Source organism: Melitaea cinxia, chromosome 13 (genome assembly GCF_905220565.1).
Source record: "Melitaea cinxia chromosome 13, ilMelCinx1.1, whole genome shotgun sequence".
NCBI lineage: Eukaryota > Metazoa > Arthropoda > Insecta > Lepidoptera > Nymphalidae > Melitaea > Melitaea cinxia.
In genome coordinates this window covers 15,227,202-15,360,018 of record NC_059406.1, presented here as the reverse complement: position 1 = coordinate 15,360,018, position 132,817 = coordinate 15,227,202, and the positions used below count along the sequence as shown (strand labels likewise).

The window sequence follows — 132,817 nt, the reverse complement described above, 5'->3', positions numbered from 1 at the left end:
TTCGTTTTATGCATCTGTGTTTAAATAAATGGAATAAAGTTCCGATAAGCCCGTACCGCTTTTCATGGAATTTCGTATACTTTTGTATTTTCACTCGCTGACCACGAATATGATAGTTAAAATTGGCGCAAATGTCATATTCAAGGTCAAACCTCGATTTGCCAAAAAAATAATCTAATAAATATTCATTTTGAAAAACTATACACCGGACATACCTAAACGACACATCATTCACATATTCCACACACAAATATAATCAAAAAATTCACAACAGGCATACTGAAACAAAAAAGTAAAAAAAAAACCGGACCTAACCTAGTATTGAAAAAAAAAATCAACAAAAAGTAAAAAAAAAAACATTAACTCCCTTTTTTTAAACGACGTGTCAAAAACATCATCTTAAGTTTTTTTTTTAATCATATTTTTATATTATTTTTAGTAAATAATTATTTGTTAATGTATCATATATGTATGTAATTATTTTTTATGTATATTATTGTGTAAATATGTCTATGTCTACGCTTATGTATGTGAATATAGTTTTTGGTGTAGTGTATATGCTGTATATATGAGTCTTATACATAGTATATTGTTTTAAATTGCACCGTGTGCCTGTTATATGTTAAAAATGTTTCTTTTATAGACGAGTTGTCTGTAAGAAATCACTATCATAGTGATAAGACCGCCCTTGCACTTTATTCAGTAGGTATGTTTTCCCTTTTTTTAAATGTTCTTGTAAGTGTGCAATAAAGTATAAATAAATAAAAATAAATAAATAAATAAACAACATAACCTAAATTAACCCAGTTTTGTTTTAATTGTGTCTCTATAAATAGATATGATGTCTTTGTGCATGATGTTAGTTTCGCCCATTAGTAGTTTTCAGTGACTCGTATAACCGGCAATCTTCGTCTACAGATTGGTCTCTCCAATAAAGACGACGTTTAATTCGTCTCGCCGTGCACCTGGACTTTCAACATCGACGGACCGGCTATGGCTATAAAGGAGTTCCTAAAGTTTGACCACTCAGGAAAACCGGTTAAGCCGAAAACTCCTTGAACTAGGGCCGATAAGGAGCAAGTGACTCCAACCAGACTGAGACCGGAATCGAGTCCGTTAGATCATACTGTAAACGGATTCGTTGAATTCCTGGCCATAGTAAAAGCTAGTCGAGAAGTTAACTTGGCCACATGCAAAAAGATCCTGCAGGCCTACCAGCGACTCAGCGAAAATCTACTCATGGTACTGCTCGATGAGGCGGAGGTAGCCATATATAATGACGACCCGTGCCAGATTATCAGAGGACATAGGTCAGGAAAACATATTGCAGCATATAGCTGCATGGTTAGTCGGAGATGCAGGTTCGACCCCCGCTGGAACGGATTATTTTGTTCATAAAACGTTTTAATACTTTATCGAACTTCTTTCGGAACAAAATTCTTTTTCCATCCATTACATCCAGATTCAGGGTGGGAATCGAACCCACAACCCTCGAAACAGAAAGCAAGGTCAATGCATATTGCACCATCGGGCTAGTTAAATTTTAAATAAACAACATTCAGGAAAATTATATATTTTAACATTGTATTTTTAGTATTTCGTAATTACAGTGCAGACATTATTTTATTAAAATTAAAACAGATAACTTCGGTATATGATAAACAGCCAACAAACATTATGGTTTGATGGTTTCCTCATTGTTACTCTTGGAAGTAATTTTTTGTTTGCTTATTTAATAGAGGCAAGTTGTCAGATAAATGTATAGGAGGGAGTGAAACCTTGTATTAAAATATAGCTTTCACTACAAATGTATGGGTATTTTTTTTAAACAACTAAATCGGATCACAATCATACGGGTCACCGATTCAAGCGATTACCGTAGCTATAGACATTGGGAATACGAGAAGCCGACCCTACTCCTAAATATTCCCAGGAGCTTTGGTCATATTACTTACCACACGAACACAACACTGCTTGAAAGCAGTATTATTTAGCTGTGATCTGAGGCTGCTCCAGATTTTGAGCAGGATATTTCTTGCTGTGTCCTACCACAGTTAAAAGGTAAAGTGCTGTATATTTACAGTCGTCGATATAAATATCTAAACATTTTGTGCGTTATAACTGTAATGTTTAACTTAAATAATATGTTCAATGATATAATATTATGTAATTGTCAGAAATATCGTAATTTATGAAATTAAAAAAGTATTTTTGAGCGTTTTTGCGTGCGTATATAACGCAACACTTTATTTGGGTTACGGCGACGCTCCAGGAAGTAACATTTCTGCTTACTAGTTTTGATTTAGTCTGACTGACCCGCTAGTACTGTTGGCAGTAACCACGATTTTTGAATCTGGTTCCGAACTTTAAAAATTATGTATATTAATGTGAAATAAAATAAATATGTATGTGTAGTCAGCGGAGGCACGTGGGTAATCAACAGTCGCTAAATCATTTAAAGACTTCTTGTGTTGAATTAGCAGATTTAATAGATACAGTAATATCAGAACATCGCCTCTGTATGTTGCACTAGGTTTCGAAATATAGGCGTATCATTCTAGCTTTTTCAGAGAATCGGCATAGCCATTCAACGGGGAAATGCTGCCAGCATTCTTGGCACAATTCCACGCGGTCATGATTTATACCAAAACTATCTGTAAATATTTAGTTCTTAAATTGTGAATTGTATATGTATAATGTTTAGTAAAATAACTTTAATTAAAGTTAGAAAAAGTAAAGTAAATGTTATTACGCAAACGAAAAATGAAAAATACTCCACGTGTCACTTAGTTACAAATATATTTATAGTTAGCTCCGGTAAACTAAATTCTGAAATAATTCCACACACTGCTGCGACATTTTCTGCTCATTATTCAAAATCTCACAAAGTCTACAGATATCTTCGTTCTTCGATGTTTTTTTTTTTTGTTTTGTTTCTCCATCTGAAGAAATCGTATACAAAGTCTTAAGAGTTTTCAATTATTTCACTCATCTGACTAGCTATCGCTTTCAGTATGAGCGCTCGATCCCATAATAAGTGGCTCGCCCACTCTATGGCTCGATCATCATAATAGTTACCTGGCGGTAGAAACTTGAAACAAAGCATTAAATCAAATCAATAGATGGCGTCTCTATAAGTTGTCTACACTTTGTTTTTAGTTGAAATTCGTTTCTCAATGGCGATCAATATTGCCAAGACGATAAAAAAATATCGTAATTTCTTTAAACAAAAATTGTGCAGAAATTAAATGATGTTCTTCTGTAACAATACTTACTTTTATACACTTGGTCAACGTGGATTATGAATAGTTGGCTTATTTCTTACATTTGATAAATCGATTGTTAGAGTACAAATATCATAACAGATGGCGCTGCTGTAATTAAATCAATTTGTCTATAATTGCATATTGTTAGTGCGCAAATATCACAATAGGTGGCGCTGATTGAAATTAAATCGCGCTTATACAATTTGTTTTTAACCGATTTAAAAAAGGGGGAGGCTACTCAATTCGACCATATAAATGTTTTTTTTTTTTCGTTAACCAGCAAACATAATTATTGATCACATATAGGCTAAGAATTGATTTGAATATATATCCTCCGATCCCATTCTAAGCTGAGGTGCGATCTCGCTAGGAGACATTTTTGCAGGAGCATTTTCCCCGACCCCTCCTAGAGGGTTCCTCTCTTCTTTCACGGCCGGTGTTTGTAGTATCCGGCCCCTCTCACCGGTGACGCTGTAAAGGCCGACAGCACTCAACGATTCGAAAAAATGGATATATAAATACAGTTTAGATAAAGCAAAATATTACGCAGGCCTATAGAAGTTATAGGTACTATAAGTACTTTATTCTATATAGATTAAATTAAATTTAAAACAACAAGGAACATTGTTAACTTTGAATAAAAATACGCCGTTAATTAGCTTTTCTTAGTCAAAAAGGGCTTGGCTAATTTAAATATTTACAGGGATGGTTTAGAAAGAAAAATAATTAGGAAAATCGTAGAGCTAAAAATATAAAGTAAGATGGTAACTTTATATACACTAGACGAACCGTACGCTTGTTTGCTGACCTAGTTGTAATCTTTCCTGGCAAACTAAACAAAACCGACTTGAAAAATTAATAAATAAAAATAATTGTAAAAAGTTACTAAAAAAATAATAGTTATAAATTACATGGACAAGTAATAGAACGTAGGGCGACGAAAACATAATAAAGTAAATACGCGTTATCAAAGGTCACTCAAATTATAATTGTGTTTGCTCGCAAACGAAAAAAAACACCGACTTCAATTACATAATACAACGTAAGTTGACGAAAAAATTAACACACGCACTAGTCGTCACCACGATTTTCAAGAGTTCCCCTCGATTTCTCTGGGATTCCATCATCAGATCCTGGTTTTCTTATTACGGCACCACTCTTGGTATACCTCTTTTCCAACAAAAAAAGAATTATCAAAATCGGTTCATAAACGACGAAGTTATCTACGAACATACATTAAATACCTATATATATGTTATATTACTCCATTCGGCTGTATATATATATATATATATATATATATATATATATATATATATATATATATATATATAGAGCCGAATGGAGTAACCTCCTTCTTTTTTGAAGTCGTTTAAAGATAGTCATCAAATCCCAGTAAAATTTAAATTGAAATACAAGACAAGTAGCAGCTTTCGAGTAAAACAAGAATCATTAAAATCGGTATACTCAGCGAAAAGTTATGCGGTAATAAATACAACGTAGGTCAACGAAAACACAACCAACAAAATACGCATTAGGTACGAAAAGTATCAGATCTCAATTAAATTTTCGAAAAAAAAAAAATCATTGAAATCAGTCAACCCAGTAAAAAGTTCTGAAGTAACATATATATAAAAATACAATCGAAATGAGAGCCTCCTCCTTTTTTATAAGTCATTTAAAAAAGGAGGAGGTGGTTTTTTGTGTTATCTCGTAACTTTTTACTGCGTTTAAAGTTTTAATGATTATTTTTTTAATCGAAAACTAGGGCTCGTCGTGTGAAGCCATTTAAATTTGATCGAGATTTTCTGAGTACTATACATGATCTGGTTGAGCCTGACTTTTTTTTCTACTCAGGTTTTTGAGTTATCATCACTACACATTATAAAACAAATTCGCTTCCCGCTTCTATCTGCTCCTAAGTATGCTTAGGAATTTAGAAATTTAATACGCAACGGATTTTGATGCTGTTTTTTAAATAGATAGAGTGATTCAAGAGGAAGGTGTATTTATATATAATATATGCATAATATGGTAGAGAAACACTGATAATTTTAGAGGTTTCTAATGTATCTTTTGTAGTTTATAGTATTTGCGCCCGTGCGAAGCCGGGGCAGGTCGCTAGTATCTAATGAAGCAATTTGTCTAACTTTTGACTACACAGGTACGTTGCATGACATCATGTCAATGTTAATTGAAGTCGTTTTTTTTCGTTTGCGAGCAAACACAATTATCACTATCTTATTTCAGTTGCAAGTTCGTTACTTTAGTAATATTAGTAGTAGTGTTGGAGTTAATTAAGGTCACAGATTATTGGTTTCAGAAAGAAAACTGTGTTTACTTGGTAATGAATGTTTCATTTGTGTTAATGTGTAGGCAAGGCAACAAAATGCGTAAAAGGTCTTAAGCCCGGTTTCCCATATTCAAAAAACGATTCGATTTGCTCGCGAAGCGTTAAATTTCGAACACATTTGAAATTGAATGGAATGGAACATTTTTTTTTTAATATAGGAACCTGACTTTAGCTAACACTCAAGCTTGATCCTTTTTAATCTCGCCTTTTCTTATTTCACACACTAATATATTTGAGCGTATATAAGAAAGATTAGACGCCGTGTCAGAGTGAAATAACGTACACGGAGTACCAAATGCACAAGATATTGTCACCTACGATTTTTCATTAACAGAGGTCAACCCTCGGTTCAGGTGATACACGGTCTTTGTTTTTTTTTTTTATTATATAGTTTTAACATCCATGGGCTCTTAAGTGCCCATTCCTTTTCTATTTACATTTTAATTTTCAAAGCGTTGAGGCGTATTATTTTCAACACTGCAGGCTTCAAATTGCGAACTAAAGCTTATTTTTAACCGACTTCGAAAAAAGGGGGAGCTTCTCAATTCGACTGTATTTTTTAACAGACTTCCAAAAAAGGAGGAGGTTCTCAATTCGACTGTATATATATATATATTTTTTTTAATGTATGTTACATCAGAACTTTTGACCGGGTAGACCGATTTCGACAAATTTTGTTTTAATCGAAAGGTTGTGTGTGCCAATTGGTCCCATTTAAATTTATTTGAGATCTAACAACTACTTTTCGAGTTATATCTAATAATGCGTTTTTACTTGATGCTTTTTTCGTCGACCTACGTTGTATTATACCGCATAACTTTCTACTGGATGTACCGATTTTGATAATTCTTTTTTTGTTGGAAAGGAGATATCCCTAGTTTAGTACCATGATAAGGAAACCAGGATCTGATGATGGGATCCCAGAGAAATCGAGGGAAACTCTTGAAAATCCGCAATAACTTTTTACTGGGTGTACCGATTTTGATAATTCTTTTTTTGTTGGAAAGGGGATATTCCTAATTTGGTACCATGATAAGGAAACCAGGATCTGATGATGGGGTCCCAGAGAAATCGCGGGAAACTCTCGAAAATCTGCAATAACTTTTTACTGGGTGTACCGATTTTGATAATTTTTAATTTAATCGAAAGCTGATGTTTATCATGTGGTCACATATAAATTTTATTGAGATCTGATAACTACTTTTTGAGTAATCTTCGATAACGCGTAGTTGCTTGACTATTTTTTCGTCAATCTACGTTGTATTACTTGTCGATGTAATTGAAGTCGGTTTTTTTTTCGTTTGCGAGCAAACAATTATCTCTAATTCGATGTGAGTCCAAAACTGACCGTGAGATATATATATATATATATATATATACATATATATTTACGACACAGTCTTTGTTAGATAATGTTAATCTTAAATATTTTATCTTATCTTGGTAAATTTAAGAAATTACAGGAAAATTAGAATAATAAAATTACGGAAAAATTAAAACAAACTATCGATAAATCAAAACGTATATATATATGTAGTATTTAAATATATTCTTAAATAAATATTAAAACCTGTTTGTTTAGTATAAGATTAGCAAGGTAATCGTGTGTATGAATGTAGACCTAGACTAATTAACTAAATTAACTGAAGGTAGGGTATAGCAGGAATTTCCTGCTCAAAATATGGAGCAGCCTGACTGGGGTAGTACCTCGACCTTACAGAAGATCACAGCAAAATAATACTGTTTTTAAGCAGTATTGTGTTCCTGTTGGTGAGTAAGGTGACCAGAGCTCCTGGGGGGATTGGGGATTGGGTCGGCAACGCGCTTGCGATGCTTCTGGTGTTGCAGGCGTCTATAAGCTACGGTAATCGCTTACCATCAGGTGAGCCGTACGCTTGTTTGCCGACCTAGTGACATAAAAAAAAGACATAAAATTCTTCGGTAAGGGTTGACAAAAAATCTGGCAAAAAATGTAGATATTTTGAAGTCTTAAATACATTCTGAAATAAATTATGCATATAATAATATTTTCAGGTCCACCCCTTTTGAAATTAAAAGTAAACCATATTTGTAAAAATAAATTCGCTTTACCTCCTACCTGTTTATAATTTAAGTTTAAATTCTAAACGTATGCCAAAACCACGAGATCTAAAACCTAAGTTACCAAACCCACTTATAAACACTCTATGAAGTAGTGAAGTGTGAAGTAACGAAGTAACTCTGAACTGTTCGGAATGCGAGCCGCGGCTTGAATTAGTTCGTAATAGTTTAAAAGCTTACTTACGCGGGGTCTGTGACGCTATAATAATAGAACATTTAATTAATACATCCAATCAAACCAATACAAATAAACTCCGACAAAATGGTTTTTTTCAAGCACTTGTACAAAATGTTTTTAAACACTCGTTATTTTTTAGCAAACTGAACAGTATTTTAATTCTTTATAGATAAGGCAGAAAGAGTTATTCTAATTTAGTACTCTCTGTTTCGAACAATTCAATACTGAAATGATATGAACTTAGGTACACTCGCAAAATATTTCCAGAATTTTCTATTCCGAGTAACTTTTAAGCTGTCCGAAAATCAGTATTTATATCAATATTTATTCAACTACCTTCGTTGTATTGCTTGTCGATGACAATCGAAGTTAGTTTTTTTGCGCAAAAAGTACTCGGTACATTTCAATCAAATTTAAATGGGAACAAATGACAGTCGACATGACAAAAGTCCCGCCTAATTGCCATGTTCATCCCCACCTGGTGATAGTTGAATATTCTGCAGTCCTAAGTGTAGACGAATATATTTACTTAGGATACACTATTTAGCTAGGTTGGTGAAATTTCGAGAAATATATCAGCCGTCGAATCGAAATCAGCTGGGTAGCTTTCGGGAAAATCCGAGATGTCTTCGCCCAGTTTCCCTCAGTGTCTGAAGATCAGTAAGAAGCTCAACGGATCGCAAAGCTGTAGTGGCAATGGGTGGGGCACATAGTTCAAACGATTGATGGACGTTGGGGTGGTAAGCGTAGCGTTGGAAGACCCCTCAAGAGGTAGATAAAAGACATTAAACAGATACCACTAGAAAGAATCAAAAACCACTGCGTTTGAACTAACAGTTAAAATGCTCACCTTGACATCACATACGGATAATTGAGAGACGATAAAATTTGAAAAAGGTAGAGGAGTCCTAATAGCAGAAAGATAGTCAAGTGTGTTAGCCTTTGTTGTATCGTCTAAAGCAACAGTAGATGAAAAGTAATTATTGAGATTATTAAAAATTGATAATTTTTATTTCATTTTTATTGTTTAATTAATTTCGAATTTGAAACGATGTTTGTAACCTTTAAAAGCGTCATGGAAACAATTAAAACTTTTATTTAATTTGATAGCTTACTAGAACTTGTTGGCAAAGTGATTGAAATTGTGAATTACTGATTTTAGTAAAACTGAAAGTTTATGACAAAAAAAGTATCGTAAAATAAATACAGACCTAAAAAAATTGATACACATTCGGTAGGGCAGATTTGTACCAAAACAAGTTCCAAACCTTTATAAAGCGCACCAAACAACGCCATGAAAACAATTAAGCCGTTTGTCAAAATGGATGCCTTTGATCAAACATTCGGTTTCCACTTGTGTGACATGTTTACTTAACAGAACAAATATTCCGCGTGTTTGACAAACTTTTAATTTGTGCTACTTGACAGCGACGTTCAAAATACCGAAACAGACCGTCATGTTTGTCAAATTCGTTTGTTCTTGGTTGCGATCGTTTATACGATATTAACATACATAAAAAATAGCCACAAGGAAACACACCCAGATTAATAAAGACTGTCAGCTCTGATACGCAACTGAAGCTTACTCCTGGCGTGATATTCAAAAATTAGAAAATTCTATTACGTGAATCTAATTATAATTAATTAAAATGTTAATATTTTAAAATCAAAATAATTCAATAATCATAATTGCCATTTGTATCGGTCCAGGTAATGCTGGTTTAATGTTATAAAGCTGAAGAGTTTGTTGGTTTGTTTGTTTAAAAGAGTTAATTTTAGGATGAAACTTTATGATGACTGGATGAAATTGAAAATTTATTTTTGTGTTAGATTCCCCGAGTCAATTTCCCGAGAAAGGCTATAGACCGTATAACAAAGTGGGTGAAAACCGCGGATCAAAGCTAGTAAACAGATAAAGAGTCCTTCTCATCATCACTGTTCGGTGCTATTTCAAGTAAAATTAAGCGCCTTATCGCCTATAAGGAATTAAGGTAATCTTTAGGAGTAATCATCACTTCAGCCTGTCGTAGTCCACTACTGAACATCGGCCTCCCCAAGTTATCGCCAAAAATGTCGTGAACTCATGTGTTTTGCCCATAGTTGCGCTGGGCAGGCGGCGGGTTGGTGACCGCAGGGCTGGCTTTGTCGCACTGAAGACGCTGCTGCCCGTCGTCTGTGTATTTCAAAGCCAGCAGTTGGATGGTTACCCGCCATCGGTCAGCTTTATAAGTTTCACGGTGGTAAAAAAAATTTGCTTGAATGCAAAAGTCCGCGCCGAACAAGAAAAAAAAACGACCATTGGCATTAATTTAAGTCCTTCCTGCACCAGAAATGTTATTTAGATGAATACCGTTAAAACATTTATATATCAGCTTTAGTATTTTTAAGAATATAAAATTCCGTATATTCAAAAATATCTCAATTAACAATATGATCAACAGTATATGAACAGCATTTAATAATATTCACACATTGGAAACCTAATTTGGATTCAATCGCTCGCCGCAGTGATTAATTTAAAGTATTGGTAACACGGGCGCGTATCATGGTGGAAAGTTTTAATAGCGAATAATTTGCGAATAAAATTGTAATTATTTTATTTATGTATGGATGACTGCGTCGGAAGTAAATTTATTCTGGTGTGTTCGATGAAAACAAGTCGAACTTGTCACAACATTGGTTCGCTGCATTCAAAACAAATTTAAATTAGGAGGATTTAAATAACGTTAGGATCACGGCTGATTTGTAATTTCAATAATTAAAACGACGGAATATTATTAAACAAGTATGACTTATTGTGAGCTGCAGCTCTTAGAGATAGACACTGTTAGAGCAAGACTTGTTACAACTTGTACAACTGATTCAGGAGCCCTAATATTATACCTATTGTTAGAACACACATTGTCCAGACGATCATTAAATTAGAATCGAGTTGAGGCAAATCTTGAACGTACTGAATAAGACCTATTCGTTTTATTTTACATATAGATTTAAATATAATTAAAAATATATCTTAAAAACTTATAATATATTAGACTTTTAGACATTTTAAAATGTTCACGATTGCTCTTTGTTACTTTATGCTCGTGTGATGTGGGTACGTTGACTTTACTTGGTATTTATTGTGAAAAAAATTGAATTTAAGATTTTTTTTAATCAAAAACGTATTTTGTATTTGAATTTACAACTTCTTATATGATTTGCTAGCTTTTACGCCTGATTGAACGAGTCTTAATTCAACCCTTGCTAAGGGATAAATAATCAATTATGCTTTTGAAGCGAAAGATTAAATATTTTGAAAAAATAAAATGAAATCGTTATTAAATTTAATTTTATTTTTATTCTAGTGTGCATTATATAGCCTACATGTATTTTATTGCATTCGTCATAATAACATCAAACTCTTTGTTTACGCCCTAACCGGTCTTTACTGTACAACGTCCTTGTACTCAAAGCACATTTCGTTTTTGCGGGATCGCTCTTATAGCGATAAAACTGTTATATACATTTTTTTATAAGGTCGGCAAACAAGCGTACAACTCACCTGATGATAAGCGATTACGCCTGCAACACCAGAAGCATCGCAAGCGCGTTGTCGACCCTACCCGCAATCCCCCCACGAGCTCTGATCACCTTACTCACCACAGGTACACGACACTGCTGGTAGCAGTATTATTTAGTTCTGATCTTCTGTAAAGACTGATCCAGATTTTGAGCACGATATTTCTTGGTAAATAATCTTAACTGAGGTAGGGCGCACATTTTTGTGTATTGAAAATATTGTTCTATTTTATATACCTACTACATATTTAAATGTTATTAAAAATAGTACTGTTCATTCTTATAGAATTAACATTCTTTACTACCACTATAATATCCTATATTTAAAGTTAGGTAAAGGTTTTATTGTACAAGATCAACGACCTCTTAGTTCGTTTTTCGAATATCTAGCATTTTATTGCTTATCCGCGAGCACTTATTTATTATATTGGCACTTCTAGTCCTCAGACTGCCTATGAAGGTTATTTTAAAGTTTGAAGGTCATTTCAAGAATTTGTAATTATTTCGAAACTAAATTATAAACAATGATCTTATTATATCAGACTTAAAGTTACTTATTAAATTGTAATATTTTCGTGATACGAGTTAAACATTGCTTGATGTATTAAATGTAACAATTATTCAACTTGCAACTATCTTTGTGCGGAGTATTATAAAAACATAGTAAAAAGTTATGAAAATATAGTAAAATGCACCCCACGTTTTTTACTCTTAATTGAATTATCCTCTTAATAACTTAAATTTTATTATAATTTTATTTTGAAGTCATTAATTATGATTGATTGTTCGATCTTCTACTACTGTAATATAAACTCTTTGTAATTAAAAATTATCTTCTACTTTTTGGTTTAATTAGCTATAAAAGCGTGGTTTTTTTAGTTTTTTTTTAATATAATTTATTCGTATGTTTCTTAAGGCCCACGAAAGGTTTTAATACTAAAAAAAATACTACGTATTAACTTTTGACAGAACGAACTCTGTCCGGGCAGCTAGTACAACATATAACTTTACAAAATCAAAAGCCCTTACTCAAATGTCATATTTACTCGTATTTCCAATTTATCACTGATCTTTCGTAACATGATTGAATTACATTTTGCATGTAAAAAAAAAAATAATAAGAAAAAGGCGTAAAACATGTTATTTGAAAGTTTGTTCCATCAAACATTTAAATTTTCTTTAAGCTTTTTCATTTAAAATTCATTGAAGACGCTTTGAAATTGTTTTGAGTTTTATTATTTAAGTCTTCATTATATACAACACAAGTTCAAAGGTTAAACTCAAAAATCTATACAAATAAATATAATTGGAATGTCTGTTTGTGATATTAAAATAACCGCTTTTTACTAAATGCATATAGATGTATGGATGTACACATAACAAAATAACATTTTTTTTAAATACTTGTCTCTCTGTCTGTCTGTTTGTTTCGGCTAATCTCTGAAACGGCTGGACCGATCTTGACAGGACCTTCGCTGGCAGACAGCTGATGTAATAAGGATAGTAACTTAGGCTACTTTTATATATAAAAAAAGTGTTAATTTCCACACGGACGAAGTCGCAGGCACAGCTAGTCAATCAATATACAATCGATTCTTAATGAGTAAGCTCTAATATACTCCAATAATGAAAGAATCATCACAATAGGTACTCACAGTAAAAAGCTACGTGGTAACACATAAAAATACAGTCGCATTCAGAACCTCCTCCATTTGTTTTGAAGTCGCTTGAGAAATAACCTCATATTAGATAACAACATGTTTTGAATACTCTCCTGTGTCCTCGATTTCCTTAACGACCGCTTTTGTTATATGTACAATGTGTACGATTCTTTTCAAAAACATTAAAAATAATTATTATTATTTTTTACCTCTCCTTAGAGAACGCGTGACTGAGAAAATATTACAAATTGTGCGAAATTATGCCTTTTTTTATTCATATCATTACCAATTACTTGAAGTACAAAATTTAATAAGACGATATCATATATGTTACTACGCTAAGGTCAACATCTTAATGTTTGCCTCCCTTTTTAGAAAAAGCCTCAAAATTATTCCACGTAAATTATACACTATTTTATAGACAATTGCTTGCTCTACCGGCACCCACAACTAAAAAATGTATTATTTCTTTTGTTTATCTAAATTAATGTATTATTAAAATTATATAATATACTAGCTGTGCCCGCGGCTTCGCCCGCGTTGAAATTAGTATGTCACAAAGTTTTCCCGGCAAACTGCCAGTGAAACTCTCATCAAAATCGGCTTAGCTGTTCCGTAAACCTTCCTCTTGCCAATGGTGGAGCCCTTTTTCCAATGGTGAAACCGCATGAAAATCCGTTCAGTAGATTTTGAGCGAATCGATCACATACACTTTTGGAGACGTTGTTTTATAATACACTAACTGTTGCCCGCGATTACGTCCGCGTGGTTATGCAGATATGCATTACTATTAAGATGTTTAACGCAAATTATTTTTTTACTTCAGTCACTTGAAATGCATATCAAACTTAGTAACTTTTTAAAAGGCACAATTTAGTATAATTTAATAGTTATTTTTATAAAACCTCAGTATACACCACATTTTTAGTTCTATTTTCAGGCTGTATATGTTTCATACAAACTATCAACCCCAATTAAACCCCCTTAGAGGTGGGATATAGTAAAATCCGTTCTTAGCGGACGTCTGCTAACTATAATCTACCTCCCTGCTAAATTTTATCTTTGTCCAACCTGGATAGATAGACCATCCAGCGGTTTTTGAGTTCTCGTGATGAGTGAGTTAGTGACCTTTCTCTTTTATATATATAGATTACGATGCATTATTTGGACACCTCCTCACCGTCTATAGAGCATACATTTTAAATTTCAAGTCTCTTACTTCAAAAACATAAGACTTTCATACAAACTTCCGACCCCCGCTTTATCCCCTTACGGGTCGATTTTCGTAAAATCAGTTCTTAGCGGATGTCTAAGCCCTATAAGGAACCTACCTGCCAAATTTCAAGTTTGTAGCTGTTATAGTTTCGGAGGTTTCGTGATGAGTACGTTAACCTACCATCCCCCGTTTTAACTCCAAAAAGAAATGGATTTCTAAAGACACATTATTTTGACATCTTCTCACTATCTATAGAGCGTATATTTTAAATTTCAAGTCTCTTTCTTCAAAAACATAGGACTTTCATACAAACTTCCAACCCCCGTTTTATCCCCTTAGGGGCTGAGTTTCGTAAAATTAGTTCTTAGAGGATGTTTACGCCCTATAAGAAATCTACCTGCCAAATTTCAAGTTTGTAGCTGTTATAGTTTCGGAGATTTCGTGATGAGTCAGTCAATCTATCATCCCCCGTTTTAACCTCAAAAGAGAGTTGATTTCTAAAGATTCATTATTTGGACACCTTCTCACCATCGATAGAGCATAAATTTTAAATTTGAAGTCTCTTACTTCAAAAACATAGGACTTTCATACAAACTTCCAACCCCCGTTTTACCCCCTTAAGGGTCGAATTTCGTAAAATTCGTTCTTAGCGAATGTCTACGCCCTATAAGGAGCCTTTCTGCCAAATTTCAAGTTTGTAACTGTTATAGTTTCGGAGATTTCGTGATCAGTGAGCCAACCTACTATCCCCCGTTTTAACCCCAAAAAGGGGTTGATTTCTAAAAATACACTATTTGAACACCTTTTCACCATATATAGAGCTTACATTTGAAATTTCAAGTCTCTTACTTCAAAAACATAGGAGTTTCATACAAACTTCCAACCCCCGTTTTACCCCCTTAGGGGTCGTTTTTCATAAAATCCGTTCTTAGCGGATGCCTACGTCTTATAATGAGCCTACCTGCCAAATTTCAAGTTTTTAGGTGTTATAGTTTTGGAGATTTCGTGATGAGTGACCTTTCGCGTTTATATATATTATAGATAGATGTACATTGAGACACAATTCAGCAGTGCTACCATCTGTCGGCTTTGATTTTGAAACAACGTCAACATGATTGACGGTCGATATAAACTTCCAATATTGTTTATAAAGAAGTTTTAAAATAAATTATATTTTTTTTAGAAAAGTGATAATTATCTAATACTATTAAACGAGCAATTCTCGTATATATATGTAATCTGAATCTCGGAAACGGCTCCAACGATTTTCATGAAATTTACTATGCAGGGGATTTCGGAGGCGACAACTCGATATAACTAGGATTTATTTTTAGAAGATGTCGTTTTATCCCTGTTTTTAGGCAATTAAAAAATGGCTTCAATATCGTTAGAATACAAAGGTAAATTTCGCATTTGTCAAAAAGTTGTAATAGCTCAGGTGGGAAATCGGCCGGTCGGGATCGACCAACAATACTACGGTTCAAATCTCCACGTCTCCAGATCGAATTTTTTTCTAATTGCACTCATAATTTTTTTTTTAAGTAACCAGTTCATATTTTTTATTATTATGTCGGTAAAATCGAAAAATAGTACTCATATTTTATCAATATGTAATTCGTATTTAAATATTATTTTTTTGGGGTGGTTGGGGTCTACCTCCCAGTGGTCCACCCTGGGCAACGGCATCACTAATTTACTTTTGGTATACCAGTACCAGTGCCTTTGGGGGATTAGAAGAGTGTCAGTTGCGCAGCTTGCGCAGTTTTCGGAGTCTTGGACTGCACTGTACCGGGCAGCTCATACTGGAGGGTAGCGGGATCCGAGGCACGGTCTTGCCGTTGACTGACCGCAGGCAGATGGGGGCCCTAGCGCGCCAGCCACGTGGCAAAGGCTGCCCCGCCACCTCGCGAAAAATCCTGGGATGGCTCCACCGTGCCAGTTGGCGACTGGGTGGGAGGACCCGGTGGCGATTTCCAGGGGGGCTCGGGCGTCCCCGCAGTCTCCAGATGAGCTCCTCTAATGGTCGGCTTAGCCTAGGGAATCCGCATAGTAAAAGCTGCGCCTCGACATCTTACTGCTTCCCCATCAGAACTCCTCAACATGAAAAAAGCTCAGAGAAGGAAAAAAGTTAAAAAACGGCTGCACTTCCTCCCACTGAAGGTGCACCTCACTAACATCCGAGGTTTGCATTCCAATATTGACCCGGTCTGCCACCACCTCGAGACCGTGAAGCCGCATCTGTTTTTCTTAACGGAGACGCAAATCAAATGTCCAGCAGATGCGACGTACCTCAACTACCCATGCTACTCATTAGAACATAAGTCCAAGGAACACGCTGGGGTCTGTGTGTACGTCCGCAATGACATTTGCTACAAGCGACTCCGGTGCTTTGAAGCGACCGGGTTCTCTACATTGTGGGTTTTAGTGGACACCGGCGTGGACAAGACTGTCTACGCCTGTGTTTATCGGTCGCACAGTGGAGATCAGGAGACAACCACGCTCTTCGACCACTTTACAGAGATGGCAGACAAAGCGCAGCAACGGTATCCGACGGCGGAACTTGTTTTTCTCGGGGACTTTAACGCCTACCACGAGCAGTGGTTGTTCCCGTACGAGAAAACATGCCACGCTGGGAGGGAGGCGCGCAAATTCGCGTTAGCACTTGATCTCACCCAGATAGTACAGGTTGCAACACGGGTACCAGATATTGCCAGCCATACAGCCAATTGCCTGGACCTTCTGCTGACTACAGATCCAGACAGACACTCGGTCTCAGTATCTGCCCCGCTAGGATCATCCGACCATTGTCTGGTGAAATCCATATCGACCGGCTCTCCTCCGGACAACTGTCCAAGGGGCACAAGAAGAGTGTGGCGATATGAGTCAGCGGATTGGGAAGAGATGCGGCATTTCTATGCATCTTTCCCTTGGCGGCAAGTCTGTTTTTCCTCGGGTGACCCCTCGTGCTCGGCTGAGGCAGTTGCGGGCGTGATTCGACAGGGAATGGAATACTTTATACCATTCTCCGACATATCGCTTGACCACAAATCCCGACCTTGGTACAATGCTGAGTGCGCCCATGCTGAAGCCCTTAAAGAGTCTGCTTACCTAGCTTGGGTACAAGTCCGCGATGCCAAAGCTGGAGCGCGGAGGGTTCGCACGAGGAAGAAAGCTTTTAATTCAGCCGCCTGCTCAAAGTCCTGCAAACAGATACTACAAAAGGCCCGATTCGACCATATCCGTCGTATAGGCGCTAAACTTGCCTCCTACCCCCGTGGTAGTAAACAATTCTGGTCTCTGTCGAAGGCAGTAGAGTCCAATTTCTGCCGCCCTACATTGCCTCCTCTGCAGAAGCCTGATGGTTCGCTAGCTCACTCGGCAGTGGAAAAGGCAAAACTTGTTTGCATCTCTCTTTGCGGGCAATTTGCGTCTTGACGCTAGCTCTACACAACCAACATCCTTGCCTCGATGTGACTCTTCTATGCAAGAGATCACGATCCACAATAAAGAGGTCTGTAGAGTTTTGCTGAATCTTGACGTGAATAAGACTAGTGGACCTGACGGTATACCTGCGCGCGTCCTAAAGGCCTGTGCACCTGAGCTGTCTCCTGTTCTCACGCGCCTGTACCGCCTCTCTCTTCAAACTAGAACGGTGCCAAAATCCTGGAAGCTGGCTAATGTGCAGCCAGTGCCCAAAAAGGGTAGCCGAGTGAATCCCTGCAACTACCGACCAATCGCCATCACCTCCATGCTTTGCAAAGTCAAGGAAAAGGTGGCTTAACAGCAAGTTGCTGAATTACCTAGAAGACAATGAACTCCTCAGTGACCACCAATACGGCTTTCGTCAGGGGCGGTCTACACACTGCTGGGGCGAAGCCATTGAGAAACATGGTGAGGCGCTCGCTGTGTCACTAGATATCTCGAAGGCCTTTGACAGGGTTTGGCACGCAAGTCTCCTTAGCAAACTTCCTGCTTACGGCATCCCTGCTGACTTTTGTAGCTGGATTTCAGACTTTTTGAGTGAACGGTCGATCAGAGTGGTCGTGAACGGCTGCTCCTCTGACCTGATGGACATAAAAGCCGGCGTCCCTCAAGGTTCTGTTCTCTCTGCAACTCTTTTCCTGCTCCATATTAACGACATGCTACGACCAGGCATTGTTGGATACGTAGATGACAGTACGATTGTTGAGAGATATTTGTCTAGCGCAAGAGACAGCAGGGACGTAATACGTTCTCAGAGAGAGGCCATGGTAGAACGAACAAATTCAATACTGGGGCAAGTATCCCAATGGGGTGATTGCAACCTGGTCACGTTCAACGCCGCCAAAACGCAGGCTTGTTTGTTCTCCGCCAAACGGAGTCCTTTCAACTTGACTCCTACTTTCCGTGGTACACCTGTCCGATACCCTCGACCTCCTTGGCATAGAGTTGAATTCTAACCTCAACTTTGGCAATTACATTGAGTCCAAAGAGCAAACTGCGGCCAGAAAGCTTGGCATCTTAAATAAGGTTAAGCGGTATTTCACGCCTGAACAGCTTCTTACGCTGTACAAAGCTCAAGTCCGATCGTGCATGGAATATTGCAGTCACTTGTGGGATGGCTCAGCTAAATATCAACTCGCCACACTGGACTCAGTGGAACGCAGAGCCAAGCGGCTAATCGGTAATGCCAGTTTGGTGAAATCTCTTCACACTCTGGCTCACCGAAGAAAGGTTGCCAGTCTAACGGTCTTTTACAGGTTGTACTTTGGGGAGTGTGCCCTGGAGCTGCACGAGCTCATACCCCCATCTCCTTTCTTCCATCGGACTTTCAGACGCACCGCAGGCTTTCATCCCTATCTGATTGATATACCTTTCATACGTACAAAGCGCTTCGAATCATCTTTTTTAATGCGCACAGCTAAGGAATGGAATTCCCTGCCGGCGTCTGTATTTCCGAGTTCATACAACCCGAACATGTTTAAAGCGCGAGTGAACAGGCTTCTTCTGGGCGAACTCGCTCCATCTTCGACCTAGTCTGTGCTCTAGAGCTAGACTGAGGTCAAGAGTAAGCCCATAACATAATAAAAAAAAATATGATTTCCAAAAAACACGATTTACTAAAAATACCGAGCTAAGCTCGTTCACCCAGGTACTTATACTTATTTAATACGAATTATTCGCATGAGTGTTGCGAGTATTTCATATGACATATAAAATAAGACATGTACGTAATAACGTCTCTTTAAGTAACGCGGTTTTTATGATCCAATATGTAGAAGCAAATAACATGAACCCTTAGGGGCTATTGACTAATTATTTTATAATTTCGTTTCGTTTTGTACGAAAACGTAATATGGATCGTATTAACATTTTTTTTGTGTTATCATTGTTATCAAATTTTGAAAAAATATCCATTTTCCGACTAAAAACATCGCCCTTGGCACTCATAAATAATATACCTATCTTTAATAAATTAAAAAAAAAAAACAGAGAATAATTAATACCTACAAACAAACTAACCAACTTAAAAAAAGCTAACAAGCCCGTTGGCGTTGTTTGCAGTGATTTTACTTTCTTTTCCAATCGTTTTAAGTCAACATCATTCATAATTTTAGCCTATTGCAGTCCACTGCTGGACATAGAAGTTCGCGCCAAAAATGGCGTGAATTCATGTGTGTTGCCCATAGTCACCACGCTGGACAGGCGGGTTGGTAACGGCAGGGCTGGCTTTGTCGCACCGTAGATGCTGCTGCCCGTCTTCCACCTGTGCATTTCAAAGCCAGCAGTTGGATGGTTATCCGGATTAAGGGTCTATACGGACTACGGATCTATACGGTCTATACGGATTTATCGCCTCACGTTAATATAAATAATTACTGCTAATGCTCTCTGATTCGAAAACAATTGCCTGTCAATAGCTAGCTTACTTGGCTTCCACAGCTAAATAATACTGTTTTCAGGTAGTATTCTGTTCCTGTTGGCAACTAAGGTGACCAGAGCTCATGGGGGGGGGGCTTGGGAATAGGGTTGGCAACTCGTTTGCAATGCTCATCATCAGGTGAGCCGTACGCTTTTTTGCCGACCCAGTTACATATAAAAAAAAACTTAACTTGTAAAACTTTGGCTTCGAGAAATAAGTATTAAGAAAAACAACCAAGAGCTACAAAAGCGTCTTTTGTAGAACAGAAAACTACTTTTAGTTAGTTATTAAAAATTTTCTTTAATCTAAGAAACGGGCGACGTTTCAACCTTCCAAGTTTAACGCGAATTCTTCCTTTGATAAATAAAATGGCCCAGCTTGTCTAGTTTGTAAGGCATGATGTTATTATTTTTTCATCATAAAATTTAATGAATGTTTTAAATGTTAAAATTTCTTTTAGAAAGTAGCAAACACTACAGCAATAAACTAGCAAACAGAAAATCAACAGTGCAATTTCATTGTTCACGTTTCATTAATTTTTGATCATTAACTCTTCTTTTAAGCGCGTTAGGGAAAAACGATGAAAGTGAATTTTTACGATACGCGCGCACACCGTCACAATAAACCGACAACCTGAAGTTAGCTAGTCAACGAAGAAGGAGTTAGCAACGTGAAGTTAGCCAGTCAACGAAGAAAAAGTTAGCAACGTGAAGTTAGCTAGCCTCATGAAAGAGAACGAGAAGAAGTTGGCAACATGTAGAAGCCAATGAAGTATAACTTCTTACTTCTTCGGAATAAAAAATTGAGAAAATTGCGTTTGCATTATGGTTATTTCAGCTACTCGTGTTTGGCGCAAAACAAGACAATGTCTATCGGGGCTCATACGTGTAACTTATTTTATATAATCTTACATCCCTTTTCCAACGTTACGGAAAATTTCATTTTAGTCGATGTTTATCATTTCAAACACTAAACAAGGGGATTTATGAGTATTTCACGTTGTTATTTGGGCGATTTAGTGACAGCTTAATATACCTACGTGACACTGATGGAATTATCCGTGCTATTTTAGTACAATCGAAAGCCATTAATCCGTTTGCAGATTGATCCTTCTAATTCTAGTCATATTCTCGGTTCAGATCCCTATAGCAACCTATAGGTTGCTATAGGGATCTGACAAAGATAAGCTTTGTAATATTAGGTACAGATTAAGACTGCGGTTACCTTACTTCTGGAAATGGTAACTATACTGAAATAATAGTGAACATGTAGTGAAATACTTGTCTGTACGTCATTCAATGACAAGCTTTAACTAAGGCTAAGCTAAGCTAGGGCATAGCAGGAAATTTCCTGCCCAAAACAAGGAGTAGCCCGACTGGGGTAGTACTTCGACTATTAAAGGAAATTAAATTAAAAATCGATGCTTAGCAAAAAAGTGGCATGAAGTTTAAGAGGCTAGACAGTTTTCTATAAATATTTAAATGTATGGATTCACATTCACTATTTTCGTGTATCAGACAGCTGTTTGTATAATTTTATTAAATTACAAGAGAAAGATTTCAAAGATTACGAAAAAAAAAAATTGCGAATATAAAATTATATGTACAGATCATATGATTGTATTCGTAATCAGTAATCTAATATGATAAAGCTGAGTTTGTTTGTTTGAACGCGCTAATCTCAGGAACTACTGGCCCGATTTGAAAAAATATTTCAGTGTTTGATAGCCCATTCATCGAGGAAGGCTAAAGGCTATATCATACTTTATCACCTCTTTTTCCTTAACTAATTAACGTGGGTGAAACCACGGGGTATATCTAGTCGTAGATATATTTATATCTGCAAAGTGCAAAGATAATTGCCAATTTGCGATACTACTAAAGCTGAATGTTGATCTGTTACGGTACAAATTATTATACATTTGAAAGATAACATTATTTTAACAGGCTTCAAAAAAAGGAGACCATAAAGATTCTGTTTTTCTTTACGTGTATCACTTCATAGCTTTTAACTTGGTGTACCGATTTTGATGATTATTTTTATTAAACGAAAGCTTTTGCCTGTCGTTTGGCCCCATTTCAATTTTCTCGAGATCTCACGTGTATTTTTTGAGTTATCTCTGATAATACGACTAGCTTTTACCACGGCTTCGCTCGCATTGAATTTTTTTCATAAAAAGTATCCTATATTACTTCTAATACCTACAAGAATATGTGTACAAAGATTCATGATGATTGGTTAAGTAGTTTTCGCAAGAAAGCGTAACAAACAAACTTACATTCACATTTGCGAGTATAAGATTAAGTGGGGATGTATCTTATATTTCAATATTAGAACTTTGAACTTTTAATATGACTTAAATTGAAATCTGAACACACACACACACAGCAATATATTTTAAAACAGATACAGAAACCATTATAATTTCATTGTAGGTTATTGTCGTTGTTGAGGCTTGGGCTTTTTTTAACCGACTTCAAAAAAAGGAGGAGGTTACTCATTTGACCGTATATATATATATATTTTTTTAATGTATGTTCGGGGATAACTCTGTCGTTTATGAACCGATTTTGATAATTCTTGTTTCGTTGGAAAGGAGATATCCCTAGTTTGGTACCATGATAAGGAAAGCAAGATCTGATGATGGGATCCCAGAGAAATCGAGGGAAACTCTCGAAAAGCCGCATAACTTTTTACTGCGTGTACCGATTTTGATGATTTTTAATTTAATCGAAAGCCGATGTTTATCAAGCGGTCACATTTCAATTTCATCGAGATCTGATTACAACCTTTGAAGTAATCTTTGATAATGCGTATTTGCTCGACAATTTTTTTGTCTACCTACGTTGATTGTTGATACGTTGATTACTTGTCGATATTATTGAAGGCGGTTTTTCTTCGTTTGCCTGCAAACACAATTATTATCTGTGTGTTGTATTTCCGGACCCTCAATTCTACCTCTGAGCTGTGGAGTTGAGGCGTTTATTTATTACATTGTATGACAGTCGTGTAAGATCTTTGCGTCAATAAATTCTTTACGTTATTTTCTTTGACGTCTTCTGATTAAAATGTATACAAAAGTAAGATATTATTTTTCAATGCAAGGTATAAAGTTCCCATAAATTTCTCATAATTTATAAAATTGAAACTTCTTTGAATTTTTACGAATAACTTCACAGAGCACGCGGAAAGATCACAGACGAGGTTCTTTAGGAATTTTCAACTTTATATTTTATCCCTTTGATTTATAATTATAATTAAAAATATATCTTATAGCATACACACACGGTCGTCTGTTCCTAAAGTAAGCGACTTATTTTTTTGATAAATATAGGTACATAAAAATAATAACGATATTGAATATCCCAGTTTTATGAAAATTTAATATATATTTTTAGAACAGCTTAAATTTACGTCTTACATTTTTATACTATAGGCATTATTTTGAACACAATAAATTTAACTAGAATTTGATTTATCGGTAAGTACATTTATACCTCGAATCGTCTAAGATGAATTTGGCGTATTACTTGCGTAATTTAGATTACTTTCATTAATAAGTATAATTATTACAATAATTAGACAAACAAATTAATAATATCTCGTTACTAAATAAAAATATTCCCCTGTAATCCAAGTGTATCTAAGTGTAGTGTCAAGGATGTTTCATTAGCTATGTGGCTACGGCAGTAAGGAATATAGCCACCCCCTCTCTTCCCGTGGGTATCGTAAGAGGAGATTAAGGGATAACACAGTTCCGCTACCTACTTTTCAAGAAAGGCATCAATAAGTTACCACTACGTTGGTAAAAATGCATTGATTCCATGGGTGCCTTAACTTACTTCATCAAAAACGGTAATTTCATAGGTAAAGACCTATTATTACAAACTCTTTAGCAAAAATAACAAATTTTCATAATTAAATTATGCTAGTGTTTTGTTTGTTAAAATGTAAATTATTTTAAAATATACTAAGAATCCTTGAAAATATTAATTTGGCAATTAAAATGCACGATATTACGAGAGATATAGAACGTTTTTATATTCATTTTATTTGCGAAAACATTTTTCTTATTTAAAGTATTTTCATGCAGAAAATATCTCGACCTTACAGAAGATATATACATAATACTGCTTTTAATCAGTGTTGTGTTCCTGTTGTGACTAAGGTGACCAAAGCTCCTGGGAGCGGGATTTGAGGGTAAGGTCGGCAACGCGCTTACGATGTCTCTAATGTAACAGACGTCGATAAGCTGCATCAATCGATTGTCATCAGGTGAGTCGTACGCTTGTTTGTCGACCTAGTTATATAAAAAAAAAACACTATATGGCCCTTAACGAAAGACGCCAATTTGATAACACATTGTATATAAGCAGTACCTAATGTGATAATATATACAATAACCCGAAACGGGTACATTAATAAGACACTATGTAGGCATTATGTAGGTACACTTGGATTCATTACTTCAGCCTATCGTAGTCTACTGCTGGACATAGGCCTCGACAAGTACGCACCTCGCGAAGACATTGGTCATTGATGACGGAGTCATGAAACAACTGGTAAAAGAACGACTCCTTTTCCTGCTGAAGGAAATGCACCACGAAGAGGTCCCCGATAGTTGGCACCCCCAGCTAAATAAATCTGATATAGTGTTAGTAGCCCGATCAACGCACCGAACTATTATTGCTAACATTACACTTCCACATTACGATAATCTCGTAAAGGCGGAAAAAGAAAAATTAAGTAACTATTTAGACCTTGTCCACGAGATTACGATCACATGGAATGTAGACTTAAGAATAATTATTCGCATTGTTATGTCAGTCAATGGCCTATTAGCGAAGAGTTTTGATCAATTGTTAGATTTGTGGTCGGATTCAAATGGCAGTCTCGGCCCGGATCCGGCCCGTCAGTGCCATCAATCCAACCCAAGACAGCTTAAGACTAGACAGCTTTTGATGACAATTAATCTGGCTCGCGATAGCCACAACTTAACACAGAAATGATAACACAGATCTTTAATCAAGCATATAAACTTAAGCAAAATATAATAACAATATAGTTAATATAGTTAAGGGAAGACAAATTGAAAGTATTTAGGCCCTTGGAAAAAACGGAAAAAGTCATTATGGCCCAAGGTCTTCAAAGTTTGGAGACCCCTGTTCTAGAATAACACACCACAAGGTACATATAAACGTTGAACTAAAGTGCATGAAATAAAACAACGTATTTACATATGAAAGTTAAGCACATCGTATTTCATAACATTACTATCCATTCAAAGGAATACAAAGTTTGTTTATATAATTTTATTGCCTTCCAGTTTTATTAAATCCTACAGTCATATCATATTTTATAATATAATTCACTTATAGAAAGCTTAAACAAACAAAAGATATTTTTTATTTAAAAACAAGTTCAAAATTCGTAGTACTTTCTAAAAATGTATAAAATGCATTAAATTAATTATAAGTGAATCTTACAAAAGAGTTATGAATGTATGCATGTATGTGCGTTTTGTAGAGACCAAATAAGATAACCGATTTCTTTTTTTAATTAAAACTTCTATACGCTTAACTTGGGGAGTATGCGGTGAATGCGTGTCGAGAGCGTTACGTAAAGTATGATCGGGTGAGGCGGACGGAAGTTGAGAGGGAGTTAAAGTTAGTGAAGATAGAAAGAGTTTTACGTTTCGTATACTTCTGTAGAGGAAACTAAAAAAGTTTTACTTCAGTCGTGTGGTCTAAAGCACACTCGTTTTTTTTTTTTATACAAGAAAATCGGCAATGAAGCGTACAGCTCACCTGATGGTAAGCGATCACTGTAGCTTATAGCCTACAATACCAGAAACATCGCAAGCACGCTGCCAACCCTACCACAATCCTCCACAGGAAAGCTTCTGCTTGAAATCATATGCTGTGATCTTTTTAAGGTTTGAGGTTTTTTGCTGTGCCCTATTAAAAATGTTAACTAAAAAGTAAAAAAACTGTGATAAAAAACCCCTGACTGCTTGAAGTAAATTAGAAAACCCCGAAATAAAAAAAAAAACTCAAAAAAACTTAAAAGGAAAAAAGAAGCCAGCTTTAGAATGTTCTTAAAAGTAATACTGAACAATTACACCAATAAAATTGTCTTGTATACCACCCAAATTCCTTGCTAAATATTTCATCAATTATATAATCATCATTTTAGCCTATTAAAGTCCGCTGCTGGACATAGGCCTCTACAAGTTCGCGCCAAAAATGGTGCGAAATCATGTGTGTTGCCCATAGTCACCACGCTGGGCAGGCAGGTTGGTGACCGCAGGGCTGGCTTTGTCGCACCTAAGGCGTTGCTGCCCGTCTTCGGCCTGCGTACTTCAAAGACAGCAGTTGGATGGTTATCCCGCCATCAGTCGGCTTTATAAGTTCCAAGGTGGTTGTGGAATTGTGTTATCCTTTAGTCACCTATCGCCTTATATAATGACTTTTAATTTTTTTTTTGTAATTGACTAAGTATTAAATGTAGAAAATATGTGTTTTATAACTGACTAAGTCTGATAAGAAATGTAAGTGGTGTATTTTATTGTATCTTTAGTTTACTTTAAATTTTAATAAAGCGTGTTACATAAAAAATAATAACATTGCACTCCACTCGGCAGAACACAGCGTGTAACTGTTTAAGCGTATTTGTGTACTTATATTCGTAATAAATTGAATTTGAATAGAAGATATAACAGTTGAGACCCATTCTCCAACCAATCAAATCTTCAAATGGATCTCTTTAAAATTTAAATGGGTAAATTTGTATAATTGATGTTGGGTGGGAGAAATTTGTATAATTTTGTCTTTAGACATCTTGCCACATCAAAATAATAATAATAATAAATATCTACACAATACATACACGGTCGTCTGTTCCTTATATAACCCTTTCCTTTAATTTCTGTATAGCTACATACATTTTTTTTTGAAAAACATACTTTTAAATAATACATATATAAATACATATTACACCCAGACTCATGGTGGGAATCGAACCTACAACCCTCGGAACAGAAAGCAGATAGACAGATACAAAAATTGTAAAAAAAAATATTTTCTTATATGTAGGGGAGCGAGGGACTTGTTGTAACATTTTTCATGAAAACTAATATATCTTGAAATCTATTGATTATATTGCTACTAAATGAAGGTGGATGGATGCTGTAACTCTTCCTCTACCCAATAAAGTAAAAATAATACCATAACTATTAGTCATTATTTTACAATCAATTATTTTCTAGAAGAAGTGCGGTGTTACAACTTACCTCGTGCTTGGGGCAAGTTGTAACATCTACCGGGACAAGTAGTAATGACAAAAAAAACGACACTAATACCTGTAATTATTTATTCTTTGTTTATTTTTAACAAAATTGACACCTTTTTAAAGAAGGTATTATGTAATTCTTATCAAAAATCAACTCAAATAGACTTTTAAGTAATCAATGCCTAAAAATTAAATAATTAACTGTTTTATGTACTTAAACACTACTTATAATCATCATTGCACTTTTATATCACAGTAAGTAATTAAATTATTTATATGTAAGGTATGCTTCGTAATTATCTCTTTTTAATATCTATCTAAAAAAGTATTGTACTTATATAAGAATCAACATTTGGTAGGTTTCATTATAATTAAATTCAGTCTTCATCTGAGCAACAATTAATACAAATAAAATAAATAGTGTGTCCTGTAACACATCCTACATGTGCCCACATCTTACAAATGATACACTCTAACCAATTTTCTTTATTTGAATCTGTGTAAGCTTCACCACATACCAGACAATATGTATCTATAAAGAGATACGTGACATAATCCAAAAGTCTGACTAGCTTTCCGAATAATTCATTTTTTTTTCTAAAACTTTAGCTGCCGCTAACTCGTACACTTCTTGGCTTTGTGTTGCCCGCTCTGAATTTCTTTTATACACCCTCATTCTAGATGAACATAACTTGGGGCATATTGTAACACGTTACATCAAGCCTGGAATTTTGTTACAACTAGCCCCGGGTTTTTGTTACAACTAACCCCATGGTATGATTTTTAACATTTATCAACATAACTATTTAAACAATTTAGCAACCTTAAAAACGGTTACACATTATCAAAGATAGATAAATTTGTATGTAAATAAGGTATAGAAAGTCTGAAATTAGTCGATATTAATAATGCAAACCAAAATTTTACGACAGTACAATTTTATATTACCTGGCAAAAATGATGCGCGTGCACAATTTCGCTCATTGCGCCGGCTGGCGGGACATTGGCTATAGCAACATGATGCAGCGCGGTTTATAGGTTAAATCGAGTCAAAGAAATGCGTTGATAAAGTTTAAGATCCTAGTGAAAAGAGCCTGTTACTACTTACCCCTGTTACAACAAGCCCCTCTCTCCCCTACCGCGTAAACCACCATCCATATAAATTTATTAAAAAGCGGTTATTTTAATATTACAAACAGACACTTCAATTTTATTTATTTGTATAGATTATGAGTTAATCTCTTCGAGTACACAAAGAAAAGAGAAAAAAGAAAGAGAAGATAAAACTTTTAATGAAAATCTATTTGTACTCGTATATTCACATTGACGTAGTAACAACTCGACATTGAGTATTGGAATTGCCAAGGTCAGTATAATTTATAGCAATTCTGCCAACTGGAAAATTAATTCGTAGCTCTTTCAGGAGGCCGTCATAAACGTCATCGTACTAGTATTAAAAAATACGAAAGATTGTGACGATGTATGTATGTATGTTGATTGACCTTCCCGTGGTTGTCGTAAGAGGTGACTAAGGGTGAACTTGTGGAGGTATATGTGCAGCACTGGACTGCGATAGGCTGAAGTGATGGTGGTGATTATTATTATATAGCCTCTCCGGTAAATTGATCATCTAACACGAAAATAATTTTTCAATTCGAACCAGTAGCACTTCCTGAGATTAGTTCAAACAAACGAACAATAATATTATTAGTATATATACGTTAAAAAATACAGTCTGATTATTTTTATCAAGCGTCTAGTAGTTTTCGATACCGCCGAGGCACAGGGCACTGGCCCCAGCAGTCGTTTGTCGATGCACTTATTCAGTAAAAACACGCTGACGAGACGGGGATCAGAGGTAAAATTATCGAGTGGAAAGCAGTTATTTCCAATAAACTAAATAAAACAACTTTAGAGTGTTTTTACGACTTGTTCGAGGAATCCACTTCAATCGCAAATACCTAGCACTTGTAATTAATTTCCACTAAGGTTACCTCAAGCCTTAAGCGTTACCAAAATTGTATAAACGAGTGTCGGAAACACAAATTCGTAATCTTTCCGCCGTAATGAAGAAACTCGTAGGTCGTCATCTATATATACATATATATTGTTATTTTTTTAATTAATTTATTGAAGAACAACTAACGAAATATACATTTTTTATAATATAAAAATGAGTCGCTGAATGTGTTGCTAAGCGCAAAACTCGAGAACGGTTGGACCGATTTCGCTAATTCTTTTTTTAAAATATTCCTTGAAGTACGAGGATGGTTCTTACGGAGAGAAAAATTCTAAAAAAAAAAATTAATTTCCTGAAAAAGATTTGTGATATTACTTAAAAGTCACTGTTAGGCGATACGAAGTTCGCCGGGTCAGCTAGTTAATAATATTTTCTTACACAAGAGCTTACAAAAGGACGTCAATGTTCTTTTAATGACAGCTTATAACAACATGTTTTTTTTTTTTTGATATCGCAGGGTAACCCATTTACGGGTGATATCCAGGATGCCCGGGTAGGCATTCCTAGACCGTATGTCGGCTTAGCACTTGGGGGTGCACTACCGACCAAAACCCCTGCGGGAGCCTTCAGCCGCTTTAATTGGAGGATCCCGGAACTGCAGGCAACAGGATCCCTCCAGCGACAGGCTGGCCTCGGCGAAAAGACCAGACTTCTCCTCCATGGGACTGTCCGGCTCACCTCTGAACAATCCCGACGACGCCCTGTCTAGCTGGACCGGGTTCCCATCCCGGCCCGACATGGGCACAGGGGCGTTACTGGAGACGCATTAAGTAGCGCCTCCTACGCACCCCCGTTCGTCGCCTGCGGACGGAGGCCTCGTCGGCGGCCCCCTCTCTCATCCACTCGTCGTTCTCCTTCTGGGACATTACTGTCTCGTAGAAGGAGACCATCGCCTTCCAGGACTCGTCGTCACCGAGCATCGCGGTGATAACGCTCGGCAGTGACAAGTCCCCTCCGAGGACTGTCGTCAGATCGCGACGTAGCGCCGCCCATCTCGGGCACACCTCGAGGGTGTGCTGGGCAGAGACCACCGCCGCGTAACATAATGCGCGAATAACAACATGTAATATCATGTCAAGTAACACAAAGAATTTTAATATAATGTAATTGCAAAGTACAACATTGACTTATCATCTTATATATAAAATTCTCGTGTCACAATGTTAGTTACAATACTTCTCCGAAACGGATGGACCGATTTTTATTAAATTTTGTGTTCATATCGGGTCGATCTGAGAATCTGCTAATATCTATTTTTCATACCCTTAAGCTATATGGGGAAATTAAGGGGGTTAATAACATATATAGCAAAATAACGTTTGCGGGATCAGATAGTTTAATCTATTTGTGACATACCCACATATATATAAACTTTTCATTATATGCTTATATCAAACGTCATTTTATCTTTAATATTTTTATAATTTTTTTTTTAATAAATGTCAAAAATTTATATTTTACTTCATTGCAATTTATATTTCCCTGCGTTCATATTACTTTTTTATTTTATTCTAAATTAAAAAATTACTGTAAATTTTATGGTAATTTTATTATTTCAATATAAAATATATATATTTTTTTACATCTCCACTACATTTTCTTGTTGGCATCGTAGCATACGTTTTCATAACAAACTAATAATAACATACAAACTTGATTATTTTTAGTTATTAACGATAATATTAAGATTAAGATAGAAGATAAGATATTAAATAAGAATTCCGCCAACCCAATTTGGAGCAGTGTGGTGGATTAAGCACTGATCCTTCGTCTACATGGGGAAAGACGCCTATACCCAACAGTGGGATATTACAGGCTGAAGCGTAAGCGTGTATTAAGATAAATATTATATTTACGATTGAAAAATAAAATAAATTGACACACTGACATCGATAGAAAACGTAGTATAATCTATACAAATAAATAAAATTGGAGTGCCTGTTTGTAATATTAAAATAACCGCTTTATGGCACATATACCAAAACAAGATTTTTTACAATTTTTCTTTGTCTGTTAGTCTGGCGGCTCGACCGATTTTGTCGGGACTTTCACTGGCCGATAGCTGATGTAATAAGGAGTAACTTAGGCTACTTTTATTTAAGAAATTTATTTATTTTATAACTCTGCGAACTGAACAATAACTTTTAGTACCTACGATTTTATTTTTGTGTTACTCACACATTAGGAATTCTAAACATTTTTGAATATCATATCAAAATTTGACCGCTCCAGCGGGGTTCGAACCCGCGTCTCCGACTGACCGTGTCGGTGCTCTAGCCAATAAAATTATGGAACGATGTACCCGCTAGATCGAAATTTTTGATATGATGATTTTTATATTCGGTTGAAGCGAAACTGACTGACTGACTGGGTCGGCTAGAGCGCCAACACGGTCAGTCGGAGACGCGGGTTCGAAACCCGCTGGAGCGGTCAATTTTTGATATGATATTCAAAAATGTTTAGAATTCCTAATGTGAGGGTAACACAAAAATAAAATCGTACATATGAAAAAGACTTAACTTAAAATTGTTCTCAATTCTGTTGTCAATTTCAATCAATTTTGTTGTTGTCTCAATATTGAGCACGATACACAAGTGCATGATATTTAAGTAATGAACTCGCCTAAGCCGACGTCGCTTGATAAGTACACGTCTTAATATATAGATGTGAATAGACCATCCAACAAATTTAATGAGATTTCTCACATCTACCATACAATTACTAATTTAACTACATATTAAACAAATATCTAGTCTACTTACGTTAAGAAAATAGTGAACCGGAAACGCGGGTTCGAATCCCGCTGGAGCGGTCAATTTTTGATATGATATTCAAAAATGTTTAGAATTCCTAATGTGAGGGTAACACAAAAATAAAATCGTACATATGAAAAAGACTTGACCTACCTAAGGTAAGGTAAGAACCTAAAGGTTAAATTCCATGCAGACGAAGTCGCGGGCACAGCTACTTTTATACAAATTTGCTAAATAAAAGCCTACCTATCTATTATGTTATGTATTTGTATGTATTTATGTGTGTATGTATGTATGTGTGTATGTATATGTATGTATAAATGTAAGGTATGTATACATATATATGTATGATATGTCTGTGTGTATGTATTTATACTTATAAGTTTGTAATACATTACAGTTATTCAACTATTTTCTCAATATTGATATTTCTTGGACTGTGTCCCACGCTATATGACACTCTCTCTCATGACCATTGGTTGACTGGAAGAGATCTCTTCTAGGGATAAGTCCACCTTTGCCATCAACTATATATGTAATTTTCTGTATATTCTGTTCTTAAGTGCAATAAAGTATATAAAAAGCAAATAGAAATCGTAATTATTCAGTACGTTCTCTCCGGTATTGGTACCACGTCTCTATCATAGCAACGCTGTACGCAAGAACAGTCATATCTATCAGGGATCAATTCCACATGCTGTTGGAGCAGCCCCTCAGCGCACTAAGGACGCGCATCGTTTGCGCATTTTTTTTAGCTTTAAAACTGTGCGTGTAGATATCTGCAAACATGCAGATATATTATACAATCGGGGCAGCCCCAATAATATCCTAGACGTAATATTGTATATAATTCGAAGGTATTTGTATTTTTTCTTAGTGTAGTTAGTCGATGTACGCTTAAAATAGCGAAACTTTAAGCTTCGCCCAATAACCTACAAACCTGCGGGATACCATGTTTGCTCTTATTGACAGAGCCCTTCACTTTCGATCAATATCAGCATCATCCCTGAGGCTAGTAGTGAAAAAAGTGTTCCAGATATGTGAATTGATTCACCGTGACTAGGAGAACACCAAGGATAAGGGCTTGAACTATATTAATGGGGCAAAATTATTAACAAATACGTAAATAAACGTGTTTGCTCGCTAATTAAAAAAAACTGATTTAATTTCACACTGACAAATAATTCAACGTAAGTAGTACTAAAATAGTCAATTAAATAAGCACTATTGTGGATACGTCAAAAGTACTCTTCAAATCTCAAGCACCATCTTTCGTTTTAGAAAAGAATCATTAATATCGATACACACAGTAAAAATATATGCAGTAACTAAAACATAAAAAAATACAGTCGAATTGAGAACCTCCTCCTTTTTTCAAAGTCGGATCAAAATAGAAACATCTTAACGTTGACAAATCCTTACAGACAATACACTTTTTAATATTATAAGTTGTATTTTAGATATTCTTATAAATAAAATTCTCGTATCACAATGTTAGTTACCATACTCCTCCGAAACGGCTGGACCGATTTTTACGAAATTATGTGTGCATATCGAGTAGGTCTCTTACGTCGGTCATGGCGTCTCTTAGGTCGTAAGAGACGCCATGGACAGAGACCGGTAGAGACAAATCATCCGCTCCAGATGCAACCCTGATGCTGACCACGATTCTCAGACATAAGGGACCGACAAGAGAGAGATCGAGTAGGTCTGAAAATCGGCGAACATCTATTTTTCATACCCGTAAGTTACAAGGGGTGGATTAAGGGGGTTAATAACATATATGACAAAACAACGTTTGCGGGGTTAGCTAGTAATAGTATATTATTGAGAAAACAAATTAAAAGTGTTTTATTGCGATTGTTTTTTACCTACAACGTTTTTTTTTTATCTTTATGAAACCTTTTTACCTATATAAACTGTAGCATTTTACAAAGGTTAGTGATTTTCTTTTACTGCATATTATTCTGAATTTGTATATATATACAAGCAAATTGTAACCAGTTGATGTCTGTACAGGAGACTGTTCTGTACACACGAATGTATAGTACCCTATACAATTTGTAATATGAGAACCTAAACTAGAGAAAGTAATGAAATAGTGGTAAACTCGTATATAAGTTGTTCAACAAACATTTCATATTAGAAACTTTGAGTTTGAAAGAGTTTGAAATGAATATTGAATACCGCAGTTACAATATGCCAGCGAGCTTGAGATTTCAACAACCGCTCTGGTGTAGTGGTAAAACACCGTCCATTTACAGGTTTGATTCCCGCTCGGGATGGATATTTGTATGTGTATAAATATTTCTCTTCGGTTTTGATGTCTGTCCTTGTTGGTCTCCCCCCCATACCATACAACCCATACAATGTGGTCGATTAAGCTCCAATCCTTCTCCTACATGTAGAAAATGGTCGAGCAGTTAAATTTTACAGACTGAATAGTATTTAAAAAAAAAAATGCTTTTTTTACATGTTAAACGAGGAAAAGGAAACTATTGCCAATTATATCGTATAAGGTAAACAATGATGGAAAGAACAATTATTTGTAATAGTAAACGAAACATACTTGCTTTGTATAAAAATATTTTATAAAAATCGTCGTTGAAGTGAACATTGAGAGTTCTATTTTAATAACGTTGCCTTGAAAATCGAAAGACATCGTTCTGCTCATTTAGAATTATCGTCAAATAATAACTTGCGAAATAAAGAAACTAAGAAACTGTTAAACGGTTTTTATATAAAACTAGCGACCCGCTTCGCACGGATCCAATGCAGATACAAAAAAAAAAATTAAAAAAAAAAAATGTGAGCGCAAAAAAAGTGTTTATTTACGACATCACATTAGAAACATCTAAAACTATCAGTGTTCCTCTACTATATTATGCATGTTTATACATATAACCTATCTCCTAGAATCACTCTATTAACTAAAGACAACCGCATCAAAATCCGTTGCTTAGTTTTAAAGATCTAAGCATGCAGACAGCGGGAAGCGACTTTGTTTTATACTATGTAATGATATACTACTATATAATTTATTAATTAATTTTCATATAAATAATAGACAATGGCGTGTCAATGTTTAAATAAAATGAATTAATTAACTTAATATTATTTTAGAATTAATGTGTTGAACTTAATAATAAAAGTAAAGTATACCTATATTTTTAAATTACTATGGATTAGTAGCAAGGGTCAGAATTATAGCAATTACTGTGTCTGAAAAATTGTACGTCGTAAATTACGTCGAAAAATGTTATCAAGGTAATTTATTTTGCATGTTTATCTAATGTGATGTGCTTATGTTGTTGACAGATGTTTTTACAAGTATATATATATATGTGTGTGTGTGTATATATATATATATATATATGTATATATATATGTATATATATATATATATATATATATATATATATATAAATATATATATATATACATATATATATATATATATATATATATATATATATATATATATATATATATATAGACGATATACCTAAGATTGCCGGTGGAGGCTGAATGAAGATTGCAGAAAAACGCCATGTTTGGCGTGTACTTGGGGAGGCGTATGTCCAGCAGTGGACTGTAATAGGCTGAAGTGATGATCGTATATTGAAGACAGCATTATTCTAATTATTGTCAGACATCATGTGGGCGAATAGTGGGTTAAGCAAGCAAAGAAACTACGTCGCAAATGGCATGATCTTCGTTTTAATGATGTTATCTTAACAGGATTACGCCACAGTGCTGCCAGCCTCAGGACGCCGCCCCAAACATCCTATTTCGCTCTGTATCAATAACTGTTTCTGACATAATTATATATGTGCATTTTTTATATAATTTTATGATGTTTACATGTGAGCTTCTTCTTTCATTAATGTTAAGATCCTCTCAAAATTTTTTTTTAATATTCTTCGAACAAACCAGGTTTTTTTGAATGGCAAAACACAGAAATATATCACGTGTACGACTCAATACATTCTTACTACAACAGATTTCAACAGACACGATAGCTGGGTATATTAGCATCACACGATATGGAGACGTCAACACGCAAACACGTAATTAAAACTAGGACAGATTTGACACATCAATGTCCCCCATTCTTGCCACTGGGATTCCAATTTATTCAAGTAACAAGTAACTAGTCTAAAATCTGAAATGTGTTTCCTTTATTTCGCAAAAGAGATTTACAATTCTTTTATTTGCTGAAGTTACACAGAAGGACATAACATTTACTTGAGTTTTTTTAAATAAAAATATTGGTAAAAGTCGCTGTTTAGTGGATTGACAAGCTTAAATAACGCTAAAATGTCGTTATTCAGTGGTTTTTCGTTAGCGACGTCGGCTTAGGCGAGTTCATTACTTAAATGTCATGCACTCGTGTATCGTGCTCAACATTGAGACAACAACAAAATTGATTGAAATTGACAACAGAATTGAGAACGATTTTAAGCTAAGACTTTTTCATTATAAAATGTATTGATTTATTCATTAGGAACGTAGTCTGTTGATAAACAACGACAGCTGTACTTTTTCTACTTCAGAATGCAATTTGAATCCTAGGGTTTTTTATTATACATCTAGTCGGCAAACAAACGTACGGCTCACATGACGGTTAGCGATTACCGTAGACGCTTGCAATATCAGAAGCATCGCAAGCGCGTTGTCAACCCTATCCCCAATCCCCCCCAGGACCTTACTCACCACAGGAACACAACACTGCTTGAAAGCAGTATTATGTAGCTGTGATTTTCTGTAAGGTCGAGGTACTACCCCTGTCGAGTTGCTCCAGATTTTGAGCAGGACATTTTCGGCTATTCACTACCTTCAGTTAAAAAAAGTAAAAAAAAAAACGTACCAACAATACTTACTACAAAACCAGAAACTTTAAACAATATTTAATGAAACTCTAAATATTTACAGTAACGCAAATGTGAAAGATTTAAAACACGGTTGGAATTGAATTCTTCCAACGACATTTATTTTCATTCAATGTGAAAAGGAACTGACGTGTTTCTTAACATTGTTTGATCAACGCCTTCGACCTAACGTCGCTTTTGTGAAAGACGATTGTTTGTTTGAACTAGACTAGTAGTTTAGTCAAGTAGAAGTTGTTTATCGAATAAAACCAGCCATTGCTCTGAAATACACCGAACTTAGAACGAGGAAAATAGTACCAAAGTGAATGATATGATAAGTTTTCGACGAAAACTATACCTTTGGACGTATCTAATTGGGTAATTAGGTGTGACGGGAACCGAAACCGGAACTCAACTGCAGAAATATAATAAAACGCAGAAACAGAAATATAACTATTATGTTGTTATATATATAATAATAATAATAATAATAATATTCTTTATTGCACACCATTAAAAGATACAAACAAAAGTAGTACAATTAAAGGAAGATGTACAAAGGCGGTCTTATCGCTAAAAGAGCGATTTCTTCCAGACAACCTTTGGGTATGTATATATATATATCTTCAAACTGATTCACTGTCTTGTAAATCACACCTAGTTTTGGTTTTTGAGCATCCATATTTTAGTAATATTATTTTGTAGAATGAGTAACTTTTTAGTCGCTTTTTACCCTCATTTATATTTTTATTGTTTATAAATGCTTCTCAGTGAGTGATTTATGATTTTGATGAGACAATAAAGTTCTTCAACCATAAATAAGATATCTATAGGTTATTGAAACGGGTACGTCAAGAACCAGGAATCGGCTCCGAGCGTATTATCTCCAGCTGCTTTCACTTTCAAGTATTTCATCGATTTATCAGTGCAAGGACAAGCCAAACAAAGGGACTCGTAGTAGTACTTTGAACATTTTCTTAGTTTTGCCATTCCCTTGTTCACCGTTTTCCATTTTCAAATAAATTTGGAAAAGAACCTGTCTCGCATTGACGTATTTTTAGAAATAGTGTACAAAATATTTACGAAATTTAAACGAATCAAACCTCAATTCAAATCGTATTAATTTACTAAATACAAATTGAAAATTAAATATTCTTAAAGTAATGAATAGAAAATAATTTTTCATTTTGTATAAGGGACCCAGATACCGTGCCTGTATACCTGTAGGTTTTGGTTCCCTTGCGAGTGTGGAAAATTTGCAGCATAAGCGGATGTATCTATTCATTTCGTTGGTTTAGAAGTTTAATTTTTTTCACAGCTCCAAGGAACAGTAAAATTAAATATTTGATGTAAATTTCAGCTTAATACCTTCACACGTTCCTGAGGAAAAGTTTCACAAACAGACGGACAACAAAGTGATTCTAAAAGAGTTCCGTTTCTTTTTCCTTTTGAGGTACGGTACCCTAAAAATGAGAACCTGTAGTTGTAGTTATATATTTTTTACGATTTTTAAATTGTAAATAATAAATTAGTAGCTCTTGAGATTAGCGCATTAAAACAAATAAACTTTTCAGCTTTATAGTTCTATTCTATATGTATATATATTCTAGTTCCCTTGTGCCACGAATCTCTAAATTTATAAACGGCTGTAGTGGTTTGGTTGACCTTCACGCTGATTCCATCTATTCCTATCGTAAAAATGTGTTAAAATATATGTACAGTATTTGACAATGTTTTTGTAGTTTTAATATATACTGGTACCATCAGCGGGCAACTTTTCTTTTTCTAGTTTTGAATATTTTTAGATAACTAAGTTTAACTATTAAGTTTGCTGATTGTGTAATTTTTATGTAATGTCTTTATTGTTATACATGTGGTGTTTACCTTTAATTAGTTATTACATTTAATTTTGTAATATTTGTAATTAATTTTAGGTTATATTAATGTAAATAACTGTAGGTAAACCTGTTAAATAAAAATAAAAAAAATATATAAAAATAATATTAGTATGTATTTCTGACAAGAGGGCTGGTGCATTTTTGCCCAGCGAATCGACATAGCGATTTAACGGGGAAATGCTGTCAGCATTCTTGATAACATTCCACACGGACATGATTTGTACATTAATTATCTGTAAATATTTAGTTCATAAGTTGTGAATTGTAAATATGTATGTTATTCAATAAAATAATTAACTTGTCGTTATGTTTCTTTTAAATATTAAGTCCATCCTATGTAAAATGATATTCACGAAGTTTCAAAATAATAAATTATTGATTCATTTACATTTTTTTTTTTTGAAAAACGTTATTTTCTAATTAAAATATTCAAGAAAATAGGGTTGATTTTTTTTAACTTATAGTCAACATGAAATAATGTTCATGCGTATAATTTAACGAGCTTATTAAGCCGTCGGTCCCGGATGTTATCATTATACACCTAAATGCGATCGTTACTCATAGTAGGGAATATATCCGCCAACCCGCAGCGGAGCAGCGTGGTGGATTAAACTCCGATCCTCCTAAATGGAAAAAAAGGCCCATGCCCAATAATAGGATGTGACACGTCAGTCAGTAAGTCAGTTCAGCCTATTGCAGTCCACTGCTGGACATAGGCCTCCCCAAGTTCGCGCCAGACATTCCGGTTTTTCGCAATCCTCATCCAGCCTACACCGGCATGTGACACGCTGATTCGTTTATTAAATTTAACATTTGAATGTGAAACTATCAAATACGTTAATATAATCTCTCTTAATAGTCTAGACTTACGTTTGTCAACAAAATGTGATGGATGTCAGCGGTAAGAAATTTAATTAGAATATCGAAACTATCAAAATAATCTTACCGAAGCTGTTGTTGTGAAAATGTAGCGGTTAAGTTGATTTCCAGACAGAAATACAATTAATATGCTCGTATTGCGTCGAAAAATGTACATCAATATTTTCAGAAGGCTTAAAGCAATTTGTATTGGCTATTGAATAGTGCTGACGTGACAGATGTATCACGAAACCTGTCAAATATATTACACAATAAGTAATTGGTTTTATCAGTTGTTTTGTTTTTTTTTTTAATTTTTTTTTTTAAGAACCGTTTATAAAGTATTACAAAACTAGAGAAAATACTACACTAATTAAAAACTACACAGCACAGCTAATTAAATATAAAAATCACTGTTTACCGTTCCTAAATAATAAAAAATAACATGTTCCAAATGTAATTCAACACATATAATAGGTCATAGATATAGTAAAAAAAAGTAGATAATGCGCGGCCTTTGTTGTTAGTGAAGCCACAAAACTCGGCTCCTTCAAGTAAATACACGCGCTCACGCACACATATGCATCAAACTACGCTCATTTTCGTTAGTATGTCACGAGGCTTCATACAGTAACTTTGCTTATAAAATGCCGTCTTGTGTGATTAAATGGTGCAAAAACAATACCAAAGTAAACAAAAAATCTGAAGGAATATCGTTTCACACGTAAGTACATATAAAACTTTAAATTTATTGTTATTCCAAAATAATATTGAGGTTATTCGGAACTTATAATTTCAATGTCACGAAATGACGTACCACGGGAGTGTTGCCAGTAGTTCTTTTTTTCAATACCCCAAAATGTGTGTAAGTAAATTGTACGCAATCAGAAAAATAATTAAGTAAAAAGTAGACATAGTTATTGTTTTTTTTTCTCGTGTTATTTTATGTTACATAAATTGAAAATAAAAAAATCAAAATATATTTATGAATTATTAACTCGTTTGTTTTATGTTTTAACTTTTTACAATTTTTGAGTAAACTAGGTACCCATATTTTACTATCAAATTTCATGGTTTTAGGTTTCCAAAGAATATTTTAATAAGAGGTGAATGGGTAGCGGCTGTAAGACTGAGAAAATGACCACGATTATGCTGGCCATGTACATAAAGTCAATTTAATACGATTAGTGATTGAAAAATATTTGAACATAAGACTACATCATATTAGTAAAATGCAAACAATGACGATGACTCTGAGTTCTAAGCGACAAAAATTTAAAAAACTTATACAACATAAAGGATTCTAGGTTTAAGAAAAATAGTTTAAAAAAAACCGACTGCAAACTGAAAAGAGATAAACAGAGGGGATAGGAAGTGTCCATTCATACGATTATCTTACGAATATTTTTTTTTTATTATTCTACCGATTTTTTGTTTTATTTTTAGTAAATTTATTTAAAACTATAAACAGGTTTTTATTTTCACATACCCATTTTACCTATATTAAATTAATTGTTTAATAAAAATTTTAGGGACTTTTTTTAAAAGGTGTCAACACTTCACTCACTCACACATCTTTAAAAAAGTGGCTTCAGTTTTCTGTTCTAGGTGCGTTATCTACCTTTTTTTACTTGATCTATGTAATAGGTAATATAAAGGTAGCCTACAGCAAATTCTTCCAAGCAATCTTTGTATGAAAACTTTTAAAAATAATTCAGTAGGTGTACAGAAAAAAAAAAACGTGTGCGTGTACTAGTATACACACGTAAGAAGTGAAACTTCTTCATAACCTTATTTTTCGAAACATGATCTACTATATGCAACTTTACAGAAATTGGTTATTAAAGTTAAATTAGATAGAATTTAACAAAAGGCTTTTATTATCATAGACATGAATACAAATAATACAATTATTTCATTTTACCTTATTACTACTACTAAGGCCGCCTTTTGTACTTAACTCCTGTTTTTATTTTTGTATTTTTGCTCACTTTTGGTGTACAATAAAGAGTTTTTATTATTTATTATTATTACTACTAAGATTATTACAGCATTTTGATATTTATCACGTCACTATAGAGTGTTAGAAATAAATAAGGGTGCAATAGAAAAACGGTCAAGTCTAGTGGTGGGAGTAAGTCCGCTTAAACGACATGCTATCCCTAATCCGCTGGAGAAAGTACTCTTCGAATCAACCGTGGTAGGGACAAGAAAAAGATGGCGCGTAACGGAATAATGTGACGCGTAACAGAAAAATGTGATGGTAAATTTTTTCCAACGTCGTATAAATAAGTTTCACTTCACAAATAAAAACAAATGATAAAATATTATACTAATTTATATATTTAAACGTTTTCATTATACCCAAAAATGTAAGTAATTAAAAATCAAAATACGTACAGAAGTCCCCGAGCCCGGAGCTCTATTTTCATTTCCTTACGTCCAATTGAACCCATATAAACGTTGAAATAAAATGAAATTCTCTTTAATGTTATATCTGTCACTTTTCCGGTATTATTTTTAAAATGTTTCGTTTTGTAAGTTAAATGTGATATTTTAATATTAAACGTGATTAATAATGCTCGACTGTGTGCTGTGTGGCTACGGCACTAAAGAATTTAGCCACCCCCTCTCTTCCCGTGGGTGTCGTAAGAGGCGACTAAGGGATAACAAGGTTCCACAACCATCTTGGAACTTAAGAAGCCGACCGATGGCGGGATAACCATCCAACTGCTGGCTTTGAAATACACAGGCCGAAGACGGGCAGCAGCGTCTTCGGTGCGACAAAGCCAGTACTGCGGTCACCAACCCGCCTGCCCAGCGTGGTGACTATGGGCAAAACACATGAGTTCACGCTATTTTTGGCGTAAACTTGTGGAGGCCTATGTCCAGCAGTGGACTGTATAGGCTGTAATGATTGATTGATTGATAATAATGCTCGACATTTACGTTGATTTTTTTTTATTAACGTAGCACGTTCTGTCAATCGACTTTAAAAAGAGATGGTTTTATCAATTCGACTGAATCTTTTTGAAGTTATACTTCATTTGACGCGTTAGGGAAAAATGATGAGATTATTTTTTTACGATACACGCGCAAACCGTCATAAAAAGCCGACACCTTGAAGTTAGCTAGTCAACGAAAAAGAAGTTGGTAATGTGAATTTGGCTAGCCAATGAAGTATAACTTCTTACGTGCGTCATAAGAATACACATACTTTTTTTAATGTATGTTATCCAATCGAAAGCTGGTGCTTGAGTCAAGTTTCAAATCACAATGATGCTAAAGAAACTTTTACTTCTAAAATTAAGATTGTACACATCATATATTACTCAATTATAATTGCAGGCAGACAGACTTCAATTACATCGACAAGTAATACAAATAGGTAGACGAAAACATAGTCAAACAAGTACGCCTTATTAGAAATAATACAAGTAGTCATCAAATCTCTATCAAATTTAAATGGGACCACATGACAAGTACTTTGAATAACAAGAAGAATCAATAAAATCGATACACACAATAAGACGCTATGAAATGACAAACATTTATACAAATAAATAAAATTGGAGTGTCTGTTTGTATTATTAAAATAACCGGTTTTCACTAAATGCATATGAAAGTATACACAGTACATATACCAAAATAACATTTCTTCCAATTTTTGTGTCCGTTTGTCTGTTTGTTCAGGTCAAAGATATTTATTCTCATAAGAATTAACAATTCACTTATATGAGAAATACATTAGAAAGAATACATTTTTAAATATCTACAAGTTTACAATAATTCTAGCCGAGCGTGTCGGTAATAAACAAAGTTCATTATACAATATCGTCACAAAAACCAAAAAGTGGGTAGAAACGCATTACATCAATGGTAAGACCGGTCACTATGCATTAAAAAAAAAGCAACAGAAGCAGCAAGCGACGAAACACAAACAATTACATAGATCTTCAAGTGTTAAACTAGATGCGGCCAGGCGAAATATATATTTACTCGTATGTGTGTGATTTTAAAATTATATAATTAAGGTTTTTATTTATTAATTACTTTGTTTTTTATTGAGATTTTGTAACCTATTTCCTAGTTATTTTAACGTTATTACTTTGATTTAAAGTGAGGGTCTTTTAAACATATACATAAGTAAATAATATTAAATTGACGTTTTTTTTTTTTATAATTTTTTTTTTTTTTTTGCAGACTAAGAATTTTATTTTGATATTTTGTAGGTATATTTATTTTTTTTTATGTATAAATTTGTAGTTTTTTTTTTTATTGTTCTGCAACCTATTTCTTAATTATTATTATTTATTTCATTTACGTTATTACTTCCACTCATTATTTTAGATGATAATTTTTGTTTGTAATTGTGATAATTGTTTTTATTATATTTTTTGATTTTGTAAATAATTTTTTAGCAATTTTTTAAACTTCAGGATGCTTTTAGCTTCTTTAATAACTGTGGGTATTTTATTATATATTTGTACACTTTCATATGTAATGTTCCTTTTCCCGTAATTTGTTCCCGGTGGGCGTAGAACTAGGTCATTAGAACTTCTCAACATTTTTGTTTGTATATTTTTCTTTTTAGTAAAAGTTAAAGTGCTACGTACATCTTTATTTATAATTTTTCTTATAAGTATGCAAGAATAGTATTTGTATGATTGTTCAATGTTAAGTATTTTCGTATCTTTATATATTTTAGTTGAAGGTGTTAGGAAATCGTAATGAAATAGTAATTTAACCAGTTTGTTTTGAGCGACTTGAAGAGTGTTAAGATTAGTTTTAGCTGCTGATCCCCAGATCTCTATCAAATAGTCTATGTGCGGCTTTGCCAAAGAGTTATAAATAAAGTGGCGTGCTTTTTGTGGTAGACAGTGAACAATTCCGCGTAGTGCTCCAGTAAGTGATGTTAACTTTGATTTTACTTTTTCCAATTGTAATTTCCAAGTCAGTTGATTATCCAAAATTAGCCCTAGATACTTTTCACTAGTAACTCTTTTTATTTCAAAATCATCAATTTTCAAAGGTGCGAAATTAGGTATTATTTTATTTTTTGCTGTAAAAATAACATAGTTTGTTTTCGATAGGTTTATTGTTAATAGGTTAGACTGAAACCACGTTTTTAATATATTAAGATCACCTTGCGCGTCTTGAATGATTGGTTCAATTTCGCCACCGAAATAAAACAGGCTTGTATCATCCGCATATAGTGATAGATCACCTTTGAGTCTCAATCTACTTAGGGAGTTAATATAAATTAGAAAGAGCAACGGGCCCAAAACTGACCCTTGTGGCACACCGCACGTTATTATTTTTGGGCTACTTTTATATTTTGAAATTTGGACTACCTGGTAGCGATTAGAGAGATATGATTTAAGCAGTTCAAAAGCTTTACCTTTTATGCCGATATCGCCTATCTTATTTAAGAGAATTTTGTGGGAAACTGTATCAAACGCTTTCTTTAAATCAATAAAAATACCAATGACGATTTTTTTTTCATCTATATTATTTTTTAATTTTGTAACTAGATCTACAGTTGCTGACAGTGTGTTAGATTTGGGCCTGAATCCATATTGTTTATGATAAAGAAAATCAATAGAGTTTAGATATGTTTCAAGACGATTATAAATTACCTTCTCAAAAATTTTGGACACTACGGGAAGTATTGATATAGGTCGGTAATTGCTGGGGTCAGTTTTATTTCCAGATTTATAAATTGGTGTAACTTTGGCGATTTTAAGATTAGCAGGAAATGTGCCTTGTTCTAGACAGTTATTTAAGCATCGAGTCAGCTCTGGGGCAATTAGGTTTTTTAAACATTTTATCGATTTAGTACTGATGTTATCAATGCCTGAAGTAGTATTAGAATCCAAGTTATTAATGATTTTAATTATTTCACCTACCGTGGCCGGTTTCATATTTGTTAGTATATTGTCACCCGCATCGACTTCAGTAATAGTGACAATCTTATCATCATGGTCCTGAAGAGCTATTTTCTGTGCTAGTTCCTCTCCGATGGTCGAAAAGAATAAGTTGAAATGTTCACATATCTCTTTAGTTTCAGTTATTAAAGTATTTCCTATGAGTAATTTTGGTGCTGCCAAAGATTGCTTAACTTTGTTATTAGATAGATCATTTATAAGTTTCCACATCTTGGATGGTTTATTTTTATAGTCTGTAAATTTCTTGTAAAAATACTCTTTTTTCATTTTTTTAATTTCATTAGCAACTAAATTTCTTTGTTTTATAAAATTATTTTCAGTGATTTTATCCTTAGGATTGTGTTTATGTTGATGCCAGAGTTTGTTTTTATAGTTAATTTCTTTGATTATCCCTTTATTAATCCATTCTTGCCTTGGTGGGTTTATAATTTTGACTTTTTTTATTTTACAATCCTCAATAGTTTTTATTAGTTTGTCTTCAAGTTTTTTATATTCATTGTTTTTGATGTTTTTTAAGCTTAATATTTTAATTGTTTCGTACAGTTTATTATAATCGAGTGCTTCATATTCAATTCTTCGCTTAGGTTTTATTTGTTGCTTCTTTATCTCAAAATACATTTGCTTGTGGTCCGACAATGATGATTCAATAATTGCCAAGTGAAAACTATTTTCTTTGAGGTCTGTAGATATATGATCAAGAAGAGTTTTGCTTTTTGAGGTTTCACGTGTGCAGTACTCAGGGCAAATTTTATTGATTACTGCATACCCATTTTCCAGTAGTGTATCTGTGTACGCTTCAACAGTGCTATCAGGGTTTAGTAGATCCAGGTTAAAGTCACCAAATAACACGGCCCTTCTTCTTTGATTCAGTTGTAATGCAAAAGTTTCTAAAAAGTTTTTAACGTTAGTTCTGCCAGGTTTATATATTGCACCAATATCGATTGAGAGTTTTTGTAAATGGATCCACAGGTAATGATTTCCATCCTTTTCCAGTTCCTCAACCTTATAATGTTTCAAACAATCATGAACGAAAATTGACACTCCACCACCAATAGCATCCTGTCTATACTGATAGTAGTGCGTGTAGCCGTTAAATTGCAATCTATTGGCTTCGGCATCAGATTTAATCCACGTTTCTGTCAAAACTATCACATGTATTATGCTTTTGAACGATTGAACGATACATTTTAATTCGTCAAATTTTCCGGGCGTCACAACACTGCGAATATTTGCGTATAGGAACTTCAAGGATTGTGTATTGATTATGAGATTGTCGTAATTGTTTGTCACTTGGTAAGTAATTTTGTCTTCGTCTTCGGTATTGTTTATGCTTAGGCTTTTATCAGGTAATGTCTTTACTATTGTATGCTTGCTTGTAATGCAATTAATTTGTATATTTTTGGAGTTTGAAGCTTGGTGTGCTGTGTCTTGGATTTTTTTAGAGTGGTTTCTTAGATCGTGGGGTTTTTTGGAGCAGAGGTAACAATTTTAGGTATGCCTTTTATGTGCTTGATTTGTATATTTTCTTCTCCATTTGTTATCCGACGGTTTAGTTCATCTTTTAATTTTCTAAAACGTGTTTGTTGAAATGGCGTTTGATCTGGGAAAATTTTTATTGTGCTTTCTTTAATTTTTTTTCTGTTTTGAAGAATCATCTTGGCGGTTTGTTCTAACGCAAAGTGAACCTTAATAGGACGATTATGATTGGCTTTGTATTTGCCAATTCTGGTAACTTTAGTAGGTTCGGGGCAATCCTTTGATAAAGACGTAATAACCTTAAAAACCTCTTCCTTATCTTGCCTACGCCGTTCCTTATAATCGTTAGACTGTGGTTCTGGGATCCCAGATAATATGATATTATTTTTTCGAAGAATTTGTTCCCTAATTTCTGTCACCATGTTCTCGTGCATTGTTTCATCTATTTTATGCGAATCAATGTGGGATGTTTCTAATTTTAGAACATTAGATTCTAAAGACGCAATTCTTGCCTCCATTTTTCCTGTGGCAGAAGTAATATTTTGAATATCAGCTTTCATCTTTTCGTGATCTGTGTTTATGGTTGACAGTTGCTGTTGCGTCTTCCCAATGCTGGATTTGATTTCGAACATTTCATTTTTGATAGAAGCTATATCATTTGTTATTTTTGTTGAACATTCTTTTTGTGTGCTTATAGATGTTGTTAAGAGGGCCATCATTTCATTGATTTGTTTTTGAATATCCCCAAGTTGATTATTCACATCATTGTCAGGACAATATTTTCGTTTGTTGCGTAGAGTAGTTTTAGGTAAATCCTTGGAAGTTCTTCCTTGCATATCCATAGTAGACAAGTTTGGTTGCGATCCACTACGCTCGATATTTTGGCCGTTTCCAGTAGGTGAGTGTACTATATCCATGTTGTTTTTGTATTCGATTATGTATAAAACGTTATGGACGTAATTGACACAGCACTAATCAATCGACTATAGTCACTAAAATAATTGTAATTCGGTCGAAATTAGATTGACCAAACTATTATCTCTTTAAATGTTTTAAAACACGTCCGCTTCGCACGCACGCTCACACTAAACTCCCTTTGTTCCGGCTAATAACCCGATAAAAGACCGATTTGGACGAGACTTTCACTGGTAGATATATTATATAGTAAGGAGTAACTGAGGCTACTTTTATTTTAGAAATGTATTTATTTTATAAGTCTGCGAACTGAACAATAACTTTATTGTTAAATTCCATGCGGACGAAGTCGCTGGCACAGCTAGTATAAAATACAATCGACCCTGAGGTCAGGTCATTCTCAGAATCTCCTCCTTTTTTTGAAGGTTAAAAAGTCGCGTACCCTTAATGTAATCTAAAAGACTCCTAAATAAAAAATCAAAAGCAATATCTCAGAATGGGAGCTATTGTGATCTTGGAAACATTTTAAGATAAATTAATGTTTGGAATATAAGGGATACATTCAATAATCGCTTTTTATTAAAAATCAAATTAGAAGCTCACTTCGTTAAATATTTAATATGATCTTATTACTTTTGAATAAAATCGCACAATGGGACAGTCCCTAACTTCTTATCGATATTTATAACAAAGGCCGGCCAAGTGCGAGTCGGAAGTCGAAAGAAGTCGCGCACGAAGAGTTCCGAACCATTGACTACAAATAGGTAAAATATTTAGACAAATTTTTTGTCTAAATTTTATTTTATTTTACTTTTATTATTTATTATTAAAAAAATAGGAGAAAAAGAACCCTAAAAAAAACGAGTGTACTTTCGACCACACGACTCAAGTAAAACTTTACTTTAGCTCCATCTCACACTTTTCGTAACGCTTTCGTCACGAATTCACCTCTACACCTCACACACTCACCTCTACGAATTAGCTCTACAAGAAAAGCGTACATAAAGAAGTTTTTCTTCAATAAATAATTGTCCAATATGTTAAGATTATCTTAATATATGTTTGTTTGAACGCTAGCGTGCTTATTCTCAGCATTTGAATTTAAAGTATTTGTGTGTTATACTGTTCATTTACTGAGGAAGTCTATATAACATCACGCAAGAACCAACAGGAAAAGAGCATTAATGAGAAATGTTACAATTATTCTCTTTTGAGAACATCCGTTGCGTGCGCTACGTAAACTGTTAAAGTTACGCTAAAATATCGTATGACAGAATTGGTAATAAATTTTCAAAAAAAAATGTTTACGATAGCATTTCTTTTAAGGTCAACATATTCGGTTATTTTAATCTTTTTGTTTGGTAATCAAGTTTGTTATAAATTAATTTATTATTTCTGAAGGTGGTTTTATCAATAAATATAATAAAAATGTAACGGATCGCCGTCTGTATATGAAAGATATAGAAAAAATATCATTGGGACCTTTATCAATGCAAATAGCACCCAAAACAATTAATGTTAGAATTTTTGTCTGTTTGTCTGTGTGTTTGTGCATACTGACCTCAGATACGGCTTATCTGGTTTAGAATTGGTTTTCACAAATATGTTGTGGTAAGCTTCACTTAACATTTAGTGTTTGTTTCATGTCAATCCGTTCATAAATTAAAAGTTATGCCAATTTAAAGAATCACTTTGGACATGTAAATACCTAAAACGCAGACGAAGTCGCATGCACGGCTAGTTAAAAAAAGTTTTGGAATGTAAAAAGCGGGTTTTGCAGAGACCGCTGAAAATTGCCAATTTTCAATTCGCATTTGTGAACGAACGATTGGTCTGGAAAAAAAACCATATAGTGATATTTATAGATATTTTGAAGTAATTTAATTTCTGTAAACCAACTATTTACTAAATTTGCTGTATTCATATTAGTATTTGTAAGACGAGGTTCTTTTTTTTTTAATATACACATTTATATTTATGCGAACTTACATTATTAAATTGCATGAAATAAAAAAAAATTAGACACTATAGTATTTTTCGCTTCAACCTGTAATATCTCACTACTAGACATGGGCCTCTTTCCCCATGTAGGAGAAGGATCAGAGCTTAATCCACCACGCTGCTCCAATGCGGGTTGTCGGATATATTACCTTACTATGAGTAACGATCGTTATCAGTTGTAAATGATAACAACCGGGACCGACGGCTTAACGTGCTCTCCGAGGCACGGTGGGAAGATCCACCTGTATGGCCAATACAAATGTTTGTCATGTGAATATGAACGTGAGATTGAACCCGCAACCGCCAGCGCAACAGGTACAATCCATGGCTGTAACCGTTGCGCGAACGCGGTGTCACGGTACTGTGTGCTATTATTATTATCTACTATATGTATATAAATAAAATGAATTGAAGAGTTTTTATGAGAGCAATATAAGCCAAGAGCCAAAACAACTTCTTTCATTCTACATGTATTTTGTGGTGCCGAATCCGAATCTGAGGTTTGCGGAACAAATTTCGTGACCTCAACATTGAAAAATATCGCAAAAAACTTTTTTTTTCCGTTTTATTCCCTAAAACTCGAAAACTATTAAATTTTAGTAAATAGTTTGTTTACAGAAATTAAAGTACTTAAAATTTTCTACAAATATCACTATTTACTTTTCTTCTAAGACCAACCGTTCGGTCTCAAATGCGAATTGAAAATTGGCAATTCAGCGATCTCTACAAAACCCATTTTTTACATTCCAAAGCAAACAATTAATTTTTTCTTAGAATGCTGTTATTTGATAAATTTCTCTTGGTTTACTGCACAAGTAATTAAAAATAAAAATAAAAATTCAATATCAAATACGTAGGACTCTTAAAACTTAAAATATCGTTACTTATGATCGTATATTAATTATATTACAAATTTTATAACACGCACATAACAGAGCGGTAATAGATATTTAATTATCACAAAATATACAACGGAACAAACTCAGAAGTTCTAGCATAAAATATTCATAATGATAATAATATAAACTCCATAAATCTTTATAAAACTTCTAAATTGTAAATAATTTATAACGCCACTTAAAAACATTTATAATACACATAAATATTTAACTTTACACAGAGGCAGTACTTGATAAGCGGTGGACGTGCTACGAAGCTAAATGCTACGAAGCTACGGGCTACGAACGTAGCGTCAGTTGGCGTTATCACTCGACGCGAGATGTCGTCTCGACTTCAGGCACTGTTACAAAGTTTACGCTTAAAGTAAATTACGACGTCTAGAAGCAGTACTTTTTATTTTGTGTTAATTTTGTTTATGCACGTGTGTGCGTGCGTGTGTCTGAGTTTCGAATATAAATACTATTAACTATTAAGTGTATTGAAATATTAATGTGTTAACGAAAACACAACATCAAGCTATACATATTTATTAAATAAGTATTAAAATGGAACTTATTTCGGCCTATGTGTATTCCGATGTGTATGTGTGAGAAAAAAATTGCAAGTATAAAATATTAATGAAAATAAACGAATATGCAAAAAATAAAAATTACACGAACATAAACGATACAACTAATACGTACATACATACATACATACATACATACAAACATACATACATACATACAAACATACATACATACATACATACATACATACATACATACATACATACATACATACATACATACATACATACATACATACATACATACATACATACATACATACATACATACATACATACATACATACATACATACATACATACATACATACATACATACATACATACATACATACATAAACAAAAATGTCAATGAACGTAACGATGGAACCGTCAATATCGCGTGAGACTTCAACATCAGCGATAGATCGTCAATTCTGGGACTACTTCGAAACATCAGAGGAGAGGAACAGGACATGGGAAGAAGTGACTGGTCGGGAACAAAAGGCTGTGCTTAGCGCGTATGGCGTTTTGATGGCGGTGGGGGCAATAGGCAATGTTGTGGTACTGGCTGCTTTGACGAGCGCTCGAAGAAGGAGGTCCAGAGTTGACCTCTTGATGACTCACCTCGCAGTGGCTGACGTATGCGTCACGTGTGGAGTGATACCTTTAGAGGTAAGGCTTTTTATTTTTCTCTAATGCACAGCTTTGTCTGTATTAAGCATAGTGCATATTAATCTGAACTAAGAATGAAATAAAACGAAAATAACTCAGTAAATAAATAGTAGAAAAGCATGAGTGGTTAGTCATACAGTACATGATATTGATATCTTAAACATGTATTTATTTCGAATATATCGACAATATACATGTTTACAATTCACAACTTAAGAACTATTTACAAATAGTTGAGGTATAAATCATGTCCGCGTGGAATTGTGCCGAGAAAGCTGGCAGCATTTCCCCGTTCAATCACTATGCCGATTCTCTGGAAAAAAAAAATATATGAAACTAGCTGTGTAAGTGTCGCGACTTCGTCCGCGTGGAATTTAACAAAAAAGTTATTTTTCAATTCGCAGAGTTATAAAATTAAATAAAATCCTTAAATAAAAGTAAATTAAGTTACTCCTTACTATATCAGCTATCTTACCAGTAAAAGACCCGTCAAAATTAGTCCAGCCGTTTCAGAGATTAGCCAAAACAAACAGATAGACAGACAGACAAAAATTGTAAAAAGTGTTATTTTGGTATAAGTACCGTGTATACCTACATCCATATTATGCATTTAGTAAAAAGCAGTTATTTTAATATTACAAACAGACACTCCATTTTTATTTATTTGTACTAGCTGACCTCGCAAACGTTGTTTTGCCATAACACAAAATTTCAAAAAAAAATCTCAATTTGATCGCAGCACCAACTGTCGGGACAAATGAAATTAAAACAGAATGATATTTAATATTTGATGCTGCGATGGTAGCGCAGTCTACCGGATCCAATGTAAAACATTCCAAAATTAACAACTACTTATAAATGAAAAATTAGTTCAATAAACATTTTCCAGTGGACCAAATTGTGAATTTAAACCATCCTCGAATGTCCTTGAACTCACACAAAAAATTTCATCAAAATCGGTACAGCCGTCTAGGAGGAGTTCAGTGACATACACACGCACACAAGAAATATATATATAAAGATAGATAAAATAATATTATATTCTTAATATCTTAAATATAATATTTGTAAATATACATAAATCTTAATGATTCGTAAACGTCGTCTGGCAACAGGTGTTTTTGTAAACACGTTGTAAATACATTCAGATTCGTTAATTCAATTAGCGCAATTCTTAACTTTGACAGTGAGTACGAGTACCCCATTGTAATTTAAATTAGAAGACTAATCGCGTCAGCCTAACTGACAGTCTAATATGAGTATTTCAGAAACTTGCTCCTAACAAAGAGAGTTTGAAAGTCGAGAGAAATTAATTTTTAAACAAGTGAATTCTCTTAACATTTTACATTGTTTAGCGAGATTTTTCGCGCCCTAAACTGAACTGACACGGCTCTTAACATGTAAATGGGAATGACGAGTAATATTTATTTATAGTTTTCACTAGCTTTGAAAATAAACAGGGCAATAAAAATAGACTACGAAACAATTGGTTAAAACGCACTTCTAATTCCATCGCTTCAGCCTGTGTGTGTGTGTGTGTGTGTGTCTATGCGGTCTACCTAATGGTAAGCGGTTACTTTTGCCTATGGACATCTGCGACACCAGAAGCATTATTTATAAGTATGTTTCTCGGAAAAAAAATATATGTAGCTATACCAGTCGGCTGTTACCTGTAACACAAGCATTAAGTTGGTTACTTTAGGAACAGACGACTGTGTGTGTATTGTGTAGATATTTATTATTTATAATTATTGTATTGCGTTGCCGACCCTATCTATACCCGGCCATCCACAGGAACTACTTGGGGGTAGTGTTATATAGCTGTGATCTTCTGTCGAGTCGAGTTACTTCCCTAGTCGAGTCGGCCTGCTGATTTTGAGCATTTGCTACTGTTCCCTACATCAACATCACCAAATTACCTTAAATGTTGATAGTAAATTTTTGATTGTTAAATAAAATCTATTATGTATATATATATATATATATATATATATATATATACGTAGTAATAGTATAATTTTTGGATTTCTTTTAGTCCGGAATAGGATAATATGTATTAAAAAATTGGAAAATTGACGAAAAAATAAAATAAAAGGAAATAAAACATTTAATGTTCATCACGTAGATACGGTAAACTCTTCCTTCAAATTAAAGAACGTATTTAAATAAAGGCATCGACAAGATATATTCGCAATATTCTGATAATGGCGTATTTTAGATTTTAAAAATGTAAAATGAAAAAGGATTGACATATAACATGTTGATTATCAAATATTTATACGTGCGTCCAGAAATTTATTTTGTGTAAACAGCTTTCTTCCATATACTAACAATGCATCTTTAACAGTGAAAAAGATATATCTATATAAATAAAAATGAATGTTGCTAAGCGCATAACTCGAGAACGGCTCAACCAATTCGGCTATTTTTCTGTATGTTTTTGTTTTTTAAGGCCCACGGAAAGTTTTAATACTAAAAAAAATAAAAAAAATAATAATTTTTACTATAAACTTTTGACAGAACGAAGTCTGTCCGGGCAGCTAATAAATACATATATGAAATTAACTATCGTCATATGTCGTATCACATGAGTTCACGCCATTTTTGGGGTGAACTTGTTGATTCCTATGTCCAGCAGTGGACTGTGGTTGGCTGAAATGATGATGATGATATGCCGTATGAGTATTTTGGTTATTTAATATGAATATATGAATCTACACTAACATTATAAAGCTGAAGAATTGAAAAATTCTTTTTGTATACGACAGTCCATCCGATTAAGGCTAGCTAATATACCGCTACACACAGCATAGCTAGTATACAGTAAAATGAAAAAAAGAACAATTTTTTTCCTTCCAACGAATTCCTTCAAAGTAATTAGAAGCGATTTACTCGAAGACGTCGAAAATACCAGAGGAATTTTCTCTAGTATTTCAACCTGTCTCTTATAGGGCCATAGTCGCTAGGTTTGACTGTAGCAAGAATTTCAAGAATTAAGGTCTTTCTAAAACTAAAGAAGCATGTGATTGGATAGAGGTTTTATACATTTTTCAATAGAATTTCTGTTCATTGTAAATAAAAAATGTATATTATATTTATTCCGTTTGTTTTGAAATAAAATAATTTATCACATTTAAAATAATAATAATAATATAATATAAATAGTACAGCAGGAAATAAAAATTAAAATAAATTCGAAAAATAATAAAAAGTATTAAAAGGAGCCTTATCGCATAAACTATGTAAGATGAACACCATTCTTAAAAATATGGTGTTCATTTTTCATGCTTTTTTTTCATGTATATATTGTTCTCTGATTTGATATTGTAAATATGCTAAATATTCTAGTTTTACAGTTTCACGTACAATTTTACCGGTTAAAGTGATCATCGATGAATAAGAAGAGCAGGAAATATCGTATGCAGAAAATTTTAAGCCGCCCGACTTGGGAAGTACAGCACCTAATAGAGAATCTCACCTAATTAATACTTGTCTAACTTCTCTCCTCCTTTCTTCCCGTGAGAGTCGTAAAAGGCGACCGAGGGATAAGTCTGGCTCCAAATCATCAGGGTCATGGAGAAGGAAACTTCATTTGAAATCCAGAATTGGGTCTCCGTCAAGCATTCGTGGCATAGCTCTAAAATGCGAAAGACTCCTGCAGCCCAACTGGCTCCACACGTATCGACTCGTCGTTTCTGTGGACCTAGCCAGCGAGGTCGAGGTGAGGTGCAGAGCTTAGGCCAACTCTGCGTTTTTCTGAAGAGTGTAGGCGATACAATGTCTGTCTGACACTGTCTAATTCATCTGCGATAGACGGACCAAGGCCAATGCAAGTGTTTTTGTATTTCTGTGATGTGTAAGGTAAGCAGAGCTCCTGGGGGGATTGGGTGTAGGGGTGGTAAGGCCGCTTGCGATACTTCTGCTGTTGCAGACTGCAGTGTCTGAGGATGGTCGAAGGTAGGGTCGGTAGCACGCTTGGAATGGGACTTGCCTTGCAGGTGTGGGCTCAGATGAACCGTACGCTTGTTTGACACCAAAGATTTATAAAGAAGGTTTGATAAAGTAATAATACAACGAAATACAGTGCACAAGATGTATAATTACACAATAGTAGTAAATTAAAGAAATATCATTGAAGATCATTATCATATGATCATATCATTATCATTTCAAATTTGATTTTCGTTCGTATTTAAGTAAATCATTCACAAAAGGCATTACAATTATTCAGACCGAGTCAATTTTAAGTGTTCGCCAACGAAATGGTAGCCCAAGGGAATAAAATCGGTAAAACTTTTCATTACTCTACGAAAATATTTTTGGTGACTTTCTTTTAATATACATGTAATTAAAAAAATAGTAATTCATATTTAATCTATCAAATTTTTTGGGGCAGTTAATGTGTTTATTAAATTAAAAAAAAAATTGTAATAAGAGAATGTGTTGTCATATTTTTGACTTCTTAAATTTACACTTTAGGTTGTTTTTATGTTTTGTATTTTATTTTAAATTATTCTCCTAGCATTGTTTGTTTTAACCTTACATTTACGAAATCCCAGGATATGCATTAAATTATTTATAATGTAACTATATACATATTTAATTATAATCGAACTGTTTTAGCTACTGAGCTCACCAAGATCTGCTACGAGTAGGTCTTTACATCGTGCTGACACTTCTCTTGTCTGGTGCTCATATGTAAACGTATATGTCGGCTCGAGATACTTTCTGGTGTCAAAAACACGTTTTTAACGAGTTTCTTCTGCTTTATTTCATAAATTGTATCAACGCGATATTACATTGTTCAATTCGTGTTTAAACCTATTTGTTACACCATATAACGCACATCACGAAAATAGTTGAAATATATGACGAAATGTTCATTGTTCATATATCGTTCGATTTTACGAAAAAGGAAAGATTCTTCCATGTTTAGTGCGGTCTTCGCATAGTGCTTCCTCCACACCGACTTCGTCCTAAGCCGAGGTGCGATCTCGCTAGGAGACACCCTTAGGACGAACGGTCATTCCGAGCCCTCCTGAAGGGCTCTCCTTTTTCTTTACGACTGCTGGGTGACGCTGTCAAGGCCGATAAGTCCAATAGCACTACACAATTAGAAAAATAATAATAATAAAAAAGCACTAGATTATTTCTTATTCGATTCGTTGTACTTTTAACATTACTATTAATTATTAACGTTAGAATTTGTGTTCATTGAAATATTGTTATCGAGTGTAACGTTAAAGTCATTGATAAAAGTATTGTAAAATTAAATTTATTGTATTGTATCAAAAATAATTTTATTATTAAAACGAGTTATCACAACGTGTAACACGAATATGATTATATTGAACATAGTGACATCATTGCTGTGTGGCTACGGCAGTAAAGAATATAGTCACCTCCTCCCTTCCCATGGGTGTCGTAAGAGGCGAATAAGGGAGAACACAGTTCCACTACACCTTGAAACTTAAAAAGCCGACCGATGGCGGGATAGCCATCCAACTGCTGGCTTTGAAATACACAGGCCGGAGCCGGCAGCAGTGTCTTCGGTGCGACAAAACCAGCACTGCGGTCACCAATACGTCTGCCCAGCGAGGTGACTATGGGCAAAACACATGAGTTCACTCCATTTTTGGCGCGAACTTGTGGAGGCCTATGTCCAGCAGTGGACAGCATTAGGTTGAAGTGATTATGTGATGAGTGATAGTGACGTCATATTGCTGATGTCATTTTATTAAGAAACCTACTTTAGGGAATCGTCTTCATTATATATTTTAGCTAAATATTTTTTTTTCGAAATTATCTTCAATCTACATTCCAAATCGGTGGTATTTTTTCAATAGCAACAATAAATTATTAAACACAAATCTATATACTAATAAATGGAGATCCTGTTTTTTTGTTCGTTTATACTGTGAAAATTACTGAACCGATCGAATTAATAAATAATATACCATAAGATGCAGCGTGTTTCGGAGGACGTTTTAGTATATGATATGTTTGTGATTATCGTGTAAACAAATAAAGACGGACAGAGGTCGCTAGTATGAGAAGAAGAAGAAGAAGAAGAAGAAATATACTTTATTGTGCATAAATTTTAAAGTACATAGGTATCATAAAGAAATAAAAACTTACAAAATAATAATATGCACAAAGGCGGTCTTATTGCTAGGTAAGCAATTTCTTCCAGACAACTTTGGGGTAGAGGAGATTTTAAAACAAAACAGAGTAGGGTCATCAAAAAGGCAAAAAAGTGAATGCTATCTAAGAATATAATAATAATATAAATAAATAATAAACATATAAATAAATTAATAAATAAATAAATACACAAATAAAAACATACCCATTACATTATGTTTTATCGTATGAGTATAATTTTTACAATGATAATTTCAAAGTACCTACATTAAAACCTTTCATATTTTTTATCACATTTGATTTATATAATAATCAAACAGTAAAAGTTTTAAGTTTTTTATGAACCGGCACAATTTATTGTTCGACTCTTACGAAGAGCAATGTAAACAAAACCTGAGAAAAGTTATTGAATAAGTAATTCACAGCACTTTCAGAATGTATTAAAACATTATTTTATGAATGAAAATATTTACTTTTACCACCTCACAAAGATTTATATTGTGTTGCTGACATGAAAATAATTACGGACGCCTGCGGCTTCACCCGCGTAGTTATTGATTATATTTACAAAGTCGTCTTAAAATATTACTTATTATAAATGTTGGGGCGAGTGTCTTGTGCCGCGGTGGTTAGGGAAAACTGGGCACCCGTACGTTGGTTAATAAATGAACTGTATTCTTAATGTATTGTGTATTACAATGAGAATATAAAGAAGTACTCTTTGGCAAACTAATTTTTAAGTCTCATATTTATACAAATCTAAAGCCGTCGCCGCCGCGTATGACGCCGCGTTGGCGCAATGGTCACAGCCATGGATTGTACCTGTTGCGCTAGCGGTTGCGGGTTCGATCCTCGCACATGACAAACATTTGTATTGGTCATACAGGTGTTTACCATGGTCTGGGTGTTTGTGCGGTCCTTGTGGGTCTCCCCACCGTGCCTCGGAGAGCACATTAAGCCGTCGGTCCCGGTTGTTATCATGTACACCTGATAGCGATCGTTACTCATAGTAGGGAATATATCCACCAATCCGCATTGGAGCGGCGTGGTGGATTAAGCTTTGATCCTTCTCCTATATGGGGAAAGGCCTATGCCCAGTAGTGGGATATTACATCCTGAAGCGAAATCTAAAGCTTTAGATTTCCGTTCCAGCGCCATCGACATAAACGTTGCCGTTTCACCAAAACGTTGCCGTTTAATCCGTAAAATTTTACTCTCATGCGCCTAAATAAGTTTCACTTCAAAAGGTACAAAAACTATGGATGGCTTGGCGTTGCGGGTAAAATAATAGTAGTATGGCCGGCTCGGCGTCGTGGATGATAATAATTAATAGAATTATCCAATATGCGGCCGCTGCGCTCGCAACGTCGCCATCACCCCGTTGCCTCCCGTCACCCGCACCCCGTACAAAAATAAGACACGTTTTCATACAAGATGGCAATCACTAATGGGGCTCATTTCCTATACATAAATATGAGTATGAATTTCAGCAGAGAGATTTAAGTTTTTATATATAGTTACCTACTTTAAAAACTTTAAATATTTAAAATCAATCAGATTCCTTTTTTTTTTATCTATAAAGGTAAATCTCACAAGCTTTTATAACAAACTAGTTTTTATCTTATGGATATGGATTAAGCTCTGATCCTTCTCCTACATGGGGAAAGAGGCCTATACCCAATAGTGGGATATTATAGGCTGAAGCGTAAGAATTATGAAGTGACCAGATAACATCGATACAAGTAAAATAGCTTTTACGAGTACTTTTAAAATTTTAACGGAGCTTATCGCCATTATTATTTTGAGATTCCCGATATTTTAGTCTCTTTGCAGAAACTCTGGTTAATGACATTAGACATTTGGTGTAGTGATGCGTGCACCGTTTGGGCGTTGACACGCCGGCTATTGTGGGTTCGTTCCCCGTTTGGGATTGCTATTTATATTTGTGTAAATATTTTATTTCCAGTTTGGATGCCTGTCCTTGTGGGTCTCCCCATTGTATTTGTGCCTCGGAGAGCACGTTAAGATGTCGAACCCAGTTTCCATCATACCTGATAGCGATCGTTACTCATAATAGGGAATATATCCAACAAACAAAAATTACGCTTCGATGCTTCTCATATATGGAAGAAGAGGCTTATGTCCAGCAGTGGGATATGTCAGGCTGAATCGTCGATCGACACCTCCAAAATGTAATAATCAATTACATACGTATATTCTAATAGAATTGTAAACTTAAAACTCCCATTGTGAGTAATCATCTGTTAACATTTTAGAGTTATATTTTTGCACACAATGTCAGGTCAGTTCGACTGATTGAATATCAAAACTCACTTAATTTCGAAAGAAAATTTCCTTTTAGAAAATTCTTTTCGTTACATTAGTATAGTAGTCCGTAGTTTTATTATGAAATTTATTCATAATGAAGTTAGGAAGCCTCGTAGACGAGCGAGGCGAGTTATAAAACACTTAAACTATTAAACGCCCGTATCGTTTTTGAGTGATCTGTGATCGTAAGCGAGTACAAGCGATTATTTTAATAAAACTTCATTACGCACGCTTGACTTGGGGAGTAAGCTACTGAATGCGTGACTAGAGCGTTACGAAAAGTGTGATCGGGCGAGGCGAAAGGAGTTTACTATATACACGGTGCAGGCCTATTGTGCAGAAGCTTTACTTAAGTCGTGTGGTCTAAAGCACACTCGTTTTTTTTAACCGACTTCAAAAAAAGGGGGAGGTTCTCAATTCGATTGTATTTTTTATGTATGTTACTTCAGAACTTTTGACTGGGTGGACCGATTTCGATAATTTTTTTTTTTATCGACAGGTGGTGTGTCGTTTGGTCTCACTTAAATTTGTTTTAGATCTAACAACTACTTTTCGAGTTATATCTAATAATGCATTTTTACTTGACGCTTTTTTCGTCGTCCTACGTTGTATTATACCGCATAACTTTTTACTAGGTGTACCGATTTTGATGATTTTTAAATTAATCGAAAGCTGATATTTATCATGTGTTCACATTTAAATTTCACCGAGAACTGATTACAACTTTTTGAGTAATCTTTGATAACGCGCATTTACTTGACTATTTTTTCGTCTACCTTAGTTTTACTACTTGTCGATGTAATAATTGTGTTTGCTCGCAAACGAAAAAAAAACCGACTTCAATTACATCGACGAGTAATACAACGTAGATGAAAAAATAGTCAAGTAACTACGCGTTATCAAAGATTACTCAAAAAGTAGTTATCAGATCTCAATATCTCAATATTTATATGTGACCACATGACAAACATCAGCTATCGATTAAATTAAAAATTATCAAAATCGGTACACCCAGTAAAAAGTTATTGCGGATTTTCAAGAGTTTCCCTCGATTTCTCTGGGACCCCATCATCAGATCCTAGTTTCCTTATCATGGTATTAAACTAAGGATATCTTCTTTCCAACAAAAAAAGAATTATCAAAATCGGTACACCCAATAAAATGTTATTGCGGATTTTCAAGAGTTTCCCTCGATTTCTCTAGGATCCCATCATCAAATCCTGGTTTCCTTATCATGGTACTAAACTTGGGATATCTCTTTTCCAACAAAAAAAGAACTATTAAAATCGGTACATCCAGTAGAAAGTTATGCGGTATAATACAACGAAGGTCGACGAAAAAAGGGTCAAGTAAAGACGCATTATTAGATATAACTCGAAAAGTAGTTGTTAGATCTCAAATAAATTTAAATGGGACTAATTGGCACACACCACCTTTCGATTAAAATAAAATTTGTCGAAATCGGTCCACACGGTCAAAAATTCTGATGTAACATACTTATTTATTTATTTATTTATGTTTATTAGGAAGACATACAGTTTGATATACATTAAAAATAAAATTTGAGTGATATACATTTACCAGTTAAGTCTTCACATAATAATAGCACAAATAATAGCAATTAGTACATTAATAAAAAAGGCATACTAATTTCAACTCTAAGGGTCTAAATTTAGATATATAATTTCATATACCAAATTAAAATGGCAATAAAATATGATTGAAAACAAAAAAAAATGACAACAAAAAAAGTGACAGAATTCTAACAATATCAGATATTAAGATTACAATTAAAATTAATTTAAATTAAAATATCATCGAGAAATGACATTCATCGTGATAGATTTAAATCTATTTAAGTTAACATTAAACATGTCAATGTCACCAAACACATTGTCATGAGAGTTGCATGCACGATAAAGAAAAATATTCCGAGCATACATAAAAAAAAAATAATACAGTCAAATTGAGAACCTCCTTCTTTTTTGGAAGTCGGTTAATTAAAGTCGATTTTTTTTTTCGTTTGCGAGCAAATACAATTATTTTATTTCGAGATTTGTACTCGCAAGAATATTTTGAAATTGACTTTTATTCTAAACAAACAGTTTGTTTTTTAAATTTAAGAGAATATTTCGTATTTTTTATTTTTTGTGTACCCACAAATTAGGGAATTTTAAATATTTTTAATATCATATCAAAAATCGACCGTTCGGAACAGATAAGAACGTTCGATTTTTGATATTATATTAAAAATGTTAAACAAAATATTTTTATTAAGTTAGATCACTCAAATCCGCTTTCAATCAGTGTATGTTTTACGTATATACCCGAACATACTTTAAAATAATATGTGATACATTATCGCATATTATTATGCGTCTGAAAATTTCCATAATAATGATCCATTCCATTAGGTGTGTTACGAGTATTCACGAATTCGACATGTTTGCAAATAATTCACAAATTCAACTCAATTTTATTTGCATTTCTGTACATTACAAATTGTATTTAATGAACAAAGAGAAATTTATCAGTGCAATTGTATTGTTTTACCGATTTTCATATATTTAAAATTCATTTCTGTTTCTCTTCCAAGCGTTAACCGATACTGACATTTTTCAGATGTGTGTCTTATCGGTAAAAATGGTGTTGCTTTATTTTTACACGCTTTTTGTTAGCTTCACCTGTATGTTTTTATGTTTGTAACTGACTCCATTGGAGTTTATTTTGACCTAGATCAAAGGTTCAGATTTCATTTAAGCTTAGTAGACTTATCGAGAACTGATGATAATGCACTTCATGTTTATTTGTGAAAGCTAGGCTAAGGGCCCGCAACACGCTTGCGATGCTTTCGGTATCGCAGGCGTCTATAAGCTACGATAACCGCTTAGCATCAGGTGGAAAGTACGCTTGTTTGTTGTATAAAAAATATAGAATGCCCACTACGATAATAAAATCAATGATTACAAGTCATGGTGATGATTGATCCATAAACGTTGCAGAATTTATGAATTATATTACGTTCCTAGTGTAAACCAAATCTCTGGTTTCCGTTATTGATGGAAATTTTGCATTGCAGGCGTCGTCAACTGTTAAAATAAGATCTCTCACAGATTAAAATTTAATTTTAATTTTGATTAAGACAAAAATTTAATCTATAAGAAAAACTATAACTTTCTTAAATATATATAACGACAACCATTGGAAAAATATCAAGGAAAAAATATTGAGAGTGATAAAATACTAAAGATTTAATTCCATTAAAATTGAATACCAATAATTTTGCTCACAAACAAAAAAAAAAAAAACCAGTTGTCGATTCAGTCTCGAGTCAATAACACGTGCACGCATTAGATCATTGTATTATATATTTCTTTAAGTAAACAAAGGCGCCCTTGAGCGCACTCGGCTAGTGTCGAAAATAGAACCTTATGGAGTATGAGTGAAGGTGCGATTCAAGATAATGAACTTGAAGATATTAATATAATTATGCAAGATATGGAGGAAGAAGACTACACACAGGGTGAAACCCACTTAATTAATAATGACAAGAACTTACACAATACGGATGAGGGTGATGGGAATATAGACGGCGATTGGACTTTATCGAGATCAGAAAAAAGAAGAAAAATTGAGAAATTTGATATTTGTATCACCAGTTCTGAGAAGTTGCCTAAACAATTTTCACTAGCAAAATTTTTTGATAAAGAAAAAATTATTGGTATAAACTATGTAAAGTATATTAATGCCTTTAAGGTATTGGTTCGATTTGTAAATTTAAGAGATGCAGAAAAATTAATAAATTGTCATAGTGTTAAAGAGAATGGCTGGAAAGTATACAAGACATGGGAGGTACAGTCATCGTATGGAGTTATACGGGATATAGAACCTGAGCTGTCAGATGAAGAGCTTATAGAATCCATAAAAAGCAGTAACGGTTGTAAAATACTCTCTGTAAAAAGATTATCAAGAAGAAATACGTCAGAATCTGGGTGGTTACCGAGCGAAACAGTACGTTTGTGTTTTTTGGGGAGTTCAAGACCGGAATATATCACCATACATAATTTAAGAGTAAGAGTTGAACCCTTTGTCTTCCCTGTTACTCAATGCTCGCGGTGCTGGCGGTTTGGTCATGTAGTAAAGTTCTGCCCATCAATTAAAGTTATCTGCCCTAAGTGTGGAAAAAATCATGCTAATTGTGAAACAACTACTTTCAAATGTGTGAACTGTCGGGAAAATCATATGTCTTTAGCCAAATTCTGTCCGGTATACGTAAAAGAAAAGAAGATTAGAGCCTTAATGTCGGAATTCAACTGTACATATCGTCGAGCATTAACTATGTACGTAGCTCCTTTTTCACCTAGTTCAAATCGTGTATCTTTGTCATATAACGGAAATAAAGAAACTAATCATAATATTTACATGAACATTTTAGAAAATAATAACAAAGCTAATAAAGATAACGAGACCAATAATAAAAGGAAGAAACGTAGTTCATCAGAGCAGATTTCATCGGACAGTGATTTTTCAATTTCATCAAAACCTGACGCATGTACCTTGGCGGAGAACGAAACGTCTACGCTCAACGGCGCACGACCCCGTACTGAGGTCTGGCCGTTACTGCGTCCGCGGCGTCACCGAGCTAAACCTAGTGGTGCGGAGTTATACATAAACACGCGAGATAGGTACAACACAGTTGAAGAGGAAATTAATAAACAATCGGACTCTGAGCCTCAGTCAACGTCGAATTCAAGGAGTGAGTCGTTTCAAGAATTAATTAACAAAATAAAAAATATTATATTTTCTAAAAGGTGTAGTTGTATCGAGAAAGTTAAAACAATTATTTGTATGTTTGTAGAATGGGGAGTGTCAACAATAATGCATAGATTTTCGGATATTTCTTTGTTTAATAAATTATTTGAATCATTTTTAAATCCCAATAATGTCTAGTTATAATAATGTTAAGGAAAATATTACAATTAATATTATGCAATGGAATGCGCAGAGCATCGAACCTAAACGGTTAGAGTTAGAACAATTGTTAATTCAATATAAAATTCATATATCTGTGATCAGTGAGACCTGGTTGAATTCAGATATTCCTTTTAAAATCAACAATTATAGGATTTTTAGGGCTGATCGAGTTGATGGCTATGGCGGGGTTTGTATTGTTATGCATAAATCTGTACAAGCTCAGTTATGTCACTTTAATCATCCAAATACAGATATTCAGATTTTATATGTCAAGATATTTAATTGTAAAAATATTCAGAATTTAATCGCTGTGTACTGTCCTCAGTGGGTGCGTACTTGCCGTCAGGACTGGGACTTATTATTTTCAAAATTTAATTCTAAAACTTTAATTTTAGGAGACTATAATGCGCATCACTTTACTTGGTCTCACACAACTAATGCCAGAGGCTCTCAAATCTATGATTCCATCAGTGAATATAATTTATTATCATTAAATGATGGCAGTCACACACGAGTAAAGCTGGTGGGTGGTACAGTTCAACAAAGCTCGCCAGATATTTCAGTGGTAACATCGGATATAGCATGTTTTTTTAACTGGAAGATAACCAATGAAACACTTGGAAGCGACCACTTAATAATTATTATTTCTACTGCTTCCCCTTATACTCCTAGTTTTATGCGGAAACGTAATTTTAAATTAGCCGACTGGAAATCATTCACAGCATATTTAGAACAATCCTTTTCTAATTTTAATACACATCGAGAACCTCAGTTAGTATACGATAGTTTTCTTGATAATATTAATAAGGCTGCAAATGAGTTTATCCCTTTTAAAAAAATTAATCTAAATCCTGTTTCTAAATTTACACCAAAACCATATTGGTCACTCAATCTGTCTCATTCTGTCGCCAAACGAAGATTAGCCCTATCAATTTTCAGAAAAAACCCAACTCCTTCTAATTTAGCTAAATTAAATGAATGCGTCCAAATTTCTCGAAAAATGATTAAAAAAGCATCAAGGGATAGTTGGCATAGATTTTGCGATTCCTTGGATCACGCCTCAGCCGCAAGTGAAATATGGAAGAAGATGAAATGGATGAAAGGAAACAGAGCGCAAACTTCTTATCTAGATAAAGAGAAAAGCGAATCTTTTTTAGTAAATTTATGCCCTGCATTTGTAGTTCCACCTAAACCTACTTTTACTTCTTCTAATGTTAAATTAGAATCTCCCATTCTACTTCACGAATTAGATGCTTGCATTAAATCTCGAGATTCGGCTCCAGGATGTGATGAGATATCTTTTTCAATGATTAAAAATTTACCGCCTATAGGAAAAAACATCTTACTTTCTTTATTCAACAACTGTTTATCGACAGGTTTCTGCCCATCTCAGTGGCAAGATATATGTGTTGTAACGATTCCCAAACCTGGTCGAGATATAACGCTCACTTCATCTTTACGCCCCATTAGTTTAATTTCTTGTATCTGTAAAATATTCCACTTAATCTTAAACAGGCGGCTAGATTGGTTTTTTGAAAAAAATGACTTATTTTCAGTAGATAATGTTGGTTTTAGAAAATCTAAATCAAGTGTAGATAGTTTAACTCGTTTAGTTTCGAGAGTTCAGTCTGGTTTCACAAAGGGCTTATCAACTCTGGCTTGCTTTGTGGATATCGATAACGCGTACAATAACGTAAATATTAACGTACTACTTACAATACTTGATAAAATTGGTTGTGGATCAAAATTATGCGGTTATCTTTGGAACTTTCTTACTTTTAGAAACTTAAAAATTAGACACGTAGAAGGATTAATAAGTCGACGCACAGGACAGGGCTTAGCTCAAGGAGATCCACTATCACCACTGTTATTTAATGTTGCTACATTCAATATTTGTAAATCAATTAAAAATGTTTTTGTTTCTCAGTACGCTGATGACTTTGCTTTGTATGTTTCGGGAAAAAATATAGAAGATGCCTGTAGTTCTCTTCAAAGTTCTTTAGACTACTTGATAAATTCATTACACAATTTAGGATTAAGTGTTTCTTCTTCTAAAAGTCAAATGTGTATATTTAAAAGGGGTGTCAATAGAAATCATGTTAGTTTGAGGATAGATAATAGTCCATTACAGGAAGTATCTAACGTAAAGTACTTAGGTATGTGGTTAGATCAGTCTTTGAAATGGACCAAACATATAAATGATTTATATCAAAAGGCGCATAAGATTTTGAATTTACTTAAAGTACTGTCCGGTTCAGGTTGGGGCGTTCACCCTAAACATTTAAGACGATTATATATTTCAATTTTAAGAAGCAGATTAGACTATGGTTGTTTTCTATACGGTAATGCCTGTAAATCAAAATTGTTTAGTTTAGATAAGATTCAAAATGAATCCTTACGTGTAATCGGTGGCTTTATTAAAAGTACTCCCATCCACGTGATGGAGAGTGAACTTTGTATACAGCCCCTACATATTCGAAGAGTTTTCCTTGCCGGTAAATTTTGGTTAAAATCTATTTCCCTATATAATAATAACACAATTAATGTTATCAATGATCTATATTCTCTTAGTTCACATAGTTATTGGAGACGTAAAAAAGCCCCAGTTATCGTAGATATACACTCGAAATTTAAAAATTTAGCTATGGATCAAAGGAAATGCTTGGGAATGTATTCTTTAGATTATTGGATTAGTAGGTATAACTTCAAAAGTCTGTTTAGATGTGAAATAGATAGCATATCTCAACCCAAAAGAACATACGAAATTTCGTCTCTGCAACGTAATTGTTCTGCATTTTTGGAAAGTAACTATTGTAATTATTATAAAGTTTTCACAGACGGGTCAAAAGATATAATGTCAAATAGTGGTGCCGCATTCTTTGATCCACAAATCAATAAAGGCTTTAAATTTAAAATTTGTCACAGTATGTCTGTTACTCATCTAGAGCTTATTGCTATTTCTAGGGCACTATCTTATATTAAATTAATAAATTGTACAAAATTTGTCATTTTAACTGATTCTAAAAGTGCTCTTCAACACGTGGCTCGGTGTTTCTCTTATTTAAGAGGTACATCGATAGCTTACGATATCATAAAATCCATTGAAGATTTAACCTCTCACTCAAAGGAGATAATTCTACAATGGATTCCCTCTCATATTGGATTATCTGGAAATGAGGAAGTAGACATACTGGCAAAACAAGCAGGTACTGATGGTGATAGTGTAAACGATATGCCTTTCTTCACTGACTGTTTACATCTAATTAAAATATACTGTTATGACATGTGGAAAGTTTATTTTGATGAGCGATCAGTGGAGAAGGGCATATGGTATAGGACTATGCAGATTGATCCGTGGAGAATACCATGGTTTGATGAATGTAAGCTCAGTAGGAAAACGTTAACCACAGCATTTAGACTCCGTTCCGGTCACATTCCACTTAATAAGTTTGCTTATTTGATGAAAAAGGTACCATCTCCGCTGTGTACCGAATGCGGCATCATTGAAGATGCAGTTCACATTATGGTGGAATGTGTCCGAAATGAGGATATTAGAAATGATATTCTGCAAATAACTCAAAATTTTAAAGAACTTGGAGGTTGTAATTCAATTTTGGCGTATCCTCTCTCAAAACCGGCTAAACTGTTGTACAAAATTGTAAATATTGGTATGCGACGACGACCTCATTAATTTAATGTATGCAAATTTGTGATGTTCCTATGGAGTGGCGTAGTCCTTATGGACTAAAACTCCTTAAATAAAGAAAAAAAAAAAAAAAAAAAAAAAAAAACAAAAAAAAACGACTTCAATTACATCGACACATAATAAAACGTAGGTAGACGAAAAAATAGTCAAGTAAACACGCGTTATCAAAGATTACTCAAAAAGTTGTAATCAGATATCAATGAAATATAAATGAGGCCACATGATAAACATCAGCTTTCGACTAAATTAAAAATCATCAAAATCTGTACACCCAGTAAAAAGTTATGCGGCTTTTCGAGAGTTTCCCTCGATTTCTCTAGGATCCTATCATCAGATACTGGTTTCCTTATCATGCTACCAAACTAGGGATATCTCCTTTCAAACGAAACAAAAATTATCAAAATCGGTTCATAAACGACGGAGTTATCCTCGAACATACATAAAATATATATATATACGGTCGAATTGAGTAACCTCCTCTTCTTTTTTTAATTCGACCAGTGGGCGACCACTAGAATTTTTAATCATTTCTTAACGTAAAATTTAATAAAGAAAACATCATACTTGACTCCGCTTTGCAACATCTAATCAATATTATTTTTTTATGAAATATATTTTCCAGTCTCTTCTAACAATTCGCATTTAATTAATGTCACTGCAACTTTTACTGCACGAATGGTTCCGAAATCCTTTGATTAATATGGACAAGATAATCGAAATAACTAACAACGTTGGACATTATGACGCTGAATGCATTTGCACATTATGTGAGTTTTATTATTCAATCAGTCAAACTGACCTGACATTGTGTGCAAAAATGTAGCTCTAAAATGTTAACAGTTGATTTACTAACGATTGGAGTTTTACATTTTGAAGGTGACGATCGACAATTCAGCCTGACACATCCCACTGCTGGACATAAGCCTCTTCTTCCATATAGGAGAAGCATCGGAGCGTAATTTTTGTCTGTTGGATATATTCCCTATTATGAGTAACGATCGCTATCAGGTCATGACCTGATAACAACTGGGTTCGACATCTTAACGTGCTTTCCGAAGCACACACACGGTGGGGAGACCCACAAGGACAGGCATCAAAAAATTTTAAGTTTAGGTTCGATCCCCGTTGGAACGGTGGATTTTTATATGATATTAAAAATGTTTAGAATTCCCTAATGTGTGGGTAACACAAAAATATATAAAACATCAAAAATTGTCTAAAATGAGAGATTCCGAATTAAGTTTACATTGCAAACACAATGTTGATCCAATATGATAAGTAATAATCTCTATTGTATTTAACTGAGAGCCATCCTGTCTATATCACAAAGGAAATGAAATTTAAACCAGATTTTTGAAGTACTTCACATTTCAAAGCGCTATTAATTATAATACAAAAGTACTTTGTAGGCTCTGGCTTACGTTGGTACAAAACGCTAATTCAGAGCAATATAATTTTGCTGTGGTCTTCTGTAAAGTTGAGGTTATTTATATTACTAGGTTTCCAAGTCGGGCTGCACCAAAGTTTGGACAGGATATTTCTTTCGGTGTCCCATCTTAGTGCGCTATATTCTAAGAATTCTTCACAAAATGATAACATTTAGAATATACTAAAGTTCCACCTCCTTTTTTTGTTGACCGAGAGGAAATCCCTAACGGATGCCTCCAGCCCGGGGGAGCTGGAGGGTATGTCCGATTCGCACGGACTAAAACCTCTAGTGTGTTCCTTCACTCGCCTGGGGTGGGATTAAGGGGACGCTAAGCACTTCCGTGATCCCACCGGTGTTGCCCAATCAGGGCCAGTCACTAAAAGCCACCTTCGAGAGGCTCTCCCTCGAACACTATGGTTGCCTCCCTCCTCGGGACTGTGAAATACGGAATCCCCCGGTATATCACCCGCTCGTCCCGCGTTACGGTGGCAGGTTTGCTAAGCCCTGCGTTGCCAACCGCGCCTTCCGCGACGACTTGGGAGCGAGCTTGGATCCTGTTCCCGCTCCCGCTCAGCCGAATCCTTCCGCAGTATTACGGCGTTGCAGAAAGTAGAAAAGTTCCACTTCCTGTAAGTAGTCGAATAAAACCAGTTAAATAATTTTCACATATCTCGTTTTGTTCAATGAAAAAGGGAAAATTCAAGGAATTTCGACCCGGCGCAAAGCATATTTCTCAGTAATGCTAATTAAATACAATGCGACAAATATCCTTTTGTAGAATTAATTACTTATTAAAGAAAACACGCCACTTTCTATTCCAAGAACAAGAATGGCTGGTAAGATGACTAGGGATTCAAATTAAAATATCATGGTTCAAGCTAAAATCCTGGAGCATGTTATGAAATTATATTATTATATAAAAATTAAGGGTGAAAAAGATTTTAGAACTAAATTCACATTAATAATATGTTTTTGTACTGTTCTAATTAGTTTTAATTAGCATCTGAAAAGAAAAAGTGTGGTCAATAAAATAATGTAAAAATTTAAATAAAGAAAACAATATACGAGTACATATGATACCTACTACAACGAGATGATACAATTCAGCCTGTAACATCCCAATGCTGGGCATAGGCCTCTTTCTCCACGTAGGAGAAGGATCAGAGCTTAATCCACCAGTATATTATATTCCCTAATGATTCCCTATGATTAACGATCACTATCAGATCAGAGATCATCTATCATCTATGATAGCAACCGGGATCGATAGCTTAACGTACTCAACGAGGCATGTTGGGGAGACCTACGAGGATAGACATCCGGACACAAATATTTGTACAAATACAATTAACAATCATCACGTGTCAGTCAGTCAGTTCAGCCAATTGTAGTCCACTGCTGGACATAGGCCTCTCCAAGTTCACACCAGAGATTCCGTGTTCACACAATCCTCATTCAGCCTACGTCGGCACTCTTACGTAGGTAGACAGTGTTTATTCTCATACAATATAATAACTAACTTCAATTTATATATAATCTATATCAGTTAAGACGCATTTTTAGGGATTATTGAAAAAAAATTTGTCAGGAATCGCTTAAATTTTAATGTATTGAAAAAATATTTGTGGACTATGGGATTAATGGGACCACATGACAAGTACCACCTTAGCTTGTATTATAGGTAACAGCCGACTGATGTATATATATATATATATATATATATATATACATATATTGTTATTATTATTTTTTTATAAATATTCAGCAGACTCCGGCGGGAACAGAAAGCACAGCCACACTGCCCTAATCGGCTAGTTGCTATTATACTAATCCTAATACCCCTCAGGTTTTCATTTCGGTTCGATTAACGAAAGCATCATTATTATCCCGATTTGCATATTTACCAGATCATGCATGCTAAGCCATTATGTTGCTTAATGGATATTCTCAAATACTAGGAGTAGATTATATTTGCATAGCTTTTGATGCAATTGCACATTGAATACTACGTATGAATGTAATAAACATTTATCAATAATTATTATTATAATTTTAGGTAATCGATACGTGTACATGAGGGATGTGTGGGAAGTACGAATTTAACAGTCTTTTTTTTATTCAACTAAGTTGGCAAACAAGCGTACGACTCAACTGATGGTAAGCAATTACTGTACTATTTAGCTGTGATCTTCTGTAAGATCTATGTACTTCCCCAGTCGGTCTGCTCCAGATTTTGAGAAGGATATTTCTTACTGTTTCTAATATTATCAAACTATATAGTTAAATATATATAATTTACTATATTTAATCTGATAGGTTTAAACAGTTTATTCTCAATAATTACTTACTTATTGTGTTTGCTAGCAATCGAAAAAAAACCACTCCATCGACAAGTAATACGAAGTAGGTAGTCGATAAAACAGTTAAATAAATTTGCATTATTAGGAATAACTCAAAAAGTAATCGTCAGATGTCGATCAAACTTTATTAGGATCACATGACAAGCAAAACGAATCGTTGAAATCCGTACCCAGTAAAAGTTATGAGGTAAGACACATAAAATAAAGTGTTCGTGTTAGCTCCGACTGAAGTTTTCTCCTTCAGATCGACTGTCTAAATAGACACAAAAATGCTTACTAGTCTCAGAAAAAGATTAATATCATATCAAATGGTAAATAAACGAGCCGAATAACGCCATCTATCGAAGCCCTATTGGTTCCGATAGATGGGGTTACGAGAAACCTAACAAGGTCATTCGTTCAGTATATGAAATTAATACTTATATGAAATCATGCCTTATATGAAAATCGATTCTTAAGGAGTTAACTCCGAAAATACAATTTAATTAAGAATCTCCTCCTTTTAGAGGTCGGTTGAAAATAAAACAAGCTAGACTTACGCAATCTGGTTTTAATATTGATTTGACTCCTGTATTTGTTTGGGTTCTTAGTAACAGTCACGTAAAGTTCGTGTCACATAAGCTCTAATCAAACAACTAGACTGTGACCTAAAGGTCAAACTCTCTGAGTAAGTTAATAACATAAGTAATTACACTACTATTAACTTACTATGGAGGATTTAATATATCAAATTGCTTATTTATTACACTTTTTTTTTTTCTTTAATTTACACTTTATGCATATTTGTTTCAGCTAAAAATTGACATGTTTTTTTTTTAAATTTAGATATCTTTTTTTTAAATTAGAATCGAATAGATTTTTTTAAAATTAGAATTGTGACGATGAAAATATGATGTACATAAATAATAATGGAAGGACGATATTCCATTGTTAATTTTTTTTACGTGTTAGTATTATATAAAACCGTTTATTGAGTTAGGCCATAGCGGAGCCCGCTTAAATCTCAAGCAACAACAACAACAGCTTCAACCTTACAGAAGATCGCAGCTGAATAATACTACTATCAAGTACTGTTTTGAGTAAGGTGACCAGAGCTCGTAGGAAGGGTCGTAAATAGATCGGCGTCGAAAGATAACGATAAAAAATAGTATATAATAAAACAACGATAAAAATAAATTACAGTTTAAAAAAACTAATAAAGCCACGCTTTTTTAGCTAATCGAACTAAAAAGTATAAAATAATTTTTAATTACAAAGAGTTTATATTACAGTAGTAGAAGATCGAACAATCAATCGTAATTAATTACTTCAAAATAAAAATATAATAAAATTTAAGTTATTAAAAGGATAATTCAATTCAGAGTAAAAAACGTGGGGTGCATTTTACTATGTATATTAGTTGCAAGTTGAATAATTGTTACATTTAATATATCAAACACGAAGAAATTGCTGAAAAACCGACCGAAGCCGGCCGGATTGAAAACGAGACCGGATTGCAATCCTTAACAACAGTATTTATATGAACTACTTTGTCCGATCTACCTCAGTGAAAGCTTTACAGTTTCAATCATCGGTTCTGACTGTCATCGGAGTTTTGCATTTACAACTAGAAGTATTATTACATTTTTAGTGACTATACGTGGAAAATGTCTTGACATCGGAATTGACAAGATTGTAACAAAGTTAGAAGGGTTCCGTTTATTAAAAGGTTCGGACCTTAGGGATCAAACGTAATGAATTTACTGTAGTGTTCGAAACGGTGCAAAAACTTAATATTACAAAATAAAAGCTCTTTAATATTTTTAAAGCTCTTTGATACTTTGGTAGGTCTCTAATAACTAAATATAAAATCTACTCTCTATTCTAAATAAAAGATCTTTAACACTTTTGGTAAGTCATTCGGCTACCAGAAGTTTTAAGTTTTATGTTTAAATATTATGTATAAAGTTTTGGCAATGAAAATAAAGTATATAACAAATATTTGTTTAGACCAAAAAGGCATTTGTCATAATCATTTTGACTCGCCCTTTGGTGCAGTTTGTGGTGACCCTGCTTTCTGCTCCGGGGGTTGTGGGTTCGATAACCGCCCCGAGTCTGGGAGTAATATATATATTTATATATGTATTATTATATTATGTATGTTTATTAAAAGAAAGAGATGTAGCTGTACCAGTCGGCTGTTACCTATAACTAATATAAATAAATATTTGTAAAATAATTAGCCAATTTTGCTATTACCTGTTATAATAATAATACATTCAAGTAATTAATGCCACTGGACATAAGCATGTTATAAAACAAATATACTTATAGCTTATTTGTTCAACTTATATCACATTTATTTTCCACTAATGATATTTGTTGAAATACAATAATTATTGTATTAAAACTAATTATGACTCTGGTATAGGCGTGTAACATTTATATTAACAAAAAACATACTTCAAATTACATCTACAACTATAATTATAGTACGCTACTGTAACGTATATTTTTATTCTTCGTTCATTCTCTTAACAATTATTTCGTTTCGTCGAATCATTGCTAGGCGTTTCGCTATTAGCGTGTTTCGTGTGACGTAACGTTTTTTAACGTGCGACACTACATCCAAACATCCCATTGCTATAGCTTTTGAGTCGGCATGTCACAAATTAAAATTCGTAAAACAACTATTCGAAAATGCTAATAATATTCTGGTAGCGAGACAAATTTCTTTTAAATCTCGGAAAATTAAGTCAGCGTTAGCGCCGTTTAGAAGTAACGAAGAGACTTTTTAACTTTTTATAAATCCTACAACTTTTCTGTCGAAAAATGATTGATCGGTCTTAAACGTTTAATTGACTTCAAAGTAAGTCTGTTGATATGGGTATAATGTGTTGACATTGAAAAGTATGAGTTGATGGAGACATCTTTGACAAAATCCTTAGAATTTTTACTTGTTTGTAGACGAAATATTTTTTAATAATAAATAATACACTCGTTAAATATAATTAAAAAAGTTTATTTAAACTTTACAGCCACCATGGTCACAGGAGGACAAAAAGCTTACTTCATTATATGACTTTCAGAGAATACCCTACCATTGCGTTTTAATATTTATTTTTATCAAATCACTTCATTGCAAACAGACAACTCTTTGCCAGCCATCTCATTTTATAATTTTCAGGTTCATTCAATAAACTAAATTGCTACAAGTGCTTGCTGATTTTCAGAAATGTAATATTCGATTTAGTTATATCATTGACTTAGTCACCTTTGATCTTGGCTTAGTTCAATATAAGGCTTAATTAGACGTAAATCATGGGACATTACATATGTTCTATGGAGTCAAATTTGTGATGTAACATTAATAACATTGTAATTTACTACACGCAAAACTAAATTAAACTGCTTACATTTTTTTAAAGTTAATATATTTTTTAAATATATATGTTTAAGTAATTTAGATAATTATTTTAGTGTCAAGGATATATTAAGTCTACAATAAATAACTATATTATCTGTTGTACACAATTAAAAGAAACAAGGCATTAAATGAAAAATAATGAGACTTCGTCAACGTGGGCGAAATCAATTAAATACGTATTCGGATTTTGATCAAATTCAAATAGGTACACATGACAAGCATCAGCTTTTGAATAAAAATAGTGTGTGTGTACTTATGTACGCACATAAAAAGTTATACTTCATTGGCTAGCTAACTTCACGTTGCTAACTTCTTCTACATGGACTAGCTAACTTCAGAGTGTCGGTTCTTGGTGACGCTGAGCGCGCGCATCGTAAAAATTTGGCTAGCTAACTTCACGTTGCTAATTTCTTCTTTTTTTATATTGATTATTTTTATCCGACTTCCGAAAAATTCGTTTTTTTTTTAAGGTATGTTATAGTTCGCGTCATGTTAAAAGAACGCTGGCTTATCGGTCTATTTGGTGGTAAGGGGTAGGGGGACGGGAGTGTTTATCACGTGTCGCAGAACTTTTTACCGGGTGGACCGATTTCGATGATTCTTTTTTAAATCGCGCTTATTGTGCGTAATACGTTTCGTGTGATCTCATTTAATTTTAATTGAGATCAACAAGTGTTTTTCAAGTTATATCTAATAATGTGTATTGACTATTTTTTCGTCGACCTACCTTGTATTATATATACCGCATAACTTTTCGGTGGATATACCGGTTTCATTATTATTTTATTTTATTTTCAAATTTCGAAAACTTACAGCTAAATTAGAAATACAAAAATAAAAAAAAATAATTTACGGCCAATTACAAGTTTTCATAAATAGTAATAATGTATATATGGAATAAAATTAATTTCGTATAAGATCGGAAACAATAATTACGCAAAAAACTCTATACAACGGCCAAGAACACACAAAATTTGAAATAAATAGACTACCTTTGATATGCGAAAAAATCGATACACATCGCTCTTATTGGTCCTGTCATACTCGTGGTGAAGATATCAATGTCGACCCTCCGGCACACCGCATTGAACAAACGACAAGCTTTGATCATAAATGAATTCTGCCTATAGATACTATTGGTGGCAGAGATGACGTTATTAGAAACTACTTCGGTTCGAACTATCGTATGACGTAGTGAGATATATAATCCACTAGAGGGCAGTGGCTGTTTATTGTTTATAAATAATTTTGATGATTCTTGTTTTAATCGAAAACCAGGAATCCTAGTGGGAGCCGTTGATTGTGGAGAGTTTATTTATTATTATTTATTTATTAAAATCTTAACATATTCAAAAAGCAAAAAGCTTATAAACCTAAGTTCGGTAGAGACGTTTGAGGATTACTTGCTCTTGCCGATGCCGGATCGATCGAACAGAAAAAGGAAGGTTAATTAGGACACTTCTTTATGAATCGTAAAAAAACACATCCGTGTCACTAAGCGATATAAATCTAGATAATTATTTACTGTACATGAAATAAAAATAGACAAATAATAATAAAAATAAATAAAATAAATAAAAAATCATTTATTTCTGTTATGTTTGTTACAATTTATAACCGAGTCTTCCCAGTAAGTAGTTACAGACATTTGTATTGGGAATGACTCGCTATTCTACTCCCTTACGGATGACTAGGAGTTATACTATAGTTATACTTAACATTTTAGAGATTAAAATTAAATCTAAGTGTCAGTGTTGTGTGTGTGTGTGTGTGTGTGTGTGTGTGTGGGTATGCGCGCATGAGTGTGTGAGTACGCATTTGATTGATGCGAGTTTATCTATGATTTTTTAGTAAAACTTAAGTAGGGTAGTTATATAAGAGTAAAAATATAAATAGTTGTGTTCCTGTGGTGAGTAAGGTGGTGTGAGATCCCAGGAAAGGTCAAGGTTGGAAACCCGCTTGCGATGCTTCTGTTGTTGCAGGCGTCTATAGTTGGTGACCGTAGGGCTGACTTTGTCGCACCGAAGACGCTGTTGCCCGTCTTCGGCCTGTGTATAACAAAGCCAGTGGTTGGATGGTTATCCCGCCATCGGCCGGCTTTTTAAGTTCCAAGGTGGTAGTGGAACTGTATTATCCCTTAGTTACCTCTTACGACACCACGGTAAGAGAGCGGGTAGCTATATTCTTTACTACAGTAATCACAAGCAGACTGTCGCAACCACACACCCTAATAGTCGTATAAAAAAAGAGTAACCAATTTTATCAGTGAGATTTTACTTAGAACTTTCTATTATTAACTATAAAAATGCGAAAAAAAAACTTAACGATCCAATTTGACTGAGAAATTGCAATCAAGGGACTGAAGACAGGCGGATATCATATTAGCATTTCTCGAGCGACCTTTACACAGCAATTGATAACTGCAGTTCTCAGAATATAGGTAAGAATTATTGATTTTTTTTTAATAGAAAAATGGCACAAATAAATAATTATATTTATTTTAATAAATGGTGTAAAATGTATCAAATTTATAATAAAATCGACTACTCTTTGACTACTTAAATATATGGGGGGGGGGGGGTGTCAAAAATTGGCAAGATCATCCGTGCGTAAGTAATGAATGCCTCCTAACAACCGAGACCGACTGCTCAAAGTGCTCTCCGAGGCACGGTGGGGAGGACAAGTGGCAAGGACTAACAACCAGACGTGTAAGGAGAGTCCGTCGTACGTCTGCGACCCTGGGTGTCCCGAATCTGTCTTCCACGTCCTCCTGGAGTGCCCAACTTTTGCCTATGAGAGGTTGCGTCTGGAGAGCCAAATAGGCGTAGGGCTAAGGAAAAAACTCCTATACGAGTTAATTAAAAATTATAGTAATAGAGAACTGTTCCTACAGTACTGTAGAAAAATAGTCATAAATGTTAATATGAGAAATAAAAATTAGTAATTATGTTATGTTGTCTTAATATAATGGTTATATTCTAGTATAACATAAACAATTCGTATTTACATAAGTAGGAACATAATTAAGTAGTTAGTATATTTTCTTTGTATAAATTAGTTAATTTACTTAGAAATATAAATAAATGAATATTAAGTTAAAATTATAAAATGATAATCAGCTAAAGTAAGTGCTACCTCCATAGGTTAAGTAGTTTAGAAAATAAAGTACCTAATAGTAAACTAAGAAGTTGTTAGTGTAGTGTAGTTGTGACCCTATATTATAGAAGTAGAGATAGAAAGTAGAACAGATGTAAGTTATGTAATATTGTTATTATTATAGTGTATATAAAAAAGGAAAGATTGTAAATAAAAACATCATACCCAACCCCCGCTGATTTTCCCAGGTGTTCATAAAATAAGCAATAGAAGTATAATAGTAGGTTAGATGGGAACCCACCCAGTGTGTGAATGTGGAAAGTATGAAAGAAAGAAATTAGTATGCAGAATGAAAGTGCGAGAAGAATACATGCGAGAACTGGTATGGATGAGCAGTTTAAGCACAGACTCCGACCCCATGTCGGAGGTACAATACAAAAAAAAAAAAAAAAAAAAAAACTTTACAGTCGAAACTACTTGTTACATCAATATTTTAATTAGTAGAGATTATAATTGTTTTTTTTTATATTACTTTAAATCATTATTTGAGTTAATAATATAATTACGTATATTATTCTATATATTATAACGTGTATAATGTGATAATCAGTATCACTGAACAAAAGCATGTAGTGACTGCCTATAAAAAGAAGTACAATGATCATTTATTACCATACTATTATGTATGAAAACATTTATATTGTATCTTCTGTTGGTTGGCCATTGAAATTGAGCCATTTTATATATGGACAAGATGTGCCCTGCGGTTTGACACGCGTTAAATTAGGGAAAAAATACCCTACAGCCTACCTCGGTAAATGGACCATCCTATACAAAAAGAATTTTTTAATTCAAACCAGCGCGTTCAAACAAACTTTTCTGTTTTATAATATTACTATGAATATATACCAGCTCACACAAACGTAAAAGCCCTTGAATTAAATCATATTACAATCTATGTGCTTGTACAGACATAGTTTATTAGTAGAATATGCAATTGATATTGATTTACAAAGGAAATGCAAGTGTCATATTGGTACCAATACATATTGAGGATAGGAGATTGGGAATTGAGGATGACGTGTACTAATTACAATGTTATACAAAGTTTGAGCTCAATCGAGTATTCGATTAGCTTATTTGCAACTAATCGTAACAAGTATGTCATCATGTATACAAATAAATAAAATTGGAGTGTCTGTTTGTAGTATCAATATAACCGCTTTTTACTAAATGCAATATATACACGATACATATACGAAAATAACATTGTATTTTTTTATAGTTTTTGTCTGTCTGTCTGTCTGTTTGTTTCTAACCGTTACCAAACCGATTTTGACGGGACCTTCACTGGCTGATGTAATAAGGAGTAACTTAGGTTACTTTTATTTCAGAAACTTATTTGTTTTATGACTCGATCTGAACATTTTTTTTTAATTCCACACTGACGAAGTCGCGGGCGCAGCTCCTATAAAATAGTTGTGCTTGCTCGCAAACGAAAAAAATCGGACTTCATTTAAACATTTTTAATATCATATCAAACATCGACCGTTCCAGCGGGGATCGAACCTGCATCTCCGACTCACCGTGTCGCTGCTCTAGCCAATTAAACTATGCAACGATGTATGGTCAAAATTTTTTAATATGATGATTTTATATTCGGCTCTAAGCCGCCGCGGCGCTATCCATAGTGAGTCCTTTACAACACCTGTAAATATTCAAAGTTTGATATTACAATGAAAATCTTTGACAGGAGACAACACCATACTATTTTTAATTCATATTATTTATATTTTACACCAGGCTAAAAGCCTTTGAAAATGATGAAAAAAATTACAGTATTTACAAATGTTTTATTCTATACGAAGTTTGGTGAAAACTTAGTTTTTTATGTCCCAAATACACTAATTTTTTTGTTTTAAAATATTTATTTTTTCACCTTATTTTGAATTCAATATCGAAAAATCACCCTAATTTTCAATCGAAAATTCTCACGTCAAAATATCAGCATTTTTAAAAAAGTCGGTGGCTCATTGAAATCTCTACTTTTAAAAAAAATGTAAATGTGACAACGATAGAAACAAAATCATCGAAATAAGTAAATTTAATAAAAAAATTATGAGGTAATACATATAAAAATTACAGTTGAATTGAAAATGACCCTTTTTTTAAGTCAGTAAAAAAATGGTATTTTTTTCATTACAATGTCTTATATTTAAAAAAATGTAATATAATAATGAAGGTTTTATATAAAGAAAAATGTGTCGGCTGCTACCAAAGCTAAAAAGAAATTAAATATTTCACGTAATGTATGTTATATACGTTTAACTATTTTGAGTTATAATGAGTTATAGTGTGTATAGGGTTTATTTATTTAACTTTTTTTGAAAAATTTCAATTAATTTGGCCGATTCGTTTTATAATTCAGTGTAAGAAGAAAACTTGGTTTAAAACACTGAAAAAACACAGGTAAATTACTTTTTGCGCGTGTGAATGTGTATATACGCGCGCGCGCGTGTGTGTGTGTGTGTGTGTGCCTATGCGTGTGCGTGGGCACACACATTATCACACTTAACTATCTCATCGCATCATACTATGCTATGTAACATCCAGACACGTTTCAACTACATGCAATTGTTGCGACCCAATGCTGTCTGTAACACAACAACGCCACGCCAGCGTGTTACTCGGAAAATTAAATAAAAATAAGTATATTAAATTTAATATCAGATGCAGTTATGTCTTACGTCCTTATTGCTTATGATATTTTAATATAAAAGTGCCTTTGCACCTTCTTTTAAGTCGAACTAAGCAGACGATAGTAAAATAGTTATATTAGAGAACAAATTATGCTAAAAGAAGCTATTATAGAGAAGCCCTACCGGGGATTTTGGGACTCGAGCGCGCCAGGATAGCACAATCAGATAGCCTTTGCACTTTGTGAAATATTTTAACCATACTTAGTGTTGAACGTCTAGATCAACTGATCAGTGAAAACTCGAGCGCGTCAGATTATTATGATGTACAGAGGCTTCATGAAATGTGCTCGACGTGCTGACCCAAAACCCGACAATGATGCGGAGGAAATCACTTAATCTGACGGCTTGAAATTTTTTTTATCTCTATGTACGGTCATGCCAACGCATATACTATTAATATTTGACGCGCTCGAGTACCTATTTCTTTGTGACTAAAGCTCTCCCCGCTGCATCGTCATATAACTTTTTTTTAAACATCACACATCACATCACACATCAAGCATCCGTAGGGACCTTTTGGATCTAAACAATCCAAAAGGTTCCTACGATGCTTGAGTACATCCACATTTAGCATTCTGGACTCCACTGCAATGACTGCATTGAGAAAACATCTTTATATAGGATCCGTACAGGTATTTGTCATGGTCGGGGTATTTGTGCTCACTGTATTATCTTTCCGAAGAAACAACCCAAATGTAAGTCCTAGTAGGGAGAGTTGAGGCTTGAATGTAAGCCATTTATTGAAAAAAATTTCTTTTTATTTGTTATACTCGTAATTAGGAAATTACAAAATATATATAAAACATTTTGATTCCTTATTTATTAAAGGTCGTCTCAGTGAAATCCATTATTCAAGATTTAATACAAAATTAAATATCGAAGACGCAATTTTTTCTGGATATTACTGTATTATTATGTAAACATTTACCATTCTTGTATCATTATTTTATCTTCGGCTATATTTTCATTTCTAGTTTATTTTCTTTATGTGGCACATTTTTAACTTGTTTTATGTAATTGTTATTGTTAATTGATATGGCTCAGCTGTTTTGAAATAATTAGTTTGATCTACGATCCTTTATCAAAAGTTCACAGACATTTATAAAAATTTAACGCCAAGATTAATATGTCCCACAAATGGGTAAAGGCATCTTTCACTTATAGAAGAAGATTTTGAGCTAAATCCACATCACGCTTATGATAACAACTGGGACCATCTGCTTGACGTGTTCTCTGAGACACTGTGGGAAGACCTACATCAACATGTACCCAAACTAAAGACAAATATTTGTACTAATTCAAATAACCAACCACATTCATTGACCAAAGTGGAAATTTTATCCGATCCGGTATATATCCAAAAACATTTAAGTTCAAGTCAATCGGATTGTACACACCCAGATGTTAAAGTTAAGTTCTAATCGGCCCGCATTGTTACAGATCGGTTGGAAATACACAAACGCTTGGTTGGTCGGCAATCTGCTCTGCAAAGTGCTGCTTGTGATGAGAGCTTTCGGTCTCTACTTATCTTCTAATGTGCTCGTATGCATATCCATTGATAGGTAAGTGGCTTTTTTACCCGACTGCCAAGGAAGGGTTATGTTTTTCGCGCGTATCTTGTATGTATGTATGTATGTTTGTATGTAATATTCTTTACTACCATATATTTCCAGAACTACTGAACGGATTTACATAATTGAGGTATCGTTAGGTTCGTCTTAGCTGCCCAAGTGTTCTTAGATAGGTGACATTAAGAAAAATCAAACAGGGCGGCTGTGCGAAGCCATGGTATTTAATGAAAAAAAATTTTTTTTCTCGAATACTACAATATGGGTATCAAATTGAAGGGCGTGAAATTGAAGGATAAGTCAAATCATTCTCTCTTTGTGCATGTCTCCGACTGCATGTTATCTACGACGTTGCATAAAGTTTCGAAGGACTACCGTATTAATATATTTTAAATGTACAGCACAAAATGTTTGATATTGTTTCTATTTATTATAAAGAATTATTTATTAGTAGTTTTATAACATGTGAAGAAGTATTTAATCATCCTTTACACTCATTATATTTATTTCGCGATTACGCGAACTCATTACGCGAACTTGTGGAGGCCTAGGCCAGCAGTGGACAGTAATAGGCTGAAATGATAATGATGTGTCAATTCAGCCTATCGCAGTCCACTGCTGGACATAGGCCTCCCCAAGTTCGCGCCAGACATCCCGGTCTTCCGCAATCCTCATCCAGCCTACACCGGCAATCTTACGTAGATCGTCGGTCCAACGGGCCGGAGGACGTCCCACACTGCGTTTGCCAAGACGCGGTCTCCACTCTAGGACCCGTCTACTCCAACGGCCATCGGTCCTGCGACAAAAATGACCAGCCCACTGCCACTTCAACTTGCTAATTCTGTGGGCTATATCGGTTACTTTCGTTCTCTCGCGGATAGTCTTATTTCTAATCCTATCTTTAAGATATAATGATGATGATGGTTAAATTTTAAGAAAGTACCGCAAGTTTTCTCTTCTGCTTTTTTCCTTTTCGGTCTACACTAGGAACATTTATTGTAATATATTAATAAAGCCGATAATATAATTGGAATGAGATGTGACGTGACACCGGGGATTACAGTTCATTAAATATTTGAGCTATCTAAGTTTGTAACATACCTAATGTTGATGTAGAAATTTTGTAATTGACTGTTGGTTTAGCTGCCTTGGCTTTTTTGTTAGTTTTTTTTTTTGAAGTTGTACCAAAATAGCGAAATAAATATTATCATTTCATTTATTTTTATTTAGTCTAACTTACTTTGAAAGATGGATTCACCGATTAGTAATTACTTTAGCTGACATTGCGTATAGTTCACTATTCAAATGAAAATAAAATAGACTATATAGGACATATATAATATGAATAGAACCTTTGATTTACTCGAAACGTCTATCAATGCCTTCCTTAAGGGCATTAGTTAAACAATGGTTGCGAAATCGGATTTTGCCTTTGATACGATTCTAAATCGGATTTACAATTTTCCATAACACGTAATACGTAATAATGGCTTAAAATTTTTCAGATATATATATTCTTAAAATTTGCAGATAATTTTGTGTAAAAAAGTCTTTTATATTTTTTTTTTTAATTTATTTAAAACAAGGAGGAGATTTTCGATTCGATTGTATTTTTTTGTGTGTTTTGTGATTCTTTCGTTATTGGAAAAATGGTGCTTGTTGGTGGTTTATTGAACGAGATTTGATAAGTACTTCTTGAGATATACTTAATGATGCGTATTTTAATTTTTCCGATCACCTAAGTTGATTGAAGTCGGCTTTTTCCGTTTCCGAGCAAACCTAATATATAAATAAGTAAATTTAATATTTGGAGTATTTTTCATGACAGTCATGAGAGTCGTTCTTGTTTATTGTCGCAACGATCTTCTAGATAATGTCACTCAAAATGATCGAATCGCAAGAAGCCTATTTAAAGAATAACCTAAAATTTGACTTTTTAAATTTTATGTAATTTTCATTTAATCAAACAACAAATAAAATAAAGAGTGAGCTTTAGACCGCATGGCTGAAGTAAAACCTCCTTAGCAATAGACTCGTACACTGTGTCTTAGATATACGAAACGTAAGTGACTATAAGAAAAAGAGAGAAAAAAAATGTGCTCGCACCTCTCTCTTGCTCCATTCGCCTCGCCCGATCACACTTTTCGTAACGCTCCGTCACGCATTCACCTCTTCTCCCCAAGTCAAGCGTGTGTACAGAAGTTTTATTTCAGACATTTCGTACTAAGCTTATAATTAAATATATTTGAGGAAGTTTACGAGTATATTTAAGAATTTGAAGATGATTATTTCGTTATCTATTACCGTAATATGATATGTTCCACGGAATGTGGGTAGATCTTGTTACAAAGTTATGATAAGTTCAGAAGATATTGATACAGTGGGTGTGTATTTACTAGTTTCAAAGATAGATTATATACGAGTAGGCGTGCGTAATAGAAAGTTTTTTACGTTATAATTATTTTTATTAGTATTTAATGGCTATTTCATACGAGATATTACCAATTATTTTAATAAAATATAGTTTTGTTTCTTTCAATTTTAGGTAATTAGATCAAATTTCATAAATAATAAATTAATAAATATATGCCCCACAAGTGTAGGTTCCAGGTATACTTGTAGGATCCGAGCTGGCCACTATTGTCACTTGACTTCGACGTAAAAAACGTTGACAAGACATGTATAAAAATCAGAATTAAATAAAATACTTATTAGTCAATGTCGAATTTAAATTTGCACCACTAAACCTAAAACACTCAACGGCCTCCACTAAGATTTAATCCTGTGTTAGAGGTCCGGAAACATACAAAATACACAATCAAAACGTCCATGGCAAACACATGTATGCCCAATACAAATATATACCAAATGTGGGGATCGAACTTGCGACCACCAGTGCAACAGACATAAACTAGTGCCATGACCGCTGCCTTAACGCGTCGTCACATTGCCAAAGTGCTCTTGAAGCCTACTCGAATAGTTACTTTTGATTTTGATACACTCTAGATCAGGGATGTCAAAGATCAATACGGCCCGCGATCGGCCGCGATTTTTAACTACCGTATATACTATATGGTAAAATAAATAAAATGTTATAACAATTCAGTACATTTTTTATGTGGATGGCCCGCCTACACCTTGTAAATTTAATATATGGTCCTCTGCAAAATTGAGTTCGACAACCCTGCTCTAGATCAAACTTTTCATTGAACTTCTAGTTGATGGCGCTTTATTGTTGACAATGAGCTTTGCCCTTTTTAACATTAAATAATTAATTAAACTTAATCAATTTTTATTTAGTTTTTAAATGGAAGAAATTTCCCTAAAAAGAAAGAGCCTAATTTTTCTTTATATAACTTATTATAATATGCACTCACTCATAGGCGTATGACAAAAAAAAATATATTTAAAAAGTGACATTTATAAAACGTTGAATTTATTGTAATGTCATATCATATATCATATCATTTATGTCACAAAAGGTGACGACAAATGGTTCCAAATTCGTCTTCCTTGTTCGTTTAAGGTACGTGGGCGGTATTCAACTTACTGAAGAAGAATTGCTAAAATCTAAATTGGATTCTAAAAATCTGACATTTATTAGACAGTTATATACTGTACCGTTTCCAAAGTTTGGCATGTGGCATGTGGTGTTTTTGGCACACGCAACTGGTTTGAATTATCTCCATGCCGATTTTCAAGCTTGTAGCACAAAAAATATAGCATTTTTTAAATAAATCATTACAAAAATGTTATGTCCTTAGACCTCGTTAGCAAAACATTTAAGATATATTATGGCGTAAAAATTACGCTAAAATACGACTAAATATTTATTTATTTATTTTTAATCAATATCTAACCGGAATAAGGGTTAAAATAATATTTATGATTTCAAAGCAGTCCAGATATAAAGTTTTTTGTCAATAATAAGACGCACTTTAATACAAAATGTCAATGATTCTGATGTAAATGATTTTCCCTCAATTTCAAAAATGCTGAAATTCATATTTAAGTATTTCTAATCAAAAGGTTACGTAAAAAAAGTTTCAAACTTCTAATTCCAGAAATGATGACTTCCACACAAATTTCCTCCCTTATTTCGCCCATTTAACTTTAAAATTTCCTCAAAGGCTGAAACACGTGGTTACTCATAGTCCAGAATTTTAATTTGAAGTTTCCGGCTTCAAAAATTACGAACTTTCAATTCATACTTTCAACCCCTATGTCATCCCTTTAGGGGTAAATTGTCTACAAAAGCTGAAATAAGCATTTATTCATTTTTAATCGGTAGTCCAAATATGTTTCTAATTTGTAAAAAATAAATGGACTTTTCATGCAGACTTTTACCAGTTATTAAATCTATATATGTATATAGATAATAGATATATATATATATATATATATATATATATATATATATATATATATATATATATATATATAATTTATTCTGAGTAGACGATTACCTATAAAATTGTAGTTTTTGAAGAACAAAAATTAAGGAATTCCATACAAAGTTGCGAGAGCCCTTAGACCACCTCAATCCGGTCCTGTCGCAAAATCCGATTTCAGTCGACGAGTAACTAAAGCTTAGAGCAAAACATTTTGTTTTTTCGTATTTATTGCATAACACTGATTTGATTGCCGTGTTTGTTATGTACCTAATGTTAAATTATTAGTTGAGTTGCCATCATAACTCTTATTTTATTTTGAAATATATATATTTTTTATTTATTTATTTGTAAGCAGCTTATGGTAAAATAAATATTTTCATTTTTATTTTATTACCACACATCACTAAAACTGTATAAAATAAGACAAAAACGAAATCCTAACGAAAATTCTTATTTTAAATTTAAAAATTCTATTATCTTAATTGAAATTTTTATTTTACATTTAAAATCTATTATTTTAAATGAATTGTCTAAGACACTTTGCTATAAAATTTCAAGGTCTAATTATAGTCTCTTCATCATTGTACATTATAAAGTAAATTATTTTGTTACAGGTTTTTCGCAGTCATATATCCCTTGAAACTGTCCGTTGCGAGAAGGCGAAGTAAGCAAATGCTGTACGCGGCGTGGGTCTTCGCGTTAGGTTGCAGTTTACCGCAGGTGAGTCACTTTTGAAGTCAAACTTCTTTACGCGCGCTTGACTTGAAGAGTAAGTTGGTGAACGAAGAACGAAGCGAATGGAGCAAGAGAGGGAGTTGCGAGCACACATTTTCTTTGTCTCTTTTATAGCCAATTACATTTCGTACCTTTATCTAAGACACAGTGTAGGTTTATTATGCGAGCCTATTGCTTAAGAAGTTTTACTTCAGTCGTGTGGTCTAAAGTTTACTCTTTTTTTATTTGTTGTGTGATTAAATGAAAATTTCATAAATCTTATAAAGTCCAATTTCCGATATCACTCTGCCAACACTTCCTCATGCGTTACCAATAAAAAAGTGTTACCAAATGACTGAAACTACGCTTTATTAAAAATAAACATCATGTACTAAATTTTTGACAGTTTTGAAATTTTTCGTAATTTGATACAAAATTTCCTGATCTTTTTCTACATGGAGAACGAGGTCTATAGCCAGCAATGGAATGTTACAGGGTTAACCAAATTAAAAAAAAGACTAAATTGAAACGTATGACATTTTTTTATTTTTTATTTCATAGCGGTTTTTTGTTTAAATATTTAAAAAAAAGTTTCTGTTTAACTATAAATTCATTTCATTCATTCATTAATGAATTAATTTCGCTAATTAGTCTAATTCTAGTCTCCCGTTGTTATTGTTCTCATTCTAAGCCACATTTCCCCGAAACTTCTCGCGTGACATGTTTGTAACTAAACAATTAAAAAGTACTTAAAATTTAAATAATTTACATTCATTTAGTTTATACAATTTACAAAGACAACTTTTGTACATTTACATCATAATATTAATTATTATTCTTTATATTAACAGCTTTAAAGACTACTTGAAATTTTAAAAAAAGAACATCGATAATTTATTACTAAATTTTATTAGTAATGTTTATATGACTTCTATCGGGGATCGAACCTGCATCTCAGACTGACTATGTCGGTGTTCTAGCCAATTAAGCTATGGAACGATGTACCCGCTAGATCGAAACAATGATATTATATAACGATACGAATTCCTTAATGTGTGGGTAGTATAAAAATAAATTACATCATATAGTTTTTAACGTTTGTTGTAATATTGACTTGGTTTTCAAAATGTGCCCTTACTAACAAAAAAAGAGAGACTTTAACAATGCATCAATAAAGACATTTAAACTTTAATATCTTTATTATATATGTTAATTAATATTACTTTATTAAATAGGCTTAAAAAGCAATTGAATAAAGCTAATGTGAAGCAACCACCGATTCGAAATGTAGATTCTACAGAAAAAATTTGGTATTAAAATCCGCAGCTACTGACTTACTTGTCTTTTTACTTTTTCTGCTTCTGCTTCTTTTATTATTTTTTTAGATTGCTCCAATATTTTTTAACAAAATCAAAATCAAAAAATATTATTATTCAAATAGGCTTCAAAAGCACCTTCAAATCGTCATTTTACAAATTAAAATTTTAACTGTTTTTAAAAGTGATGCTTCTGATGTTGCAGTCGGTAAGCTACGGTAATCATACCATCAGGTGAACTTGAACGAACGAAAAAAAGAGACGTTACATTTAACTGTTAGAGCTATCTATGAAACCTAATATAATTATGTGTTCTAATTTTTACGCGAATTTTACTCATTAGAATGAAACAACTTTTCCAGATTTTATCGTATCGTATCGTTGCTGAAAAGTAACCGAAACTTCGGGCATTTAAAAACTTAATAAACCGCGATAAAGTCCGAAAAAGTTGTTTCATTATAATTAACATATATGGTTAGGTATTTTATTGTTTATGACTGTCATATACAAGCTGTTTGATTCCAATTAAATAGAATAGTAGTAGTCGACTCTAACTATCATGTGGCTGACAAAAAAAATCTATTCATTCCCATACAATTCAATTAAAAACGGTATTCTAACTTGTGTACAAAATAAACACTATCAGCAATCGAACATACAGGCTTAGCTTGGTTGTTGAAGGGAACAAATACAACATTTTAAAATCCCGCGTTATATAAACAAATAACTGAACAGGGTTCTGATTTTATAAATCGGCTTAAAGTTAATCGAATCGGAAATTTGTTCAGTAACACAACATATTCTAAGGAACGTTTGTGTATATTTTTCGCTAGCTTATATTGTAGAATTTTAATCTGGATCAGCCCCACTGGGGAAGAAGTTCACAGTCAAATAATAGTGCTCTCAAGTACTTTCTTCCTGTTGTCAGTTAGGTAGTCAGAGATGTGGGATTCGCCCTTTGGCAGCGGAAGAAGGTCGGCAACTCATTGCTAATAATACATCTAGTGTTGAAGGCGTCCATAGGCTACGGTAACTGGTTAATATCATGTTGACCGTAAACTCATATCTACTAGATTAAATAATTAAGCAATGTTTGAGACGATGTGTTGATGCAGTGGTCACGATTATTTATATATTGTGTTCGATTATCGTACTTCGATATCAAGACGTCAAATATTTTTATAGACAGATGTATATCGCGGTTTTGTTTTTGGGGTGTTTCTGGACCCCGATACAGGATTCAAATTCTATTGGATCACACTCTCACTACAAATACATTGTTAATTTTCTATTTTATTTTCCCTCGTTATCATTTTTCTTAATATTGTGATGAATGACATGTATGACATAATGAATTTTATTACAGTTTTTTTTTTCGAAGTAATTCAATCTTATTCCTCAGTTATATATTTCTACCTCAGTCATTGATTAACTGTTAATAAAATATATTAACTAGTTAATCAATAACTGAGGTAGGGTACAACAGGTAATTTCCTGCTCAAAATATGGAGTAGGCCGACTAGAGTAGCCAATCTCAACCTTAAGATCACAGCTAAAAGTGTGATAACAATAGTTTATTAAACATTATACATATTTACAATTCACAACTTAAGAACTAAATAATACTGTAGGGGGATTAAAAGACTGACTCACTTAAGCAGGCACTGACTTTCATTTTTTATTACTTTTATGACATGGTTATTACTTACTGTGTCTTAAAATATCTAAAAGTGAAATAACAAATAGTATGTTTCCATTCAGTGAAATCACGGTGATATATATGTATGTGTATTAATGCGAGCTTTCACAGTCAATGAATCTTAAGACGCTTTAAGCCATCTGTGAATATCTGTCTGTAGTTTATAATAGAACAGACATAATTGTTACAAATTAAATCAGGATTTCAACAATAATCCATACTAATGATCGCGCGGTGGTCGAAATTCGACCATTATTAATTTAATTATAACTTTGAACATATATATCATATATATTAATTACTAGCTGCCCAGATAGACTTCGTTCTGTCAAAAGTTGAAATTTAATTTTTTGACTTACAGCGATTGATTTCGTTTTCTAACTAAAATTCCCGTTATTTTGTCACCATTATTTCGGTCAAGTTGACACAAACAAACACAAAGTTTTGAATCGAGTGACTTTCAAAATGATAATCGCTTTAAGTCCCGTAAAATCAAAAAATAGTTCATATCACTATTTACATTTTGTTACGTTTAAAAGATGATACAGAATGAATATTAAAAACACTATGGATGATCTTTTTAAACGACTAAGGCTGGCAAAGAAGTATACGGTCGATCAGATGGTAAGCGATTACCATAGCACACGCTTGCAACACCAGAAAACGCCTGTACTAATCCGGCTAATTTTTGTTTTCTAATACTTTGTGGAAATTTCATGAGAATTGAAAAAAATTCAGAAAAGTTAGCAAATAATTAAAATATAAGCGTTTAACAGCAATAGAAAACTGTAGTATAGTATATTTAGTATAATAATATAAGAATAGTACAAGAATATCACGTATATCTACGAAACAGAAAATAGCACGCCATTATAATGACAATACTGTTGTCGATCGACTGTATAGCGACTTGTCACAGAGCCAATTGTTTCTTCGGGTCATTGAGTTTACTAAGCAACGTTATACTCGAGATATATATAAAAAAATAGAGACAACAAAATATTACCATATTTTATTATATTTCACATGTTATTTTTATAGTAGTGATCGCCCAGTGGTCGAAATTCGACCATAATTAATTTCAATTGTAAGTTAGAAAAACATTATTAAGGTTCTATTGTTGTCAAAGACTATATTTCTATAATAATAAACAAAAGATTATAATATATATGCGTGTGTGGGTGTCAAATGTGTGGTAGTATGTGTAATGTTTTATTACTGATTTACTGTATTTTTTTTTTGTTACAATAAAAAAATATATATTAGCATTCTGCACTCCTTCTCTATATAAACTATAAATGTGTGAAATTTCATACTCCTCCGTACGCACAATTTACGTAAAAAGGAGTACAAAATTTTTGCTTCACGTATTATTAATATATGTGTAGATAAATAAAATGTAGGACTAAACTGCGACAGATTGAATAATTCTGTTTTTAATTTTTTGTTGATTGTTAGCAGGACAAAATTTACATTAAAAAAAAAGATAATATATTCACGAAGTTTGCCAGATCAGCCAGTTTACGACAATTTTTTTTTCATCAAGTTTATTTTTGAACTTATGAAGAGAAATCGGTTAAAATTACATTCCATTAAAATTTTTGTTGACAATTTGACGTCTAGCTTATAAGATTTTAGGTTCCAAGAAACGATAATTAAAACATCAAAAGTTAAAATAATTTCTAACTAAGCGAATTCGGAAGGATGGTGGCTGAATTGGGGTTGCGGAAGACCGGGATGTTTGGCGTGGACAAGGGCCCTTTGTCCAACGGTGGACTGCTGAAGTGATGATATCTTTAGGAAAATTATTAAATTCAAATAAATAGAAATTCATTTTCAAAGGCATTTACTTTTAGCAACATTCGTATAAAAGATCCATTTAAGTTTTATTAACACTGAAAAAAATAGCCTTAGATCAAATTTATCTTACAAAGTTTTTATTATGACAATGCTGAAATTAATTTTCAGTAAATCAAGAAACAAATTCATAACAGAATCGCACAATTCACAATCCTTTTAATGTTAACGGCTGTTATATAGTAATTAAAAAATACATTTTTATATTTTTGCTAAGCGTGGTGGATTAAGCTCTGATCCTTCTCCTACATGGGGAAAAGAGGCCTATGCCCAATAGTGGGATATTACAGGCTAAATAGATGTCTATGTATAATATATATATTATTACTATTTGTTTTGAATAATAAATAAAAGTAAGATATATATGAATATATTAACGAATTTTCCATAACAATCTGTATACTGCTAACTATTTCTGAGCAAATAAAAACAACCTATCTCGCTTACACCCGTATGTTTAATGTAATGTAATGCATGCTTTTCTTAATGTTACAAATAAATAAAGTAAAAAAGGTTATTTTTTTATTATGAAAAGGAAAGTGAGGTATTTTAGGGACATTTATTGTTAGTGTTTTGGACAATATAACAAACTAAATCAGTAATCATACAACATGTGTTATTTTTTAAAAAAGACTATCGGGAGGTGCCGCGTAACAGATCGCTACTCATAGTAGGGAATATATCCTCCAACCCGCATTGGAGCAGCGTGATGGACTAAGCTCTGATCCTTCTCCTACATTGGGAAAAAGGCCTATGCCTAGCAATGGGATATTACAGGCTGAACCGTAAATAGCGTTAATCTCAAGTAGTGTTTTATTCCTGTGGTGAGTACGGTAACCAAAGCTCCTGGGGAGGATCGGGAGTAGGGTTAACAACACGCTTTCGATGCTTCTGCTGTTGCAGGTTTATAATTAGCCACAGTAGTAGTATAAAAAAATGTCATACACATTCTTTCCAGTAATCAAGCCTAACTTTAACATGCATGACGTGCTATAACTTCTCTGAAAACAGTATCCTTGTCCACAGAGCATCGTGTTCCGAGTTAAGCTCCATCCCTACATAGTCGGTTTCGAGCAGTGCGTGTCTTTTGGCGCTTTCGCCAACGTGCGTCTCGAGGTCGCCTACAATGTGTTCTGCCTCTGCGCCATGTACTTCCTTCCTCTGTTGATCATCACGGTCTGCTATGTATGCATATTCTGCGAAATACGTCGGAGCAGCAACGAATTGAACGGTAAGCTATAACTTTCAAAACAATTTACAGGCAAATAATGAAAGACGTTCATTTCATAATGTTTATGCTTTTTTAAAATCGCTCTGGTCTAGTGGTGCGTGTAAGCGCCTACACACCGATGGTTTGCAGGTTCGATTCCGCTTGGTACGGCTATTTATATTTGTACAAATATTTCTTTCTGGTCTGGGTCTCTGGCCATGCGGGTCTCCGCATGGCTATAGACCCAAATCTACCCAATGTGCCTCGGAGAGCACAGTAAGCCGTCGGTCTCGGTTGTTATCATAGACACATGATAGTGATCGTTCCTCATAGTACCAACCAACCCGTTATTTATTTTTTGACCAAAAAAAATCGGAATTTTGATTTGACGCTAGCATTCATAGCGAACGTTATTCATAATAGGGAATATATCCTTTGGGAGGGAGCTCCAATTCTTCTCACGCATGAAGAAAGAGGCATATGCCCAGCAGTGGGTAGGTGAGTGAATCGCGATATGATATCTTGTATGATTAAAATAGTTACAAAAAAATGAAACTTTGCTTGTTATCTTAATTCTGCAGTTTCGCCTGTATTTTCAAAGAAAATATGCTTTTTAGTTTGGCGCTTTTCAATTTTGTCGTTGTTTGTAAAGCGCGTTGTTTCGATATGCAATATTTTATGCAAATTAGTTTCAAAGGCACACACATCTGATGTTCACTGCAAACTATAATAACGAGAAAAAAACGAGTGTGCTTTCGACCATCCGACTGAATTTAGAAAAATATAAAGCTTATTCAACGTGGTCTCGATTGGCTGCAATACAGTCTTTTAAACGTTAAGGCCAGTTATTAATACAAGCACGAACTCTTTCCATGGGAAAATTTTCTCCTCCAAATTAGCATGGCGTTTAGAGCAAATCATACTCTCTAAAACTGGGTATAGATCATAATCCAGCGGATTAAGATCGGGATTAAATGACAACTAATCTTCAGCTCTGATGAAGTCCGGAATGTTGGTTTCTAACTCAGATTGGGTGGCTCGAGCTTTTTCATCCGGCGCCGAGTCTTGCTGAAGGGACCATTTTCCCTCCTTTATAGCTAACACCCCACCAAACCATCACTGGAATCGGATGACGCCCACGTTGTACTTCTATTGATGAAATCACAGCGATTCGATTCTCTTTATCATCCCACTCCATTTTAATATCACAAATTATTTTACAATCTATTGGGGCGAAAATGAGAAAACACAATGAACAATCATATAAAAAAATGTCAGATTCCAAATTCAAATGTATTTTTTTTTTTTGTAATAGTACGTATTTATTGCCAGACTATGTATATAATAAGTTTCTTTTGATACAACTAAAAGCCACTTTACCTGAAAATTGTATTGACTAACAAAGAAAAAGCTTATTGATATCTAGTTGACAGTTATTAAATATGAACGATACTTGATTTGTTCAAGTTCACGTTCAACAGGATACTAGTATTGTTTCTATTATTTTGTATTAAATCGATATTGTATTCGTGATTGGTTATTATCAATATTTGACAACCCATTGGTGCAGCGGTATCTTATTGCTTGTCATATAGGGAACGGTCGACTGATATAGCCATACTTTTTTTGATACACTTAATACAAATAAATAAGTGAATATATATATATATATATATATATATATATATATATATATATATATATATATATATATATATATATATATATATATATATATATATACTCCGGAGATTGTAGGTTCGATTTGTACCTGAATCTGTATTGGAAGATGGAAAGCAACAAAATACACTAGCTTGCAACGGGCTAGCCAAGTCTGAACCTAGTTTGTTTTTGCTGTTATTAGAGTATTCGTGATTATTATTATCTGCTTACGGCAGTAAGCAGATAATAATAATCACGAATCCGGAGTATATATCCGGAGTGTATATATATATATATTATATATATTATATATATATATATATATATATATATATATATATATATATATTATATATATATATTAGAGTATTCGTGATTATTATTATCTGCTTACGGCAGTAAGCAGATAATAATAATCACGAATCCGGAGTATATATCCGGAGTATATATATATATATATATATATATATATATATATATATATATATATATATATATACTCCGGAGATTGTAGGTTCGATTTGTACCTGAATCTGTATTGGAAGATGGAAAGCAACAAAATACACTAGCTTGCAACGGGCTAGCCAAGTCTGAACCTAGTTTGTTTTTGCTGTTATTAGAGTATTCGTGATTATTATTATCTGCTTACGGCAGTAAAGAATATAGCCATCCACTCTCTTCCCGTGGGTGTTGTAAGAGGTGACTAAGGGATAACGTAGTTCCACTGCCACCTTGGAACTTAAAAAGCCGACCGATAACTATCCAGCTGCTGGCTTTGAAACACACAGTCCGAAGACGGGCAGCAGCGTCTTCGGTGCGACAAAGCCAGCCAACCCGACTGCCCAGCGTGGTGACTATGGACAACACACATGGGGTTCGCGCCATTTTTGGCGAGAACTTGTGGAGGTCTATGTCCAGCAGAGGACAACGATAGATTGAAGTGATTAAGTAGTATAATTTTTTAGAAGTAGTGTTAATCAATTTGGAGTTTTACTTTTCATTCGTCCTATATTTATCGCATTTCTATTTTATATATCCTGTACCTTCATCAATATCTAAGCGAACTCGATATTTCATTTTAACTCAAAAACTACTCCTTAGATTTTGATCCGTCAAATTTGATCATGGAAGTAAGTTCTTTACTTTAAGTTTTTAAACTTTCGAATGAAAATAAAACTTAATTCCGACCGGTATGTGTAATCTGAAAGATTTACACTTCTGGTCCACTTTCTTTTTCAAACAAACGACGACGTCTTAGCGCAATGTTCACAGCACTGGCTTATTGCCGTTGCGCCGATCGCACCACGCGCAGTTTCGATCGCCGCAGATGACACACATGTCATACATTTGTATGGACCACACAGATCTTTGTCGTTGTCTTGGCGTGTCTATTGTGAGTTTCCGGACCCCCGACATAGAAGCAAATACAAGATGGGGACATTGAGTGTGAGACCTTTATTATTATTATATTATTAATAAGACAAAAAATACACAGTCGAGTTAAGAACCTCATTTTTTTGAAGTTGTTTATAAACGTAACAATGTTACCTTCACGTTTGTAAGGTTAACAAAAAAGCATCACCCCCTTATAACATCAAAGGCATTATAGGTTTAATAAAATTGTTATAATGTAAACAGGTAGGTATCAAAAACATTTCCTGCTTATGTGAATTTAATATTCCATTTATTTTTATTGAATATTCTAAACAACATGAGATTTAACTCAACATAAGACGTGAGGAAATGGCCCACATAACTCGTTTACAACGTAATTTACTCCATAATAATGTGTTCATGGAATTGACAGATGATACGTGTGGTTTATTTGTGTTAAGATAATTTTGTTCACTCACAAACGAAAAAAAAACAACTTTAATTATATCGACAAGTAATACGATGTAGTAAGTCGATAAAATATTCAATTAAATACATATTGATAAAGATAATATATAGATACTAGCTGACCCCGCAAACGTTGTTTTGCCTTATATTTTATTAACCTTCTCAATCCCCCGCCCCCTCCCCTTATAACTTAGGAGTATGTAAAATAGATGTTGGCCGATTCTCAGACCTACCCGATATGCACACAAAATTTCATAATCTTTTATTATTTATTTATTTACTAGCGACCCGCCCCGGTTTCGCATGGTTGCAAAACCTATCAGTGTTCCTCTACTATATTATGCATGTAATATACATAATAAACCTTCCTCTAGAATCACTCTATTTACTAAAGGAAACCGCATCAAAATCCGTTGCGTAGTTTTAAAGATCTAAGCATACAGACAGCGGGAAGCGACTTTGTTTTATACCATGTAATGATTAACTATGCCAAATCATGACATTTGTTATACAAAAAATGGAGCAGCCCGACTGAGGTAGTCCCTCGACCTTACACATGGCCAAATAATACTGCTTTCAAGCAGTGTTGTGTTCCTGCTAGTGAGTAAGGTGAACAGATCTCCTGGGGGAATAGGGGTAGGGTCGGCAACGCGCTTGCGATGCTTCTGGTGTTGCAGACATCAATAAGCTACGGTAATCGCTTACCATCAGGTGAGCCGTACGCTTTTTTGCCGACTTAGTTATATAAAAAAAAGTAGAGTCGATAAAGGGTCTGGGCGCCCAGTATAGTGAATAAGCTATTTTCATTTAAAGTAATTATTTTACAGAGTTTTTGTTCATAAAAGGGATTAAGATTATTGTTAGACTTTTCAAAGGTTGCCTCAGATTGTGTCCTTTTGTTTACATATTTAGGTTTTATTTGAGTTTTCTTTTTGTACTGAAAATATAGCACTATTCAAATAAAAAATGTCAAAATGTCAAATTCAAATAAAAATTCAAATAATTTTATACTAGAACTAGAAACCCGCCCCGGCTTCGCACGGGTGCAATGCTGATACTAAATATACTACAGAATGTCTTTATTTATAGTGTGAAGCTAGCTTATAGCATGGTTATCTTATACTATTAAACGAGCAATTCTTGTATATATATATCTATATAATCTGAATCTCGGAAACGGCTCCAACGATCTTCATGAAATTTAGTATGCAGGGGATTTCGGGGGAGACAAATAAATCTAGCTAGGATTCATTTTTAGAAAATGTCGTTTTATCCCTGTTTTTAGGCAATGAAAAAATGGCTACAATATCGTTAGAATAAGAAGGTAAATTTCGCATTTGTCAATAAAGTTGTAGTAGCTCAGGGAAAATCGGCCGATCGCGCTCGACCGAAAAGATCATGGTTCGAATCCTCAAGTTTTCCAGATCGATTATCGTTTTTTTTCTTTTTTTTTTCTAAAAAAAATAAAATCGAAAATATTATTCATATTTTATCAATATGTAATTCGTATTTAAATATGATTTTCAAAAAACACGATTTACTAAAAATACCGAGCTAAGCTCGGTCACCCAGGTCCTTAACATAATAACAACAACATTCAAATATGCGTCGTCAGATTACACGTTGTTACAGAGTGCATTGAAGAAATAAAGGTTCACTGCTCATTCTCCGTAGATGATAGCGTGATAATATGTATATGTAGCCTATATGTTGACCCGACTTCTTAATAATATTTGTGCCAAATTTGAAGTAAATCCATGCAGTCCTTTTTGAGTTTATCCCGGATATACATACAGACAAACAGACAAAAATTTTAAAAACTATATTTTTGGCTTCGGTATCGATTGTAGATCACACTCCAAGTATTCTTTTAAAAAAATATTCAATGTACAGTTTTGACTTTCCTACCATTTTATTATATGTATAGATAATAAATTATCAATTTTCGTTTGTTCAGTTCTATAAACGAAATTTTGTTGCAATGTCCGCTGAGATACTGCCACAATTTTAGACATCGATCGCAAATATATTATGGCATATAGTTTTATTTACGATCGCTAACATTTGAATTTTTGATGAAGTTGTAACAAATATAAGACTTTTCGTTCCAAAGACTTAAGTCACAAACGGAAACTATAAGATTGGTTACTTGACGACGCGTTGGTGCGATGGTCACAACACTTGCACACTTTGTGGCTGTTGCGTTGGCGGTTGCTGAACATTTGTATTGGCCATTTAGATGTTTGCTACTAGCCTGGGCGTTAGTTCTTGTATATTGTGGGTGATTCCGGATCCCCGACATAGGAGTTATTCCTAGTGACTGGCCTTTGAATGTGAGACGCACATTCTTTTAATTTAAAGTTGTATGACCGCAAATGTGATCCACCGCCTCCAGCGTGGTCAGTTAATTTTCCAAAAGACAAATTATTTCCAAACCACCTAATTACGAGTCATACTGAATCAGAGTTATATAATCACTGCTACGAAATCACTCCTCGAAAATTTTAGACTACTTTCGATACTACAGTATCGTAATTCGGATGTCTAACGTTTACCAAGTAGGTGGGTTTACCAGGTAGGTTTTGCAAGTCACCGAAAAATGGAAAAAGATAATGTACAATATTACCTAAACTAGCAAATGATATACAAGAAGCACTGCCTAAATTTGGTCACCACAGGAAACAAAAATATAATGACCTTATTACGTTTCAAGAACCCTGAAGTTAACTCTTAGTTACGCTACTAGCACATCTCATGCATAAGCTCCTGGGAGGGATTGGGGATGGGGTCGGCAACGCGCTTGCGATGCTTCTGGTGTTGCAAGCGTCTATAAGCTACGGTAATCGCTTACCATCAGGTGAGCCGTACGCTTGTTTGACGACCTAGTTACAAAAAAAAAAGTGAAAATATAATAACTTGGTCTAAAAGAAATTCTAAGTACTGAGAAAAGCTACAATTATTTTAAGTGAGCTCTGATTTCGGTACATGAGATGCTGTAATTTAATTAATTATTTAATTATTTAATAATATATCTGTGCACTGAATTTAAAACTCCTGCCGCCTAAAGTAGGAAAGTGCTGTATCTCAGGCAGGCAGTGATTCCTCCATTTCCACATTGAATGTTCTAACATATGAGTAAACGAATCTGACAATTATATACGTGGGTGTTGCTGAAAATTAGTACAAATTATACTTAATTTTTAATTATAAAACTTACAATCATATACCTACTATTTGTAATATATATACAATGGAATAATAACGTGAATGAAGCTAAGAGTGCTATTTTTCGGCAAAAAATACATCAGCACTTATGTTAGTAAAGGCGATAATATTACAAATTCATAAAATTACAATTCAGCCTGTAACATCTCACTGCTGGACATAGGCCTTTTCTGCATGTAGCAGAAGAATTGGAGCTTAATCCACCACACTGCTCCACTGCGTCTTGGCGGATATATTCTCTACTATGAGTAACGATCGCAATCAGGTATTTATGATAACAACCGGGACCGCAGCTTGACATGCGCTCCAGGGCACGACGGGGAAACCCATAAGAATAGACATACAAACTGGAAAGGAATATATATATATTCTTTATTGCACTAAGTAAATTTTACAATAATCATTATAATATAGGAAGTTGGCAAGGGCGAACTTATCTCTAAAAGAGATCTCTTCCAGTCAACCCATGGCAGTGAGGCTATGACGGGACAAAGTAGTGCAGGAATAGAAGAATAATAAAAAAAACATGTAAAATACATACACTACACATACATAAACATATATAACTAAATAAATAAACAAACTAAACAAATAAATAATATTTGTAAATAATCAATAATAATCATACCGACCGCAAATAAAACCCGTAAACCGCTGGTGTGTAGGCGCTGACACGGCACACCACAATACCAGAGTGGTTGTTAAGAAACATGAAAACAAAGCTATTATATAATATGATACCATAATTTTACTTTATACTTTGAACAAGCTCAGCGAACCTCGGTACGAAAATTATTAGCAGCGAACTCGTGAGATGCTTAAATTCTATACCCACGCAAAATTCGTATGATTATTATATTAATTTAAAGTGAAGATTTTTACCTGTGGCTTGTCTGACGTGGACTAAGTAGTAAATTAAAATCAATTATAAATAAATAAATAAATAAATAAATAAATAAATAAATAAATAAAAATAACTAAACACTTCAAACTCAACGCCCCCCAGTAGGATTTCCTCCTGTGTCGGGGGTCCGGAAACACACACAATACACAAACACAACGCTCAGACCAAGACTAAAATTTATATGGCCGATACAAATGTCTGTCGTGAGCGGGATTCGAACCCGCGACCGCCAGCGCAACAGCCAGTGCTATGACCGCTGAGTCAACGCGTCGTCGTTGGACGTGAAATTCGCTGTAACCCGCATGATTATATACGTACAACCAAAATATCTCATGGAATCATAAAATTCTTACCAATTTTCATTTATTTAGGTTTACATGGTCGCTATGAACACCTGATTCGTCACCCTTCACCCCAGTCACCCTTGATCATGGCGTCCGCAGTACCTCTGAAATATCGCAAGTTTCAAAATGTATTAAATTAACTTATTTTAATAATGGTCACCAACCCGCCTGCCCAGCGTGGTGACTATGGGCAACACACACGAGTTCACAACATTTTAGGCGTGAGCGTTCCATAGCTTAATTTGGCTAGAGCACCGACACGGTCAGTCGGAGATGCAGTTTCGTCTCCGCTGGAACGGTCGATTTTTGATATGATATTAAAAATTGTTTAATATTATTCCTATGAAAATTTATCCTCTCAACGAGTATGTCCTCATATAGTTTGAAGGGAGAATTTTTTATACATATACTAGCGACCCGCCTCGGCTTCGCACGAGTGCAAAAAGTATCAGTGTTCCTCTACTAATTATGCATGTTTTATAATATATGTACATATATACATATAAACTTACCTCTAGAATCACTCTATTTACTATTTAAAAATCCGTTGCGTAGTTTTAAATATCTAAGCATACAGACAGCGGGAAGCGACTTTGTTTTATACTATGCAGTGATGTAGCTTCAGGATGGAAATAACTTTAATTAGTAAGATTTACTTAATTCAAAATGAGATTTGAATAAAAATATATATTTTAAGATGTAAATTTTCCTCAGGAAATGCGGTAGTTATTTTTCTTGCAATCTTAAATTAAAGGATAAGATTTGATTAAAAAGATGGTAAGCTTAAGAGAAAATGAATTTATAATTTTGTCTACAATTAATTTATTTGAGAAAATGAATTTATTAATTTTGTCCACAATTAATTTATTTCAGAAAATGAATTTATTAATTTTGTCTACAGTTAATTATAAATATGTATAATTTTTTTTTCACTTCAATCACTTCAGTCTAATACAGTCCACTGCTGGACATAGGCCTCTACAAGTTTGCGCCAAAAACGAGAGTGAACTCATGTATTTTGCCTATACTCACCACGCTGGACAAGCGCGTTGGTAACCGCAGGGCTGGCTTTGTCGCATCGAAGATGCTGCTGCCCGTCTTCGGCCAGTTTATTTCAAAGTCATCAGTAGGATGGTTATCCCGCCATCGGTCGGCGTTTTAAGTTCCAAGGTGGTAGTGGATCTGTGTTATCCCTTACTTGCCTCTTACTAAACCCACGGGAAGAGAGGGAGTGGCTATATTCGTTATTGCCGTAGCCACACACAAAATATAAAATCAATAATAAATAACTGTTAAATTCAGGAGCGTATTTTAGAAGAGGTTACTCTTACGACACCCGCGGTAAGAGAAGGGGTAGAATATTCTAATGCCGTAACCATACAGCATTTTTTTTTATTAATTTTTAATTAACAAGTTATGATATAGGAACTCTCTCGAGGTTTATATATAAAAATAAATTTGTGTTTGTTCTCAAACAAAAATAACAACTTCAAATTACGTTGACAACTGTAGCGCAATATATATTAATAGCAACCCGCCGCGGCTTCGCACGGTTGCAAAGACTATCCGTATTCCTCTACCATATTATGCATGTATTACACATACAAACCTTTCTTTGGAATCACTCCCTTTACTAAAGAAAACCGCATCAAAATCCGTTGCGTAGTTTTAAAGATAAGCATACAGACAGCGGGAAGCGACTTTGTTTGAAAAAATAAAAAATATATGGTTTATCAAAAAATTAAAAAGAAATTAGGGGTGGAGTACCCTTAACATTTAGGAGAATTAAAAATAAATGTTGTTCGAATCTCAGACCTACCCGATATGCACACAAAATTTCATGAGAATCGGTCAAGCCGTTTCGGAGGAGTTTAACTACAAACACCGCGACACGAGAATTTTATATATTACATGATCATAGATGGTATTATTTACACATATTAGTCTAGGAATATACGTATATATATTGTATAATCTGGTAACGGATTCCTTAATTAATCATTTATTTATGACTATACTATACAATCAATGGCACTCACAGAACTCTGCAGGTATATTGTTAAACTTTTTACTGAGATCACTACTGAGGTCGACCACAGCAGGAAATATCTTGCTAAATAATACTTTCAAGCATTGTTGTGTTCTTGTGGTGAGTAAGGTGACCAGTGCTCCTGGAAGGGGTTGGAAGTATGTCCGGCGACGCGCTTGCGATGCTTCGGGCGTTGCAGGCGTCTATAAGCTACGCTGCTACGGTAATCGCTTACCATCAGGTGAGCCGTGCGCTTGTTTGCCGACGTTGTTGTGTATAAAATAAAATAATAACTTTGCTATAAATATATTTGCAGATCAGACTTGGTAAATATTTACAAGTTATAGTTAAGATTATTAAAACAATTGTACCTAAACGCATACTTAATAATTATAAGAACAACTATAAAATCAGCTCTTTCGTCATTGTAATGTTATGGATATATATGGTAAAGTTAAATTTTCTATTCTAATCCAAATTGATAATACAACCTTGTTAAATGAAAAACTAAGACCTATAAGGCTTACGTCAACTTGATTCAAACCTTAAATACCACTTACCAAAAACTAACAATAAGTATGGAATGAGAACTGACGACTTTTTAATGCCTGAATATGTTAACGAACTGCCCAGAGAACTGCAAGAAATGTATAAGAGTACCACGAAAAACAAATCACGTTTTAAAAAATATTTTTTACAAAAACAAACTGAATTGAGTGACTCTTTGTACCAAGATAAACCCGCGAGGTTTTCGTGGTACTTAAATTGCAAAGTATAATGTATTTGTTATATATTGGCCAATCAATTGAAAAAAAAATAAACACTTTCGTCCTGAGTTTGGCCGATATAAAATGCTTTTATTATAAAGCCTATCATTTGCGTAAAATCTGTCGGGCAAAAATAATTAAACAAAGCTAGCTTAATGTATAAAAGTGGGATCTTCAACATTTAGTAATAAATTTAAAAAGTTAACAAATAAAATCATTAAAATTTTAAATTAATTTTATGTCATAACTAACATTTGATATCTACTATAATGCTTATATCCTTGTTAATTAGTTATGTTTATTCTCGGGGATGGTGTTGATACTCGTATTAAGCGTCGAGTCTCCGTAACCACCTTCATTACATAAGCTTCTGATTATCTTCCCAAGAGATTTCCGATATATCTATTATTTATTTATTTATTTATTAATACTTTATTGCACAATACATTATAGAATTGTACAAAAGGCGGGCTTAGTGCTAAAAGCATTCTCTACCAGCCAACCTTAGGACGTACAAGAGCAGAGGTTTGTAGGTGTGCAAAATCGGGTATTAGTAAAATTCAGATAAAGAAGAAAAAAAGGAGGAAATATAAAGTAAAGTTAGTGGTTTATAGGTATAATTACGAATAAATAGCCAAACAAAATACAAACAGACATTACAATAACTAATTTAGTGCATTGGACCGTTATTTATAGGTTCATTCAATTAAGGTAAATTCGGGTTGGGTCTTTTGAAGTTATAAAGGCGGTGTTCTAGTTTCGGAATTACGCTAAATTGTAACAACTTTCGTTGGGAAAGTTGGTTAATAGTTTGATGATTTATTATGGTTACAGTATGATATTGATACCAGTCGTAAGACTGGGATAAACTTGAACATTACTTATTCTGGTCGACGAAAAAGTGGCACCCAACGTGGAGACCCACAGCTAAATAATACTGTTTTCAAGCAGTATTGTGTTCCTGTTGGTGAGTAAGGTGACCAAAGCTCCTGGGGGGATTGGGGATTGGGTCGGCAACGCGCTTTCGATGCTTCTGGTATTGTAGGCGTCTATAAGCTACGGTAGTCTCTTACCATCAGGTGAGCCGTACGCTTGTTTGCCGACCTAGTGATATAAAAAAATATATACGAACATCACTCTCAAGCGGAAATTTAACCAACAACCGCCGACGTTAAACGCCTACAGTTCCCACAACTACACCAGACCGCATCATTAATGATAATCAAATTAATTTTCCTTGTAACACTCGCTAATATTACTTAGTTAGGTGAAATTCAAAGTAAAGCAAATATATTATATATACTAGCTGTGCCCGTAACTTCGTCCGCGTGGAATTTAGCAAAAAAGTTATTGTTCAGTTCACAGAGTTTTAAAATAAATAAATTTCTAAAATATAAGTAGCCTAAGTTACTCCTTACTACATCAGCTATCTGCTAGTGAAAGTCCCGTTAAAATCGGTCCACCCGTTTCAGAGATTAGCAAGAACAGACAGACAGACAAAAATTGTATGAAATGTCATTTTGGTATATGTATCGTGTACACATCCATATGCATTTAGTAAGAAGCGGTTATTTTAATTTTACAAACAGACACTCCAATATATTTTTATATATACTAGCTGACTCGGCAAACGTTGTTTTGCCGCTAAATGCTATTTAAAAATAGTGGTTGGTGGTAGAAGGGTGAAAATTTAGGGTTGTATGTATTTTTTAACGCCAAATCATAATAAAATAAAAAATAAATAATTTATCTATAAATTAAAAAAAGATTGGGGTGTAAAAAAATCAAGTTCGTTGATATTCATGTTCAGAAGTAGCTCGAAAAGATATAAAGTACTTGTCTTGGAAACTTTAAAAAAAATTGGAGCGACCTTAAAATATTGAAATTTCGAAGCCTGAAAATCTTTCAGGCTCTTTATAATTTTTCTCGTAGAAAAAAAATTAAATAATGAGAAAAACAATATTTAAAAAATCAATTATAACAATTTTAGGATTTTTAAAAATTTGGAGTAATCCTCAATGGTCACAAAAAAACCTTTCTTACCTGCCGTTTGGACCCTCTGAGCAGAAAGCAGGGCTACTACAAACGGGCTTGAATGCTATGTATATATAAAATCAGGAGCCGACATTATTAACTATACAATGAAGTCGCTTCATTTTAAAGTTCTTCCACGATCATTATTTCATAACAATTCTTGTTTAATTTTATATTTGCTACGACCGTTCGTGAAACGTATATTTTTACTCTGTAACCTATTCTTGTCTGCGCACCAAAGCCCCGTCGTTTTTGCTTGACGCACTGACAATCATGCAGATAGACAGAGATACAAAAACTGTTAGAATAATGTTTATGATCTCTGTTGGCCCTATAGACCTTTTTAAAGTATTTCTCGAACATGTCCTATATGTCATCATGTCATGTCATGTCTGCACATGAACCAGTTACAGTTTTATATTAGGTATAAATGTAAAGTTAAAGGTACGGTAGATCGTTCACCTAAAAATGTAATCTAAAAGTAGTCGCTGGGTGTTAAGCTTGTATATATTTACTTATATGTAAACCTACAATATAGGCTTGACCTTGATCAAGTCTCATTTTCATTCATTCATTTCATTTTTCATTTCGTTTTCAAGGAGGTAGAGTGACTCATGCCCAAAAATGTTTGTAAATACGTGCGAATGGCACCCGAGCTTTTAATCCCCGGAGTCGCTTCACAATGAACTATCCCATTTCAAGATTGTCAAGGAAAAGTTCGAGCGGAAAACGTGAATCCGTTCTATCAATCTGAAATATCTTTTCATATCTTGATCTCTGCGAAACTTTTAATTTAAATTTATACCGTATCACTGCTCATGTCGAACTTCAGAATCATACCTAGCTGTAAAGGCTTTTAAAAACTTCGACTGAAATTCAAAAGTTGATGTTCGATTTAAATAATTTTAATATTATTTATTGTATCAAATTGCAAAGTTTAACTTAAGTTGTATAAATTCAACAAGTAATTATCATCATCATCATCATCATCATCATCATCATCATCATCATCATCATCATCATCATCATCATCATCATCATCATTTCAGCCGATCACAGTCCACTGCTGGACATAGGCCTCCATAAGTTCACGCCAATGTGTTTTGCCCATAGTCACCACGCTGGGCAGGCGGGTTGGTGACCGCAGGGCTGGCTTTGTCGCACCGAAAACGCTGCTGCCCTTCTTCGGTCTGTGTATTTCAAAGCCAGCAGTTGGATGGTTATCCCGCCATCGGTTACTGTTGGCTACTGTGTGACTACGGTAGTAAAGAATATAGCCACCCCTCTCTTCCCGTGGGTGTCGTAAGAGGCGACTAAGGGATAACACAGGTCCACTACCACCTTGGAACTTACAAAGCAACAAGTAATACAACAAGTAATTTTACTTGGAAATTAAAAATTAACTATTGACGCAAGAATACATCCCGCTGTGCCCTGCCTCAGTTAAAATTACAATTTAAACGTTACAATTAATTACTGTTTCGGGGAAGTATTTGTTTAATTAATATTTAATATGGTCGGCGTTTCCCATGTTCAAAATGTTGAAATTCGTTATGGTATGTGCTTACTTAGCGCTTTATTGTATCCAAAAATGTTATAAGATATTATTATATATTTATATATTTTTATATTTAACAATTCATAGCATAGTAGATTAAAAATGTACTTAATCTATCATCTTATTATTTACATATGGAAATATGGTATAAAAATACCATATTAAATACATATACATATAATCACGCCTCTTTCCCGTAGGGGTAGGCAGGAGACCACTTCTTTCCACTTGCTACGATCCTGACATACTTCTTTCGCTTCGTCCACTTTCATTATTCCCCCCATACATGCTCTTCGGTTTAGGGTACTCTTGGCCTTTTTTCAAGACGCCCTTATTTGGTCTCGGAACGTCCGCCTAGGTCTACCCCTTCCAACCCTTCCATCCACACTCGCCTTATACACTTTTTTCGTCAATCGTTCTTCACTCATTCTCTCGACATTAAATAACAATTGAAAAATGCTTCAAAAAAAATGAAAATGTCTCACTGAGATTTTCATATACGATGCAATACGCATTGCGTAATTTAACAATTTTCATCAAAAGATTTACACGCGTTACGTTAACGTTTACTCGCGTTGTTTCCAATATTATATAGGTTTCATGTATTTGTAATGTAAACTTAACCATGAAAATTAATTTGTATTAGCTTCAACTGTAACGTATAATTGAGGTGTTCAGTAGCAGGAAAATTCAATCTTTGATTAAAATAAAATTATTATTGACACAACTACAGCATAACACAATGAGTTCGAATATTTTATAACATAAGTAAAGGCACGTGCCAATATAAGACGTGTACAACATTTTCTTGAAAATAAAAATTACAATAATTGTGTTTGCTGGCAAACAAAAAAACCCGACTTCAATTACATCGACAAGTAATACAACGTAGGTAGACGAAAAAATAGTCAAGTAAATACACATTATCAAATATTACTCCAAAAGTTGTAAACAGATCTCGATGAAATTTAAATGTAACCACGTGATAAACATCGGCTTTCGATTAAGTTGAAAATCATCAAAATCGGTACACCCAGTAAAAAGTTATGCGGATTTTCAAGGGTTTCCCCTCGATTTCTCTCGGATCCCATCATCAGATTCTAGTTTCCTTATCACGGTACTAAACCTGGGATATCTACTTTCCAACAAAAAAAGAATTATCAAAATCCCCGAACATACATAAAATATATATTTTAGTCTGCAAAAAGTAACAATACTAATGTAAATTGACTCAAAAAAAAACAATTGATACTAAGATTAACTTTAAAAAGGAAATAAATGGAGCTAAATATATCTGTACTAATATTATACGAGTGAAATTGTCTATATATATATAAATGAATGTTTGTCTGTATGTCCTTTATAGAATAGTAAACCATGCATTTGATAACTTTATGACCTTCAGCAGTGTTGTGCATGAGCCCTCAAAAGATTCTGAGTTGGTACGACCGAAAAAAAAGGTAGCAATACGCACACGGTACAGCTAGTCTTATATATTTATTTTATAATTATTTTAGCACTGGCTGTTGCGCTAGCGGACGCGAATTTGATTCCAATGACAAATATTTGTGATTGCCATATAGATGTTTGTCGTGATCTGGACGTTTGTGTTTATGTATTGTGTGTTTACGGACACCCGACGCAGGAATTAATAAATAGTGAGGGCTGTTCAATGTGAGGCGTCTATTTATTTATTTCATAAATCGACATTCATTGTTTTATTTATTTAAGACACAGCAGGAATTTCCTGCTCCAGCTAAATAATACTGTTTTCAAGCAGTGTTGTGTTCCTCTGGTGAGTTAGGTGACCTGAGCTATTACGAAAAGTAGGGCTAGGGTTGGCAACGCGCTTGCGATGCTTGTGGTGTTGCAACATAGGCTACGGTAATCGCTTCCATCGGGTGAACTGTACGCTTGTTTGTCGACCTGATTGTATAAAAAAGTGTAATCCACACAAATCGCCGGTCTTCAACTGCACTACTTATATTCTTTTGTTTCAGAGAACTGTGTTCACAACATTAGCACGGTGAGGCTACGTCGTTCAGATAGGCGAGTGCTGGAGCGAGCGAGGCGACGCACGCTAAGAATGACCGTCACCATTGTGAGCGTATTCGCGCTCTGCTGGCTACCGTACGCTACCATCACAATGTGGTAGGTTGAAACATGAGTTTTTTCACAAAAGTTTACATTATAACATATAAAAAGTATATTTAGTACTAGCTGTGCCCTAATTTAATTTAACCTAAAAGTTATTGTTCAGTTCGCAGAGTTATAAAATAAATAAATTTCTAAAATAAAGGTAGCCTTAGTTACTCCTTATAACATTAGCTATATGCCAGTGAAAGTCCCGTCAAAATCGGTCCATGCGTTTCAGAAATTAGCCGGAACAAGCACACAGACAAAAATTGTAAAAAATGTTATTTTGGTCTATGTACCGTGTATACACCCCGCATTTAGTAAAAAGCGGTTATTTTAATATAACAAACAGACATTCCAATTTTATTTATTTGTATAGATAAAAGCATATTTTACGCTGAATAGTTTTGTGTTTCAATTATTAAAAAAAAAAAAGAAATAATTAACAAAAAGTTTTAATAAGCTTCGCTTCGGCTTATCGCAGTCCGCTGCTATGCATAGGTCTCCCCAAATCCGCGCCAAAACTCACCGGTTCTCCGCAGTCCTCATCTAGCCCCACCCACTATCTTACTTAGATCATCGGTCCAGCGGACCGGACGGCATTCCACACTACTTAGACTTAACTTAATAATCTTAAATGATAGATTTTAATTTTTTTATGTAACACGTTTATTGATATCAAATTCAAAACTCTGTTATAATTATAACTTACACATTTAGATTTTTGTCAGTAAATAAAAAATATAAACAAACCTACGTCAAAGACTACTAAGAACTAACGAAACTCTCAAGACGACAGATCGCTGTACGACTTCACTGAGCTTTAATTTCAAAAAAGGCATCCTATTTTTTTTAAATATAGAACTATTGTTATGTTAACAGATTATATAAAATCTTATACTACAAGCTATCTATAAAAGCCACGAAATTTAATGAAGTATTGTTATTGTGCGCATGTAGGTACATGGTCGACAGAGATTCAGCGTCTCGCGTCTCGCCCCAAGTCCAAGATCTTCTGTTCGCGATGGCTGTCTCCAATTCCTGTATGAATCCACTCGTGTATGGCTCCTACGCTTTGCGTCTCAGTGGCGCAATACAGAGATTCTTCAAAAAATCCTGCTGCTGGTCTGCATCCACTTCTGATACTGTCGGTTCGTATATTTTTAATATTTTTAACGCAGGTTTTGAGTGGTTCGATTTTTTTTTAATCTGTACATGTATTTATAAATAAAGTTGAATTCAAATATTATATTTAAATTTCATATTTGTATACATATAATCGTCAAATTATAATTTGTTATTCTCATTTGCTAAGTTTCGAAAATATTATGTATTATGATATTAAATTAGGTTTCCTTAGGTTTGATATAAAATGCAGTTGAATATTTTTATTCGTGTTAATAGAGCTGTTTCTGTTTAAGGCAACTCGGGCTCCAGTTCAATAAAGCTTAGGAATAATAACACACCTGGAACATGTCTTGTCAAACCCGTGAAGGTAAAAAAATAAATTTTTTAAGCTTTTCTGTCACTATTAATACTTTCATTTAGACGAGACTTATAGATTGTTGCCGTGTTCACCTAGTTGTGTCATGTTATCAATATTTTCTCTACTACTGGGGGTTGTTTGTAAGAGATTACTATTATTAATAAGACCTTTGTCCTTTTTTTAATTTAGAACACTTTTACTTTCTTTTATTTAAATCCAAATTATGTTATTATAGTAATAGTATTAAATAAATAAATATCGTCTTGGGACTACTTATATTATGATCAGGAGCAAAAGACAAAATAACGGAAAGAAATAACGAATAGGTAAAAAAATGTTATAATTACATGAAATACATAGAATAAGTGTTATCATATTCTATTAAATTGCAGTATTTCTGATTCCTGTTTGTCAAATAGTTTTTTATTCACGTAGATCTCTGCCGTGGTTTGAAATGCATGAAAAGTCACGCCACTTTAAAAAAAAGTTTAGTTTTAAGTAGCATTTTATTTATTATCGTCTTTATTTATATACTAGCTGTACTGGCGACTCCGTCCGCGTGGAATTTAACAAAAAAGTTATTGTTCAGTTCGCAGAGTTATAAAGTAAATAACTTTCGAAAATAAAAGTAGCCTAAGCTAACCCTTACTACATCAGCTATCTGCTAGTGAAAGTCCCGTCAAAATCGGTCCAGCAGTTTCAGAGATTAGCCGAAACAAACAGAAAGACAGACAGACCAAAATTATAAAAAAAAAATATTTTGGTATATATATCGTGTATACATATATATGTACCGGTATTTTAATATTACAAACAGACACTCCAATTTTATTTATTTGTATAGATAAGACAGGATGTTTATCATATCACTATCAACCTACTACATACCTGTAGTTGGTCATTTTGAAGACACTGGTGATCCCATGACCTTGGCGTTTGCAATATTATAGGGAACTCAAAACGACCAAAGACAAACATGATAAATATCTTGTTTTACATTTTTTTTTTTTGTAAACAAGCACAAGCATTAATGCTTGCAACACCAGAAGCATCTCAGGCGCATTGCCGACCCTAATCCCGATCCTCCACTCTCGAGCGCTTCACCTTACTCACACAGAAACACAATACTGCTTGATAGCAATATTATTTGACTATGATTTTCTATAAAGTCGAGGGACTTCCCCAGTCTGGCTGTTCCAAATTTTTTTTCCACACCTGACGACCGAAAAGTTTTAAAATTACCGTGTTTGTCACAGGGACGTGTCAAACCACGTTTAGGCGTGCGCTTCGCTGAGACATCTCTGACAGCTGTTCCTGAACGTTTGGAGGTGAATAAGATCCGTGGACCCGCTTGACAGCCACCCGCTCGGCTGTACTGCGCGCGGCACGAGCGATGTCGCGTGCTCAACGAGTATTACAAAAGTAGATCAACGCCTGTGTAGCCTGACGTATGTTATCAAAAACGACTTATAGACACCAACCATGGACGCGACTTACGCCATATCAGACCAGTTAATAGTCAGCGTGCATCAGTTTTTAAGTCACGGGCATAATATCGACCGTCTGACATGTGACATTAAGTCATACCTGTCGACCGCAGATGTGAGTTGCCTCTGATGTAACATTTCTAGCTTCGCTCGATTTTTTAAGATTAAATTATAACATATTTTAGCATGTATATTTTGAGATATCTGTACCTACAATCATATTATGATTATCAGATAAAATGAAAATTGTATGTATATGTTAATGTGATATTAATGATGTAATATTAATATTGTTATGTCAATAAAATGTTTTCCTAGATGCATTTCATTCACTTGACACGATCTATTTATTAATACGTGAAACAAAACATTGTACCCCTTTTAACGAAAATTGCATGAACGGAGGAATATGAAATTTCGCATACTTATAGTTTATATAGAAAAGGAGTGCAGAATGCTAATATTTTTTTTTAATAATGCATGAAAATTACATTTACCTTACCTTACATTTACTTTACACACACTACCATGTATTTGACACACACATACGCATATATACTCTTTTGTTTGTTATTATAGAAGTTTAGTCTTTGACAACAGAACCTTAATAATGTCCAAACTTATAATTTAAATTAGTTATGGTCGAATCTCGACCATTGGGCGATCACTAGTATGCTATTAATTATTTTATAATGTTAAAGTATTATGAACGATATGCAGATTGAATTAGAGCTCAGCAGTATAATTCCTGCTGTGCCATGAACAATACCCACTGTGTTTACATATTCCATCAATACTACCATACTAATCATTGGAGTTACATTCACTGAACATTAAAAACTCCAATGAAAAAAATTACGCAGTTGCTACTTAAAAAATAAAGTGTATTTATATATAAAAATAGGTAAAAAAACTTTTTAAGTTAAACGGTTTTATGTTAAACATACATTGCAATGTTTATGATAAATGTACTAAAAACCAAAAAATAATAAAATAGATACAGTCGTGGGAATTATAAACATATGCATAGACTAGACTAAAATAAAACCGTGGGGCACGTCAATTGTCTACAATCGTTGATTAAAATGTTTGTTTTGTAATGTTACACTATAATTAGGCAGTTGTTCAACCGACAACGATGGACGTGTGATAAGTAGGGCTAGAATGTGGAAACAAGCTAGCAAGCTCGATTATAAGCGAGTTTTAGGGTTTCATAGTGGTGAGCGAGTAGTACTTTTATCATATGTTTTGTCGATTAAAGACAAACTACGAGCAGTGAAACGATTCCTCGCCAGCCAGCAGTGTGAATGTCCAACGATAAACTAGTTGAAACATCTCTTTTATTTACATGGAGTGTATAACTATTGGAATTTCCATGAGCAAGAAAATAGTAAGTAATTTCCTCACCGTCTGCGGGCCAACTGCCTATTTTAACGACGAATTAAACGATTCTTCTATCGCACATTAAGTCGATAATTTGTAGACAATTGACGTGCCCCACGGTTTTATTTTAGTCTAGTCTATGCATATGTTTATAATTCCCACGACTGTATCTATTTTATTATTTTTTGGTTTTTAGTACATTTATCTTAAACATTGCAATGTATGTTTAACATAAAACCGTTTAACTTAAAAAGTTTTTTTACCTATTTTTATTTTCTAGTTTTTAGTTTTTATTTCGCATTCTGTTTAATTCATTTAGTGCTTCATTATTGAAAGTCCCATCTTAAATATTGAGGTTGTATAGTGCACTGTATTCTTCTTGTCAAGCCCTTTTATTTGATACCCATATTGGTGGGATTGATAAAAAATTGTTATCAGACATTTGGTAGCGGCGGCCAGCTTAGATTTCAATTTTGCATAGTAAATTGTATTCTACTTGTTGAGACCTTTCATTTGATACCCATGTTGATGGGATTGATAAAACCTAAGTTATCCGCCATTTTGTAGAGGCCGCCATCTTGGATTTTAATTTTATATAGTACATTGATTATACTGGTTGAGCACTTTCATTTGGTACCCATATTGATGGGATCGATAAAACCTACGTTATCCGCCATTTTGTAGCGGCCGCCATCTTGTATTTCAATTTTTTATAGTATATTGTATTCTGCTTGTTGAGCCCTTTCATTTGATACCCATATTGATGGGATTGATAAAACCTACGTTATCCGCCATTTTGTAGCGGCCGCCATCTTGGATTTCAATTTTTTATAGTATATTGTATTCTGCTTGTTGAGCCCTTTCATTTGATACCCATATTGATGGGATTAATAAAACATAAATTATCCGCCATTTTGTAGCGGCGGCCATCTTGAATTTATAATGATAATAAATAAACATAATTGTATTGTCACCAAAATTCAAAGTGTATACAAAATTTCAGATTAATCGGTTGACAGGAAGAGGGTGAAATTTGAATTACTAAATTTGACCCAAGAATAAATAATAAATAAAAAATAAAACAAACGGGGTGAGCTAAATAAAACCGTTTAAAAATTAGTAGTATTCTGTTATTTCGTACAAGCGCCACTGATTCCATACATCTTTATCATTAATATAATCGTAATTTTTTTTGCATTAATTATTTTAATTACTTTTATTTTAAACTTGTAATTTATTTTCTGGCAACCGCAACATCGTTTGGGGGATTTTGTTACACTTGTGTCTAACGTAACCTAGAAAGAAGACGTTTACTTTGCACAATCGGAAACTTGTAGATAGAATTTTTGGAATCCTGCTTGCGTTTATACTAAGATAAAAACTATTCATATTTAAATGAACTAAATTTTAGGGAATAATACATAATCTATAATATATATATATACAAAAATGAATTTTTGTCTATATACATATCCTTTATAGAATCGTAAACTATGCATTTGATCATGTCATGATCTTCAGCAAAGTGTTGTGCATGATCCCACAAAGGTTTCTGAGGTGGTACGACCAAAAAAATATATTATTATAAATGTACTCTGATGTAATTGTTTGTATATCAATCTTATTAAATTACGCTCAGGGGACACAAGCTCTGAGATCATAAAGGCCATGAACAGCCATTTATATTTTTATTTTATCTTTTCATTTGGGAAACATACCATTTTATATATTATTATTACATTATAACTAATTACAATAATTGAAATCAATTAAGTTTCCACTATCAGCTAATACATATAACATCTCTTTGACCACTATAAATAAAAAGTATATAAACAAGAGTAATTTAAAAAATATGAAGTTAAATATAGTGTAAAAAGAGAAGAAAAATGTACCTAAGCATGCATAACTTTAAGCATCTGCTTAGTGTCCCGCTTATACCTTTCTATTGTGCACTTAAGCAATCTATTTCCCGTAAGTGCTCGACTCGTAAGCTTTGTAGAACGACATATAAAGTTGTCATCACTGTAAAGTAGGACGTGAACAGATGTCTATGACATGGACTTCGTTCGGGGACAACTTAAGTGATGTGTATAATATATTATATTATTATATTATATATATAAAAAAGAAAAGAATATATATATTCTTTTGTTTTTTTTTTGTAATCTCTTTATTTTCTTTTATTTATGTAAAAATATTAAGAAAAAAAATAAAAAAAATAAAAGTGGGTGCGTACAAAGTATAAATGTCAGAAGTGAAACTTCTTTGGAAAAATAAATTTTTAAGTCTCGTTTATATTTATACAAATCTAAAGCTTTAGATTTCCGTTCCAGCACCATCGACAAAAACGTTGCCGTTTCATCAAAACGTTGCCGTTTCACCCGTAAAAAAATTACCCTCACACCTAAGAACCTAAAAAAGTTACACTTCAATAAGCACTATATTTGAACACGCCGGATAAAATATTAGGAGACAAATAACAAAACACAGTATAACGCATAATTACATACAACTAGGTATTATAGAAGATAACAATATAGATCTCAACTCAAAATAGAAATAGAACACTATAGTAAGGTTCCACTAATAGAGGGCATTCACCCTGAGAACGACAGATGAGGAATGAAAGAAGCCAGTGCAAAAAAGAGGATAGTATAAACAAAGTAAATAACTAATAATTATTAGAAGGCATGAAAGAGTAAACAGTAGATGCAGACTCCGACCTCTATATCGGAGGTATAGACAAAAAAAAACATAGTAAATTAACTATTGAAAAAACAAAAACAAGATTAAATTAACTATTGAAGATGAAAATAATAAAGACATCTAAAACGCAAACAAACGGCTCACGCATTTATAAAAAATGATGAGAAAACGTGATGTGACAATAGAACAAATGCATTATGGTTTAATCTTCGGCATTAGGATTATACACCCTTATGTTTTATTAATACACATATCGACATAAATATATCTGACAAACAATATTCATTAATTGAACCTTCTTTTTCATGATATCGGTTAAACAGTCAGCCAATCTCACGAGTATTGAAACTCGTCGGGTGTAAAATTCGAAGGGTTTCAGTGTTGAACACATTTTTATAAAAGAACTCTCAGTAGAGCGAAAATAAAATATTATCTTTAATAGAAGACGGGATCGAGAACAAAGGTGGAATGCCTTTTCTGGGACAGTAAGATATAAAATTGTAGTTTTTTTTCTACAAAAAAAAGTTTTTTAACTTGAAATTTATGTTCTTTATTTTTATGTTTGTGCCTGTTTTCACACTTATTAGTTAAAGCATACCCACACAAAATTAACGTTACTTTCAACAACTTCAGAAGTTTATTTCACGTGTTTCAGGTGAGAATTTACAATCTACTGGAACGTTTTTAGTTTATCGAATATTTTCGGTGGATTTCTGCAAAAGTTTTAGTTTCAAATTTGTTGTTAATCTACTCGTTTCCAGTTTCGGATAGTTAACACTTTGTCATGCGAGTTTAAGGTGAGTTTGAATTGTAATACGAAAACTATATTTAGTAGATATTTCGCTAGTTTGTTCAGAAACTCAATAGGGTGGTGTATGAAGTATGTAAATAAATTATTAAAGAGCATGATGCAATATGATGTAATGTCGACTCTACCCCTGACCCTCCCTAGAAGCGCAGGCCACCTTACTCACAAGTTACACAACTATTTCAGAGCAGTTTATTTAGCTGTGATCTTCTATAAGGTTGAGGTATTACCCCAGACGGGATGCTCCAGATTTTGATTAGTATATAACCTGCTGCACTCTACCGCAATAAAGTAGAAGCTAATATCATATAGACGCCGTGTTGCCGCAACGGTTACAGCCATGGATTGTATCTACTTGTTGCGCTGGCGGTTGCGGGTTCGATCCCCGCACATGACAAACATTTGTATTTGCCATACAGGTGTTTGCCGTGGCCTGGGTGTTTGTGCAGTCCTTGTGGGTCTCCCCACCGTGCCTCGGAGGGCATGTTAAGCCGTCTGTCTCGGTTGTTATCATGTACACCTGATAGCGATCGTTACTCATAGTAGGGAATATATCCGCCAACCTGTATTGGATCAGCGTGGTGGATTAAGCCCTGATCCTTCTCCTACATGGGGAAAGAGGCCTATGCCCAGTAGTGGGATATTTCAGACTGAAGCATGTAATATCATATAATAATCCTTTTTTGACATAGAATCGTCACAAATAATGATATACGTTGTCAAGATCACATGGCGGAAAATGAACGAGAACCATCTTCTAGGACATCAATTACTTGAAAAAGTTTTTTTTTTTCGTTTTTAACACCCAACCGGTAAACAGTGTAAGGCTGTAAGGTTAACGGATTCAAGTTAAAACAATGTTCGGAATATTTGTAATTTATTCATAATTTAAAAGAATCGAAATGTTATAAATAATCTGCTCAAGAGTTTACACCATGCAGTTGTGTTATTATGTTCTTGTTTATAAATTGTAAGTAGCACTTTTATTAACCGAGATTTCTCAATTCGACCTTCTATATATATTTTTATGTATGTTCGCGGATAACTTCGTCGTCTATGAACCGATTTTGATAATCCCAAGGATGTTACCATGATAAGGAAACCAGGATCTGATGATGGTATCCCAGATAAATCGTAGGGAACCTTCGAAAATCGTAGAGATGACTAGTGCGTTTTTTTTTTTCGTCTACTTACGTTGCATTGTATTACTTGTCGATGTATTAATTGAAGTCGTTTTTTTTCCGTTTGCTAGCAAACACAATTTTTTTTTAATAGTTATATAAAGTAATTATTTCTTAGTTTAAACTGTCCTTTACCATACCGCGGTAATTCCAGCCCATAACTCGAGAATGGCTCGACCAATTCGGCTAATTTATTTTTTTGTATGATCCTTAAGGCCCATTGAAGGTGTTAGGGCGTAAATAAAACCGCAGGTTTTAATTAGTATAATATTTGCTTTTAATATTTAATACATATGGACGATCTTATCGCGGCTAGTGACATCAAGTGACAACTCTAATATTATTCTTAAAAAACACATAACAATTACTCTGTCAATAAACAACATATAAAACCTAGCTCACGGAACTTCGTATATCTTAACACCTCCCCTCGAAGTCGTGAGCGTATCGTACTTATTTCTTTATCAGCCCTACATTATCTAAACATTCATAACCTTTCGTAAAAACATCTGCAGGCATTCTCTCTATACACAAATATTTTTAATGATAATTTCTTGTCAAAAATCCTCCCCTTGCCGTCGAGTGCAACCTTTAGCAACTAGCCGAAGTTTCTCTTATATTTGACCTAGATATTCATCTTCTAACGCTTTTTTCCAATTAATCGAATTACTCGTTCTTTTAGCTTTCTGCTTTTGCATTGGATTTATTGTTGCTGTTGCTGTTAACATTTGTGCTTCAGATTCTTCATCTTCGATATCACCTTCTGTCCGTTCTTTATCATCCTGCTGAAACTGATATTCCTTTCGGGGTCGTCCTGCCATCCCCGTGCGCATGAGTCTCGGCCTTCCTCTTCCTCTTTTTGCAGGTTCTATCAGTTTTTCCCATTGCACAGTTAAATATTTATTTTTTGTTGATCTATCATTTGATTCTGTTTCCAAATGTTCATGTGCATTCTCAAGCGATTTTCTCACTCTAGATCCATTTTTTGTAGCATTTGCGTATGATTCCTTCTCTTTCTCCTTATCTTGGTTCTGTTCATTTAAATCTATACATATCTTTTTATCATCTTCATTTTCACTATCAAGAATCTCTTCATATTGATTATCAAATGCACTTTCTTTCATAAAATTTACATCTCGTGTTATAATAATTCTTTTAGTTTTAGGGTCGTGAATTCTATAAGCTTTACATTCTTTATCATAACCCATGAAAATCCCAACTTCCGAATTAGAGTCAAATTTACCTTTTTGGTTCACCTTATCTTTATAGTAAAGTTTAGATCCAAAAACTTTCATATAGGTCACTGTTGGTTTCTTTCCTGTCCAAACAGTGTATGGTATATTACCGTTTAAAGCAGTAGTAGGACACCGATTTCGTATAAAATTAGCGGTATTTACAGCTTCTGCCCAAAAACTTGGAGGGCTTCCAGCTTGACGCATCATGCATCGCGCCATCTCAACTAACGTCCTATTCTTTCTTTCAGAAACACCGTTCTGTTGGGGTGTGTACGGTACAGTCAATCTCCGTCTAATTCCTTCTTTCTTCAAGAAATCATCAAACTCTGTATTTATATATTCTCTTCCATTATCTGACTGTAAATTCTTTATCTTCTTTCCTGTTAAGTTTTCCACGTACGCTTTGTACTCTTTAAATACTTTGAAGACGTCGCTTTTGTTAGCTACAAAATATACTTCGCACCAGCGAGATTTGTCGTCAATAAAAGTGACAAAATATTTTTTCTTACCAAACGACTGGTGTCTCATAGGACCACATACATCTGTGTGTACTATCTCTAACAAATCATTTGTGCGACCTTCACTAGATTTAGGAAATGGCTTAGATGTTAGTTTTTGACTTAAAAACTAACATCTTGTATATATACTTAATCACTTTGAAAACTCTGCTAACGCGATGTAGCATACGTCAGTTTTCTCTAATTACGTAGTTTGTAGTCGTTCGTATTTCGCGCGATAGATGTCGCCACACATACCTCACATTCTGATAATTTTTCATTAACATCGAATCTCAAACCATGTACTAAATTATTCTTAACCATAGCCTTGAGATCACGTTCATTAAGGTGTCCCAAGCGCTCATGCCACATGTCAATTGGCTTCTTCGCCACCTCAACATTATTGGAGTACTGTTGACCCAATCGCACATGGTACAAATTACCTACACGGTCTGCTCTAATATGAACCTTTTTGTTCTCATCAATAACTACAGCGTTATTCTTTGAAAAATGAACTTCAAAACCACGATCAGTCATTTTTGATACTGATAAAAGGCTTGTACGTAAGTCTGGGACGTAGTACACCTTTTGAATGTCTATCTGGCGTTTCTCACTACCTGTATCAACCGGGATTATGACTTTTCCTACTCCGGTTATTTGTGTACTTCCATTATTTGCCAATTTCAATTCATTTTTCAGTTGCGTAAACCCTCGTATCATACGCTTATCATTACACATATGTGCCGTGCATCCACTATCGGTACACCAAATAAGATTACTGTGTTCACCGGTACGAGCCTCTTCGGTCGTGCCAAACATTGTCGTATATTCTTGCCGCTCAGAACTGCATTCTGCTCGTTTTGCACTTTGCTTCGCCTTATTTTGCATTTTAGTTTTACACTCTCTCGCAATGTGTCCTCGACGACCACAACGATAACATTCAACTTGCCTCTTATTATTGGGTGAAATGTTATTGTGTGTAGTTTTCTTTTGATGTACGTCGTGAGTGAGTACGAACATAGCTCCCTGATCAGTTACTGTAATTTTTCTACCTTCATAATCTTCGACAATCTTTACCTTCAATATATCCGTAGATGGTAGATCATCACGCGATTCCATTGCAGTGCGAAACATAGCAAATGAATCTGGTAGACTGTACAATAATAAAATCGCTAATAATTCGTTAATCACTACTAAACCGATTTCTTTGAGCTTTTTAACTGCATCAAAAAAATCTACAAGGTGCTTACGAAGATCGTCTTCTTCCTTCATGCGCGTCAGTACAAGTTTCTTCAACAATGACGCTTTACGCGCTGGTCCGCTAGATTCATACATTGATTTCAATTTATCCCATACCTGTTTCGAAGTATCCAAATGATCTAATGCTGCGAGCTCACTAGGACTAATAGCCAGTAATATATCTGATTCTGCCTTTCCGTCCATCCTCACCCAATCTGCATACTTAGGATCGGTACGAACCGGTTTAGGTATAGTACCCGATACGTATTCCCACAAATCATTTTTCTTCAAAATGGCTCTCATGTGAATCTTCCACGTATCATAGTTATCTGCAGTTAACGGGTCAATTTTAATAGAAGCAGCCATGATAATGTTTTTTCAACAATACCATTAAAATTAAATAGCTTTAAAATTAAATACGACGTAAAAATGTCAAATAACTTAGACGTAGATTCATCCGTTGTCGTATTTCGCTTGTATACTTTACCACAGTTTTTCGCTGTATTTACTGGTATGAAATCAATTGTATATAGTTCACTGGGCCCATAACCTGTTAGGGCGTAAATAAAACCGCAGGTTTTAATTACTATAATATTTGCTTTTAATATTTAATACATATGGACGATCTTATCGCGGCTAGTGACATCAAGTGACAACTCTAATATTATTCTTAAAAAACACATAACAATTACTCTGTCAATAAACAACATATAAAACCTAGCTCACGGAACTTCGTATATCTTAACAGAAGGTTTTAATACTTAAAAAAAAAATTGAAAAAGAAATGACTATTAACTTTTGACAGAACGAATTCTGTGCGGGCAACTAGTTTTTAAATAAAACAACACTCATCGAATTACTGTAAAACATTTTTGTAAAACATATCTTTGTAAACATATAAGCGTTTGTTTTGTGAGTTGTCCTACTAAATAAAAAAGGTAAATGGGTAAAACGTTAAAGATATACCTATGAGTGTTCTTTTATCTCGACGTTAAAAGACTAACTTTTAAAAAATTTTGACGAAATAATAAAAATAACTGCTCATTTTTTTTACTCTTATAATATTAAAACCTAGTATCTATGGAATGAAATCCGTAAAGGAATACTTTCATATTCAATTATTACCTTCTTTGTATGTCTTCTTTTTATTAAAGCACTTATTATTAAATGTTGATTTTTTTTTTACTTTTGCCCAAATATTTTCAGGGATTTATTTATGGAATTTTCCGTGACACAGTTTTTGTTGACTTCAGAGAAAATAATCGGATATTCAAATAAATCGTTTCAAAGTTTTTATATTTTTCTTAACTGCTATTTGACTTTGTTTGTTGTTTTTTTTTCAGCGTTTTGTTTCTTAAGACTAATTTTTTATTATCAATGTTATAACCACACATCATCATCATCATTCCAGCCTATTGCAACCACACATCATCATCATCATTCCAGCCTATTGCAGTCCACTGCTGGACATAGGCCTCCACAAGTTCGCGCCAAAAATGCGTGTGAACTCAAGGGCTGGTTTTGTCGCACCTAAGACGCTGCTGCCCCGCTTCGGCCTGTGTGTTTCAAAGCCAGCGGTTAGATGCTTATCCTGCCATCGGTCGGTTTCTTAAGTTCCAAGGTGGTAATGGAACCTTGTTATCCCTTAGTCGCCTTTTACGATACCCACGGGAAGAAAGGGGGTGGCTATAGTCTTTGGTGCCGTAGCCACAGAGCACCTATAACCACTATGTAAAGTTAGTAGTATATTAGTTATGTAAAGTTATTCTTAGTAAAATCAAAATTGTATGCATACCCTGATAGCTTCATTTATACATCTTTACATAGATAAGTACTGACGACTGTTTTGGTGTAGTGGTGCGCGTGCTGTGTCGGCACATGCACATTGGCGGTCGCGGGTTCTATTTGCGCTCGGATTGAATATTTGTACTAATATTTATTTCCGCTCTGGGCGTCAGTCTTCGTTGGTCGATCCACCCCGACTAGAAAAAAGGTCAGGCTCAACCAGATCATGTATCTGGACCGGATCAGGATAGAATGAGGCATGCCAGATCTGGCAAGCTCTATCAGGACCATGTCTGGTACAGACAAGGATAGCCTGATGTAAAATATAATCAAGTATGGTAAGGCATACTGGATCAGGACCCGGTCCAGTCCAGATCACGATAGCCTGATATAAAATATAATCATGTAAGGTAAGGCATACTGGATCAGGACCCGGTCCGGTCGAGATCAGGATAGCCTGATGTAAAATATAATCAAGTATGGTAAGGCATACTGGATCAGGACCCGGTCCGGTCCAGATCAGGATAGCCTGAAAGAAATTACGCGAACTGGGCCTGAATCGCGCTATTAATGTTTTTAAGCGCACTTAGTATATGTATATACAGTTATCAGGACAGTCTAGCAAGGAGTTAATTTCTACACAGTGGAGCAGTCGTAAGTAATAGGAAATAGTTAATTAGTAGTTAATTATTAGAATTTAATAAATAAAATTTCATTATTAATAATAATTAATTAATAACATAAAAATAATTAATATTTAAAGTAAAAACATAAATAAATAATACATTGGAAAAAATAAACGGAAATAAATATCATAATAATTATCTTAAGTAACATATTTATAATATCAATTCGCTTTTTTTTTTTGTTAAACAATTTTTCAAGAATATAGGTACATTCGTGTTTTTTAAAAGGACCGGACCTAACCGGCTGATCAGGATGAGATGAGATTTCCTGATCTGGACCCGATCAGGAAATCTCATCTCATCCTGATCAGGTCCAGACTAATTATCTGCGTTACATGACTTATCTAGTCCTGATCAGGCATGCCTGGTCCGGTCCTTCTAAGGAAGACGAAAAAATTTCTACTCGGGACTGTGCCTCGCACTTTAAGCTGTTGATCCCGGTGATTATCATTGACGCCTGATATATACAAGCTTTTATGTCATTGTGTAATGAGGTTATATTGCCATAGTAAAAGTTTAAAGGAAAATTTTATTTTAATTTTTTAACGCATTTTAATAAAAACTTATTTTAAATTTTTTTAATTTTTTTTTTTTTTAATTTTTAGTTATTACTGGATAAGAATTTCAGTTTGATATAAATAGCAAATCCTTTCATTTAACACCCGTATTGGAGAAAAGTTCAAAAATTTGGTCCGCCATATTGTTTTGTAATGTTTACGTAAATTCAACTCATTATAACGAAACTAGTTATTTGGATTTTATCGCGGTGTATTAAGTGTTTTCATCATGGTGGCTGTAAAGTATCCCAAACGTTTGGCATCTAAAAACTTAACAAACCGCAATAAAATCCGAAAAAGTTGTTTTATTATAATTAGTCCGCCATATTACATTCACAGTAACGTAATTTTGTTTTTCGAGTTACTCTCAGGAAGACCTTTCATTTGATACCCATATTATAGGAGTGCATTAAAAATAAATAGTCTGTCATCTTTAAAAGTCCATTATATTGGAGTTAGAATAGCGTCACTTTATTTTTCAAACTATACTCAACACGATATTTTATTTGGTGCCTACATAGCAATAATGCATTAAAAATCTCCATCGCGTTGGGTGTTCCGCCATGTTTGAATTAGAATGACGTAACACGGCTAACCATGCATTTTCATTCAGACTACAAAAATTCAGCTGAATTGGTTAATGATATATGCTTCAAAAATGAGTTGCGAGAAAACCTCACCCTAACAAACATACACATAGACATAGATTGCAAGTTAAATAAAAGTTTTTAAAAATTATATGGAACTGTTGCAAGACGTGCCGTATCTGGGAAATATAAGAATCTACTAAAGATTAAAAAATAATAAAAATCAAAAATTTATTTATTCATATAGGCTTAAAAAGAGTATTTAAATTATATTTAACTAACTAAAGCCATCAGTTTCGCTTGTTAACATAAATTTCTAAAGTAGATTTTGCAGAAAACAGAGTAATTGAGTTAACAAATCATGAAAATTAAACAATAAAGTAAATTAAAAGAAATCAACTGTATAATAGACACTTAAATTACGATGTTCTTGGTGAAGTGCAAGACAACTCGTTTCCGTATTTTGTACAAGCGACATTAAACACACTCTAGTTTACTCTTGTTAATGAAGAGCACGGATTTTATAAACACCCGTTTATAGTTCTCGAACAAAATGTAAAACGTACAGAAATATTTATTTATTTAAGTGCTTCATTGTGTAAAACATATTTTTATAATTGTGTTTGATCACAGACGAAAAAAAAACATACTTGTATTTAAGCTTTTTTTTTTATTATTATTATCGTTTATAAAATTAACATTACATAAAATAATAAAAAAATTGAAAAAAAAACACTAACGTTTTAATCTGTGCTATCTTAGTCTAATTATACACATTTATTATTTATTAAATTAAAATTAAAATTATTAATGGTCACAGACAATGTTAGACTTCTCTTTCAGTAATTAAAATAGTAACAAAAAATCGACAAGTAATACAACGTAGGTACTAAAAAATGTAGTCAATCAATACATACATATAATCACACCTCTTTCCCGTAGGGGTAGGCAGAGGCCACTTCTTTCCACTTGCTACGATCCTTACATACTTCTTTCGCTTCGTCCACTTTCATTATTCCCTTCATACATGCTCTTCGATTTAGGGTACTCTCGACCTGGCCTTTTTTCAAGACGTCCCTTATTTGATCTCGGAACGTCCGCCTAGGTCTACCCTTTTCAACCCTTCCATCCACACTCGCCTTATACACTTTTTTCGTCAATCGTTCTTCACTCATTCTCTTGACATGACCAAACCATCTGAGCATACCTAAAAAAATGTAGTCAATCAAATCGCATTTATTACAAATAACTAAAAAGTACTCGTCAGGGTTCGATTAAATTTAAATGAGACCACATGAAAAGCTTTTGATTAAAAAACGAATGACTAAAAGCGGTAGATCCAGTAATAAAAATATACAGTCGAATAATACAGTCGAATAATACAGTCGAATAGAGACCCTCCTACTTTTTTTTAAAGGTTAAAAATATATAGCCTGTTATAATTTCTACTATTCAGCTGAGCTAATATTATTATAAACAAGATATATAGACCTACATTAGTAATGTATTACATTAGTAATTTGTGTATTTAGGTAGGTCACAGCAGGAAATATCCTGTTCAAAACCTAGAGCAGTCCGACTTAATAGAAGTAACCTGACTTTACAGGCAATCACAGCCAAATAACATTGTTTTCAAGCAGTGTTATTATCCTGTAGTGAGTAAGGTGACCAGAGCTCCTGGGGGAGATTGGTGGTAGGGTCAATAACGCATTTGCGATGCTTCTGATGTTGTAGGCGTCTATGAGCTACGGTAATTACTTACCATCAGGTGAGTCGTAAGTATGTTTGCCGACCTAGTACTGAAAAAAATTCATTATGTTTGTATATCTTAAGGTACCATACCTTAGTACCACAAAGACATCCTTTACTGTTATGACAATAAATGACGTTTATGCTTCTTTGTTTAGATTGGTATCTCTTGACACGTAAATTAAAAAGTTAGTTTAAAAAAAAGTAGCTCATCTGGCGAACTTTGTAAATTTTTTTCATGATTGAATATATTTGGTATCTGTCAGATTGTCCAGATAATAACGAACACAACAAACATAAGAACTATCCAATTTTGGTGTAGTAGTTCGCAATTTATTCGCGTAGATACATTTCAGCAATTCATCTTTATATTAATATCTATATGTATTTAATAAGCATGAAGCAAAAACGTTAACGTTAATTTAACGTTATTGTACCCCTTTTTACGAAAATTGCGCAGACGGAGAAGTACGAAATTTCACACACTTATAGTTTATATAGAGAAGGAGTACAGAATACTATTTTTTTTTTATTTTTTATAAACAGAACATTACATAAGCTACCATGTATTTGATACACATATACGCATATGAACTCTTTTGTTTATTGTTAAAGTCTGTGGTTAAATTATGGTCGAATTTCGAACACTGGGCGACCACTACATAATATAAATATACCTAAACTAGATAAACTACGCATGGAAACTTGTTACTCTTTTTAACCGACTTCCAAAAAAGGAGGAGGTTCTCAATTCACTGTATTTTTTTTTTATGTATGTTACATCAGAACTTTTGACTGGGTGGAGCGATTTCGACAAATTTTCTTTTAATCGAAAGGTGGCGTGTGCCAATTGGTCCCATTTAAATTTATTTGAGATCTAACAACTACTTTTCGAGCTATATCTAATAATGCGTTTTTACTTGACGCTTTTTTCGTCGGCCTACGTTGTATTATACCGCATAACTTTCTACTGGATGTACCGATTTTGATAATTCTTTTTTTGTTGGAAAGAAGATATACTTAGTTTAGTACCATGATAAGGAAACCAGGATCTAATAATGAAATCCCAGAGAAATCGAGGGAACTTCTTGAAAATCCGCAATAACTTTTTACTGGGTGTACCGATTTTAATAATTTTTAATTTAATCGAAAGCTGATGTTTGTCATGTGGTCACATATAAATTTCATTGAGATCTGATAACTACTTTTTGAGTAATCTTTGATAACGCGCAGTTACTTGAGTATTTTTTTGTCGATCTACGTTGTATTACTCGTCGATGTAATTGAAGTCGGTTTTTTTTCGTTTGCGAGCAAACACAATTATATTATATTTATCGTAATGTAAAGGAATACACGTGCGAGTAAGTTCACGAACTTGTGGCTCGACGACCTTTTCGTTGGTGTGTCACCCTAAGTACGCGTACTTTAAAACCGACGACTAAGTTCGTTGACGATCCGACAAATTTGAAATTTTGCACGCACTACGAGCTACGAGCCGCCAATTTTAACCGACTTCCAAAAAAGGAGGATGTACTCGATTCGATTGTACATGTATTACCACAGAACTTTTGACTGGGTGGACCGATTTCCATGATTTTTATTTTAATCAGAAGGTCATGTGTGCCTCATTTAAATTTAATTGCGATATAACAAGTAGTTTTTGGGTTATATCTAATAATGCGTATTTACTTGACTGTTTTTTCGTCTACCTACGATGTGTTACTTGATGCAATTAAAATTTTACACACAATTATGTTTTGCTAGTCCGTGGACGTGCAACGCTTGTAGTGTTGTTTGTAATTTTTATTACTTTTGATTGAGAAATTACTCAAAATGAATTATTTCAGAACTTCGTCTTTTTTTTTTGTTTTTAAATTAATGTAATACGATACAATTCATAAATAGCACAGAGCTTCTTCTATCGATGAAATCGCAATACAGAATGATTAAGCTTCACATGTGTCGGTGCGTCACCGACGTCGAGCCAAGTAAGTGCGCGATATTAAAAACCGCATACTTTAAGTTCGCACGTCTATCGCCCCCTTTAAACTTTCTTATTATATGTTTAAATTTGAACTTTCGAACGTTGAATACTACGTAGATTGTTTACCATTATTTACGAAAATACGTAAACAAACTTAGCAAACATAAATTTAATACATTGTATTAACGTTTGAAGTGTTTACAAATTGTGATTATATCCTTAAATAAACATGTTTCGTAATAAGCGCCTGAACACAGAAATATAGATAACAAAAATGTCAAGCCTGCCCTAAGGAACTTCGTTCCAATAAAATGTCAACAAATATGCTAATAACAACGAAGTGAGTTTTGAAGTAAAACTTCTTTATGCGCGCTTGACAAAAGTGTAATCAGGCGAGGCGCTTAGAAGTTGAGAGTTATATATAAATTAGATGGAGCTAAAGAAGTCTTACTTCAGTTTTGTGATCTTAAGCGCACTCTTTGATTTATTATTTACTAACATTACAGTAACTCAATGCGTTAGTTAAGTTGATCACAACAAATAACATTAAATTTAACAAACAATTTAAACAATTCAATAAAAACAAAATAATCAAAAAATATAAAATAATCAATAAATAATTAATAAATATAAAATAATTAATAAATAATCACACTTAAAAAATTCATAAAATTCATAAAAACAAACATTCAATAATAATAATACAAATTAGTACATTAATAGTTATAAAATTAAAATCAATTTCAATATGTAACATTAAATTTATCAATTAATTAAAACAATTCAATAAAATCAATTCGTGCTGCAATCAATTCAAAGTGCTGTGTGGCTACGGCACTAAAGAATTTAGCCACCCCCTCTCTTCCCGTGGTTGTCGTAAGAGGCGACTAAGGGATAACAAGGTTCCACAACCACCTTGGAACTCAAGAAGCCGACCGATGGCGGGATAACCATCCAACTGCTGGCTTTGAAATACTCAGGCCGAAGACGGGCAGCAGCGTCTTCGGTGCGACAAAGCCAGTACTGCGGTTACCAACCCGCCTGCCCAGCGTGGTGACTATGGGCAAAACACATGAGTTCACGTTTTATTTTGGCGTAAACTTGTGGAGGCCTATGTCCAGCAGTGGACTGTATAGGCTGTAATGATGATGAATAAAATCAATTAAAAAAACATAATAATAATTTCTCGTTTTTTTTTTTTTTTTTTTTACTAAGCCACAGAAGGTATACCGTATCCAAAATTTGGAGCAGCCCGACTGGAAAAAATCCTCAACCTTATCTATCAAAGATTACAGTCATTATTTGTTGATGTTAAATGTTTTTACATTCTTGTAATGATATATGTAAGGTCTGTTTTTTTGGAATTGTCCTAATTGGTAAACAAATATGGCGTACTTATGACCACAGACAATTAGAGTATAGTGTAGCTTAGTGAAGTGACACAAAGAGCAAATGAATGAACAATATCAATAAGCCATAGAAAAAGTAAAATTAATTTTACATCGAAATATTTAATGATACCATATTGCTGAAATTATTTCAAAAACTAATAATTAAACGGCTTTATTTAGCTCACCCCGTTTGTTTTATTTTT

The 132,817-nt window shown here is 33.9% G+C and overlaps 2 protein-coding genes across 2 annotated transcripts; both read left to right on the top strand.

Annotated features, from left to right (window-relative positions):
* The first annotated feature begins 16,435 nt into the window (after positions 1-16,435).
* Positions 16,436-17,770, top strand: LOC123658944. Its single transcript, XM_045594235.1, has one exon. It carries the CDS (start codon positions 16,436-16,438, stop codon positions 17,768-17,770), a length of 1,335 nt encoding a protein of 444 aa, XP_045450191.1.
* A 34,310-nt stretch (positions 17,771-52,080) lies between these two features.
* LOC123658943 (adipokinetic hormone/corazonin-related peptide receptor variant I-like) lies at positions 52,081-115,139 on the top strand. The gene is made up of 8 exons (XM_045594234.1): positions 52,081-52,389; positions 84,032-84,153; positions 89,168-89,273; positions 95,166-95,370; positions 111,715-111,865; positions 112,811-113,001; positions 113,272-113,339; positions 114,593-115,139. Exons 1-8 carry the CDS (start codon positions 52,081-52,083, stop codon positions 114,689-114,691), a joined length of 1,251 nt encoding a protein of 416 aa, XP_045450190.1. The 3' UTR covers positions 114,692-115,139.
* The last annotated feature ends 17,678 nt before the right edge of the window (positions 115,140-132,817 follow it).

Coding starts and splice junctions, on each gene's coding strand:
- LOC123658944 (XM_045594235.1), top strand. CDS start 16,436: ATGAAAAAAGCTCAGAGAAGGAAAAAAGTTAAAAAACGGCTGCACTTC.
- LOC123658943 (XM_045594234.1), top strand. CDS start 52,081: ATGTCAATGAACGTAACGATGGAACCGTCAATATCGCGTGAGACTTCA. Junction 84,154..89,167: donor GTATGCATATCCATTGATAG/GTAAGTGGCTTT, acceptor ATTTTGTTACAG/GTTTTTCGCAGTCATATATC. Junction 95,371..111,714: donor GAGCAGCAACGAATTGAACG/GTAAGCTATAAC, acceptor CTTTTGTTTCAG/AGAACTGTGTTCACAACATT.